This window comes from Rhinopithecus bieti, unplaced genomic scaffold (genome assembly GCF_001698545.2).
Source record: "Rhinopithecus bieti isolate Rb0 unplaced genomic scaffold, ASM169854v2 scaffold_3527, whole genome shotgun sequence".
NCBI lineage: Eukaryota > Metazoa > Chordata > Mammalia > Primates > Cercopithecidae > Rhinopithecus > Rhinopithecus bieti.
In genome coordinates this window covers 2,785,258-2,926,647 of record NW_016804488.1, presented here as the reverse complement: position 1 = coordinate 2,926,647, position 141,390 = coordinate 2,785,258, and the positions used below count along the sequence as shown (strand labels likewise).

The 141,390-nt window shown below is 43.7% G+C and overlaps 1 protein-coding gene and 1 long non-coding RNA gene across 19 annotated transcripts; one reads left to right on the top strand and one right to left on the bottom strand.

Moving 5' to 3' along the window:
* Positions 1–28,248: 28,248 nt before the first annotated feature.
* On the bottom strand, positions 28,249–129,248 carry IKZF1 (IKAROS family zinc finger 1). Of its 18 annotated transcripts, none has more exons than XM_017868571.1 (9): positions 128,992–129,123; positions 114,788–114,841; positions 106,322–106,441; positions 66,267–66,326; positions 57,339–57,599; positions 51,558–51,725; positions 46,813–46,938; positions 42,393–42,527; positions 28,249–34,208 (listed from the first exon to the last, which is right to left on the bottom strand). In XM_017868571.1, exons 2-9 carry the CDS (start codon positions 114,825–114,827, stop codon positions 33,499–33,501), a joined length of 1,620 nt encoding a protein of 539 aa, XP_017724060.1. In that variant the 5' UTR covers positions 114,828–114,841; positions 128,992–129,123; the 3' UTR covers positions 28,249–33,498. The 18 variants fall into 18 exon arrangements, with proteins under 18 accessions (XP_017724060.1, XP_017724062.1, XP_017724061.1 ...); XM_017868573.1 differs by having other exon boundaries at positions 42,423–42,527; XM_017868572.1 differs by lacking the exon at positions 128,992–129,123 and adding an exon at positions 124,997–125,154.
* LOC108527364 (uncharacterized) lies at positions 39,200–51,540 on the top strand. The gene is made up of 3 exons (XR_001884784.1): positions 39,200–40,388; positions 45,666–45,760; positions 48,319–51,540. It is a non-coding gene; the product is annotated as an uncharacterized LOC108527364 (long non-coding RNA).
* Positions 129,249–141,390: the final 12,142 nt, after the last annotated feature.

Below are 141,390 nucleotides of genomic sequence, written 5' to 3'. Positions count from 1 at the left end.
AAATAAATAAATAAATAAAAAGAAGAATCTGTGACCTTCTTAGCAAAATAATCCTCGGTTTAAAAGTGTTTCAAAAGTGTGATATATTATCCTAAGATCCATGTTTAAGCATGATATGGAAGGTGTGTAATCATAGGAAACAACAGGTGCTGGAGAGGATGTGGAGAAATAGAAAATTTTAAATAAGACGTCAGGTAAAAGAGCAAACATTTCAGGATTCACAACAAATGCAAAAACTTCCTTTATTAATAAGCAAAGCCTCCTAGATTAGGTAAAAAGGTAAAGTTTAATTACATTATCTTTATAAAACAAAATAGAAATATTGAAAATAAAGGAATAGAAATATAAACAGGAAAGTGCTAACAAAGATCAGGAACAGGGCTATTAATACCAGAAAAGGAGGAATCAAGGTAAAAGCAATAAACTGGATAAAGAAAATATTTTATACTGTTAAGAAGTTTTTGCAGCCGGGCGCGGTGGCTCAAGCCTGTAATCCCAGCACTTTGGGAGGCCAAGACGGGCGGATCACGAGGTCAGGAGATCGAGACCATCCTGGCTAACATGGTGAAACCCCGTCTCTACTAAAAAACACAAAAAACTAGCCGGGCGAGGTGGCAGGCGCCTGTAGTCCCAGCTACTCGGGAGGCTGAGGCAGGAGAATGGTGTAAACCCGGGAGGCAGAGCTTGCAGTGAACTGAGATCCAGCCACTGTACTCCAGCCTGGGTGACAGAGCGAGACTCTGTCTCAAAAAGAAATTTTTGCCTTTACATCCATCATAAACATGTACACATTGAGCTAAAAGCATCCAAACATAAATTTAAAGAAGATACCAGTCACAAACTGGAAGTATAAAAATGTAAATTTAAAATTTAAAAATTATTAAATTATTAGCATAACATTTGGAAATAGTGACATTACCCAGTGTTGGCAAATATTTGGAGAGTAGGATCCTGGCATCCACTGTTGTGGAGTGTGGATAAACCTAGCCTTTTTGGAAAGGAATCTGGTAATATCTGCCAAAAGTGATTCCACTTCTAGGAATCTATACTACATAAATAAGTTCACTGAGACACTTTAATATGTAAATACTAGATGGCTTAAATATCCATCAATGGAAGATAGCTGAATCTGTTCTAAGGTCTGTGCAGTGGGTTTTAAAAATCAAGTCAATGTATGTGCACTGGTAGGGAAAGAGCTCCAAGTTCTATAATTCAATGAAAAAAGCAAGCTGCACATAGTTCATGTACTTATATATGTAAGTAAAGGAATGCGAAAAAGATTCAGAAGGGCATACGATGACAGTTAAGAGTGTTTGCCTCTCTGGAGGTAGGTGTTGTGGGAGGGAGGAAGTTTTCCGTATTTGACTTCACTCACACACACACTATGGTGGTTTTGTTTACAATGACAATCTACTCTTTTATAATCTAAAAAACTCAATGAAATATTTTTAAAGTATTGAAAATATCTTTCTTAAATAATTAAACTATTTTTTTTTTTCAACCGGCACCATTAGGTTTGTTTGGAGAGGCAAGTGGTAAGAATTGAAAATCCCTATTACGAATTCCTCTCAGAAAACATCATATATTGCATTTAGGAAATGGGGCTGAAAAGACAATGACCAAACAGAAAATGAATCTTTAAAAAACACGTTGAAAGTCTCCATGTTTTACACACATATAAGATTGTATTTAGAAGTAAACCCCTCAGAATCAGAATCCTTAGCAAATAGTCATTCATCCAACTCCAAATTGAGCAAACCTATTGAAATTGCTTTAAAAAGTAGTTGCGAGGCAAATACAGATTTCATCTGCATGTTAAGAAACCAAACGTTTGGAAACCCATTTTACAAAGGAATCTTTGAGCAAGCAACATATATGCATAACATTACATCTGTGACCACAGAAGTGGATAAATTCTTATTTTATCGGAGTTTGGGATGCAGAGAATGTTGAGCTCTCACATCTGGAAGAAATACCATGACTATATACGTGCTTCTGACCTGGTGGAACAATGCAACTCCCAAGTGCATGATAAGCATCTGGAGGCATAATTTCACAAAATACAGAAAATTGCTGTAAAACCAGGGCATGATTGCAATTTAAGGGAAATGGTGCAGATAAATCTATTTTAATGGATAAGCTTAGTAGATGCAAAATAAATATGTCAGCACTTCATTATTTATTCCTTTCAACTGGTCTAAATTAGAGTGGAAAATGCACATAATATCCACTTTAGAATTGTACACATAGAAATGAAAAAAATATTTTCCTAAGCCATTTTAGTACTTTGGAAAACTTAATCCTAGTCGAGCCTTAATTTCAAAGCCTCTCTCTGAGTCTCTTTTCAATTCCACTGCATTATTTATTGACCACCTTTTGTGTCAGACATTGCCTAAGCAGTCAAGTTGCTCGCCACTGAATGGAGTTCACAAATTCATTTTTGCTCAAGTGAGTCTTGTTTGACATGGTAGAGTTGGTTATTTCATTCAACATAAAATAAGTTTGGGAGACTGAACAGAGAGATCCTCACCTGGGATCACGGCCGGACAACAGGGCAGTGATGTCAGTGGTGATGAGCCCAGTCTGAGTACCCTGCCAAGGCTGTGATACCTTCTAACCTGGCAAGTTTTAGTTTATTGGCAGTGGTACTGAGGCAGGTTTATCTTTCTTGCAGCCTGTGCAATAGACTTTATTACTTAGGATCTCCTAAAATTATACCCAAATTTAGGAATCAAGTCATAGATATCTAGTTTCAGAAATGAGGAATCCAATATAGTATTTCCTTTATTTAATTAAATTGCTAATTTATGTAAACATAGTAGGAACTATATAATGTTCTAGAGAAAATACGACATTTCTTTTTAAAAGCAAGGACAAATCTTCCCTGGTAACATGATAAATGGTGTTATCAGCTTAAGATTAGTTATTAACTTTAAACAGGAGAAAATAAATGAACAAAGATAACTTTGCATAAGAAACGAAAACACATTTTCTGAGGTAACCATAAAATTTTGTACAGGCCCAGGGTCAAAAAATAAAACACCCCAAACTGGCTCTAAAAAGTACTAGAACTTAATCTCTGTGTTCTTTGTCTCTTCTTCATGTTCCCTGTGTAGGAGACCCAGCCCAGGCCCACTGCCTCAAGGATCTGCATGTTAACAAGATCCCCCTGGTAATTCCAGTGCATGTTATAGTGTGAGAAGCTCTGGCTTCATGCAACAGAGGAAAGGGTGTAACTGGAAAACTCTCAGCAATATTTCAAAATAGTACAAACAGCAGCCTATGGGTACGATTCTTGAAATCATTTCAAGTCATGATATTGTTCACAAATATATCAGGCTAAATTTAAGAAATGGGATTTGGGGTTTGGAACAACTCAGAGGAAAGTTAGGTTGACATAGAAGGGCTAGCCAACTTGGAAGTAGATTTTCTATCAGTCAAACCTTCAAATCTGTGTTTTGTGATTTCTTTCTTTCCATTTAGAAAGCCTTCTCCTAGCCACGGGTGAGATATCCTGTATATCTCTTGTATTTACGTTCCCACCTTTTTGTCTAGGTGTCTTTTGTGTTTAATATCATGAGGCATTAATTGATTTTTTTCTAGTAGCTTACTGATTTTAAAGAATCGTGAATTGCATAGTTATGTTTTTTCCTGTTTGTTTTTTTTTATCTACTTGTTCTTTCAAATCAGCTCTCAAAGTGAGGTTCACAGATCTCTGTATTCCTTAAGCCCCTTTCAGGGGGTATACAAAGTTAAAACCCAGATATTACTTGCTTTCCCCTGTGTTCATATGTGCAGTGATGGTGAAAAAGCAGTGGTGGGTAACACTGCTGGTGCCTGAATCACCACCGTGACTCCACACTATGCTGGTAGCCATTGTATTTCTCATTGCAACACATTCTCAGTTTTTAAAAAATCCCCCTTTTACTTAAGAATATCCTTGATGAAGCAGTAGAAGTTATTAGTGTTTTTTTTTTTTTTTTTTTTTTTTTTTTTTTTTTTTTAATAATCTCAATCCATGAGTAAACATCTGGTATTTTGTGAGACAAAATGGGAAGTAGACATATAGCAAATCTATATAGCATATCACAGTACCCATTTTCCTGAGGAAAAGCACTTGAACAATTATTTGAATTACAAGCTAAATTAGTCACTTTTTTGATAGAACACCATTTTTACTGAAAAGAATGACAGACACAGTATGTTTATTTACACTTGAGTTTTTGGAAAGATTTTCTTGGAAGTGAATGGAGTGAGCCTGTCACTTCAAGCAGAACAACTGAATATTTCTTCACAATATAAAATTTAAGTTTCCAAAGAAGAACTGGAATTTTAGGAAGCTTTTCATTGTGAGCAGCTCCCCAATACTTCAGGACGTTTCTGATGAGATCAATGGTGAACAGATTTTGATGTGGCCTCCACAATCCCTGTTTCCTGGGGCTCACACCTTTTGACAGTGCCTCTCTTGAATGGGGTGCATACTTGTGACTTTCTTCTAGACTACAGCATGCAGCAAAGGTCATAGGCTGTCAGTTCTGTGATTGTGTTGTCTAAGACTTGATCTTGCTAGAACATTCACTCTCACTCTCCTGCTGGCCTTGAAGAAGCAAGCTGCTGTGTTGTGAATTGCTTGCTGTGAGAGCCACAAGGTGGGACAGCCTCTAGGAGCTGAGGGCCACATCTGGGCAGCAGGGAGTAAAACCTCAAAATTTTCAGTCATATAATCACAAACAAATGAATTCTGCCAGCCACCTGAGTAAGCTTGGAAATGGAGCCTTTCCCAACTGATCTTCCAGAAGATAATGCAGCCCAAATGGCACCTTGAATGCACCCTGGTAAGACTCTGAAACAGAATCCAGCGAGGCTATGTCTAGACTCCAAACCCATAGACACTGTGTGATTTTAAGCTGCTAAGTTGGTGGTAATTTGTTATGTAACACTAGATAACTAACACAGATTTTGGTATCTAGAAGTAGTTGGGGGCTGTCACAAATCCCTACAAATGGGGCAGTGGCTTTGGAAGCAGGCCATGGTGGGGGGCTGGAAGAATTTTGAGGAGTGTAATAGACAATGCCTGAAGAACCTTGGACAGACTGTTATTAGCTATGCAGACCCTGGCACTGTCATTGAGATCTCTAAAGAAAAGGAGAAGCATGTTATTAGACACTGGAAGAGGTGGAATCTTATTATATAGTGGCAAAAAGCTCAATGAAACTGTCTCCTGAAATTCTATGAAAAGCTGAACTTGTAAATGATTAACTTAGCTATATAGTGAAAGGGATTTGCAAGCAAAGTGTTGAAAGTGCTGCCTGGTTTCTTTTCGCTGCTTATAGTAAAATGCAAGGACATAGGTATATTGACGGAATAACTGTGCATAAAACAGAGCCATGACTTGAGGACTTTGAAAATTCTTTAGCCTCACCGAATGGCAAAGATGTCAACATGAAGAGATTTATTGTCAGGAAAATGCACTCTAGGAGAAAAGCAGAGGGTGTAACTGTACAACCATTTGCCAAAATCTTAGAAGGAATACAAGCTCAGAATATTCACTCACACAAAATACCTTTCCATGCTTCACAGACCCTCTCAATAAACTATCGGGCCTCTGGGAAGCGTAAGGGCACTATCTGTCTTTCATGCCCAGGGGGCCAAGGTGGAGGAGGTATTATTACAAAAAGGTCTGTGGATGTGACTTTTGTCCAATGGAGTGAACCCATTAAATTTCACAGAAAGCCCATAGAATATTCGAGAAAATTGTTTCAGCAGAAACATCGCCAGCTTAGACTAATGGGGATAGACGGAGTAAAAACAAAAGGCCACGTCAGACTCCCAAATTCTACTGGCAGGAAAAAGGCCAATAAAACTGCTCACCTGCAAATGCCTTTTATGAAAATGGAAGGATGACCCAGAGGGCAGCGTTAAAACTCAGAAGGCAAAGCCAAGAGCCACAGGTCATTTATTCTAAGGGCTTAAAGCTTAATCAAGAAACCCAACATTCTCCTGCCTGGATTTCAGAACTGTGATGGATTGGTGACTCTTTCGTACCTCCCGTGTATGAGAATGTGTATAGCTGTTATCCTCTGCCTCTCCACCTGTGTATACAGGGTGAGATGGGGGCAGATCATTCATCTCTTTTGTTTCCCAGGTCCACAGATCAAGGGAAGGTGGGCCCCAGGAACTGTATTTATCTGGACCTGCACTTGATGATAAGATTGGACTTTGTGCCAGTGCCTGAATGGGCAGGGACATTTGGGAACGCTGGGAGGCATGAATGTCTTTTGCATGTGTCACGGATGTGAATCACTGGGGGCCAGAGGGTGGACTCTGGCAGACAGACTCTAAGGTGGTCCCTGCAAACCTTGCCTTCTGTTCATGTTTCTGTGTAATCTCTTCACCTTGAGGGTGTTTGGAACTTGGGACTTTCTGCTAGTGAACAGAATTTAGAACTGATAGGGTCTTACTTCCGTGACTAATTTACCAAAAGACTGTGGCTTCTGGCTTGTTCATCCTCTCTTGCTCTTTCACTCACTCTGATTTGCACCTGCTGCCATAATGGGAACTGCCCTGTGGAGAGGCCCACGTGGCAAGGAACAGAGGGAGGCCTCGGGCCCAACAATCATAAAATGAGCTTAGAAGTGATCCCTCAGCTAGTTGAGTCTTCAGATAAGACCTCAGCCCAAGCTGAGGCCTTGTGAAGCACCTTGAGCCAGAAAACAAAGCTAAATGTACCTAGATTCCTGACCCACAGAAACAGATAATAAATATCTCATGTTTTAAACTGCTAAGTTTTTGAATAAATTTTATGTAGCAGTAAATAGTAAGGTCAGTAAAATGATATTTATAGCACACTTGAGTTTGTGGTCCAAAATTCAAACATACTGCACTATTTGTGAATTCACTGCTAACCATATGTGTTTACCTCTAAAAACCTCATAGTGAAAGAAAGACTTACAGTTTACCTCCATAGATTCCTGAGTGTCCTTCCAATAGCTATTGTTTGTGTAAAAATGTAGAGATCCTACTGCTTATTAGAAACTTGCTAGTTCATGCACTTTTTTTGGTCTGATTAAAATATCTCCTACCTTCTTCATTTTAAAATAATTTTTTATTTTGAAAATTTCAGACACAGAAGTTGCAAACATGACAGAGTTCTTTAGTACCCTTCACCCACTTGCCCCCAGTGATAACATTGTACACACGCAAAATACATTATTAATATCATCTGATTCCTTTTTTGAATAGAAAAACAATTCTATTTGGTAGATCTATTAGTAGGCTTTCACCCTACATGGAAAGTCTTTCTTATATTGGAACTTTTCAAGAAATGTGGCTGAAGATCTATCTGGTACTATCTACAGGGCAGAGCCCTCAGATCCTGACCGGCAAAATGAGCTTCATTGGGAATCTATACTTGCCAACCAACACGAACATAGCAATAAAATGATCCATTCGTCAGGGCCTTGACGAGGCCTGCGCCCCAGACGGTGCTCAGCTCCCAAGCTGCTGAGAGCTTTGGGGAGTAGCAGGTGTGGGGAGCGGACGGCTCTACCGAAATAACAGCAGCAGCAGCAACAGCGACAATGACAACAGACAAAGTAGAGTCCCAGGAAGAAGGGAGGCACTGTTATTTGAATTCACATTACTAAGGTGATAATAAATGTCACTTCAATAATGTGTCCAGTGATAATAAATGCCACTTCAATAATGTGTCCGTGGACATTCTAAGTGTCAGACTTCATGTGAACATGACTGAAGTTCTTTCAGTTAAATTATGGATTCTCTTTGCTTCACATCTCTCACTATAGGCAAGCAAGCTTAACCACAATTTCCAAATTTAAAATCCTATAGAGACGTTTCGCTTAAGATTAGGCATGTATTCAATCTCACCAGCACAAACTCTGGCAAAAACACAATGAACAGTGACTGTGGCAAAGCAAAATAATTAGATACTATTAAGGAAATAATCTACTTAGAAGAGAGGTGATAACAATTTTTTCAGATCCAGCTATGGCTGTGCTGCCAAACACAGCAGCCACTATCTGCATATGGCTATTTAACTTCAATCTATTAAAATTAAATAAAATTAAAAATCTGTCCCTCAGTTGCACTAGCCACATTCAGGAGCACATGTAGCTAGTGACTTCCACACTGGACAGTACAGACATAGAACGTTTCTTTTACCACAGAAAATTTTCCTGGACAGCAACAACTTGCAGGATGCAGGAATCTGAAAGGGGCTAAGAGAAAAGAAAAAAATAACAGGACACATGAAGTGAGATATGAACTGCAGCAGAGCTCTCTCAATATCATTAAGTGTCTGAATGATATTTAGATGTATATTATCAGATAACTCACCAATTATCTCAGCAAAAATTTTTGAATAATCTTCCTTTCCCCACTGATATTTCTAACACCTCCTTTATTAGTCTTAGGGGACTCTGGGCAATTCCACCCTTTGGCAACTGGAATCATGGCCTCTAGCTATGTGAACATTTTTCTTCTTTGAAGGAAAGATGGACTCGGAATGCCGCCACTGGGAAAACATGGCACCCTGAGCCCTGGTCACAAGAAGCACTTTTGTATAGCAAAAATAATATGATCTGATACGATACATGATATGACATGTCACAGGGAAGACTGTTTGAATGACAGGTTCAGCACAGGGACTCCATACTGCCATCATTTGCCCACAAAAAGGACAGGCTTTCCCCTTTGAGCTTCATGGGCAAGGCAAGAGGGCGGCACTGCTTCCAATTCTCCCTCAAGTGTGTGGGCTCAGGACCCTCTCATGAGATGCCAAAGCACAGTCAACACCAGGCTGTGGAGTTTAACAGACTTTGTGGAAATTTTGTGGTTCGTAGAGATAAGTTTTTATGCATTCAATGGAAACCATAAAATGATATAGGACATATTATTGTTCCTCAGGTTAACTGACCACAGACTGGAAGGGAGTCTCCCAGGGGCTGCTGGGGACATCTCAGCCAGATGACTCCCAGCCTTGGTGTTGCAGAAGGCTGCTCACCTTACAACACAGGACCTTCAGCCTCGTCCTCCTGCCCAGAGCCCAGACCCAGTTGCTTCAAGCCACCACAGAATCTTTCCTTCCACAGTAAAAGTTCTTCACTTCCTGCTCGGGGTGACTGCAGCCGGAACAGTCTCTCCTTTTAGGAGAATCTTCTACTCCAGGAGCCATGCAAAACCATGGGGAAGGCTGCATAATGACTGGCCTTGAAGCTATGCACTATTTATTTTGGGGGTGGGTTGAGGATGATGGATAGAGATACCCCAGCTGCACCTGCTGTCCCCACTGCTCCCAGAGCAAAAGAAGAAGCTGACTTGAGAAATTTCAGCATCCACACAAAATACAGAAACCGCTGGCACTCTCCCACATCATCAGTCTCCACTGGTGGAAACTCTGCTAGTCACCTGTTACATTAATCATAATAGCTAATACTTATCGGGTGCTTACTGTGTTGCAGACAGTTGTTCAGCCCTTGATATACATGATACTATTTGATCAGCACAACACTCCTATGAGGCAGAAACTATTATGGCAAAGTCTAATTTTCAGAGTTGAAACTTGACCCTGACAAACACTGGACTAGTCTCCTAGGGCTGTGGTGACAAATGACCAGCACAATAGAAATCTCTTCCCCCACAGCTCTGGAGGCCAGAAGTCCAACCTCAAGCTGTCGACAAGCCACGCTCCTGTTGGTGGTTCCCAGGACTCCTCTGCCTGCCGTGGCGCCATTCCAGCCTCAGCCTCTGTCTTCACATGGCCTTCCTCCCCTGAGACTCCGTGTCTGTCTGTGGCACCCCCTTTTCCTATAAGGACACCAGTCTTTGGATTGAGGGCCCACCCTAAATCCAGAATGATTTCCCCTTGATATCCTTAATAACCTCTGTGAATACCCTATTTCCAAATAAGGTCACCTTCTGAGGATCCTGGTGGATGTGAATTTTCGGGGACACTGTGCAACCCATGACACATAAAAATAGTGGGGACTCATCAGGAATTGTTTAACGAGTTCATGAGGGGGATAAGTGGGATGTCAAGTTGAGGAAAAGAGCACTTGAGAGGCTGAGTGTGCACATGCAGCCAGGAGGGGAATGCTGGAGCAGGTTTGCTAAGTTAGCAACAAAGCTTGTCAATGTCTTCAGGTCAATAAAGTATCGCTTTTGAGGTTATCTTCACTACTGGGCAGAAATCATTTATATCTTTACAGGACACATGTACATGCATATAAGCAACTTCACAGAATCTAGGGCCAAGACAATGGCAATGCAGGTTAAACACCAATAGATTCTCCTAGAGAATTATAGGGTCCTTGGGTGGATCTGTTAGCCTGTGTCCCAGTATGACACTAACAGGAAGCACCCAATCATTCTCTTTTCTGTTCTGGATCATTTTTCTTAGCAATTTTTACTCCCATCTTACAGATGAGAGATTTGGTTGCCTAATAATTATATCAGCGATTCAGCCAATGGATTCAAGCTCTAAACACGAGTCTGAATTTAGAGCTAAAATCTTTGCCAAATATATTTCCTCAGCTCTTTGGTTTTGAGACTTCTTGCACTAGATGTTCATTATTTATTTTTGTCTATAATGTTCACAGAGTGAAGCAGAAGCAAAGTTCTTTGTATCATGAAACAAGAACTATTATCTCGTTTTGACTTGAGAATTAGCATGAAATACACACAATATGACTCAATTTCTGGCTTTAAAGTGAATGCATACAGGAAATCTTGCATTTTTGGTTAAACATTTGAGAGTTTGGCCATTTGTGAGGACCCAAATTTCAGGACAGGTAGTGCTGTTAGCCATGCTGAGGCCTGGATCTTATGGGCATGTTGTGTGTGCTGGCCAGTCTTTCAGCCTAAAAGGAGAGCCTAGTATAAAAGATGCCATCAGCTTCTCTAATCTCTGCTCCTCATTACTCAGGATCTCAGCAGGGTACTCTACATGGTGGTATTTGTGAAGCTGGGGATCTCTAAATCTCCCTCGGCCCTAATTGCTTGTGAATGCCGAGTGCCTATTCTATTCTGCAACATGCTTGTCCATGAATTACCAAAGATCATCAGCTTGCTTTGATGTTCACATGTTTCCAAACAGAAAACTCATATTAGAATGGAAGAGAGCTGAAATCTTCAAATCCCAGGATACTTACCAATTCCAGTGATTCTGAGGAGACTTGAATATCTCCAATGACAGAGGATTCGGTACCTTCCCGGTCATCTTTTAGCCATCTCTCACCGAGGAAAGTTTTTCTCTAGTTTTCATATATTGTTGCAGTTCTTCCTTCTGGGCTCACATGAAGTCAGTCACATCTCTTGGCCACAATCATTGATTAAGTAAATATTTTTTCACAACTATCAGCTTCAGTCCTGGTACAAAGATGAGTGAGACTCGTAGCCTGTCCTGAGGGAAGTCACAGTCCAGGGAGGCCAGCAGACCGCTTGTGGAAGTGCTGCGGCTCCCAGAGCCTGCTCTCCCTTCACCGAGCACCACAGTCTCTCAGTGCCTGGTCGTGTGGGAGGATGACTGTTCCATAGGCTGGCTTCCTGGTTTATCTCTGGATCCAGGCGGACCACCTGAGAGCCAAATGTCTGGACCAGGATTGACCTCTGCGTTACTTTTTGACATCAGGTCTTCAGGATACCTTGAGTTGTTTAACAAGGAAAAGCCTCGAGATCCCCATTAGGCAATGCCTGGGGAGGGGGACGGCTGAGGACATCGACCACCTACCTATGTCAGAGGTTCCAGCCCTGGCTGCACCTGGGCAGCTTTGAAGCTATGGACCCTTAAGCTCCCCCAGACACCTGTTGTCATTGGTTTGGCCTGGGTCCTGAGCTTTTGTATTGCAAATGCTTACTACTGGATCCTATCATGCAGGCAGGGTTGGGAATTAAAGCATTACAAATATATAGGGTCTCTTATTTGAAGTCCCATGAAGGAAGATATTTCTCTCAAAGTGCAGTGTGCATTGTATTCTCCTAAAAAGAAAGCCATGGAACTAGTAACATAGCTTAGAACCCTAAATCAGGAGGTGAGTTATACACATAGATGCATGCACACACATAATGTGTGTATGTATGTGCGTTTGCCTCATTTTAACCATTTGTTCTACTTTATATTAGCTCTGGTAATGATTTTTTAAAATTATATTTCCTTGCCTGTGGGGAAAGATAGTTTTTGAGATGTTCACTTATTTTTCCCACTTTCTTTTCTTCTTTCCCTTCCCATAACAGATAGCTAAGTCTGTAGGTTCTTGCCTAGGAGGATATTTGAGACAGGCTTCCTAAATCTAATAAAGACAATAAATAGGATGTGAGAAAAAGGGGTGCCTGAAGAAAATATGGAGAGGACATGGGATTCCCTTCAGAATCCCAATGCTTTCTTGGACTGGAGGAAGGAGAGAGAAAGAAAGGGGGTGGTGGAAAGATGGAGAGGAGAGAGATGGAGGGAGAGAGGAGGAAGACAGAAAGGAAGAGAGAAGGGTAAGGGGCAGGGGAGAGGGGGACTGATCCACTGTCATAGCTTTTTGGCAGTGACCTAAGGCAATGAGTGACGGAGCTTCAGAGGTGGGACCTCTGAATTGAGAGGTGGGGCCTCTCAATACAACAGGAAGAACCGACTTTACCTCACCAAGGGTTCCTCAGCTCAGCACGGCCCCTGAGCAAAAAATCCAGTAAGGCCAGAAGGGCCAAGGAGAGGTCATCATCACTGGACAGATGTCAGCTGGTGCAGGGAACTCTTGGATCCCAGCCCTGTGTGAGGCCCTGAGAGCTTGGCAGCCTTAGTAGGGTCCCTGGGGTTGCTGAGGTTGATTTTCCGCTATCTTAATATGACAAGGCCTGGAGGTAAATTTAAAATGATTCATTAAAATAAAAAAGGAAGAAAGCAAAAATGTAACTTCTTACACACCTGCTATGTATTCAAAACCATCTCAGAGAATTTCTGAACTGAAGTGAGCCATAATTCAAACATGAACTAAATATGATTAAAAGTAAAAGGCTACCCCAGATATGGTCTGACTGGCACAACAATACCTGTGAGTCCAGATTGGCTGCCTACGCCGGCTTCACGGCTGTGTATCCCAGCTTCTGAGGGTTCTCCTGAGATGCAAAGGCCTTGTAGAGTCCACTCTGAAGGCCTCCTGGGGATCCAGCAACATTCTCCGAAAAGCTCTCAAGTCAGGTGCAGTTTCAAAGTGATTTCATCTCAGTCAGATACCTCAATGTTTAAAACAGCTTTATTGAGGTATAATTGAGATACAGTAAACTCTACCTGTTTAAATTTGGTAAATTTTAACAAATATATACACAGATAAAACCATCACCACAATGAAAATAAGATCCACATGCATAACCCCCAGAATTCCTTTGGAAATTCCCTTCTCCCACCTATGGGGAGAATTCCCTTCTCCCCAATCCCAGGCAACGACTGAACTGCTTTCTTGACCTAGACAGTAGTTTTCATCTATTAGCATTTTATATAAAGAGTGTTGTTGTTTTTTTTTTTTTTGTCTGACTTCTTTAATGGAACATAATTATTTTGAATTTCATTCATGTCATTTTATGCATCAGTATTCATACCTTTTCACCGATGAGTAGTGTCCCATTGCATCGATGTGCCATGGTTTTTATCCATCCATGTTGATCAATATTTGGGTTGTCTCTGGTTTTTGGCTATCACAAATAAAACTGGTCACAACAGTGCTGAATGATTGGCTTGAATTTAGTTGCCTATTCAAAGATACAAGTGATTCATCACAAGAGAAGTAAAGGCTTCTGGTGGAAGATGCCTTGCTTCACGGAGAGAGAACAGGAAAAGAAAAGCGTGTGGAAGAGGGGTGCGGTCTAGAGACCATGAGGAATGCCTGTCCTCCCCTCAGTTGTGGCCTTGCCACAGTGGTGCTCCTGGACCTCCCTGTCTGAAAGCTGAGCCCAACTCACTTCTAAATGAGTCAATTTTGATAAACAGATGACAAGATCTAAGTCGTGCTGAGGGTGTGGGAGTGATTGGGAGGCTGAGGGGCCCAGGGAAGGGAGCTGCCTTTTTCGAAGACTTCCATGTGCTGGGCCCTATGTCATTCCTATGCCATCTCATTGCCTATTCACAGTATCCTTTTAAGGCTGAGATTATTATCATCCAACATCACAGGCAAACATGAGGACTCGCAGACAGTAAATAACATGCCCAAGCCCACGTGACTCACAATTTGCAGGTCTGGAATTTGAGCCCAGGTCTCTTGGCTTCCAGGGGCTGTTTTCTTTCATCCACCCTCTCCAGGACAGCCTCTCAACCTGTGGCACGTGCAGGTGTCAGACAGCAGCGACAGCCACGGTTAAGGGGCCAGTAGGGGGAAAAAGTGCTTTCTGAACTGGATTCTTAGTGCATTCAGGGTCCTTACACCCCTTGTTCAGTCCTGGGCGAAGCTCTACTGAGACACGGAGGGTCCACAGGCCAGAGCAGGACAGGAGCATCCATTCAGGCCAGAAGGGTTCTGGGCCACAGAGTGACGGTCTCTGCACAGCCACTCTGGTGTGGGAGATATCTCTGCTCTGCGTGTTAGCAGGGTTTATGCAAGAATTGATGTGAGTAGGCACAATAGCTGATTTTAAGGATAATTTTGAAGTCAAGCCCTAAGCAAAGAATCAACCTGGGTGGCGGCCCCTGTGTCTACCCTTAACTTGGTAAGTGACCTGGGTAAGTTCCGTGCTGGCCCTGGGCTCAGTTTCTCCGTGTCCCTACGAGGAGCTGGGCTCTTCCTGCAGGGCCCAGTGGTGCAGCGCCTCCTTCCTGGAAATGGCATTAGTTAACTACATGCGTTCTGCCCAGCCTTGCATTCCTTCACCACTAGGTGGAGGGCGTCTCTCAGGTTTCCCCACCGCTCCCTGAAGGCCTTGGAGGCGATCTTATCCATCCCTCCATGAAAACCACTTTTTTACATTGGGAGTTATACCTGATGTAAATGACGAGTTGATGGGTGCTGACGAGTTGATGGGTGCAGCACAGCAACATGGCACAAGTATACATATGTAACAAACCTGCACGTTACGCACATGTACCCTAGAACTTAAAGTATAATAATAATAATAAAAAGAAAAAGAAAACCACTTTAAATTTTGACAGCTTTTTAAGGAATTCCAACTCAGATATTAGGAAATATTCAGTCAATTCATTTGCCCAAAAGCTCAAATTTTGAGTTTCTTCACTTTCTATTTTCCTATTTCAATATATTGTACTTAGTTTTCGTTGTTGTTGTTGTTTTAACTTTTATACTAAATTAATTGGACTTTAAAAATGTTCTGGCCTATATTTATTACTTGGGAGATTTCCAGCAGAATTGCTTTACTGATGCTTGCCTCTATGTGAAAAGTGCTTCTGATATCTTTTAAGTGAACTGTTCTCTCCTGCCTGAACCAGACACAATGAAATAGTGGAGATGTGGGAGAGAGGTAAGGACTCCTTCTTTCAGCTGACATGCTTTTGAGATTTCTATTACCCCCCAGGGTGTTCATAAGGCCTTGGCACAGAGCAAACTATTCTCACAATCATGCCTGATAATGAATTGATCACCTTGGGCATTTTCCAAGTGCTCTCTTCACATCTCTTATCTCATTGAATCCTTCCTACTCCTATTACAATGAGCATTTTTAAGTCTCTGCTTTAAAGAAGAAGCAGGCAAGGCTATTATTGGCCACATAGATTCCCCACCTGCACCCCAACATACACAAATTATCCAAGCATAGGTTGGAATTAGGAAAGGGACTTGACCTTATTTAAGTGCCCATGAGCATAGGAGTGGTCAGACTTTCTCAAATCCTGCACTTAGCAGTAGGGACCCAGAGAAGCTTGCCTCATTCAGGTGGTTGTGTTGGCTGGCATGGTCATGGGGGCCATCAAGGGACATCCCCAGGCTTCAGATGGAACCTTCCAGAGCTGTGTCTTGCCTGTCCCTAGAGTCCGGTGGAGGCCAGCACCCCTCCACTGAAAGAAGAATCTGAAGACTTCAGCCAGGCTGACTTGCCCTGGGGTTGCTTTTCAAGTGGAGGTGCAAGGACAGCGTTAGCTACAGAGAGAGGGAACCTGGAAAAGCAAATGCCTCCAGAAGCCCCGGAATCTGCAGTGTGTGAATGTGTGGAAATAGCAGCTTTCACAAGGAACATTTCTCTAACTGCAAAGGAAATTAGGCAAGCAGTTTATTTAGGAGAAGCAGAAGCAAGAGGAAAGTGATTTGCCTTTTTTTCCTCTTTTTCTCCTGAGAGGAGGATGATCCTGCAACAATCTACCAGCAGGGCGTAGCGAGTCCTTCCCTATTTGCTGGAAATCCCACCCTCCTCCTATTGCACGTCTCGGTTTCTGTTTTGCAGGTTGCTACTGGCGGAGGGGACTGGAAGTCACAGAAACCCACCAGGGCTCCGACTCATGAGAGACAGGGTGTGTGGCTAGGAGATCCCAGGCGTGTCTGGGCATTCAGGAAAGAGAGCCAGCATGTCAGCCCACACCTTGAAAGGGACCAGTGTGCCTGCTTGAGAAAAAGCACATGTCCTCAGGCAAGTGACATTTCCCTCTCAGGCAGAGTGAAGGGCCAGGTCGAAAAAGAAGAAGCGAAAGTTGCTGCATACTTCGAATACCGAAGGCGGCCTTCAGGATTTGGTACCCCAAGGCAGACTTCTTTGGGGAACAAGCTGGGAATGAATGGTTTACTTGGCGAGGGAATTGAATCTTTTCTGGGCACCCCCTCACCTTGTGCCAGGCACTGTGCTAGACCTTGGGGAGCACCAGGGAGCAAGGCAGGTGCTGGCATGTCATCAGCACTTCCCGACAGAGCCTTCTACAACAATGGAAATGTCTGCTTCCACATTTGTGCTGTCCAATATGGTGGGCATAGTCGCATCTGCTGATAGAACACCTGGAATATGGCTAGTACAACTGAGGGGCTGAAGTTTCAATTCTATTTCATTTTAATGTAAATTGAAATAGTCATGTGAGGCTAGTAGCTACCCTGTGGAAAAGCACGGTTCCACATAGACCCTCAACGTGGGGAACAAAAGAAACACACTGTGTTGCAGCTTCTGGCATCACGATGTTCCAGGTGTGAAATGGTTGCTCAGTTTCTCTGAGAAGACAATCAGGAAGTAGGATCGCTGGGTGCATCTGGGAGGTATGCCTTTCTATTGACTAACTGACTCTCTCATACACTCCCAAAGTGCTGGGATTACAGGCGTGAGCCATTGCGCCCGGCCTACTTCTCCTCCTGATTTTCCTTCTGAACTGTCAGTCCTGTTCAGCACTTTTCCTTGTAGTACAGCCTACAGGGGTTGTGTGTACCCAGTGTGTATCAGTGACCAAGCACTCCTTAGGATGAGAGTGTTTTCTTTTTTGGTTGCTCGGCATCATCCTACTTTTCATGAGTTACAGTCACATTATATATATACAACAGCCCAGGGCGCTAGGGGCTGGTGAGAGGAGTGGTACCCAGCAGCTGGGGGACCTCAGTGAGGGGCTGGCCCAGCCCCATTCTTCTCTCTAAGGTGTGGGGAAAATGACTCCTCTATTCCTTTTCTCTATGTATCTGGCCCATAGAAATCCTCATTCCGTGACTGTGCTGGTGTCCACTGGACGGAATGCTCTGTTCATCTGCGCAGTGGGAAAGCTACTTAGTTCCTGGGTCCGGAGCCCTTCAAAAGGAAGGCCTGGCAATGAGAAAGGCATTCCTTTTTGGTTGACATTGGAAATGCTGGAGATGGCTGGCCGCTTCAGTGCAGTAGCTTTCTGCCCTCTCAGATCCTAGGGCAGAAACAAAGTTGCACATTCATCATACCCTGGTCTGCAGCCGTTCTTCATATCAAGGAATATTTAGATGAACAGAAAAGCTGCCATCAGGGATGTGAAGTGAGGGATTATGACTAATTCACAAACATTTACTCCACACCTACTATGTGCTGTTGGGTTAAGCATTATGCCTTCTGAGGTCTGCTAATGCTGGAAGGCTTTGTCGTTATTTGCGACTTTATAAATGTGCTTTTAAAGCATGGAGATCGTCAAGAACAGGGAAGATTTAATTTTATCCCAAGGTTGGGCTAAGGATTTTGTGCAGTATAGAACAGGGTCTGTGGAGGAGATTCTTTTGAGATCATTGAGACTTGCTTTACCCAGGAAGGTGACATCTTGTGCTGTGTATCTGTTTGATATCTGGCTAAGACTTTGAAAATAATCACTACATATTAACAAGTAGGGTGTGACAGAATCTTTTTATGTGCTATTTTTCTACCCAAAATATACTCAAAATACTACTTCTCCTACTTCTTTTTTTTTTTAGACTGAGTCTCACTCTGTCACCCAGGCTAAAGGGCAGTGGCACGATCTTGGCTCCCTGAAACCTCCACCTCCTGGGTTCAAGCGATTCTCATGCCTCAGCCTCCTGAGTAGCTGGCATTACAGGCACCCGCCACCACACCTGGCTAATTTTTATATTTTTAGTAGAGACAGGGTTTCACCATGTTGGCCAGGCTAGTCTCTAACTCCTGACCTTGTGATCTGCCTGCCTTGGCCTCCCAAAGTGCTGGGATTACAGGCGTGAGCCATTGCGCCCGGCCTACTTCTCCTCCTGATTTTCCTTCTGAACTGTCAGTCCTGTTCAGCACTTTTCCTTGTTCCATTGTTGAAAGTCAGGCGCATGCCTTTGAAGTACATTGTCAAATCTCTATATCATGTTTCTCTTTCCCAAAACTATTCTGTCCTCCCCACTGCCACCTCCCTCATGCGGTATTGTAAGGGAGTTTACTACCCAAGAGAAATCATTTTGAGGATTCTTCTTCATGATTTCAAATGATTGACTCTACACCGGAAAGGTCTGTACACTGTCAAACATACAAATGAACATGACCTAAAGGCATCCAGTTGTAAGGAAATATTTGGAAAACAAAAATAATTTATTAACTTAACTGATACCTTTTCTTCTTCTCTATTTTAAAAACACAGATATGTTACTAAGATCTCATATTACTTCAATATTGGCGTATTGCACTGATTTTATTATCGTTAATTGTGTTATCCTGGCTTCGAGGATCTGTGAATACTGTATGGTTTGTTACTTGTCCTGTCTGAGTCTTAGGATCCCATATTCGTAAGTGGGCACAATAACACCTTGTGAGAATGACAAAAGCACTTATATGATACCATCTCAGCAAATGCTAATGTTCCTCCTTCCTTTTTATTCAAGTCTCTAAGCATTTTACAATGAATCTAATGCTACTTTTCATCCAGGCCTGAACGAGAAAGCACATAGAAATGGTAAGCTGGTACTTTTCATATGGTTCACACAGATGCTTAGGACCCAAATCTGTTCTGAATTATCCAGGCCCCATGTCAGGTCCTGAATTTCAATGCTGAGTAGAGATGCAAGCGGAGGAGGCAGATAGTCCTGCGGCTCTGCTTCCTGCTCTAGGGAGAAAGGGCCTTAGGCACCCCCTCCATCCCTTACGACCTCAGCGCTGAAATCTCCCAGCAGCAGATAGAGGCTCCCACCAAGCCAGTTCCACTCTTAGGGCAAGGCTAATTTCCAGAAGTCAGGAGACAGCTCATGTGATGACCTTGGAGCAGGCTCCGGGCCACCGTGCTTCACCCTGGGACGGTGTAACCACGACCAAGTCACAGTGTGAGCTAAGCCTGCGCCTTCATCCATGATCCAGGGCCTGGCACCGCAGGGAATGAAGGGAACAGCAGTGCTGGGGACATTAGCAACCCGAGGGCAGCAGGCCAGGAACATGGCCAGGCGAGGGAAGAGCCAGGGACAGACTGGCTGTGGTCCCACCCTGGCTCTCGGTGTTCCCTCTAGGACCCCATTTTCTAAAGCGTTTCCCTTCCTATAGTGACATGCATATTAACGGTAATGTTGAAGAGGGGAGGGAGGTGGGGCAGTTTTAGGTTAACTGTATTTGTGGAAAGCTGGATTAAATAAACCATCTTCCATTCTGCCCAGGGCATTTCAAATGCTAAGGTACCTTGTGGATCTCCAAAAGAGGGAAGAGTGTGTGGCTTTTCCCAAATCGTTTGCCCCATTCTCCTTTTTTGTATTATGCATAATGAGATTTAGGAAATGTGGCTTGAGGGTGACTCCCTATGACCTTGAAAACGGCTCTCTGCTTCCTTGGCCTTAGTTTCACTACCTGAAATTGGTGCTCACACCCCTCTCCGCCCTTCCTCAGGGGGCCTATGCATTCATGACAGCCCTGCAGCTCCAAGGTCAGGACGGGGGGCTCAGCTCCTGCTCCCTTCCCCAACCTTCAGAGGGCACTTCTTTGGTGGAGTGGTGGACCCCTTCTCTCCAGGCTTCTAGCACTCCCCAGCCCCCAGGACACTCCTCCGGCCCAGCTGCACGGCTTGGCTTTCCTTCAACACTATTCCATGTCCAGGCCTCTGTACCACATTCACGCTGCCCCCGCTGCCTGAAACTGTCTGCTGCCTTTCTTTGCCCAAGTAACTCCTGTCTTTCAGTTCAACTGCATCCTTACTGATTTTCTGCCTGCTGGATCTGTCCGTTTCTGATGGAGAATGTTGGAGTCTCCAGCTCTAGGAGTGGGTTCACTGATTTCTGTGCGGTTCTCTCTGCTTTTGCCTCATGTATGCTGGTGCTCTGTTGTTAGGAGTGTACATGTTAAGGATTGTTACATCTTGTTAGAAAATTGACCCCTGTGTCATTATGGAATGCCCCCATTTACCCTGATGCCTTTGTTTGCTGTAACTCTGCTGTGTCTGAAATCAATCAGTATAGCTACTCTTGCTTTCTTTTGATAGAGTAACTATGGTATTTTTTCCTTAATTTTTTTACTTTTAATCCATATGTGTCTTTATACTTAAAATGGATTTCCTTTTTTTCTTTTCTTTTTGAGACAGAGTCTTGCTCTGTCGTCCAGGCTGGAGTGCAGTGGTATGATCTCAGCTCACTGCAAACTCCACCTCCCGGGTTCAAGCGATTCTCCTGCCTCAGCCTCCTGAGTAGCTGGGATTACAGGCGCGTGCCACCATGTCTGGCTAATTTTTGTATTTTTAGTAGAGACGGGGTTTCACCATGCTGGTCAGGCTGGTCTTGAACTCCTGACCTCATGATCCACCTGCCTCAGCCTCCCAAAGTGCTGGCATTACAGGTATGAAATATGGATTTCTTATAGACAACATGTAGTTGGGTCACATCTTTGGATCCACTGAAACTCTATCTTTCAATTGCTGTCCTTAGACTATTGATGTTTAAAGATATCATGGGTGCATTTGGATTCATATTGATTGCATTTGTAACTGTTCTCTATTCTATTTGTGGGCCTTTTTGTTTTGTTTCGTGTTTGTCTTCCACTCTTCTTGCCTTCTTTGGCTTTGAGTATTTTGTATAATTCACTTTGTCCCCTCTCTGCCTTCTCTTTTTCAAGATTCAGCTGAAGTGCACTTGGTCCCATGGGCCCTGAGTACCTTTGGGTCCTGGGTGTCTGTGTCGGCAGCACAGAGCTTGTCTGTGGACGCTCTTGCCTGACGGTTGCCCATTTCACCCGCGGCTCCTCCAGGGCGGTGGCCTTACATTCTCATGTCTCTGACCCTGGTTCCTGGTCCTGGGGTGACAAGGGCAGGCCTGGTCAACGCTGGTGGGACAGGACAGAACTGTGTATATAGGACAGCACTTGAATGAGTGTTAACACAAACACACGTTCATAGGACTAAAAGCATGTTTACATTGGAAAATAAAAAGCCCCAGAAGCCTTCTTGAGGGAAATCCCCTCTCCCCCATGCAGACTGCTGCACGGCTGAACTCCTCTGTGCCCAGAGGGGGCTCTTCCGGCCTTCCCTGACCCACAGCCCTTCTCTAGATTCAGCCGATTCATCCCAGGGCTAGAGGCTCTGCCTGTCTCTTGGAGGAGTTCCTTGTCCAAAAGAAGCGTCTGAATGCTAAGATGAGGAGAGGACCCTCCTGGAGCACCCAGGGAGTCCAGGGGTCAGTATCCTATTGCATCTGACCCTTTCTCTTGGGGGGGGGGGCAGTTGATGTTGGCTGTGGAGCAAGTAGAAAGATGGCCAGGGCTTCAAAGGGAAAGTCATGGGCCTCAGGCCCACGTCATTGCCTGGGCAAGATAAGACCTCAGGGAGTCCAGGACTCTGGGATGGAATCTCCAGCAGAAGCTTCTCTCTGTTGTTATTAGAGGCTCGGGGTGTGTGAGACCAGCCTCTGCCCTCCACAGGCTCACAGTCCAATGGAGGAGGTGGACATCCCATACACTGCGGGGTGAGAGCCCTAAGACAGCTGACATGAGGACTTGAGGAACTGAGAGATCAGGTCTTCAGAAAACTCAAAAAATTAGGTGCAGTAAGTTCTGCCTTGTCCCAGAAGAACTCAGCAGACAGCCAAGCATGGGAAGACTTCCCAGGACCAGCAGGGCCCTGTGATGCAAGGAAACCTGGGAACTGGATGTGATTTGGAGGTTGGGAGGAGGCTGGAGGGATCATTTGGGGTCACATCTCACTGAGACCGGATGCCTTCCTGGAGATGAGATCTTACCCGGAGACCAGCTGACCAGCTTCCCGCAGCTCTCAGGGTCCCTGCCTCCATGCGTGTCGGCTTTAATTTCCCATCAGTGCATGTAAGCACACAACTGTTCTCCCATGGGGTGGTATGAGACCAACTTAAAAAAGGAATCATGGTGCTCACAGAGGTGGGAAGTGGGTGTGGGCAGAGGGGATTTACAGAGGGTTTTGCAAGGGGCAGTGCCCACTGAGGGTGGGGATCAGGGCAGTGCCCAGAGGGAGGAGGTCCCTGAAAGGGGAATCGAATTGAGGGACCCTGAAACTGCACACCCTTCTTACTGTGGGGCCCAGCCCACCCTCTACCCACAGGAAGCTGGAGGGAGGATGACAATGAGGAAGCTTGTGCAGGTGCCTGGGGAGGAACAGCACCGTGAGACGGTGGTGGAGAGGAGGCCGCAGCCACCGAGGCCTTCTGGGAACCTGGGATCACACGTGGTTGCAACCACAGAGAGAGGTCTTAGCGTGGCCTTGCTCGGGAGAGGCCCACACGCGTGTGCATGGCACCTCCTTGGGTCCGGGGGTAGCAAAGCAGAGAGAGAGGCCAGGGCTGACTCATGGGCAGAGAAACAGAAACATTGGGACAATTCACACACTCAACGTCACAACTAGTTGGTTTGACAAAACATGGGAAAGAAGAAGTGAAATTTGTTAACTGTATCGAGATCCATGCAGTTCACTTCAGGGGACAGTTTTGGTACCAAATTATCCTTATTATGCAAATTCCCTCCCCCAGCAGGTTCCAGTTGTGCCCGGGGACCCATGGCGGGTGCATCTGCTTCCCATGGTTCCGATTCACTGAGTCACCAGGGCCCATCTGCTCAGCCCAGGCCCAGGGCCTGCTGCCAGGGAGGAGGGGGCGTGGACAGGGGCCAGGCTGCTGCTCCGGGACCTGCCTGGCCACTCCTGGAGCTGGAAGGCGATGCAGCCTGCCTTGAGCAGCCCAGATCCCAGACATGGACAGGAGACAGAGTTCAAGCGACGTCCACCTTCTTTCTGTCTTGGCCATGTCAAAAAGCAGAAAAAGCAAGGGAGCATCCCCATGAGGCTCTTACCTTTCTCCTTAGAAAAGTGCGGCCAAGAACTTGGCCTTTCCAAAGCATCGGCCTCCGTGAGGCCTGGGCTGCATTGCAGGGTCCTGTCTTCTCTGCCAGCTGCTCTCCAAAGCCCATGTCTGCCCACCCTTGTAGTCCACTGCCACCCACCACTTGAAGGTCATTGCCAGCATCCTAAATACCTGGCCCAGTGGTCTCATCTCTTCCCCCTTCCTTATTGCTTTATTGAACCTATTTATGGGCCTCCTTTTTTGAATTAAAAAAACAAATCTGAGATGCTATCCCCAGCGGGCTTTCCTATCTGGAATAGCCCCTCTTATTTCCTTTGCCTAATTCCTCCTGCTTCTCCTCTCCCCGTGCTCCCCAGAGCCGTCCCCTACCCTCCACCTCTTTCCTAAGGTGACATGTACCTGTCACAGCCCCCATTACAATAGCCTATGCCTCATGACTCCCAAATGCATTGACCATCCATGGGGACCCAGCTGTCCCACTCGTGCTTACACAAAGCCAAGTTCCCCTCCTTAAATCCCCTGCCCATTTTCCCTTTTCTCAGTAATGGCTCATATAGGCTCTGAGACTGGGTTTCACCTCCTCACCTCTCTTCAAAGCACAATAGATTTAATTATCTCAAATAGATGTTATGCAACAAATATTTATTGAGCATCTAATATGTTCCAGGTACTCTTTTTGGCATGGAGGATACGGCATTAAATAAATGAAAAAAAAAAAAATCCCTGCTCCTGGAACCTGAGTCCTAGTGGCAGAGTCCAGTCCTCTCTTCTCTGCTTCTCTCCTCTCCTCTCCTGACTTCTGCTGGCTGGTGTCAGCACCCCTGCTGTGGGCAAAGCCTCTCTTCTGCCTGGATGGCATGACCCCCTTCCCTGTCTCCAGAGTTCTCATTGCATCACCCCCTCCTCCTCACCTTCTAAGGCTCCTGGATGCCTCCCTATTCACCTGTTCAAACTCCTCCTGTCCATCTTCAATCTACATTTCTCGATTTATCTCCCATTTTTTTTTCTCCTTGAGTACTCTTTCCCAGACAAACAGGGCTACTGCTATTGGACCTCTTGTTCTGACATACAACAGACTTCATTCATGTTTGTTCTGTTTTGAATGCCCTTCTTCTTATACCCCCAACCCCCTGCTTCCAATGTCAAAATCCCAATCATTCTGAAAAGCTGGGATCAGAAAAGATCTCTTCCAGGAAGCCTTCTGTAATCCTCAAGTAAGAGTGATGTTTCCTTCCACTCAGCTTGTACAGCACTTTGTCACTTTAGAGCGCTTTTCTTTGCACCTTGTTTTTTAATCACCTTTGTGCTGGGTCATTTCTCCCTGTGCTTTCTGGAGTGCAGGCACAGGAGCCAGGTGCCCAGGGGCAAGTGCTGGTCCTAGTACTTTCCAGCTGTGTGACCCCAGGCAGGTTACTCAGTTTTTCCAAGCTTCAAAGTCCTCATCTGCAGAACTGGAGGTGACAATGGTACTCGTAGAGACAGACAGGGAGTACCCATGGCACAAGCAGGTGGTTACAGTCCCCAACCCCGTGATGCTGTGAGCCTTGATCCCAGCACAGAGCCAGGAACTGAAGCTCAGGAGCGATGTGATGTTAGTGGGTCAAGTCATTATGTGATGTCAGGAGTGTCTCTTTTATCAAGGAGAAATTTATTTACTTTATTTCCAACTTCCCAGTCTCCCCTTTGCAACTCAAGTTATTCAACAAATCAATGAAGGATCTTAAGATTGAGAAGAGCTAGGGATAAGATGCAGTGCGGAGAGAGCAGAATGAAGTCAAAAGTCAAATGTGTCATTGTGTGTTGGGGGCAGGGGCACTGTGTAATTGGGGAAATGCCCCTGCTCTTGTCCTTGGTCTTGAGTTTCTTGGTTGTAATTGCACTCATCTTTGACTAGATACCTCTAGGCTCCCTGGTATTTCGCAGAGCTCTCCCAGTCCCCTGATGCTTACCTTAACTTGTGTTTCCAGTGCTCTGAAATATCCCTTCATTGCTCAGACTCTGTTTGGCCCTCATTTCTTTTCCTGCTCCTCCTGCCCTTCTGTTTCTAGTTCAGATTCATGCATACTCCATCCTTTCAGGGACCAGCTCTCCAGCAGTGTCAGCTGCCTTGCGTGCTCTGTGGGGCTGGAGGGGACCAGAGCTGTCCACAACCCCCAACCCCACCTCCTCGCTCTGTGCCTGCCCTGGCATATGCCCCTCGAGATGCCTCTGAATTCTCTGAAGTGAAAGAGCCTGCTCCCCGAGGTGGAGGCTGGGAAACTTGATGTGCAATTTGTGGGTGACTTTGGTTGAGGAGGCAGCCAAGGGAAAACCCTCTGAAAGCAGGTTTTCACCCACATCTTTCTCTTCCCCTCCCTGGAATTCAGAAGCGATGGGATTGCCACACCCTGCCATTCCTGTGTATCAAATCCCACATCCTCCCTGGAGGAAGCACTGCTGAGATGGAATGGGAGCCAGGAGAAGAGTGGGCCCGAGGGGCCTGGGACCATTCTGCCTCTGCTGCACTGGACTCTGGGTGCTCTGTGGAGCCCTGAGAAGCAGTTCTTTCACTTTACAGTGGGGCACATATCATCTTCCCCAGGCTCATGCAGAACATGCCCAGCATGGTGATGGCTGAGAAGGAGGTTTGTTGCTTCCCAGACACAATTGTCTGATCTCTAAGGGGAATGTGGTTGTGTTCCTGTCTCACTTGGCTGTCATGCAGCTGGAATGAGATAAGGGGGCTAGAAGGTGCTATACAAATGCCAGGTGAGGCAGGAAAGGCTGAGCAGCCAGTCCTGCAGCATTGAGCCCAGTGCTCCACAGACACTGAGGATTTAATCCTCACTATAACCCTCCAGGCTTTCAGTGAGGAGAAAACTGGGGCTCAGAGAGGTTAGGCCATGTGTCCAATGTCACACAGCCTTAATGTACGGAGCAGATATTCACACCCAGGCTTGGCAGCTCCAGAGTCCCGTTCCTAACCACCGTGCCTTATGTACATCTCAACATGCCCAGAGGGACACCTCTAAGGCAGGGCCACCTTGTGCTCCTGGCTGAGGAAATGGCACTTGGCTTTGGAGTTGCAGGAAACTACGGGAGATCTGTGTGCAGGGTAGGGTCAGTGATTGATCAGGTTCCTGCTTTAACACAATCACTATTGAGAAGTCAAAAGTCTGGGTAGGAGTAAGGAGACTCAGGAGGTAAGGAGGCCTTTAGGAGGCTCCCATTGAAGGATGGCCAGGGAGAAAGACTGTGTGACACTGAGGGTCACTGCGGAGACCAGTGGCAGCTGGGGCATGGCCTTCCATCTTAGTGGACCATGGAGGGCCAGGTGAACAGGCTTGGCTTCTCCATTAGGGGAAATAGGCTGAGATCCAGGGAGTGATGCGGGGATGCCTGTGGACTCAATTTTCTCACCCCTGTTTCCATGTGGATGGACTTTGGTAAAACCCTTTGCTGGACCCCAGGAGGAAAGGAGTGGCCTAGACTTGAGTCTGGATGTAGGAACCGAGTGGGCTTCCTCTTGCTCCATGGGGGTCTGCTGCCTACAGTGTGTAGTTTCTGGTACCCTCTCCCCGTCCTGCAGGGCAGGGGCTCAGCCTTTGCTGGGGCCTCCTGAGCTTAATTGCTACCTGTGGCCAGGTGAGCAAATCTGTCTAATGCAGGACGAGTGTAATGCCCGCTGGGGTCACACCGTGAAGCTGTGTCCTCTCATCTTGGTTTATGAGTAAGAAAGCTAGTTTTTTGGTTTCCCACTTGTTGATTCTTTTATCTATAATATCTGGTTTGTTTCAAACTCAGGAGGAAAAAAAAAGAGACTATTATTGGTTCCTCCCCTCCATTCCAAAAAATGGGTTTGGGCCCAGGAAGAGAGGCAAGGCTGTAGCTGTTTCAAGGAGGAATGGATTGGGAGTCTGCTTAGCACGACTTGGGGGCTGGTCCCACACTTCAAGGGTGGGCTGTGTCCAGACCTCCAGCTCCAGAATGTTCTGGAGGAGGCTTCTGAAAGCTGCATTTTTAACAGCCACTCGGGTGATTACAAGCTGCATTTGGGAAACAAAGTCCTGGGAGATCATTGGAGGCACTGGAGCCTGGGCAAGGCCGGAGTCAGTGAGGGAGTCTCACGGCAGCTCAAAACTGGGGGTTGGTTTTGTTCAAGCCTGTTTAATGGCAGGAAAAGACGGTGGGAGCCTAGGATGCTGAGGGCAGGGTTGCTGTCCTAAGAGCCACGGGGAATCCCTTTTTGCCTTCTTAGAGGAAGTTAGGGGCGGATGATTTGCAGGAAGTCAGAGAAGACAGATCTGTGCAGGCAACAGCAACATTTTGATTTCAGCTCCGCACAGCAACCCTGTGCCAGCCTGTTCTGGGTTCTGGTGCAGAGAAAAGGCCAGAAGTTTTCAGAAAGATGTCCTGGGCTTTGGAGGAATGTGGAGTTTCTGCTTTGGTTGTCTGAGAACTTCCTCCGGGTCTTTTACCAATTGCTCAATCAATCCCTTGAGTGTCTCTTTTGTGCCTGGCCCTGTGTTGGAGTCGTGAGGCCATGAAAGAAAAGACATGAGTTTTGAAAACAGCCAAAGGGATTCTGTTCCTTGAGAACCCATGTGCTTCAAATGACAATGTGAGAAGGTTTCACCAAGGAGTCATAACCTCCAAGACATTTTATTTTGACAGAAAATTTGTGACAAATCCATCAGAAACGTGATCAGGAATTTTTGGGCTCCTAGTCCCCAGTCCTGATTTTTAATTCCCAATTCCAAAGTTCTATGCTAACATCCAAACCATAGTTTGACTTTTAAATTTACCCCACTCCTCGGGAAGAGAAGTGCAGGCAGGCAGCTGTTTCCAGGAGATCAGAAGAAGGTAAATGAATACTCAAGATTTACAGCGTCAAAGGCTATGTTAAGGATAATTCTTATGACTTTGTAAAAGACAAGGTACGGAAAACTAAGAAATGAAGGCTGTCATCCTCCCCATGGCTCCTAAAAGAGTTTTGGAACCTCTCTTTTATGTCACTACATTGCTGGTCTAGCTTCCTAAGGCATTGAGCTGCTAGGCTATACCATACAGTTTTACAAAAATATATATCAACATATTTCTCACCCTCTTGTCCTACCCCTTACCCTTCTGAATTACTTTTTCCTCTTAGTTTGAGTCCAGGTTATTTTTAACTAACTGTAGGTATTCTTTATTATTATTATTATTATTTGCACCATAATCACTGGAAATATGCAGGGTGTAGCTATAAAAATGACTGGTTAAATTTGCAAACAGATGTATCATTATATGTATATGTACATATATACAACATGATCCCTCAATGAGGTAACCTAAGGAGGCTGAAAAGTTCTCCTAAAGATGCTGCCTTGGCAAAGATATTTTTAAAAGTCCTTCTTGGGTAGTGGTGCCAGGCCCGGATGTGAAACCTAATATGCTGTTTATTTCACTAGAGTTTCATCTTGTTTGGGTCTGACGTTGTGCCACATTAAAGGTTGTCACCTCACTGGATTTGCTAGATCTGAACCCAAATGATATCTGCCTATTCATCCAAAAGGGACAAGGATTTTCACCACAGAGAGTCTGCAGTAGTACAATTCCGTGGCAGAGCTCAGGCAAACCTCCCATCACTGGCTCAGTCCTGGCATAGCGTGTGGCTCTGCAAACTGCCTATGCTGAAGGTGTACTCACTGTGGTCACTCTGTCCTCTGTGCTCCCACCACCCTGGGTCTGGTCACTCACAGAATGACTGAAGCATGCTGCAGTGGAGAACTGGAAATGTATCTCTTGTTGCCCTCTCTCTCCCCCCACCCTCCAGACTGGGGCCCAGAATGCCCACGTCCAGCACTGTTGTAGACGGGAGGTCTGTCACGTTGAATTGCTGCACTGACCACATTAAGATACCACGTGTTCCCAAGTGGTATTGCAGCTGTCCCGAGGTCCATCTCTTCTCCCTCTCCTACTGGGATTTCACTGGGAGGAAGTCTCAGCAGATTCCTGCTCTGATGGGCCTTCTCTTATGCTAGTGTGGACTTCACGGGATAGGGCAGACAGAGTATTTGTTGCATTTATTTGTTCTATCACTACAGAAGAAGCATTTCAAAATGTGTACAAAAGGATACTCTATTCCTCCAGTGGTACATCCCTTGTTCACAGCTAAACAGCAATAATTTAACATCGTCATAGAGGCAGACTGGAAATATGACTGCATTTCTCATTTACAATCCTGTGCATGTACTCGCCAGAAGGGCAGCTGAAGACCTAAAGCTGTACTGGATACAACAGATTCGACCTGAACAATCACCACACACAACATTATAAAAAAGTGTATTAGAAAGTATTGGAAACAATATTGCATATTAATATGTGGTTACACATGTTCACAGTGAGTGCCATTGCACCAAAAGCATTATGTGCTTCTTTTTTCTGATGCCTGTACATCTTAAATAAGTCTAATAATTTTGGTTCATCTTAAAGTAAAAATACATTGAAATGAATGAGAGAGATCTAGATTTTAAGAGTTGACCATTCATTATTGCTGGAACTGAAGAAAGGAAGGATACACTGGTGTCATGATTTGTCTACGTTTAAGTCCAGTTCATCTCGCGTTTGTTTTGGCAAGAAGAGGATGCTACAAAACTCACGGTGCAGTCAAAACAAAACAAAACAAGAAAAAAGCACAAAAATCGGGGGGTGCGGGAACCATATAACAACAAACCTACATCTCAGGCAGCTCTTTCTCAAGGAAGATTCTAAGATTTTATTATGTGGCTAATTCTAAATTGCAAATGGAACATGCTGGTATGTGAAGCAACTGGTGCTGGGACTTTACCCTTTGCTGATATGCAATGATAATGTGATGATTTTTAGTGACTCTTGAATTAGGATAATCACACTCGTTAGGTACAAATTACAGAAGGAATATGGGGCAAGGAGCTGAGATCCAGGCTTTCCACATCTTGGGAAGCTGGGGTGTCAGAGAGGGGGAGGAACAAGAAACAGCGATTACTAGCTGTAATCAACAGGCCAATCTGTTACGGGTTACCCTCCCATCTCCAATATTTACTTCAAACACAATGAGAGTGCATGGAATCTAGGCACACAGTAGTACACAGCAGTACCCAAGACACACACTCACGCCATCATACAACAGAACAAACTACGCAACAAAAAGTGTGAAGTCATGCAAACTCCTACTTTACCAGCTAGAAGAGAAACTTCAGCAACTTTTGGTACATGATATGGCCACCTTTTAAACATAAGTTAATTACTTGCTGACATAATATGAAACCTTACTTTAAATACAATAGTTTCAAAGAAAAATGGTGTTACAATATAAAACCACAACAAAAGGTGTGCAAAGAGACATTTATATTGGCTATAAAAGGCAGTGAGAGGAAAGGGCAAAGCAGTTTAGAAAAGAATTCCTGCAACCACTATTTACAGTTCTGGTTTGAGCTTTGTTTGAATTCCACTTGAAAAAATAACTCCCTTCAACCAACTGACTCAGGGGGATAGATGGAAAAGAAAAGAGTAGGTGAAATTTGCAACAAACTGACTCTAAGAAGGCGCTCACCTTACAGATATTAACTTGGATAAGACGCATCTTTCTCTGTAATCGCATATTGAAGGAGGACTGTCTAAAGCCCTTGGCTCCTCTCTCTGTCTTCCTTCACTCAGTGCATTGTTGCGGCCATTTTGTTTATTCTAGTTTCCAAATGCCACACCCTTCTGTGAGCAGAGAAATCCATGACTCAAGAATGGTATCTTTGTAAACTCCATCCTTTCAGCAAAACTCAAATGTTTATGAGGAAATACATTTTTGAAGACTGAAGGGGAATAATTCATTTATAGAATTTATAATGATTCCACAGGAACACAAGTCAGGCTTGATACTGCTGACTGGGAATATTGGGAATATTCCTCAAGTGCTTTTCTATTTTTTTTTTTTTTTTTTTTTGGGAGAGGGGGAGGGCTTCCCAGACCTTTGATTGGTTTAGAATTCAGCTGGGCCAGTGGTTCTCCACCAAGAGCGATTTCTCCTCACAGGGGACAGTTGGTGATGTCTGGAGAGTTTGGGTTGTCAATTTGGGGTGCTACTGGCGTCTATTGGGTAGTGACCAGGGATGCTGCTAATTATCCTACAATGCACAGGAGAGCTCCTGCCTAACAAATAAGTATTCAGCCCAAAATGTCATGGTGCTGAGACTAAGAACCCCTGTTTGGATTAAATGCTGAGGTGTTTATGTACAATTTCCTCTCTGTTGCTTCATTTCTTCTTGGGACAGTGTTGGTGAAGACAAATACTGTAAATATTTGAAATGGTATATTCTTCATTGCCCAGGTGGTTGAGAGTAATGACCTTAATGATAGCATTAATCTTGAAGGAGACCCTTGCTGGTTGGGATTAGAATCTCCACACACCTTCCTTGGGCTTCAGTGCCTCCATGTCATAATATGGACAGGTAGGGTTCTCACCTGCAGTGCCACCTGCCTCCTCCTTCCTAGGGGATCTGGTGGCACTACTCTCCGAAGGTCTGGCTCAGTCCCTCGATTGCCCTGTGCCAATATCCTACAGGCGCAGGGCCAGCCATCCTATGTATGTGTGGACACACATGGTGGCTTGCCTTTACATTAAAGAGCTTCAACACGTTTGACAGCTTAGGTTCAAACAGATGAGTTCAGTGTGTTGGCAACAGAGATGCTGGGCTTCACGTATTTCATTGAGCTGAAAATTAATGATCATTCTAAATCACTCCTTTATGGGTTTTAAAACGAGAATAATATACAGTGATGGTAGGTAAAGAAACTTACCAACACTGAGAAATTCAGGCTTGTGGCTACAAACAGATGTACATAATTAAAATGAGGGCCAGGATTGGATCTCCTCAGGAAAAGAGGTTTCTGGTATTAGATGGAACCAGCCAGGGAAGGAAGAGATTTGAAATAAAGCTTTGGTTTCTGAGGAATGTTGCCATTTGAGAGGTTCAAAAAGAATTAAGATCCAAATTTCGGGACTGGTGTTTAAATTGTAGTGACAGACTTTGGGGGCCATTAAACGCATGGGAGTGAAAAAGCGGGGAACAGGGCTCCCCAGATATGCCCACGGGAAGACAGGCTCCTCCTACGGGGCAGCAAGCCTCCGGAGGCTCAGGCCATCTGAGCAGCCTCCGCAAAGTCAGTGAATCCAGGAGGATCCCAAAGGCTCTAGCCCAGGGTCTCCCTCCACCCAGGGCAGTCTCACAGACACAACTTTCCCCAAACAATTCATTTTCCTACGCAGAATATGACTTAAAATAGTATTTTCTCTCAAAAGTGTAGCCTCTCCGCCTTAGATGCATGTGGCCCGAAACTGGCCTGGGCACAGGTTGTTGGCCCTGCTGTGTCTTGGCACTTGGGTGGCGGCACACCTGTCCTGTCTGCTCACCTGCAGAGCCACACGGCAGGGGCTGTGCTTTCTGCTTCTGGGGACTGGAAAAAGACACCTGGTGCGCAAAGCCCGTGCTTAGCACGGGGACGAGCACGTTCCTTCCCAGGCTGTGCGGTGTTTTATCTATTTCTCTTTGAAAATTTAGACTAATCGCTTGGAGAAGGGGATTCTAGGAAGCAACAGGTGAGGGAATCTCAGCCAGCAGTCTGGGGAAACATCTAGGAAGGTAGCAGTTATGGATGCTCCCAATGCAGCCCTGCCTCTAAAAATAAAAATCTTTTCAAAAGCAAATCAAACCCCAATCAACCAACTCAAACAAAAAACAAAAACAGCTACAAATCCAAACACAACATTATCTGGTCCAGTCCAGTCTATGCTGCTGGCGGGAGCGAGAAGGCGACAGTCCTTGTGCTTTTCCTGGGATGGCTGGGTGGGGCGGGGGTAGGGAGGGCTTTAGCTCATGTGGAAGCGATGCTCCCCTCGCGTTATGTGCGACGAGAACTCGTACCGGTCCTGGCTGTGATAGCCGCACATGTTGCACTCAAAAGGATCACGGAAGCCGTGGCAGCCCATGTGGATGGTGTACATGACGTGATCCAGGAAGAGCACCCGGCAGTGTTCGCATTTGTACACCTTCATCTGCTCCCCGCTGGTGCTGACCACGCGGAGCGCGTCCTGCGAGTTCTCGGAGGCGGCGCGCAGCAGGTCGTAGGCGCGGTGCTCCTCTTTGAGCGACAGCCCGTTGCGCGCGTGCGGGGCGATGTGGTTGGTCAGGTAGATGAGGCCGCTGCGCTGCTCCTCGTTGTTGCTCTCGGTGTCCGTGGAGTCTTGGCAGCTGTTGCTCGGGGACGCCTCGCGCTCCGAGGGCACCAACTTGGCCTTGGAGAGCAGCAGCAGGTTCTCCACGGCGCTGTCCTGGGCCGAGTGGTTGGAGCGCGGGGTGCCCTCCGCGAGCGGCTTGTGCAGCTGGTACATGGGGCTGATGACCGGGACCACCTCGGAGCCGCCCGGGGGCGTCTGCACCAGCGGGCGCAGGGACTCGGCCCCCAGGTAGTTGATGGCGTTGTTGATGGCTTGGTCCATCACGTGGGACTTCATCATTTCGTTCTCCTTCTCGTAGCTGGCGCTGCTGTCGTAGGGCGTGTCGGACAGACCCTTGTCCCCTGTGGAAAGCAGGCGACAGTGAGTGGGGCGCGGCCACCTCCGGAACCGGTCAGGTCCCACAGCAACAGCTGAAATCTACACGCGGGGAGGAAAAGGGGAACACCTCCTGGGGGCCCAGCACGCCTGCAGCCCCCACACCTACACACATACACACACACCTGCGGACACATCACACCTGCACCACACTGACGGGCTGGGGGAAGGCCCATGCATCTGTCTAGGGGGCACCAAGCCAGGACCCACCCATCGTAGGCACTTAAAGAGATTTTGTTGGATAAATGAATAAATAAATAGGGGAACAAAAGATTAATTTAATTATGTTATTGTATTTCATTTAATATTTTAAATAATGTATTTTAAATGATGCTTTTTCAGTAGAGTGTTCTCAGTAATTTACAACTGGCTAGCTTATACATTTATTGAATTAAAATACATAATAATTTATTCATTATATACAATATATTTAAAATATGTGATATGTTAAATTAATAATTTTAGTAATTGTATTTAATACTTTTAATAATCTAGTGTAAAATTTAATCAAAATACATGATGATTGTTTATTTTGTAATAAAATGACACATTTTGACAAATAACCCAAAGGTAGATGAGCTCTGTCTTGTGATGAGAGTGGAAAGGATACTCAAAAGTAATTATCTGTAGTTGGCAGGCCTGAAGCAGGGCTCCCCAGAAACATGTGGTGGAGAGTAGGAGGCATAGCAAGGGAGCCACAGGGAAAATAGTTGTTATTCATCTGTTATTTTTAGAAAGTACTGAGAATTATTGATGTACAAGGAACTACTGCTGAGGCCTCAGCAGTGACTGGGCCCTGGCCTCGAGAAACTTCTGATCTAACATCATCAGTTCATAGGAGTCCGTGAGCTCATTTCCCTGGCAATGGTGAAATCAGAACCTAGATTTGGCTTCTTCAATTAGCTTTGTAGTAAATATCGTAATACAAAAAATAAATTTCCTTGAAGGCACACCTTCTCAATATGTTGGTCATAAGTTCGGTATGAAATCATGGCTTAATTAGCAAATTCATTAATTATAGTAACTGTCTGCACTCTTACTGGCAACACTGCAGCTGTGTTCTACTTTCAGTGGCGGTACATAAATGAGTCAAAGCACATAAGCCCATCCTTGGAATGTCTGAATGGTTTATATTTTACCACTACTCTGTATATTTCCATCCTTCAACACATCTGGACTGGGCAGAGGGACAGAATGGTGAGCAAGTGAGAATGGTCCCCATCCTTAGCAGCAGACAGCTACTAAGGGAGGGTAGGTAGAAGTTCATGCATGATTGCACAGATAATTCCTTCCCATCTGAGAGATCCACGAAGACAAGGGGAGCTTGCTATGAGAGCATTACACAGGTTTCTGATCTTGTAAGAGTCAGCCAGACAAGGAGGGTTTTGTGTCCCAGTGTAGGGGACAACAAGAAGGAAATTTCTGAAGGGAGAACGGGCTGGGAGGTGTGGCAGGACTGAGTGAAGGTTGGGGAACCAGAGCCCTAGGTGGGGGCAGTGCTGGAGAGGTAGGCAGGAGGGGCAGGCAGAGGCCAGCTAGGCAGAGACTTTATCTAAAGGAAAATGGAAACCAGTGAAAGGTTTGAAGGAAGAAGTGGCCTTCTCATTCATTGTGGAAAGAACAGCTTGAAGAGGGGCAAAAGTGAGGGATAATTCAAAACTTCCCCAATGTGCAGGTTATGGCTGATGATGGCTGGTGAGGGTGGTGGCAAGGGAAGGTCCCAACACCTCCCAACACCTCCCACGCTGCACTGACACTGAGGTCATCAGCTGGTTCTTACTAACAGAAGGATAAACTACTCTGTAATTCATACATTTACTAATAGTCCTTTTATAAAATCTGTGACCATTAAGAATTGTCCAGGAATATATGTCCAATTATACCATAAAGTACCTTTGAGTTTCATGTCTTATTTTGTAATGTATATGTATTATATAATAGCCTAGTTTCTGTTTATTTTCATCTACTGGTGGTCAGCAGTGACATATACTCTGACTACAGAAAGAAAACTTGTGCATGGCTAGTTACGCCCTTCCAGAAACAGAACAGGATGAAACCCCTATGAAGCTGATGGTAGGGACCAAAGAAGTGGTGTTTCTCTCCTTAAAGGTCAGAAAAAGTAATTGTATAACATTACTGAAACCACACAAATTTTTTGTTTCTCTTTTTGTGTTGAGCAGCTAAATGTCTTGTTACACTAACTCCAGAACAGAATGAATCCATTCTAGTTTGTATCCAAGTCTATCCCTCTACCGAATCACAGCAAGAAACGCAAGAAAGGGAGGGGAATGGACTTTGTAGCCAATTTTGCTAAATATAGAAGTCTTTACAGCCCCACCAAAAGGGTGCTTTCCCACCTAATCATCCTGTCTCTCCCCAAGTCATGGTTGTGTGGTTTCCCAAGCAACCCTGCAATCTGTTGTTTTCAAACTTGGTATCACAACAAATGGGTGTAGGAAAAAAATCAACATATATGTCAGATTACTGTGGCACATGAAAATTACCATAGAATTTCTCTTCCTTAATACCCAATGAAACAAGAAAAATAAAAACGTCTAAATTTCACCAGCAGCAATCAGCTAAAGGAACAGGTCATGTATAGTCATAGAATATTATATATAAACAAAATTATATATAATATGTATTTCGTTATGGTGTGTGTGAGTACACACAGACACACACTCAAAGACTAGAAATTCTGGAATGAGATGTAGGGCAAAGCTTCGCTGCTAATCTCATTTCCAAATCTTTAGGTGTGAGTCAAGAATAACCTCAGCATTTTCCCTCATATCTTCATATCTATAAAGACATGATTCAAATAGGTATATTTTCCCTGTTCTGATCAGAAAAGCAGTTGAAACCTTGGCTGACAAGAATCAGATGACCATGGAGAAGTGAGCCCCTGCGGGCTCACTGGGACAGAAGCAAAGTCCTCTGTGGTCTACACTGAAGAGGAAGATGGCTCGAAGCCCCAGAGAATCTCCTGTGGGGATGAAAGCATTCCCCAAGTAGGTACAGTGCTGATGGCTTAGGGTATGTAACTAAATTTCAGATGAGGGAGAGAGAGCAAAGGAAAAGTATTTTAACAAAGGCTGCACTTTGCCTCACCAGACTCCTCCAACCCCATCTTTGTCATTCTTTTAGGATTTAGAAAACTCAATAGCTCTCACAGGAAAAAAAGTGTAGTGGGAAGAAGGCTGAAATGTCAATCAAGCTATATCAGACCAAGTAGAATAAGCAAGATGAAAAGAAATGTCAGGGTTACTAAGAAAATATTTTCTAGAAATACAGGGGAAGAAAGGAAGCAAAACACAGACCATCGAGCCCCTCCTAGGGGAAAAAATCCTTAATTCCAAGAAGAGAGGAAATGCCTCATAATTGCTTCATAACATGGAATCAATTTTAAAAATATTCAAAATAAAATACAAAAGCAACAGAATAAGACGAAGAAAGAGATTTCGGATCTCAGGAGACAAGGAGCAAAATAATATTATTACAGAATTAATAAATGGATTAAAAATACATCCTCAAACACAATACAATGATAGAAGTAGAACATCTATAGAAACTTTTTTTAAAAAGTTACTTGAATGTAACATCCAATCAATTAAGAGATTAATCAACATAGACAGAAATAAGAATAAAAGGGCAGGGTCTGATCCTTGAATCTATTTAAATAGAGTTAGTAATAGAACCGGAACTACTAAAAATTAAATTACTGACAGAGGAAAACCACAAGAGAACAGTGAGTAAATGTAAAAATAGACAGAGAAATAAACAAAAAACTTAAAGAACTGTTAACAGATATGGAAGACAAATTATCTAACATATGGACAACTAGTATCCCTCAACGGAGATCACAATAGATGGAACAAAACATATTTATATAAAAGAGAATTTCCCAGAAATAAAGAGAGAAAAAAAAGGGGACTTTCTAGATAAAATGGCAGGTATTTTTATTCAGAATGAATAGACCAAGATACATCCTAATCAGGGTATTTAACTTCAAGGTTAAAGAAAGAACCCTCAGGCATTCAGGAATAAAATGCAAATCACCTTAAGAAGAAACAGTTACACTAGACTTGATGTTTCCACAGCAACATTCAACAAGCAGGGCCATCAGCAAAATCTAAAAGTTCTCAAGCGAGAAAAGAAAGAGTGGCCCAAGATCATAGACTCTGTCAAAATGCTCGTCAAATATGAAGGCAACAGGCCAACATCCTCAAACACAATACAGTGATAGAAATAGAACATCTATAGAAACCTTTTTTAAAAAAGTTGCTTGAATGTAAAGTCCAATCAATTAAGAGATTAATCAAAATAAACAGAAATTAGAACAAAAGAGCAGGGTCTGATCTTTGAATCTATTTAAATAGCATTAGTAATAAATAAACTACTATGAATTATGATTACAGAATAGAGTGTGAATATTACAAAGCTGGACAATGTAAAAATAATAAGATAATGTGAACACTGGAACACTGAATGTGAACTGGAATACTGTCCTTATTTTTCAAAGCAGTGAGCCAGTAAATACTGCTTAACTTGAAACAACTGGATTAAAGAAAATTCAAATTTCTTAATGTTTTCATAATACATCTTTTAATCTTAGAGGATCCTTTAAAATAATATTCCTTTATGTGAGAGGATATTTAAGATAAGCCAATTCTCCAGTTTTGTTCGGGTCTCTTTTCGCCTCTTGAATTTAAGGCATGTATGATATGTTGGAATCTTTATGAAAGTATTTATTTCATACTTACCTATCCATCAATCCACCTAGTTCATCAGCCTATCCACTCACATACATATGCATCAGAAGATATTTAGAATGCTACTTATCTACTTTTAATATTGGTAATTTCTGGATGTTGGGCTTTGTGGTGATTTGAAAACATTAATCTTTGCATTAAAATTCTTTATATTAACTTTGTGTTATTTTAACAATATAACAGGGTTTCTTTTTCTTACAAAAGAAGAAAATATACCTAGATAATTATAATGGGTAGCACAAATATTGGTAATTGTTGTTTTCCTCTTTGTGCTTTTCTCTATTTCAAAAATGTTCCCAAGTCAAGCACCAGACAGACTAAAAACAATAATTATCATTGCTATTTAATATAAGCACTTTTCTAATTAGATTAATCAGTCCTGTTGACCTGTATTTGATGATCTCAGAGGGGGAGATCTTTAATGGCCCCAGTGGTGAGGAATGTTGCTGGCAAAACAAATACTCATTCACACTCATGTCAAAGTTTAAGGAAAAAATTTTAATCATAGGTTATAGATCAATAAAGCAAAACTATATGCCACTCTGAGCAATAGTCATCATGAAAATCATATCATCTTACATTCTTAAGATGCTTTCTAGTGTTGGGAGCACCATCACATCCATCACCCCTTCTGAGTCTCAGGATAGCTCTGGGAAGAGGCAGGGCAACAGATCCACACCCATCCCACAGATGGCAACACTAAGCCCAGCACCATACTCAAGGCCACCAATCACTCCTAGCTGGAGCTGACTTTGAAGCATGGGGCTCTTTCAACTGAACCACTATTGGGCCAGCTTGTGTGAGAACAGCTGTATTCCTACTCTCTTTCCACGTTCACATGAAGGCTAAACTCAGCCTCCAAGAAGCGGAGAGGGGCCTTAGAGACTCACTCACCTTTTAATTTTAGGGCTGCAGAAGCCGTGACACATTGGGAGTGACTGATGGAAATCTGATCAAGTTGAAGTGGGGGTAAGGTAGGCATTTTAGGGCAGGAAGAGGCATCATTTTTACAAATGAACTGCCAATCACCAACAGATTATGCAGCTGCTTGTGAGTCTTTTGCTCCAAACTCCTCTTCAGCTACCCTCGTCCACTGTTCCTACTATGTCCCCTGGGTACTCCTTTTTCATCTTCGCCTTGCCTCATCAGAGCACTGTGTTGTTTATTTCTTCTACTAACACAGAAGCATCTCAAGCCAACGCCCACATTGTGGTCTCACAAGGGTGGGGGTTGGGGAGTGGCTCCAGTAGAGTTTCACAGATGAATTTCTCGTTTGGTTTCAAGTCTCCAAAAGCTAAAAGGGGCTGCAAATGTTCATTCACCAAAGCATTCTCCAGGCTCCTCACCTGACAGAGGATGCTGTCCCTGCTTCTTAAGGTCAGTAACCCTTTACTCCCCTTGCACACACTCGCTGCCTTATCTCTGCCCAAATCCCAGTCACCACCCATCTCTCTGTCACTGTGTCCACCCCGGGGGCCTCCAAGCAGATGCTGGGCCCTGTGCCCAGTGCTGCTAGAATCCCACAGCTTATGCTCAGCACAGGACCCCACTCCTACTCCGTTCAGGATGGCAAGGCCTCCCTCGTTCTCATGGTCTAAAGGCTCAAGTGTATGTGGACAACTCCCCACTGGCTAAGCCAGTGACTTTCGTACTTTATGTACACTGAATCCTTCTCTCCCTTGCTCCTCTCAACGCCCACCCTATGACAAACCTCTGATTAATGAAAAGGTCAAAATGGAGCCCTGTTTGAAGCTGCAAGAGGGAGGCTGGTGCCCAGGACTTGGTCTTGCCTCTGTCCTTCCCCCTTCCTGTCATCCTGCAGGTCAACAGGTGCCCTCTGGGACCCTTGGCCTCACTAGCCCCGTTCTGGCCCCACCTCTCTCCCACCACAATTTCCCCATGTGTCACAAACACCAGAAGTCCTTGAAAATCAACACGTCAAAAACAGAACCCCGTCTTTTCCCAGAACCTGGTGTTATCCTTTTCATCAAGGGCACACTACTCTACTGGAGTCAGTGTGACTCATGGTTTTCCTCACCCAATCCCTGCCTTCAGCCCTATGTTCCTCTGACAGCAACGCTTCTCCTTCACAAACCCCTCTTTCCATGCCTGCTGCCACTGCCTCTGCACTCTCCCTTTTCCAGTCATTTTTTGGTACTTGATGTCTTTACTATCCTAGCCATTGCTCTCACAAAAAATAAGGCAATGCTTCTTTCCTGCTGACTGAATGAAGGGTTCTTCTCTCACCTGGTATCTGAAGCCATTCATCCTGTGGCAGAGCTGCCTAGGACACCTTTGCTTTTCCTGCTTCCCCAAAGGCACCTGAGTTATGCTGGGAAGATGCCCTGCTCCTCTGTCACGTCCTTAGGCCCCCACTCCAGCCCTCGTGGTCAGCATGGTTTCTCATTGATCTTAAACATCTGCCTAGATTCCCCCATTCCTCCAACACCTAGAATGTGCTGAAACCCTATTCCTCTTCCAAGGTGCCTCTCAGCCTCATGAAGCTTTTACTGGTCCTCTTTCCTGGACAGAGTTAACCTTCACCCCGAGGGTTTCTAAATGTTTTCACAATCTCGGAGTCATGGGATGTTCACAATCACCCTGTGAGGATACTAAAGCATGGAACCAAGGCTCTAGGGGCAGAGCCATTTTACTAAGGTGACAGAGTTGGCGAGTGGCAGTGGCTGTGTATTGATTCTGAGCTGGTTCCTAAGCCTACTGCCTTTCCACTTGGACCCTGGCTTGCCGTCCCTGCAGCGTCTGGCTGGATGGTGGTGTTGATGCGTCTATCACCTACTCTGGGCATTACTCCTAGAGAGAAGGATGGTCTTCTTCTTCTTCTTCTTTTTTTTTTTTTTATCCCGCAAAGCATTAGGCAAAACAGCAATCCTAGCTAAGCCCTGTCTTCACTGGACACTTCTCAGGGGCCAGTCACTGTATGATTCTTCCCATTAACCCTTCAGAGTCCCCCATAAGGGGATAGTTAAGAGCTTCATGTGAAAAATGAGGATCTGAAGCTCTGAGAAGCCGGCCAGACCTGGAGTGTCCTGCGGTGTGGTGTCCCTCAGCCAAGCCAGGCCCAAACTCTCCACCCTGTGCACGCTGGTGCAGCCGCCCCTAGGAACGATGTCCACAGGCAGATCACAGTGCATCCCCAGATGCTGCAAAATCATATCTAGGAAAAACTGATGGGAGGTTTGTCATTTCTAAGACACTTATTGGAAAAAATTCTAAGATATTTAAGGAATGTTAAGCTTACCAATTTTGCTTTTGAAAATTAAGATTTTTTTTCCCTTTCTTCTACCGTCAACTAATTTCTACTTGCAACTAAAACACCCACATATTTTTTTTTTTAAGAGACAGCAAACATTTAACTCTTACCAAGAAATTTCTGAGGCATAGAACTCTTACGTTTGGCGACGTTACTTGCTAGTCTGTCCAGCACGAGAGATCTCTCTGATCCTATCTTGCACAGGTCTTCTGCCATTTCACTGTGATTAGTTTCTTCTTTAATGACTAAAGTCAAAGACAGTTAGAGAGGCCAGTTTAGAAAGGCTTACGTTTAAAGGGTTCAGTCGCGTCCAGTGTTAAATCTGACATTTGTTAAGTGCCTACAAGAGCTAGGCCCTTCCTAGAGATTAATTCTAATCTTCCCAGCAACACTGCCAGACAGGCAGAGGGAGCCACAGCAATGCCAACGACCAGCTACGTGCAAATGCTTCTTCCTCCAACAGCTGCTCACCACACATCATCCTCTTTAAGTCCAAATGCACAGGCACTACCACCATCGCCAGAGGCTGGACTGGGATTAAGTACTGATGTCCCTTTGACAAGTCCTTTGAACTTTTCATAATACTCCTAAATCTACTACGTCCGTCAGTCCCTAACAGCAGCCCTCTGAGATGCAAAGAACTGTCTGACCTAATGTCTGACTTCATGGACCAGCACAGTGAACTGAGATACAAAAATGTGGCCCCTAAGAACCTACAGCAGATCTGGGCAATGTGGAGAAAAACCCAGAGCCCCTTATCCCTGAGCACACAGCAAACTCCTGAAAATCAAAGCACCCCAACTACTGTAGAACATTTAGAAGTTATGGAGGCAAATGTTGATGTGTGGGCCATTTCTAGTCACTCTTGATTGTTCTATGTTATCTCTTTCCAAAGTTGAAAATACAACTTTGTATCCTGCATAGCTGGATCTATATTTACATCTAGTTATTGTGGTTGGAGGTATAAAAATATAACTCTTTCATTTCCCGGCAATTTGTCCTAGTCTATAAGGAGTTGATAATGTAAACTGATTATCTTAAATGCCTGATTGATTCTTCCGATACCATTCCTGTCTTGTGCTTCCTCCTGCCTCGTCTATTTCATGCTGATTTATCACGGGGTCTTTGGTAGGTTATCCATCTCTATTATTGATTTATCTGTCTATTCTTCAAAGAGTTCCATCCATTTCAGCTACATTTCATACATCACTTGACATTACTCTTCTTTTAAAAAGTTGCCAATTATCTCATGTATATATGCAGATACTTTATGATACATGGTTACCAGATTCCAGTAAAATTTACAAGCCAGTTTTATGTTGAAATGATACAGTAATTTGGGCAGAGGCACATGGACAGCATCCAGACCTCTCTACCTCTCCAATCTCCCATGTTTTCTTTCCTACCTCAGTATGGTTTGCTGGTTTTCTTCATTAGTAAGTATTTTATGTTTTCATTGATATTATGAATGTTATTTTGAAAACATGTATTTCAAACTGGCTATTGTTGCTGGTATATTTTATATTTTAACATTTGAAATATGTGTTTTTTTAATTAAATGGGCAAACCTATATAGCTCACACCCTGATTTATATGCAAGATAAAGATAAATCCATAAAACCCAATTCCACTGGCCACACACTTCATCTATTAAGCTAATATGCTTCCTGACATGTCCATCTTTCTCTGCAAAGCCGTGCCCACGGCCTGCCCAGGGCTCCCAGAAGTCAGGGGTCTTCCTCTGCACCATGGTGCAGGGCCTCCCAAAAGCCTCCACCCCCAGAGGCAATCACAGCAAGGAACAAGTGAGCCTGATGCTCGCGAGTCACAGGCTGCTCTGTCATTAGATACATGCACCTCCAAGGGCTGGTGATTCTGTTTGTGCACCAAAGGCTCAAGAGAAACTTATTTTTTCCATGAAGACATTAAGAAATTATAACAGGTGGCCAAAAGCCTTTTACTAAAGAAAATTATATTCAGAAAATTCATCTTTTCCTATATTGCCTAATTGAGGCTTTGATTTTACTGAATTCACCCAATCTTAGGGGGTTTTGGGGGTTGGAGAAGAGACTATTTGCCCATCCATCTGAGCACAGACAAGGGGTTCTCAGAGGGGGACAGAGGAGGAGAGATGCATCAGAAGGCACAAGTTCCACCCACCCAGGCACAGCACAGCTGAAAAGACCAAGCTTGCCCTGCCTGTCTTCCTGGTCCCAAGCACAGTTCAGGAAGACTTCTGTCAAAGCCCTCAATACTCCAAGTTCCTTAAACCAGCAGCACCTACAAGTGCTAGGTGTTGGCAAGGGCAAAAACCAAAGGTGACTGTCGAAAGGTATTTATGATCATTTTGCACCTTTTGAGGCCATACCAGACAGAAAGAATTCAACAGAATTAAGTGCAAGCCTGGCTTTGTCTGCTGCCACACTGAGACCAGACCACTGCTCCTTCCTAGAGAAGCTTTCATACCTCCTGAGTGAGGGGACACAGAGGCATCACGATGGTAGTCCAAGTAGCTTAACCAACAAAGGGAATACATTAACATTTTAGGGTGAAATTGATACTCACCACAGGGTAATATTTAATACACATTACTGGCATGTAGCCTTACTGACATAGAGACCAACAGAGAAGAATTAGCTTGATGGTATCAGTATGTCAGTGACCTAAACCTCCATGTTTAGGTAAGTACCTGACACATGTCTAGGCTCCTGCTCACACCTGGATCCACCCCCTAATGTTTCTCTCAGAGCGCTGCTATGAGGGTGGCCAGGCACGAATCATCACTCACATTTAAGCGATGAGCTCTGGGTCACACTCAAACACAGAGAACTCAAACCCAGGTCTCAGTGAAATGAATGCTGCTTCTCCCGCTCCCCTGGAAGCAGCTCTCATGTACTGCAGCTTGTTTCTTTGGTAATGAAAACAGTGGAGGAAACAGAAATGATATACTGTCTGTTTCTTTTGTTCATTTTGTCTTTTCAATTCTATGTGCATATCAGATTCCTATATTCAACAGGGCTTGGCATTATTGATTATAAGTCCTCAGTAAATATTTGTTGAGTAAATAAAATGGCTTATTAAGCATTACTATGTAAACTACATCATTAGGAGCACTTCCTTCCAAGACCCGTTCATTTATTTTTTACAGAAAAATACAATATTTGATGTTGACATTTTATTTCAAAGGAACATAATCATCCTCTCATCCATTAGTCTTCTGCCTTGTGGTCTGGTCATGTGAATTAATAACTGTTACATTATTATTATTTTAACATCCAGTTTCTTCTCTTCCACTCACACTCACCTTCAATGCCTTTCCATTCTAGACCTGAGATTTTGAAAGAAGCCAAATGATAATTTAATGATATCTTCCCATTTCACAGGGAGAAGATTGAGACCTGGAGGAATCACCTGTGAGCCCCAGATCCCTGGCTGACTGGCAAAGGAGACAACAGTCTGGCTGCAGAGCTCTGGCCAGGTGAGATGTTGCCTCTCCATGCCAAGACTAATCGGAATCAATTTTTAGCCATTCCCAACATTCTTTTTTCCTCCTCTCATCTGCCACTAATAATCTGAGGGTACTCTGGTGAATTTTCCCTTTTGAACCATTTATTAAAGTCCGAAAGGTGAATGAACGAGGTTTAATACATTTTCCACCACTCGTTAAATTGCAACCTCACAGTCTAGTGATGGCTTTTCCAGGAACAGTGATAAATGAATACTGTTTTGAAAGAGATTAGCTTTATATGATCTCTTTATAAATTGTTTATCTCTTAAAAAATTAGGGAAGAACCTTTTATAACACTGCCATTCCTCCAGGTGAATCCAGCCTTCCTCGGTAATCTTTCCACATCATTTATTCTATAGGCTCTGGGGTTGGAATCAAGTGCTATCTTGTTATGCAACACAGCAGAGCATCACAGCTCCTGAGAAAGAAGCGGCCTTTCCTCTCACCCTTAGACAACCTCAATACTATCAACTACCAGGGGCTTCCAACAAACTTCAACCTCGCACTTCAGGCAGGAGTGGATACCCTGCCCTCAGTCTGAACTGATGCTTAAAATCACAGCCTGAAAGTTCTTATTTGATAAACTTCGTTAAAAAATTGTTTTAAAACAAGATTTTACATTTTATTTTGTTTACAAAGAAATAATCACTACCTGAGGTGTGTGTTTTTTTTTTTTTTTTTTTTTTTTTTTTTTTTTTTTTTTTTTTGTTGTTGTTTTAAAACCACCAACATCCAAAAAACAACCCCAAAACTTTTAAGGTCACTGCTATCCTAGGAGTTTCTCCCGATCGGAAGTGGGAAGGGTTTTAAAATCAAGCTCTCTCTGGTCAGATGAGGACCTAGAAAGCACAATGTGCTTCTGGTGAAACTGTGATGTTATTGGCCAAAAACTTTCCTCCCTCCTAGCCCCAGCAGGAAGCAGGTCCAAGGCTCTGCTCCTAAGGCTGCATGCAGAGCGCCCTCCTTCCCCACCATGCTGGGGGGAGAGCCCACCAGGCTGGCCTCCGAGCAGCAGCGCTTACCTGGGTACAGTGTGCCCGGAAGGCCCATGCTTTCCAAGTAGTTGTGGCAGCGCTCTTTATGTTCCTCTAAAGAGCTTCGCTGTTTATAGCTTCGGCCACAATATCCACATTTGTGAGGTTTACCAACTGCAGAAAACACAATTGAGTTCAAGACCGCAATTAAATGCCAGCCTTATGTGTAAGGGAAATGCATGCAATACAATTATTACCAAAAAAGTTTTTAAAAAAATTCTACCCTTGAGAGCTAAAAGTGTGATGGACTTGGTGAAAATTCCTGAATTCAAAAATGTTGGTGGCCAAGGGTTTCTTTCATTGTACCAAGAACTCATGCGATTCTTGTTTTGCCTTAGTTTGTCTACTGACTACCAAATTCTCTCCTGCTTCAATCACGGAAGCCTAACCTTTAACTGGAGAAAATGAGCCGCTGCCATGTTATAATGTGGATGCCAGCAACTGGACAGAGATGTGAGGAAGGCCCGTGTGTTGGCCACATTGTCTGCAGATTTGCTTCCAGAGTAGGCCTTGGTCTATGCTGTGGGCTGGATCTGCCTTGACGCTGGTGCTACATCTAACATAGCCAGAGTGAATTCAGTTCCAGGTGCTAAAATGGGTAACTTGAGGTCTCTAAGAAACCATGCTGGACAAATATGCTTGAATGAAATAAGTGTGTTATTTCACAAATGTATTTTCTTACATAATATAAATATATCTTATGTTTGTATTATGTAAGACAAAGTATTTTGTATTTTCCATGCATATGTATATGTAATACAAAATATTTTGTATTTTCTATGTATATATATTTCTATTCTATGTATATGTATATTTATATGTGTATGTATTTTCATATATTTCTATGTATATGTATTTTTACATATATATACATAGAAAATACAAAATACATTGTTCATAAACAGAGCTTATGGAAAAGCTCTGCTTTCTTGCCAAAGAGCTTTAGGATGGTGTGGCTTCTAGATCAGCCTTGTCCAACAGAACTTACTATCATGATAGAAATGCTCTCTATTGGTGCTGTCCAATATGGTAGCCACCAGCAACATGTAGCTGTTGGACATAAAAAGTGTGGCTAGTGCCACTGAGGACTGAAGTTTTAATTTTGTTTAATTTTAACTTATTATAATTAAAAATACTGCATGTGGCTAGTGGCTACTGTATTGGGCAGTACAGTTCTATATAATGAGTTTTAGTCCTTTCTGGATTTTACTGAGTGATATTTTAGGAAACAGAAAGACTAGTCAAGAATTCATATCATGCCTAAGTTTAAGGACTTCAGTAGATACCATTTTAAGAGACAAACTGAATAAAGTATCTTTAATCACTTATATAAGGAATATAAATTTCCAACCTAATAGCAGAATCTTCTACTTCTTTCTCATGTTGTTTTATTGAACATATTTCAAAGTATTGTATAAAAATTAAGAGCATCCAAATAGAATGTCTGGTACAATGGTTTAGCCAAAGCTTATGTTGGTTAAATCTCTTTCCTAGGTGAACAGAAGCTACAGGAAGAAGACCAACATGAAAGCCAAAATTTGACTTCTGGACCATTTAATAGAGAATGAAAAGGATCTTTATTTATCTACACAAAGTGATGTACCCCCAATATCAGGAGATAATGTTGAAACACAGAATTTTGCCTAAAATTGCACATTTTATTGAGTATCGCTTTTAGAAATTAATAGGATATAGATAACCACTCGATGTCCTTTCCTGAAAAAGCTATAACTTCAGTAAATTCCATGATCAAATTGCTTCCTGTATATATGACATGGTGTCTGAATATCCATTTTTCTGAAAATATGATTGATTTTAACTTTGGAACATAAGAAGTATGTTCACTGTAAGCAACTGAACTCAAGTGTCTCTTGAAGCATAGCCCAATATTCTGTGGGAAATTCTAAGCTTGCAACTTCCAAAGGAAGCCATGAGGCAGGAAGGGAGATCACTTCTCCACCCCTCCAGCTCCCCCAGTCCCCTCTTGCTATCAGCATGGGACAAATTCCCTAACTCTCTCCCTGCTAACATGCTAGTTCATAAGACCTCAGGCCACCACCAGTTGCTAGAGAAAGCTGTGATGTTGATCCTGGTTTTTAATGGGACAGGGAAGTCACCATTCCACAATGGAGTAGAGTGTGGCCACATTTGAATTTGCCAGACAAAGTCCAAAGTCCTTATTTCACTTCAGTGAAATCATGTTGAAGAAATTATAGCTGTTTTTCTCCCCAAGAGCAGTGTGTGTCTCTACAGCATTTTTGGACAGACAGATCCCTAGCAGCCCTGCATCCATGATGGGTTTTCTCCACTGGCTCATCCATGGATCCAGAATAGAAATACACGGTCCAAAGTCTACCACCATTCTGTAATTACTCAAGTAATTAGTGGTACTTAGAGTAGGATACCATCATGCCTCAAATGAAATACATAGGCCTGGAGCCAGAATAACATAAAGTCCTCTACTAGATGTTCCTAACTCCACAACAAGAAAGGAAAGACAGCAGCTCTGCTTTTAAGGACTGATGTGCATGAGAGATTCCATTGCAATGAGAGTAATCTAGGAGTGATGATGACCTATGGTTGGTGTCAACCTAAGAATGAATGCTTGTGTTTTCCACTGACATGGGAAGCGGTGCTTCCCACTAACCCAAGGCAATATTGCTGCCAACTGTGTCCATGTCTACATGGCTCCTTAGAAACAACAGATGTGAAGCTTCTTCCTAGATCACTTGTTAGCATGGCACACAGACTGCACAGTCCTCTCAGTTGAGGCCTCCACAGGCCTTGCCTGTTGGGCCCAGGTACCACCTTTGTCTCCAGGTGGGACCACCGTACATGCTTATCACCCATGTGAACATTTAAAGATGCTCACGTCATGCTACTGTCTTCCCATCTCAGGCGAACCACCCGTTCTCCCTGTCCCTCTGTAACAAGGCAAGTGTCCCACTCCATGGCTTGCCTGCTGACCTGCCCGCTCTCTGGGGCAAGCAACTCCTCAGCTTGGTATAGCTCCTTTCTTGTAAGTTTTTAGGAAGTCAAATCACCCAAATCATGACAATTTTCTGATGGAGAGCATGTGGGGATCCTTCTCCACATGCACCGCCAAGAAGGAGGTCAGGATGGAGAGGAGGTGATGCACTGGCCTCTGTGACTCCTCTCTTTTTTTGTCTCCAGCCAACTAGGTGAGCTACTACAAGGACCACCTGCCAGGAGAGAGACCGAGTTCCTGGCAACATGGGTGCCACACCCCTTTCTGGGATTACTGCCGACTCACACACTCGTTTAGAACTTCTCTAAAGCAAACCTCAGATACTCGCCTTCCAGCACATACTTCAGAAGCCCCTCCCTTCTATGGGAAGTCTCTCCTGACTTTCCACCCCAGGACCCACTGTCCCCTTCCTTATGCTCCCACTGCCCCCTCAGATGCTCTGTCATGCCTCCTGTAACATACTGGTGCTTTCCTTGTGTGCACCTGAGGTCTTCTGTGCAGAATGGGCACCCAGGGGCACTCAGTAAATGTGTGATAAAGAGATGGATGCAATGAGCGGCCTCTAAAACCCTCAACCATTGAATATACGCATCACATTTGGGAAGAGATGGCCTGGGCCGCTGCAGACCTTCCACAAACAACACACATCCGCCTCCCTGAGGGAGGCTCCTCCTTATCCTGCTACCCCAGGTAGGTGAGGAGCAGCTGGTCTGAGGCATTGCCATCCCCCAGTGCACCTGCTTAGAGAGCCTGCTGCTTGGAGAAGGGCCTTGGCTGGTGGCTGGCTGGGGCAAGAGGCTCCTTGAGGGAAAGGACAAAAGCCATCAACCTTTCACATCCAAAGCCTCATGCAGTATGCTACAGCAAATATCCCCAACTGGACGGTATGAAGGAGACCTGTGCCGTGTCATGTTGTATAGACCACACTGTAGGCAAACATGATCCATGACACGCCGGCCAAGAGCCCTCTCTTCCTCTGCCCTGTAGAATTACGGGACTGCTGGATAATGAAACAACCAGGACTATTTCTCAGGAGGCAGAGGATCTAACCAAACTTTAGTGGATTTGGACTTTACAGGCTGGGAGTGTTTTGAGAATAATGGAGCATTTATGCCTATGATGATCTTGCCAAGACTCCAGACTATGTGGGTTGTACTTTATCTGTCTAATTGAAAGAGAAAGGCTGCTGTCTAAAATCTGGTAACAGCCCCAGACTGGCCTCTGCAACTGTGGTGTTGGCTGGTTTTTGGTGTGACAGCCACTGGGCTCAGTCTGGGTGGGTGTGCCCTAAATCACCCTTCTCTACCAGCTCTGCAAAAACACTATCCTATTACACCTGTGTAAAACACTCCAAAGTGGGACTTAACAACATAAAGAATTGTACTTGAAAACGTTTTGGGTCTTAGCAGTACACTTGGTGAAAACACTTCCCGCAAAATCCTTTATGGAAACCACACCAGCCTGACAAACGGGATGAGGAGGCCTGTTCTGGAACATGCTACCTAAGGTGAGACTTCTGTGTGTGAGTGCGTGTGTGTGCATGGGGGTCCCTGCGCCCAATCTCCCTGGTGCAGTGGGAAAAGTAGACTATGGGGAGGGCGGATGGAGCAATGTCAAAGAAGCGACGGCCCACACCCGATGCAGGACTGCGAGCTGGGGGGTACTCAGGGTTAGCCAGCAAGGATATAATCCGGGATCCATGCAGGACACCCGGACAGCCCCGGACTGCGCCCAGGGGACCTACCGGAGTGCGTCCTCAGGTGGCCAGTGAGGGCGTCCCTCCGGCGGCAGGCGTAGTTGCAGAGGTGGCATTTGAAAGGCTTCTCCCCGGAATGCAGCTTGATGTGCCGGAGCAGGTTGCCCTTCTGGGTGAAGGAGGCCCCACACTGATTGCACTGGAAGGGCCGTTCTCCTGGGACCGAGAGAGGAGAGCTGGTGAGAACTGAACTCAGCGTGGGGACACGAGAATGATGCTACAAGAAAGTTGTTTCCCACGGGGGCTTGGTGACTTCCACCGGCTGCAGGTTTGATAGAACACGAGGCTTTCAGACTAAACCTGCCAGCTCCTTAACGCTTCACTGGCTGGGTCAATTTGATCTGAAAATCTAATTTTTTTTCCCTAAATCAGAATGGCACATCACAATGCAAATTCAAACTCATTTAAATAAAGTGACTGCAACATTTTGTGATGAAGAGCCACTCTTCCTGATCAGCAGTTTTGGAATAAACCAATATCCAATTTTGCGTGTTGTGGCATTTGGTGGGGTTTTTAATGTGGCTTTTTTCAAAGGGTCTTTAAAATATGCCACTGAAGCAGCAAAATAAAAAGGAAACTCATTAAAAATGCATTTCAGGATCACAAGTTCATTTCAGCGTTACATTCTTATATTTAAATGAAAGGCACTTCATTATAACAGTTATAATAACTTCTTTTCATTTACATTTTCCCTGTATTTTCCCTTTCAATTTCTTCTCCATTACCTGTCTGTCCCTAAGCAGGCAAATCAGGAGAGAGACAGACAGAGCGTGAGGATGAGAGAAAGAGAGAGAGAGATGGAGAAAGATTGAATAAAATGAGAAGTTAAGAAACTGTGCAGGAAGTCCCCCATCTTCCAAAGAAAAGTCCCAAACCTCCCTGTGGCAGGGCATACAAGTCAGAGTTGCATTGAGATTTCTAGCTTTTTCTTTCTTTACAAATCCTAAAACATTTAAGCTATTATTTGTCTATATCCATAGAAGACAAATTATATTTTAAGTACAGGTATCCTAAGAGGTGCAATTTAGTTGTTATGAAGGAATTCTTTCCAGGGTGGGACTGTTGCAATTGTGACTAAGAAAACACCTGACCCTCTGCTCTGTGTGGCAGCATCTGTGTCTCCATTCCAGAGCTGACAAAGGGATAAACAGGTATCTGAGTAAAAGAAATATGCTATTGTCCTACTGAGTAGTCACAGGTCTTGGAATCTAAATCAGGGAACATTTCATTTAACGCTCACTTCAAAGAGTGATAATTTGTCATGTTTAAGTAAACATGAAACTCTTTTGTAAAACAAATGTTTTATTTAGAAGAAGAATCTTATGTGACCACAATTCCTGGTGTTGAGAGACCATAACAACATATTTCCTGGAGTCACTTTTTTCTCAGGAAAAAACAATGTATTAAAATGTCTATTTAACCATTTCCCGATTGATTAATATGATTATGGTAAAGAAGACAGCACTTCTCTAAAATGATTACACAGAAGCATATCTGGCACTATTAACATCCACACCAGATTAGATTTAAAAGTCTATATTGACACTTGAATTTCATGATTATCATCACTTTTTTTTTTTTTTAAGCTGGCAGGTTAGAGGCACTACTATAAAAGCTGAAACTAATTTACAGTGATGTTCAATTATAGGCCAATGGAGAGGTCCTGATACTAACCAGGAGGTATTTGGTATTTCTCCAAATCCCTATAGAAATTTGTATTAGCTAGGCAGAGACAAGGAGTTTAAATGTAAGCAGGTTGGAAGGTGATGGTGAAACAAGCTAACTGACTAATTATCTGTTAGGAACACTTCTGAGCCTTCCGTGCACTTGTGCATAACTGTGTGTATTTAACTCCAAAAGGATAAAATGGAAAAGTAGAGTGAGCTGGTGCAGGGAGACCCAGACAGCGTGAGATGGACATGCCTCCAACCACAGCTCTCATTTGGACAGGGTGGCCTCTCAGGAGAAAGCTCATGTTATAAAAATGCTCACAGTAAGGATGTGAGGACATCCTGGTGACACAACAGTGTTTGTGGTATGACCCTAAGTTAGTGAACCCAGCCCTACACTTACACCTGGGAAAGACCCCCTTCTATGCTGGGCAGGTGCTGGAGTCCCATGTCTCTCCCCAGGTCTGGAGGGCTACAGGGAAAACGAGGCAGAGCCAGGGACTCTGTCCATCACAGACAGAAAGGGCAGACTGCTGCAGACACATTGCCCTTCTGCAGAGCAGAGCAGGGCAGGCAGGCAGGCAGGCAGGCAGGCAGGCAGGCAGGCAGGCAGGCAGGGGTTTGCTTGGATCCTGTCGTGCTTGGTGTCCTAATACCTGCCTACAAACAAATTTCACTGGAAACCTTTTTTGCTTCTGAGTGCCTTTGCTGGTATGAACATGTAGCACAAGGCATGGGGGTCTTAAGAGAGCATTCCCAGGAGTGACAATACAGAGCACTCCACTCAAACAGTTTCCTTTGGTGGGGTCCGCAGCTAAGAAGACACGTTCATGGAGCTGAGGCACAAGAACGCAGCCCATGCCATGTGTGTTCTTGCGTGGCCGGGGTCCATCATTTGCCTTGTGCAGGTCAACAGCTATTGCAGCTGAGTAGGCCAAGTTTCTCCAAGGTTGTATTTATTTTTATTTAACTGGGATGAGGACGTTGATGTCATGAATTGGAAATTTAATTTTTAATCCCAATGACTTCACAGATCTCCCATTTTAGGAACCCTCTGTAAGAAGGTTTGAGCCCCCTCTAATAACTTCACTGGGTAAAAACGGAAGTCTTCATGGATGCCTACGTCCTAGAATTTGAGGGCATATCAGAAGAAAGTGAAAAAAAAATATGTTTGAACTGCAAGAACTGACATAGGTCTACTGCAACCATACCTGGGAGGAGCAGTGCCATTAGGGTGCTGTGTTTAGGAAGCTCGGGGACTGAACCTTTTTATCTTACAGGCGGGAACTAGGTAGGCACAGACAATCTTCTTGGTCTTTGTTATTAAAAATCCCATCATTTAGAATAATAATGCGGTGTATTTGCACCCTGCATTTCCTACTTCCTTACTACCTCTCTCCCCTCTGGTTCTCACACTAACCCTGAGACATTGGTGGGGAAGATGTTACTATTACACCCCAGTCAAAAATATAAAACTGAGCTGCGCAACAGGGAAAGTGACATGCTGGTGCCGATGAGCTGATTAGAAAATGGCACCAGTGGTACTTAACCAACATGGGGATATGGGCAGAGGTGAGATCGCCCCTGAATTCCCTCAGTGTATCCCGGAAGGGACTGGGAAGCTGACTCAGCCATGGGCAGGAGGAGGAACAATGGCCACAGTGAAAGTACCAGCCTGCCCCAGATGGAGAGCCCTCCGAACGGTCCTGTTCTGTCACTGCTCAGCTGCACTGCCCTGCCGCCTGAGGCGGCTCTGTGCTCCACATGCTGGGAGCTTGTTAGGAATGTCTGCTCTCCTGGCTCCCTACAGGTCTGAAGCAGAGTTGCATGTTCACAGGATCTCAGGTGATTTACATGCTCTTTCAAGTTTGAGAAGCACTGCGCTAGAAATGTTTTAAGCGTAGAGAATTCAGAAAGCATGGCTTTTGTAACATATTCCACTCAGATCCCAGGAAAATGAAAACCTTTTCTAGCATGTCTAGTTATTCAAACCAAGTCTGGCCAAACCAGGTATTTTGTATCTACCTGGGACTGTCTATATTTAGGCAGTGGAAATGCATGATGAAGACAATTCACAAGTTCATTGCTTCAAGTGTGTGTATTTTTTTTTTTTTTAACAAAGGGCAAGACAGAAAGTATAAAATTGACTTCTGAAAGTTATTTGTTCCGTAAGTGAAAAACTCAGCTTATTGGTGTGCAGGTGGCACCTAGCTGCTATTTGTTGGGAGAAGTGAGAAACAAACAGCAGATGCCACCTGGCATATCTGTACTTGGCAGGTTTATTCATTAAATGTAATTATTCTTTTTATCAAGGCAGGCAGTCATTATATTTTGGCAATTTAGTATGCCAGAATTTGACTCACTTATCAAATATTTATTTAAGAGAATTTTCACTGTACAGTCAGGCTTTACATGAACTAACAGGCAAGTAATTCATTAGTGAGGTCTATTCGTCATCGGGGATGTATTACTACGGGTCCTGGAGTATCCTGTTAAGTGTCTATCACAGTGTAGCCTACCTTCATGTTAATTTCCACCTCATTACAAAGGTGAGGCTGGGACTACTCTCGTGGACGCTTGCTTCACTTAGGGCTGAGTGTGGTCGGTCTATTTCACTGGGTAATTTGAGGATAAAGGGGCTATTAGAAAAAGCAAAGTTTGCTTAATTTTAGAATTTGAATTTTTATTGAAGATGGGTATCTATTGACATCAACTTATTTTACAGTTTTCAGATACACTACAAATGGAATGGATCCATTTGGAAACTGCCCTGATTCAAATATAAAAATTACAACCCCACAAATATCTGCATTTCTTGATAATATAGCTTTTTTGGCTCACGAAATTTTCTTAATTTCTGCTTAATTTCTGATAAACATATTTTTGTTTGCCCCCACGGAAGCAGCATACGAGGGTCTGATGTCAAGTCATCGTCATCACTTTCCTGAGGTATCTTATAGAATCCGCTAGGCCTTTGAAATAGGATTTTCAACTAATTCTTCCCCTTGGGTTTTGCAGTGGGAGACGCTAGCTTTATGCTGACCTAACGATGCCAGCTCAGAGGCAGTTCCAGCTTTCAGTGGCTGCTAGAGGTGGTGGATCTATTGTGTTTTACCCAACTTTAGAACAGCTTCCCACGCAAAGAAAAGTTTCTCTTCAATTCATAAGAAACCTTCTGCCGACAGTTAAATAAGTGTGTGCCATTCATATTTTACTTCTAAGACCCTTCAGCACCATGAGTGGTGGTGACTGGACAGTTCTGTTGGACAACTCTGTGACACTTCCATCAACGTGACCGACTATTAGAAACACTGGCAGAGCGAGGCCAGCTGGGGCTCACTGTGTTCCCACGTCCCTGGTAAGGGGGCATCCTGTGAGCCTGAGCACAACTTGCTGACACTAGGGTGCCCGTGCTCCTTCCTTTCTGGACACAGAATATGACATTCTCTTATATTTCCAGTAAACCTTTCAGTAAGACAGAGGATTTGGGATGAAGTTCTTTAGGAATTTGAGCTGATAACCAGTGGTAACAGAAGCATCTGATTCAGTCTCCCCTGGTAGAGGGCAAGTCATTTGAAAGCTCATCTGAGGTCTTTCTGAAAACTCAATTTTGCTGCTATTCCACCATTCGCTATTGTTTCTAAATATCAAACCCTGTTAGTTTGAATACCATTAAAACACACATTTTACTCATGGTTTCTCAGTGGAAAGTTTGAGGAGTAAGTTTTGGTGTATCAGGATTTTCTGTTTTGTGGAGGGTGATGACTTAGCACACGTACCCTGAGGGCTCAGCTGAGACCACTTAGTCTGTGTTACTATAACAGCAGGCCCTCGCCAGGCCTCTCATGTGATGCTGTTCACTTTTCCCTTGTTTTATGTATAGGGTGGAATCGGTACATGTTGATAAGTCCTTTTCAAGGCTGTACCAGAATAAGGACTCTAGGACTCGGTACCACTTGGAACCAATCGCTTGCAACAACTGAGCTACCAGTCAATTTGAAACATGCTCAGAACACTCAAGGAAGACAGGATGCTTTCCTCCTTCAAACCCCATGCACCTTCTCCAGGCCACTAAAGGAAAAACTGAGCCAGGCCTTACCAGTGTGGCTTCTTTTGTGAACCATGAGCACATTGGGCCCGATGCAAATGATCCCACAGATATCACACTTTAGTTTTCCGTTAGGAAGTCGAATGCCTCCAACTCCTGACAAAGCCGAGCTGCCTTGGTCCCTGTGGGAGCCATTCATTTTCTCTCCTGAGGCATCAAGCATTCGTAAATCCTCCGCACATTCTTCCCCATTCATTTCACAGGCACGCCCATTCTCTTCATCACTCTGAGTCTCTACTTTAACATTACTGGCTGAAAGAAACAATATAGGAGGCCACTCAGTGTCATTGCAAAAAAAAGATGCAACAAAACAACACAACAGCAAAAAGACAATCAAATAGGCGTGGAGAGCTACTAAACAGAAGTTCTTAGCAAATACCAAGGGGACAGCAGCCTGAGCTCGCCATGCATTCAGCCTTGAGAGGGCTTTGGTGGCAGGCCTTCGGATGCACCTGGGGTCACAGGGAGATCTGCCAGCCCTCTCCATAGGCCCCATTGGCGAGTGTCTGAAAATGCACTAGAAAGGTATTTACATAGTTCCCACTTTAGAGTTGGGCCCCCATTTAAAGCAGGTTCATGTCAGGAGTGGTCTGAAGCCGACTCCTACACCCTACCCATCAGATGGGCATCTTGCCCTAGAGGGTGGGTACTGGGTCACACAATCCAGCTCTCTAGGATGTGAGAACTTGTTTGGCAAAATACCTAATAAGTGGTTAACAAGCCTGAAAACGTCTCTTACTTGTCATGCTACCTTTCCTTGTGGCATGTAAACATTAATAAACTTTGGGACAAAACTCAGTAAACATAAAAATGCTCAGAGTTCTGACCACAGTTCCCTTTCAGATTTCTGGAAGATCTTTCTGTTTCTTTGGTACATGACCATTTGAATTCCTGTTTATCTTAAATAACATAAACAAACCCTGTGTTCTAAAGAAGAGGTAATAATTTCTTACACTTCTTCCACTGACTGAAGGGTTAATTGGGATAGTTTATGAATGTAGATATCTGGAAAAGCTTTTTTTTTTCCAAAGAGAAAGCAGCTTGTGTGTGTGTCGGGGGGAGGGTGGGAGGTGAACTTTTAGTGTCTTGAATACAATGACCACTATTGACTCTGCATTACTGTTGCCTTTAAGTCACACATCATAGGGTAATTATGTCATTTGAATATTTTTCTTCCTAAAGAAAGTAGGAAACATTTCATTTACACACATCAGAAACACTGACTGATGATACACTGGTGAATCCAACACGGTAATGACTAAGAGAATTTGTAGTTACACTGAAAGCCATCATTTTAATAACCATTTTTACAGACTAATTAAGAGTAGGTAGGTAAATTTTGCCAAGTAAAATGTTCAATGAGATAGATGACAATCAAGACTAAATATGTCTTTTTTGAGACAGGGTCTTGCTCTGTCACCCAGGCTGGAGTGCAGTGGGATGGCTCACTGCAGCCTCTGTCTCCCAGGCTCAAGTGATCCTCCCACCTCAGCCTCCCTAGTAGTTGTGACTAAAAGGTTTGCACCACCGCATCCGGCTATTTTTTTTTTTTTTTTTTGGTATTTTTTGTAGAGATGGGTCTTCCCACGTTGACCAGGCTGGTCTCGAACTCCTGAGCTCAGTGATCCACCTGCTTTGGCCTCCCGAAGTGTTGAGATTACAGGTGTGGCCACTGTGCTCAGCATAGACTACATAATTTTTGATCAACATTTTCAATCAATGGTTCTCAAAGTTTGGTTCCTGGAGAAGCAGCAGCAGCATCACCTGAGAACTTACTAGAAGCACAGACTCTCAGGCTCACCCCAGAACTGCTGGCTCAGGAACTCTGGGGTGGGCCCGCAGTCTGTTTTAATGAACCCTCTAGAAGATTCTAACGTATCCTGAGGACTGAGAACAACTGTTTTAAATAACCAACTTAGTTAATAACACTCCAAGCTTATTTTATTTCAGCGAGTTCCTCTCGATTTAGAGAACTACAATTCAGACACTGAAATAAAAACACCTGGTCGGGAATCTTAGCTGCACTATTTAAAGGCTCTGAGATCTTAGGCAAGTCATGTAACTTCTCTGTGCCTTGATTTCCTCATCCATGAAAATGGAAATTATTACAGCACCAGCCTAACAGGGCTGACAGATGAGATGTTAGCTGAGGACAGTGGCTGGGGCATGGCACGTGGAGGCTCACTCCCAGTGATCCCAGCACAGTCTTCCACCTAACCCCAATACCACATGCTGGGCAGACAGCACATTAATTGCACTCTGCTATTTAACCTTCACAACAACTCCATAAGGGAAGTGCTATCATTATCCTATTTTACAGTTGAAGAAGCCGAGGCACAGAGAGGTTGAACAATCTGCTAAGGTCACATAGCTGGCAAGTGGAAGAGCTGGAAGGTAACTGCAGACAGCCTGGCCCCAGCATCCACTTACACAGTCATCTCTTGGTAACTGCAGTGCATCAGTTCTGGGACTCCTGAAGGTCTGTGGATGTGCAAGTCCCTAAATTGGCCCTACAGAACCTGTAGATACAAAAAATCTGCCTTCCATATCCACAGGTTCCGTGTCTCTTGAACACTGTGTTTTCAAGCTACAGTGGGTTGAATTTCCAGAGGCTGAACCCATGGATATGGAGGGCTGACTGTACTGCCAGTGTTTTCCCTTTAGCTCCTTAGGGAAATGACTTACAGATGAATAATGAAATGAATTAACTGAGACATGGTGGCCCTGGAGACCACAAAAGTGAGGATGCACCAGAGGATGAACAGAGCTGCCTGTCTCCTCCATCAGATCCTGGCATTATGCAGGATTGTCCTGAGAAATCCAGCAGTGGGGATTCTCCAAATGCTCTTCCCTTCAGATCCTGAAGATCAGAGACTCAGAGCATCTGAGCAGCCTCCTGCTAACCTCTCCCCACTGCCAGGGATAAGATGCTTGGAAAATAATGAGATAGGCAGGCAAGTGAGTCTAGTTGGCTGTTGAGGCAATGGTGCTTAATGACCACTGAGTTCTCTGGAATCTGTACTCTCAGGTAGAGGATGTGCATCTTTTTGGGAGGAAGCTAATTCTCTAGGCCCTCCTTGCTCACCAGTGTCTACACCAACCTGCTCTGGAAACACAATGAGGCTGCAAAGATCTGTGTACTCCTTAATCTAAGATTATTTTAAATCATTTATCTTGTGGCTTTTAATATAAGATTAGAACACAATGGACCAAATTAAGATTGGTGTAGCAAGTTTTTCAAATACAGGCGCTAAGACGAGGGCTATAGAGAAGGTGTAGGCGGAGTGCTTCTGAGGCTAGAAAAAGGACCCCATGCAGAAGAACAGGTATGGGGATAATCCCCTTGGCATATTCCCCTACTTGGCTTGTCTTCATAAATTCAGAGGCAACCAGCTACAGAGAATTGACTCTTGCTTTCCCACAGGTACATATGGCCTATTAGAACTTGCCAGAAGTTATCACTTGTTTTTCTGGATCATTAAGAATGAGTATTTCTGGGATTCTTTGGCGTGCTCTATGGTGTGTGTTGTTGCTAAGTGTGTGGGCGCTTGCAGGCGGGGAACAGAACAGCAGGGAAGCACTGGACATGACCTTCGGGTTTCTGGCTTCAGGATCACCAGTTCTGCTACAGCAGGCTGCTTGCAGGAGGAGGAGGCAAAGCTATGTGACAGGAAGGAAGCAGAAGCATAGGGGAAAGCCCACAATGGATGCTGCCATAGATATCACAGATGTCCTCAAAGCCAGAGGCCTGGAGATCAGCCACTCATTGGACAAATGGTGGCTGAAAGCAGTACTCTATCATTGTTAGCCTTCATGACACTGTCACTGAGAGCTGTAACAGAACCAAAAGAGAACCAGGGACACAAACACTCTGGCTCAGGCCCACCCTGGGCTCTTTCATTGACTGAGAGATAATGGATGAGAGTCCAATTTTATTATTCAACAAATGTGACAATAAATATGATGAAGAGTGGATGTGTTCAAACTCCTAGTCAAAAAGGCACAAGAACCTATCACATACTGTCCTGAGATCAATGTGGACACCAAGGTACGATTTTAGGGAGATAGGTACCTAGATCTCCACCTTGATGGCCAGATGTAGGGACATATATAGAAGATTGGTCACATAAGTCTGTAGGAACAGCAGTAGGGATGATCAGCTCAGGAAGAGATAGAGCTCCAAGAGGAAAACTAAGGACACTGCGACGCTCTAGGTTTCTAAAAAAGAGTATGTAGACAATATCCACAGATCACTGTGGGCAAGGCCAGGGAACTGAAAATAACAGAAAATGAACAGAGGAACTTGTATCAGCAAATGCTCAAAACGTTTTAAATGGAATTTAGATGGCAGATGCTGAGCATTCCAGGGCTGGAAGCTTCTAGCACTATTCGGACAACTTCTAAGCCATGTTATGACAGGAAAGGTTGGTGAAGTCTAAGACAGGGACTGGATGACTGCCAGGCGCTGGCAGGATTTGGTGGGAACAGAGTGGGCAACACCGTCACCATGGGGTGCGTTAGATTTAAGCAGTCTGTGGATTTCCCATAAATGGTGTTAAGCTCCTCGTTTCTTTGTGGAAAAATTCAAAGTGGCTGCTGGTTACATAGATGAGATCAGGAGACTTCTGTCCACCCAAGGAGGCTGTCCATGAAAATGGGGGTCTCTTATCCAGCTAGGAGGAGAATATAAGCAACTTGCTTACTGTTTTCATAGATGACAGAAATCAGGGCTTGAAACTATCTTCATAAGTTGCAGCTACAGACTGTATCTCAAAATCTGAAACCTATTAGTCATAAATGTAAGGACCTGTGAAATTAAAATACACATTTTAAAAACACAAGCCCGGGATGAGAGTGTCTTGGCTTCCCATGTAAGTGTGAAAAAGGTTTCTGGGGTTTTCTCTGAAGGTAAAGCTCAATCACAGATGTGGACAGAAGAAAGAAAAACAGAAGAAGGGGTGACAGAGTCCTGTAGTCACTGAAATCTGGAATCTTCTGTACCAGCCAGGCCGTACACACGCCTCCTTTATAAAGAGCAGCACAGGCTGGTGCAGGTTTGGAAGGAAGTCGGTCAGTGGGGACTGAAACTAATTCCTGTGAGCAAGGTTGATGGCACAGGATTCACACTTCCTCAGTTTGGCCCCTGAGGGTGGAGAAGGTGCTGAGGAGAGGCAAGTGGGAGGTGAGTGCAAGAAGAGCTTCTTCTGAGGGAGGGGTTTGCAGTGGCGGAGGGTGTCCACACAGAGAGCAGAGAAGCAAGCCCTGGAGGCTGGTGGGAACCCTGACGGCAGGTTCCTGCCACCTGTAGTTGTGTGACAGCTTTCACCAATATGCCTCCCATTCAAGGAGTGAAGAGTTCAGGGCCTTTGACCCGCAGACCTTTTCCTTTACCTAGAAGAAAAGAACAAGTGGGGGTTGGCCTGTTGATGGTAGTGAACACATGCAGTTGTGAGGGAGGCTCTGCGAGAGTGTGAGTTTTGGCAGCCCTTTGTTTTGAAATCCATCCTCCTGCAGAAGGCAATGACACCAGCTGACGCTTCCGCTAACGAAGGAGGAGGTTGGGAAGGAATGATTGGCACTTACTGAAGCTGCGTACCTCCTGGCAGCTTCATAATACCCCGGAGCCCACCCAAAGGGATATGCAAGGCTCCCGCTGAATTCTGTTGAAAATGCCCTATGAGAAGTCCCTTCGGTTTCTTAACAACTGCCACTCCTTAAACGGTGCTGCTCATACCTGCCCCAGAATCAATTCCATGAACCTGCCTGCCCCTGATTTGCAGGCATTGTGCTTGGTTCAACCCCATGGATATTGTCTCTATGGAACATTTGCCAGGGCCCGAGTTTCCTGGCCATGACCATCTGTGAGTTCCTAAATCACTCACTCCCGTCTCTGTTACTCTTAGCTGGAACTGCTTAGCTATGGTATTGCTTCAGTGAAATGGTACATCTCCCAGAAGATAGGAAAGATACTTATGAATATTTTGTAACCCCCCACCCCATTACTTAGAAAAATGTCAAACTCAGTAAGGTGCTGAGTTGAACTGATTAAATATAGAACATGAAATGGAGACTGGTCCTCTCTTTCCCCAGAACACTCTGGCTCAGGCCCATCCTGGGCTCTTTCGTTGACTGAGAGATAATGGGCAAGAGCCCAATTTTATTATTCAATAAATGCGACAATAAATAAGAAGAGTGGATGTTTTCAAACTCCTAGTCAAAAGCTGCTTTCCTTCCCAGACGCTATTTAAAGTTGGGAAAAATTAAAATCTCATTGACCCATCTTGGAGGACTTCTATGCTACTGGCACCCAACAGTACTAAGAGAGACCCCACACCCCTGTATGGAAGGTGTACTTTGGTAGATAGACAAGTTTGGATTGAAGAATCTGGAGAATACAAGGAGCTCAGATGCCAAGAGGAGCCAAGAGGCCTGAATCTGTGCCAGACACTGTATGTGCTCATGGATAATTAAACATTTTTTAATGCATAGGTATAATGTACACTGTCAGTCCCCACCTGACCAATGAGTTATGCTTCCTCTTCATTTCCCTTTCCTTTTTAGAATGTGTATTCATATTTACTGAAAAAGTAAATGTTTGGTACTCAGAATGCATTTTTCCATTGAAAAGATAGTCCGAAGCAATCACTCCAGTGTGAGTTTAGACTACGTAAGCTTGAAATGCTCAATATTTTACTTGAAAAATGGTAGACAGAAATATTCTTGCAACATTGGTGACTAGCAAGTAAAAATCAAATGAAATGAAAATATTTAAAATATATCTTGAAACACAGTAATTAAATGAAAATTTGAGATGAAGAGGGTATGTATATATATATATATTCGTGTGTGTGTGTGTGTGTTGCCTCTAAAAGAGATTTATAAAACTTTTAAGCATTTTAAGGTTCATGGCATCATTTATTATAACTTAATATCATCTAAAATGTAGAAAGTTGTTTTCGTCTCACCAGGGTACCTTATTAGAAAATACTTTTCTCCTTATTAGCAATTTAAGGCCTTTAAATGGAATGAAGTCAGGGAGAGAAAAGAAAGGCAGAAGAGTAAAAAGATAAAGAGAATAAAAAAGAGCAATAGACATTCTCTTTCCTCCAGTAACTAGGGACACAAACTGGAATAAGGACAGTAGAAGGGGTCAAAGGGGTTGTTTTTAATTTTTAAGAAGAAAAGAGCTGTTGAGGGCAAAGAGGGCAATTCTTCATCATGACCACAAGGTGGTGATATTGGCCCAGAACAGTTTGGTTGCTGTTTTGTGGGGGAAGGCATCAAGACCAACTAGCCACTTGTGTGAGGAGGATAGTCACAATTCCAACACTGGGGAGAGGGGGAGAGAAAGAGAGACACCAATACCTTATGGACACATTTGCACAAATACAGACAGAAAGTGTATCCAAGTGTATATCATCTCTTTTATAAAAACTGTAAGTATCATAACATTAATACATCTTCACATGCAGCAATTCTTACAGACTGAAGGCTTCACTGAAGGGTCTGCTTCAACACTGCAATATGCTCTGGCTGACACCTTCCTCAGACTTCACAGAAACATGTTTCACGAGGCATTAGCTTACTCTTAAGTGCATCTGACTTGTCAAAATACTTCAATAATATGATTCTTCAGTATCATTTCTCTGTTCAATACCATGTTTTATATGTTCATATAAGCTCATGTGTAAACAGATACACATATATAAGCATTTACATGTACATACATATACATCTCACAAAAGTAGGTATCAAGCTATTGCTTTAAAGTGGAACCAAAGGAACCTCAGTAGAAGAAAGATTTCTGTAACTTTTTTTTTTTTTTTTTTTTTTTATACTTTAAGTTCTAGGGTACATGTGCATAACGTGCAGGTTTGTTACATATGTATACTCGTGCCATGTTGGTGTGCTGCACCCATCAACGCTATAGGCTGGAAAAGTAGCCAATCTAGTTTATGAGCAAAAGCTTGTACTTTGATACTGTTAAATTCCTTAGACACCAGATAGTTTTTGATAAGTAGAATGTCAGAAACTATCTTTAACTGTCATTGGCACTGTTTAAATTAGAGCCTATAATTATAATTGTCACAGTGTTAACAAATGCAACCTGTCTTCTGATGTTGCTTTATAGCATTAGAGAATTTACTAATACAGGTCCTAAGGGGATTATCAACTTGTATGACTTTAAATATTCAGCTCTCTATACATTTTTAAAAGCACTCTCTGTTCTTTAAAGTATTTCTTTGAGGATGTTACCTAAATATATTTATCATTTATCAGCTCTCAATATCTAAAAAAGAAAAATGAAATTCACATCTGTTTTTGGTTTAACAGCTCAGATCAGAGAAGGTCCTGCGGGCACCAAGCATGAACAGTACGTTGGCTCCAGCAGCGACGCACCACAGAATAACGGCCTGGAGGCCTGCAATTTTCTCTTCTCAGTTCTGAAATTAATACTCCAGAACCACAGATGAAGAGCATGTCTCTTTCTCCTGTCCCACAAAATTGTAAAAATTATCTTGAAACCATGTTCAGTTCTTTGTTGGTGTCAGAAAGTATGGCCATTTTATCCTTACACTCAACAAAAAGGAGATAATCACAAGAGTAATCTCAAAGCTGTCCAGCAGCATCAGTGAAGTAACAATCCCATCAGTGCTATTGCGACTCCAACCCTTACTGTTACTCCACTACCATGCTCCCAGGACACTCCACAACTGCCTAGACCTTCCTTTTGCACTTTATGGTATAAATACCAAAAATGATACGGTAGGTGTCTAATGAATAGAACAGTGAATATTTAATGTATCTCCTTTTTCAAGCATGAATGAAGGCATTGATGAAGGAACATGCACGTACGATATTTACATGATAGGAGATGAAGGCATGCTTTTGTTTTCCAGAAGCAAGGCATATACTTACGAGAGAAAGATTTGGGAATTATTGCATGGAAATCCCTAAAGTCATCAGCCCCATATGTAACTGCAATAAAGAAGGCAAAAAGAAAGCTGGGTTGTGATACCAGGAGAGAGATATAGTCAGAGTTTAACAGAAAGCATTACTTTTTTAAAAAGAACGTTTTATTACTCAAAACCACTGTTCAGCTACTCATCTGCTATTGCTGGCCCTCCTATAGGCAACAGAAAAGTAATTACTCATGAACAGGACCACAATTCCCTCAGGTCTCAACTCACAGCATTATATCCCATAAAGTGGTTTGGAGCAATTACTGATGGGTTCAACATCTTAGAGGGTGCAGCCCCAAACATTCTAGAACTGTGAGAAACCATTCAGCGGCTCCAATCCAAAACCTCAGGCTCCGCGCACAGCGTCTCCTGGGACAGTACGTATCTCCACAAAAGTGCGTGTTTCTTAATGAGCCGATTGCATCGCAAAATGTTCTTCATTCAGCTTTTTCTTAGAAAGTGTTCGTAGAAAATTATAAAATGCAGCACATTGGGTGGGGAAAAATTATTGTTTTCCCCAACCGGCAAAAGAGCTACCCATTTCAGTGATTAGTACTTATCAGCTGCTTTCATAAATGCTATCACTGCCTCAAATCTTCAGGTTTCTATTCTCTTTTACAGGACAGTTTCCCAGCATGTTCCTTTTTCTTAAGATTTGGCAGATTCTGCACATGTGCACACATGTGTACACACACACAGATACACACACATACAATTTTTCCCCCAAGAGTCAAGTCTCAGTGACTGTTAAAGTTACGTATACAGTGAGCAGTTAAATTAAACTTGTTGGATGAGTTCCTAGGTTAGCAGAGTAAAGACTCTGAGGTGACCTGCAGGGAAACAGACCTATTGAACTTTGCTTAAACCAGTGTTTTCCAGACTTATCTGACCACAGAACTTCCTTCTTTTCCCATGAAATAATTGGGAAATAAATTATTGGGATAATGGGCAAACATAGTTTGAGAGATACTTTGAAAGTTGTTTCTTGAAGCGATTGGCTAAATTATTTCCTAGCAAATTCTTATCCTTCATCTGCTTATTTTATTCCCTGGTAGTCCAAATCTAATGGATAAAGTCAATATTATGAATCCTATCAAATAGAGGTAGCACAAACTGATTGCCTCCATATGGATGTGCTTGCTGGCCTGCAAACAGCCAATTTTACAATAACCTTTGCTGTTCTTGCATCTTCATTGAGCTCCAACCCTTTATATAATCTGTTTTCCCTTAGTTATTCTGCTTCATGAAGCTGCTAGCATCTCAGATAATGGGAGAAAAAGCAAAGATGTTTTAAAGGGTATGTATTACCTTTTGCAAATGAGAACATTACAATGAGTGATAGAGTACAAAACTCTGACTAAACAACAAAGCACTGAGATACTGCTTATACTGCTGATCATGCTGATATGACTTGCCTTGAGAGTTAACTTCCTAATATATCCCTGCAGCTCTACAGCCAGAGCTCAGCCACCTTTGTACATATGATGATGACTACAGCGCTGGGGAGGTCTTCATGTTTACTGGTACACTGAAGATTAAGGAGCTAAGAGATTAGATCTGAATGCAATGTGTCTCAAATTTGTCTCACCAGTAGAAAATGTAGCCTTGTGCAGTCTTGGGTAGTCAAAGTGTAAGCCCTGAAATACCGAATTCAGTCAAGACACTTCCCACTTCACACATTGCCAGTGAATATGAAGAATACTGCAATATACTATTAGACATTAAATATATATATTTTTAAATTTAACTTTTAAGTTCAGGAGTACATGTGCAGGTGTGTTATATTGGTAAACTCATGTCATGGGGGTTTGTTATACAGATTGTTTTGTCGTCTAGATATTAAATCTACTACCTATTATTTTTCCTGATCCTCTTTCTTCTCCCACCCTCCACCCTCTGATAGGCCCCTCTATGTGCCCATGTATTCTCCTAATTTAGCTCACACTTAAAAGTGAGAACATCTGTACTTGGTTTTCTGTTCCTCGGTTAGTTTGCTAAGGGTAATGGTCTCCAGCTCCATCCACGTTCCTGCAAAGGGCATGATCTCATTCATTTTTTTATGGCTGCATAGTATTCCATGGTGTATATGTACCACATTTTCTTTATCCAGTCTATTGTCGATGGACATGTAGGTTGATTCCATGTTTTTGCTATTGTGAATAGTGCGGCAACAAACATATGGGTGCATGAGTCTTACAGTAGAACGATTCAGATTCCTTTGGGTATATATGCAGTAATGGGATGCTGAGTCAAATGGTATATAGGTCTTTGAGGAATTGCCACAATGTCTTCCACACAGTTGAACTAATTTACAATCCCATCAACAGTGTATAAGCATTCCTTTTTCTCTACAACCTCACCAGCAACTGTTATTCTTTGACTTTTTATTAATAACTATTCTGACTGGTGTGAGATGGTATCTCATTGTGGTTTTGATTTGCATTTCTCTAATGATCAGTGATGTTGAGCTTTATTTCATATGGTTGTGGGCCACATGTATGTCTTCTTTCGGAAAGTTAGACATTGAATGTCAATCACGTTTCAAAAGAATCAGTCCTTTGGCTAGTGCAATTCAAATTTACTTGTTGATTTTTGTTCCAAATATGTGGTTCCCTAAAAATCACAAAATTGTTTAAAAATATATATATAGCTGTACCTATTAGTTCGTTTCATGTCTCCAGAGTAATGCTGAATTGATAAGCGCTCACCCTTGTTCCTGTACCATCCCCGTTCATGCACACAAGCTTAGGGCTCAGTAAAAGAAGTGTGTACTATTCTAACTGGACAGGTAATTACATACAACAGCAAATGTGGAAACTCACTCTGTTCCATGCTAATGTTCAGTATCTTGTGGGAACCATTCACTGGGAGCTCTGTGGATGCCAGGTGGGCAGCAGAGGTTTTGTGGAAGCTGTTTTCATGATGCTTGAGAGGCACTGGAAGGTGTGTAAGGTACTGCAGCTGCACACACAGGGACACACATAAGTGTGTTTGTGTGTTAATGCAAATATACACACACTCACCTGCACGTGAGGCATGGGGAGTAATGGTGTCCCCCCAGTGAACTAATTCCCATCCAGTGAATCAACGATTGGTCAAGTGCGGCTGCTACGCCTCCTAGTCCCACCTCCTTAGGGACCTCACTGGTCCAGCAGCTAAGCCTGGCACCCTTCACCGCACATCCAGGGTAGGGACTGAACAAAGTCACAGAGCAGGTGAGTATGCACAGTAGTCACTGAGAGCTCCTCGCGCTCCAGGAGCCAGCCGGCCCCAGGGGCTGTGCAGTCTGACGATATTCCCACATTGCTTCTGGCAAGCTGCAAAATGAGCCATACGACCTGCTTTTACTCACTCACTTTGAGAGGTTTGCAGGTGCTGACTTGCCTTTGCCCCTGAAGACAGTCCTGCCTCTAAGGTGACCCTCTTGCTTGTCATAAGCAGCAGTCACTGTGGGATTAGCGAAGCTATTATTCAGTGATTACCTCTCAACCTTGTTCTCTTTCCTTTAGTAAATTCAGGCCATTGTTTAATAAAAGGGTGCAGATAAAACAGGTATTAAACTTTTTTCTCAGTTTTCTACATTTTACAGAATATATTCTTATCAAGAGTAAATTTAACTTATTTGGTAGGAATTTCTATTCCCCAAACTCTCATGCACATTTTCATATAAAATGCTGTGAACACCTAGGATTCTGAATCCTATTTGAATTGCCAAATTGATGAACATTATGGGAAAAATGAAATACCCACAAACTACGCTTTTCAGTTTGCATTTAGCTGTGCATAAAATTATAAACTTCTCGTGTCGTTGTCACTCTGGGGAGAGGCTAAATCTACATGAGATTTTCAAAACTAGAGGGAGGAGATCTGATCTACTTTCAAATGTGAGAACACTGACAATTTTCTAGGAAAATCTATCTAAAGGTAAACACATTCAGATTTGTGTTTAGGAGAATTTAGAAATTTAGAAAAAATGCTGTCTTTCTTTAAATCACATGAACCTGTTAGTCACAGTTAGATCATTAGTCTATTATGACCTTGTCTGAGTATGGTTTGAGTATGAAGGGTGCCAGGCTTAGCTACTGGACCAGTGAGCTCCCTAAGGAGGCGGGGCTAGGAGGCGTAGCAGCCGCACTTGACCAATCGTTGATTCACTGGTTGGGAATTGGTTCACAAACCATACTCAAGGCAAGTGGAGGTATGCCCAGGGACCCTGTCTGTAGGCTCTACCAGGGCTTGATACTCATCAATCTTCCCATTCTTCTCTCCATGTCTGGAACATGCAAACCTTGGCAATGCCTCTAAATCTAGCATTTCATGACAGGGCTTCCTGACCCCGGGACTGAGCTAGTGAGAGTCACAGGACAGAACAGCAAGGTGGAGGTGGATGGGAGGACCAAGTACCCCAGACAGAACACCACAGGCCATGCTTCTGGAAAGTATGAGTTAGATCCTGAAGAGCTACCAAGTCAAGATTCTATGAAAACCTTTCCGACCTTCTGTGGATGGATACATTTGTTTTTAGACCACACTCTAGTGAGGAGGCTCAGAGTCTTCTCATGGGAAGAGAACACTGGCTACCATCTATGGACTGCACATGCACATTCAAGGAAGGTATTGTTGCTCCAGTCTTAGAAAAGAGGCAACTAAAATGCAATCAAGTTCAGTGGGACCCAGGGACACAGAGCTGGGGAGTGCTGGCTGGTGTGAGTCTCACATCTAAGCTCCCCAGGGGACTGGGTTAACTCCTCAGTGGCTCCTTTCACCGCTTGTACTGCAGTCAGTCCTGATGATGTCAGCTCTACTGCCCCTTGTCACCTTCCCACTCTACCAGCTCCTTCTTTTTCAGAAGTCAAGGGTCACACCATGCAGGCCATGATGTCTTACACTGCTCTGGATTCTGGATGGCTCCAGCATAGTACCTTCCACCCAACAGGCACACAAAAATTTGGAGAAGGCAAGTGGAAGTATGCCCAGGGCCCCTGTCTGTAGGCTCTACCAGGGCTTGATCCTCATCAATCTTCCCATTCTTCTCTCCATGCCTGGAACACGCACACCCAAACCCAAATCCCCATCTTTTCCCCCAGACCCAGCTCTCCTATGTAGCCCATGCATGTTGATGGTGCTTCATTTGGATTCCATACATTCCAACCCACAGGGGGCTCATCTCTACCCTTGCCTCTCATGGCCAAATTATGTCTGAAGTCTTTGGAGAGGTCCCCATTCTTATTGTTTTCCATCCACGTCACATCCCAGCATGGCCATGAAGCCCCTGCCTTCACCAAGCAAAGGCAGCCCAGCCTGCACCACATCCTGCCTGTGTTTCCTGTCCACCGTCTGGCATGTGAGTTGGTTTGTTGGCATCATGGGGACCTTGCTTTCAGGCACCCCTCTCAGTCATCCTGCTCATTGCCCTAAGATTATCATACTCAATCTGCTCTTATCCAGTCACATCTTCTTCCAAGTTTTCCATGGGTCTGCAGTGTTACGATGAGAAAAAAAGCCTCCAGTCCTGTGTCAAAATCCCCCTACAACTGGTGAGCAATGAATAAACTTCTTAGCCGGTAATATTATTCAGATAAGCAATAGTAAGGGTGAACCTTATGGAAAAATGCTTTAAAACAAAAAAGCCCTGTAGCTCATGTTTCAGTCGAAAGCCACACGCAGACAAATATAACATCTATCTTCTTGTCAACAAAGACTTCAAGACCCATAGGATTAGCTACAACCGACCAACACTCACCATGTTTCCCAGATGGGAAAAACAATAGGGCTAGAGCTTTGCAAGTCCATTGAAGGCGAAAAACAAGGCAGGAAAACACCTTCGGCGCCTGCAAACCCTGAGTCTGTGCAATCTCCCCTTCAGCTCCAAATGCCCCTGGCAGACACTTACTGTATCTGGCAATGGGGTTGAGTGGACCTTCTGAAGCGCCTCACTTACCCTCATGGTGTTTTAGGGATGAGTGTCAGGTCGAGGGACAGTTTTGGTTGCTTTAAATGGGACATGTCAATGATGGCCAAAGTCACTATGCTTTACTTCAAATCCCAGCTGTTGGAGTTACCTTCCAGAGCAGATGATTTGGAGAACTTAACAGAAGATTAGGAAAAACCAATGTCTGGCCCCTTCTCTCTTCATGTAGCACAACTAGGCACCAGTCCTATTTTTGTTTATGTTTTATTAACACAATTTTAATTGTTCACTAATTAAGATAGAAAAAGCTCCAATTAATACACCTATGGCTTATAAAGGGAGAAAGGGGTACTTCTAAAGAGTACAAGAAAGAAAACAGTAGGTTCAAAATGATGGTTCTTTTATGGGATTAGCTTTTTTTTTTTTTTTTTTTTTTTGAGATGGAGTCTTGCTCTGTTGTCAGGCTGGAGCGCAGTGGCGTGATCTTGGCTCACTGCAACCTCCTTCTCCTGGGTTCAAGTGATTCTCCTGCCTCAGCCTCCGGGGTAGCTGGAACTATAGGCGTGTGCCACCATGCTCAGCTAATTTTTGTATTTTTAGTAGAGATGGGGTTTCACCGTGTTGGTCAGGATGGTCTTGATCTCTTGACCTCGTGATCTGCCCACCTCGGCCTCCCAAAGTGCTGGGATTACAGGTGTGAGCCACTGTGCCTGACCGGGATTAGCTTTTAAGTGATTGTTTTGGTACCATGTGCAATCTTCCTGGACCCTGAGGTTGGAGCATTTCCTCAGCCCGCCTGCTAGGCCTGTTTCATGTCAGCCGACTTCTGGGTCCAGGATCTCCATATAACAATTTAGGGGAAAACATTCAACGGATTGAAGAACAGGCTTAGGGGTATTTTTCCAATGTTGTATCCTTCTTGCTTACTCTGTTTTGGAAGAAATACTACTTTTTTGTAAAAATGATATTTGCTTATTCTAAAGATACCAAGTAGACAGAAGCACTATGACGGCACCTCTAGAAATTACCTCCAAGTTTTATAATTTAAGGAGAATCATGTGCAAAGAAGAAAATGGAAAAATGATAATGAGAACGGAGTAAGAAAGCTTGGTTCATGCTTTAAAAGGAGAAGGGAAAGGGATATTCAGGCAATCAAGAAAGGCTGAAAAAACTAAGAGGGCTGGAAGAACAATGATTAGATAGGAAAGCTCTTGTCAGGGATCGTGGCAGGGGTGAACAGTATGAGGTCCTCAATAGAAGTGAAAAATGAAATTTTATTTTGTGATTCCAAATTTTATTCTAATAAGGGAGATTTGTGCTGGATCACATGGGCCAAAATGATAAGGAAGGGAAATTCTACAAAATAACTGGGCTGCCCACAAGAGTGTGGGCCATGCAGTGGGCAGGAGGGGCTCAGGGTGTGTGCGTGGAGAGCCACCTCTGCATATCAAGGCCTTGTCAGGACATGTGGGGGCAGCGCTGGGCAGAGCCACATGGTGACGGATGGCTGTGTTCCCTGCAACAGGGAGAAGAGAGGCACAGCAGGCAATGCGGAAGGGACCTGGGGCTGCGGAGCTCGGCAGTCGTCAGAGTGTCTGCAGTGTGGGCCACAAGGCGAGAGCCTTTGATCAACTGTTTAGCATGTGCTCTAGCTGATGTAACTGCACACGTGTTTCAGATGTGGTTTTCCCGGTAGCACACTCTTACAGAAGCAACAGGTTAAACTGTTGCTGCTGGTGTAAAAGGGAGTTCGGCACAGTGAAGGACTAAAGACTGAAGGAAGTGTTTTGACTGTTAAGCTGGACTTGGCTTCCTGAAATGGGGTTATTGTATGTGCATTTCACACGTTCTTGAGGTGTAGGACATATCACTTCTGACTTCAAATGAGAATAAACATGCAAAGAAAGGGCTGAGGAGTTTAAATCCACTTCTGTGGCCTTTGTCCTCCGATGTGATCAACTGAAGAGAACTCTGGAGGCAGCGCTCGGCTCCTCCCCAGGCTCTGCAGACAGACATGGCCATTCCCTCTCATCCCCAGGGCTGACAGGGTGTCAGCCCCAAAGATTCCAGAAGCCCAGGCCCTGCTTCAGGGAGGCCAGAGATAAGTAATCTCCCCCAGGACACACAGAGGGTGGATCCTCTGCTGTCCCTCCCTTCCAGAAGCCCAACGGGTCCCTGTCAGAATTCCAAGCAGAAGGTGACTCAGCACAGAGGAGGAGGGACGGGAAGAACAACTCAGCCGCCCTCTTGATCCCGCGGCTCTCGGCCATGGGTACAGTCCTGCACACTTTGTGTCTTTAAGTGGTCGCTAATCTTTAAGGAAGGGGTATTTGTGTAGTAATCTTGCTGAGAAATCCTGGGGAGTCAGCCAGCCTCTGGTGACCTGACCCCACTACAGGCGGAGGTCAAGTCTTCAGTCCTGCCTTGGCAGTTTCTTCCGCCTTCCTCCCAGAAAATGGATTTGTCAGGCACAAGTTCAAGCCATGAGCCTGGTGATGGTAAAGATCAGAGTGCAGGCAATCTGGCCATAACTGTAGCTGAACTGGCTGTCTGCAGAGGAAAGCAAGGGGCTGAGAAGCGTGGATTGGGGTGGGTGCATCTGGTCTGGTGCACTAGTGCACACACATGTGTACATGAGTGATCACATGTGCATGTGTGTGTGCGTGTGTGCACATGTGTATGCACATGTGCAAATGACACACAGAGATCGCCCTTTCGACACATATATTTAAAAAGGCAGCTCAGTAAAACTGACTCAGAAGTAGAGTCCATTATTTACAGTGACTTTTCCAAGCAGAAGGACAGCGGCGCAGCCAAATAGGCAGCAGTCTCCACTGTTCTTAATGCCAGGTCAACTCCTCCTCACTCTGCACACATTCCCCTGCCTACCAGCTCTACGGGCAGAAGGCCGCAGGAGTCAGATCTGGTCTCTACAAGACTCAGAAGTCAGGATGAAATTCGTGTTTCCTCCATTTCTTAACTAAGAAGCACCCTTGTAGGGATTTCTGAGCAAGGAATTGTGACTTGTGGCAGAATTTATTTTATTTTATTTTTATTTTATTTTATTTTTTGAGACAGGATCTTGTTCTGTGGCCCAGGGTGGAGTGCAGTGGCTCGATCACAGTTCACTGCAATCTTGACCTCTTGGGTTCAAGCAACCCTCTTGCCTCAGCCTCCTGAGTACCTGGGATTATAGGAATATGCCACCATGCCCAGCTAATTTTTGTATTTTTTTGCAGAGATAGGGTTTCACCATATTGCCTAGATTGGTCTCAAATTCCTGAGCACATGTGATCCTCCCACCTCAGTCTCCCAAAGTGCTGGGATTACAGGCGTGAGCCACCGCACCTGGCCAGAATTCTACATCTTGATAAGAAACTCACACAGTGGCTGTGAGAAGACATAAGGAAAGAGATGTGGATACTTTAAGCTGTTTAATGTTTCATGTAAACTTACGTCTAACCAGGGAAAAGTAAACTCCAAGGACTTCAGAATTTACAGTTCTCTTAAGGAACTCTTTAAGCTTTTTTTTTTTTTTTTTCGTTTTCTTCTTTCCCTTTTCTCTTCCTCCACCTCTCCACGATCCTCTCACTGTTTCCTAAAAGCCCTGTGCTGTATAAATGCTAGGCATATGTTATTTTATTTAGCCCTCACAATAAAGCCTTGGCTTGTGGGCGATCAGCACTGGCTGCAGCACCCTGCCTCCAACCACCCAAAGGTGTTTACAGACAGCCTCTGCCTCTGAGTAGCTCTGGGGTCCGAGTCACACGCAGGACATCACCAAGCCTCAGCTTCCTCATATACGAAACCAAAGAAAACGCCAGCCTCATGTCACCATACAGCTGGAGAGTCACAGAGCAAAGGTGTCAGGTCCCTGCCATTAGCTGGTGCTCTGGAAATGCTGGCTGCTCCTCTCCTGCCCCATCCCACAGCCTTCACACGCGACTGGCCTGCTGCTCACACACCTCTGGCTTCCTGGCACTTCTGTCAAAACCTCACATCTCTTAGGAAGAACCTTCAAATGTCATGTTTTTTCCTAGTAGATATCAGCTGTTTCTTAGGATGAGAGTGTCTCAAAAAGTCCTGTCCTTCACATCAACAACACTTCTTCGAAGTAAGGGGGGTTCCTCCCTTTCTTTCCCATCTTTCTAGTTTTATGATTCAACAACAATTTACCAGGAAATATCTGGAAACGACTAATTTGGGTCACACATTCTTCTCATTTACAAATCGAACAACTAAGAGTGTGTAACATCTAAGTCAAGTCATTTACCTGGTTCCACAGCTGTTGCCATGTGACTTCAGGGGCTTGCAACCAAGCAAAGGTGCTATGCTATGTCCTTCCTAGACATTAACTTTGTTAACCCTTGAAGCAGCCCTGTGAGAAAAATATCACCCCCACTTTACAAATGAGAGAAACTCTGACTCAGAATGGTCACCCGACCTGCCCAAGGCCAGGTAAGACAGTAGCAAAGCAGAGTGGAGCCCAAATTCGTGGCACTCCAAAGCCTGTTTCTTTACTCGCTGCCTCTCTCCCACTCCGCAGGTCCTGAGCTGACTTCTCCAAGTCTTTGCGTCCTAGCTGTTAATGAGTTTATGAAATGAGGCCCTCTGAATAGCCCACGCTACACATCAGGGAGGACTATTTCCAACTTGGGCATTCCACAGATGTGTGTGCAAACCCCGAGGGAGTCTCCAGAGAAATTACAGAGGGAAAATCCAGGATCTGTCCAGGGATGTTGCAATCTATAAACAGCGGGAGGAAAATGCACTGAAACTCACGTGCCACCATGCACAGCAGCCCTGGGTAGTGGGAAGCAGCACATGTTCTTAGGAAGACAAGGCGTGCCAACTGGAGGGAGCGGTGGCAGGGGTGTTGTGAGAAATCACAGAAGGGTGATATTCAAAATGAGAACCAGGAAGAGAGAATCTCAAGTGGAGGTACGGGGCCACAGCAGGGTCAGCAGTGGAGTTGGGGGGTGGGGCGGGGTGGTGGCTGGCTCAGAGAGTCATGGGGACAGTCATCCCCAGGATGCAGGGCCTAGTTCCAGAGGCCTTGGAAGCTGAGATGAAGTCCCCAGGCAACAGGAACTGTGAGAGGTCCCGGCTTGTGGGGGTCCTGTGGTGGGAGGTGGTTTAAGGGAACTGGTCTGGGGTTGGGATGGAGATGGCTGGAAGAAGGAGTCGGTCATAACACTCCACAGGCACAGAGAGAGAGAGAGAAGTTGGGGGCCAGCAGGGTGGGCTGGGGAAATAGGAGGATCACAAGTGGAATCACACACCCATAGCCCTCTGAAGTCTGGCAAGTCGGCAGTCAGGGATGCAGTCATCCTGTTCTCGGTTACTCTAGGCTTTAGAGCACCACCAGCCCAGTGACCACGAGACCCCAGCTTCCAGAAGACCCGACAGTCGGGCCTTCTGCCACCCCATGATCTTGCGCCATTCCCTCCACATCCAGAGGCACTGTCCCGCCCTGGTCTCCAGGAGGTAGGGCCCAAGCACAGTGATTGTGACACTGTGCTTGTGTGTCATCTTGTAACTGGGTTTCCACATCCTCCTGGCTGTATTGTAAAAGCCCTAGAAGAGGAACAAGAGCAAATAATGAAATATAGGAATGCAGGAAAAGAGGAAGCCGCCGCGAGATACCAGCCCAACCGAAATACAAAGAATTATGGAGAAGTGACAGAAAGGGAAGTAAGAGTAAGGAATTGCATTGAGTAGCTTAGCAGAGTGCGTGCGCGCACACATAGACAAAGCCATGCACACGCACAGACACACACACAGCCGCGCACACACACAGACACACCCCACAGACACACATGTACACACAGACACAGAAACACAGGCACAGAGACACACTCACACACTCTCACAAATTCATACACACACAGCCTTTCTTGGGTCTAAATCAAACTGCTAGCAGAGTATGAGCTCTTAGTTGTCAGCCTTGGAGGACAGTAACAAGTTCACTCTGGGGTCTAGCTGGCTGGGAGAGATCATCCAAGTGTGCCCGCTCCGGACCATCTGTCCCCACAGGGTACTAGATCCAGAACTTCCTGATAGTTCTAGAAGCCCATTCTGTTTTTTTTTTTTTTTTTTTTTTTTTTTTTTTTTGTATTTAAAAAGCCAGAGTTAAAATATGGTAAAACTTCCTTACATTATGATCAAAAACTTAATTTTAGGGCTGAGACGCAAAGTGGACTAATGGAAAAGAAAACATAAATCGATTGGGGTAGATGTGTTTAGGGACCCCCAAATCATTTTTTTAAGCAAGGAAAACAGGCAAGGAGAGAAAAGCCTGAAACTGAGGGAAAATGAGAACAACACAGTGAATTAACCCATCTGTGGCATTTTCTGTTAGTGGAGATAACCAGTGGCAGAGCTCTGAGTCAAAGACATCCCCACCGGAGGAGTGTGGAGGTTGCTGAGAAAAAGTCCTTATCTAGCATTTTCACAGGCATGCGGCAGGAGGGGCAGGACAGCCGGGAGGCCTCCAGCCTGTCTTGCTCACTGTGGCCTCGGAGTTCACAGGGAACGCTGCCTACCTAGGGCAGGTTTTTAAATGAATGCACTGCTTTCCCTCCTCCTTATTTTCCAAGAGAAACACTGGCTAGCCCCAGAACTCTCATTGTTCCTAGAGGAAACTGCTGATCATCTGTTGGAATTTAAATTTGACTGGGACTTTCTGAGGACTGTTTCTTTCCCTTTATTTATTTGCTTGTTTGTTTGCAAGCTAACACATTAAATTTTGGAGTGAATTAAAACAAGAGAGACTGCAGATTCAGTACAATTTGGACAAGAGCATTGGCCACAGCCCCTTAGCATGCAGCCCAGTGGGCACAGGGTTTCCAGTGGACGGTGTGGCCCTGCAGACGGGGGGGGGGGGCAGACCCAGCCAGGACTCTCTCGTGCTCTCGCCTCCCATCCAGCAGTCAGGCCTCAAGGCAGGGGTTGGCCAGTACCCCAACCCATTCTTTTTTTTTTTTTTGACACTGTTTGACTGCTCTCAACCCCTCAACAGCTCACTGATGGTGATGACCACTCTGCAATCCAGCTGGCTGGGCAAGATCATCCGAGTGCACCCGGGACCATCTGTTCTCACAGGGTACTAAATTCAGAACTTCCTGATAGTTCTAGAAGGCCATTCACAGGTGCCTCCCCCATGTGAATTTAGGCCCGTTGGGAAGGAGAGCTCAGACATCTCAGTCATTTGCCTGCAGAATGGAGGAGGCTACTCAAGATTTGCCTCATGGAGGCTGAGGCCACTGGGGAGAGAGGCACGAGACTGGTCATCTCCACCTTCCCCCAAGGCCCAGGCCTGTCCCCCTCCTCACCCGAGGACTCTGCCTCAGAAGCTTCCTACAGGAATCTCCCGAACAGGTGTCACAAAAGGCACTGCCACACATTACATATTGTTCCTACCCAAAGTGACCTTTTTGACACTGAAGCATAGTATTGACGCTGTCCAAATGCATCACTGAAATCTTACGCTTGAGCGTCTTCCATCCTAGATAAACTTCAGATAAACTGCATTCAACAAGCTGGAGGGGAGGTCTAACTTTCTGCACTAACCACTCTCCATCCCCATCATGGGGAGACAGTCCAGTGACCACAGGGCCTGCAACCAAGAGTATGGATTAGTTACATTAAAAATTCCTCACCAATACTAGAGAAAAGACAAGCAGAAATGCTAGAGAGGGTAATGGAAGACCGGTGACTCCAGGATTTTGGTGTTCTCTTTCTGGCAAGAAGATTTCTCATCTCTCAAATTTGACTTTTTGTTCTGTCTTAAAAAACAAAAGCATACAGTACAAACACTGCTGCCCTGTCTTTCTGCCTTGTAGTATCTCCCGTCGGCCACCTCTCAGGCTCCCTTCAGGCCTGTGTTCAATCAGGGGGACAACCGGGGCCCTCGCCCCAGCTCTGTCCCTTGCTCTATGTCTGCCTTGTGCCTAGGAGGCTTTGGAACGGGCACTGTACACACAGGTGCAGCCAGAAAGCAGAATGATGCTCACCTCTGCCAGGCTGCCCTGGCTAGTGGGGACTCTGGTAGGGTGGAAGCCCAGGCACCCACAGCAGTGACCAATTGGATGACACACCTTTGCACTGGTTTTCCCTTTTCAGCCTCCCCTTCTCCCCAGGATCACCATTCAGGAACCAGCGGCTCACAGCACCAGTGTTGGGCTTGTTGTGAAGGGTGCCCAGGCTGCAAGAACCACTGATCCTTCCACACCAGGGAGAACTGCTTAAGACGCACTTTGCAGGCACAGAAGACACACCACACCTGGGGCTTTTAAATCCCGAGTTACAGATGAACCTGGCAGAACACACAAATCAGCGCCCTCCAGGATGATGCTACGGGGGGAATTCTGCCTCCTCTATGTCCTGACGTCATTCTGAACTTTACTAAAATCCCAGCATCCAGGATTGGGGCCTGGTTGGGTCCCAGTGTGGCATGAAGGGTCTGCTTCTTGTAACATAGGTGCTGGGGGCAGGGGAAACGGGGACAACAGCAACTTCCTGCAGAAAACAGGTGCAGGGCCTCGGAAATGTGATGCTCCCGGAGAGAAATATATAAGAGGAATGTGGGATCATGGATACATTTAAATAAATACAAGTGTTTATGACTAGTAAATCTAGAGATTCACTGAAAAGAGAGCCCCTTAAATAAAAAGGACACAGTTGAAGATTCTTCCTGGAGCAAAAGTGGCATCTACTGGCCCCTCGGCTCTTCACAGTCCTGGGGGGCTGACCCACCTGACCTCACCTGGAAGCTCCGACTCTTCCGGCCAGGATGTCCTCTCCTGCGTCACTGGAGGATTGGCCTGGATGGTCAGCCCTTCTCCCTTATAAGGATGAAAGCACGGCAGGAGGTGAGGATAGAGGGAGGAGGGCAACTTCTTTTCTCTTCCCCTTGCAGGGCCATGACAACCACTGCAGAAACAAGAAAGGAGAGGCCAGCAGGCGCAGGTGGCTTCCAGACTTCAGGCCTTGTGGGAGGTGTGAGGGCAGAGGAAGGAGCTTTTGGCTGAAACTGCTCATCATGGCAAAAGTGTGGCTGGCAGAACTGAGGAAGAGGAAAGGCAGCTTGCTTGCTCTCTCTCTTTAAATGCAAGTGCCCTGGAAGCCTTGGAAATATAGAACGGCAAATTGTGCTGAATGTTGGCGAAAGGGAAGGGTCCCATTGCTCTTCCTGCCTCCTGTGCCTAGGCTGTGGCACAGCGTCCCAGCAGACCACCCGAGCAGCCCCTCACGCTTCTCCAGCTCTTTCTTTCATGTCTTTCTGTTTCTTCTATAAAAAGATTCTACCATAAGATCTAAGCAAGGGTAAGCAGGGGGAAAGAGGCGTGGGCAGCCATCGCCTTGCTTATGAGCAATATTTCATTTGCAGAAAACAAAAAATTTAAAAAATTCTTAAAATATGTAAGAGAGGAAAATACATATTATGTGTAATTCATAGAAAGTCTTATCTTATGCAAGGATAAGATATTCAAATTTAGGATAGTGATTATGCCATGATATGTCATGGTTGAGGGCTAATTAAAATAGGTTTCCTAATAAATAATAAAAACACATTTATACATTAGATAAAAACATCATTAGTATTTGATTTCAACTTGGAGGCCTCCTTTAAGTGATAGAAGCACAACAAAAACTTAAAATGAAAAAACAGAAGACAGACCAAAGCGGTTGAAAATGTCACTGCTTTGGTCTCATTCTGAAACACTAAACTTAAAATATATAAACGTTAAGATCAGCAGAATCACCAGCCAATCCCATCCCATCCCATTGACATTATTCTGACTCAGAAGTTGTACACATCATCCATATCATCTAGTGACAATAGGTCAAGAATGAGAAAGAAAGTAAAACTGATCTCTGAGGTAATCAACCAGAAGAGAAGCAAAAAACCCTTGACCTAAAATTCATGCATTTACTCATGGGCAAGTCCCTCATACGCTCTTGGCACTTACACACACTCGCTTTATGCACAGTTGTAAAAATGATTAAATAGTTCTTTCTTATTGTAATTCCCAGCAGACTAAACGTAGCAAATTAGAATGCAGAGGAAGAGACAGATAATACTATCTAACCAGATAAGAGAATTCAAAGCCAGGATCATTCAGGGTGCAGCTATTAGCTCTGTATGCACAATGACTTCTCAGAAGTGAGGTTCAGGACCTATGGGCAGGGAAACACAAGTGTACTTTCTGGCCGAAACAGGACTACACAGTTGAAATCTGGACTGTTGTGGAAATTCTAGAAGTCAATTTCTCTGCTGCATTGGAGGCAACAAAAATGTTTGCTGAAAGAATGAATAAGAAAACTAATAAACTGATACTATAATATTCTCTGCTTAAGGGGTTTATAATTTACTCTGTGTGCCCACAAATTATCTTCCTGTAATGCCAGAATTAGTATTTAGGATAGTACTTTTGAGCTAAGAAGAAAAGACTCAAGTGTTTTCAAGAAAGTCTTTGAAGAATCTTGGCATGGGGGCAGGAGGTATTGTTAGTAGGTTCTAGGAATAGTGCTTATCCAAAAGTGTTAAAACACACAAGAAATAAAATGGGGTAGGCTTGAGTAGTTTAGAAAATTTAGTCTTGAAATCCTCCCTCCCCTAAATGCTGGATTAAGGTAATACTGGCCGAGACAGCCTCCAAACGTGTCAGCAGGAGTGTGAGGCCTGGCATAGCCTCAGATAATGCAGCGGCTCTAGAAAAATCTTTGTTCCAATGAAGGGCTCCCTGGCCAGCTAGCTGAATGATTTCATACATGATTGGGGCAGCACATTTTACCTCACATATCCATTTCTGAGCAAAGATATTGTTGATTTGATTGCAACTAGGTTCAAAGTGCATAAATCTCAGGTGGGGTAAATGAGGTTGGTGTGACTGCTTCCAGGGTCCTGCTGCCGGGAAAGTAGATATGGAGGAAACACAGAACATTCTGAGATGAAAAACAGGAAATGGGTGAATTCAGTGCCCCTTCTGGGAAATGATGAAGTGAAATATGTTTTAACTTTAAGGTGTAATCATGCAAAACTTAGTTTATCAAGGTTACTAAGACATATGATTTTACATTAAGATAAGCGACTTTCTAAAATTAAAAAACCCAATTTACATAATGGTTAAATCTACTCCCAATATCATAAAAATATAATGGTTACATCCACACCCCCACTCCCCATATTATGAAAACTACATTAAAAAAGAGAGAGTATGTAATGAACAATTGAGATGTGGTAAATGTTTCGGTGATCTTAGATCAAAACTTATGAAGTCTATAGTTAATTGGCTTCTACTATTTTATTCCGAGAGGTAACACATGAACTGAATTAAACAATTAAGAGTTACTGTGTTAAAATACAAACCTCTTTTGCTAGAATGCATAGCTAGTATTTAAACGCAGTTCTTAAATTGGTAAATACAGAAAATAGAAGCACGCTTGGCTCCCTGGGTCCTTGGCCCCAGTGCAGCTGAATGTGAGACTGCCTTTGAGTCAACCCGGGCAAGCCAGCATGCAGGGATAAAGCGCTACCAGAGCCCAGCTGGCTCCGCGATTTCTTTCACAGATTGACACCCGGCAGTTGTACAAATTGTACCAAAGATCTACATTTATGAGTAACCAATGCAAATGAGAGGGAATGAAAGAACAGAAATGATGGGAAATCTAACAGCATAAATATGTTCACACTTCAGTGACACATTTCTAACAGTTAAGCACAAGGTAGAATTATCTGTGCACGAGGTGAGGTTGTTGTTAGAGTCCACTGGTGTAACGTGCCATCAGAACCCAACTTATCCTCGCTCATCTGCCTGCCTCGGAATCCTGCCCCAGGATTCTCTACCCAGCTGCAAAGTCACCTGCAGCAAACTCTCTTTCAAAATTAGTGGGGAGGGCATGGGTTACGGGTGGGTTCAGAAATGCTACCCGTTCAGTTCACCAAATTCCCAGATGGGCCCTGAAAACCAAACTTAGCACCTGCACCGTGAAAGCCAAACGTGACTGGAAACAGTGCTGAGGGGAACATCTGTACAGGCTTCTTGAGAAACAGAGTCAGGGACCAGCCTCTGGAGCTGGGCTCCACCTCAAAGAGGGAATGTGCAGACCCTGTGGGTGATGGGTTCAGGCCTGCATCCCAGGATGTCAAACTATCATACCTCCGAGGATACAGCATCAACATGCGCTGGTCAGAGAGGGGGCAGCCAGCTCCAGGCCTCCCAGCAGACGGTGGTGGCCATGGGATTCAAGCCCAGCCTGCAAGGCCCACCCCGGGGCTGCCCCACCTCCCTATGTCCTGCTGCCTTCTTCCCATGTCTGATGAGACACCTCTGCTGATGTGGGGATAATTTCATATGTTTCTCAGAGCTTCTTACATCTAACTTTGGAATTTTCAAACCTACAGCTTTCTGAATGAGTTTATAAAGTGAGTAAGACACTCTGTCTTGTTTCCAAAGCTCTGACTGAAACTTTGCATGGAGGGGGTTCATAGGTTCCAGACTTATTTTTCATAGACCCAAGAACATGTTTTAAAACATAAGCACTAATGCCCTCAATGTGACAGGGTTTTCACCAGGATGATACTTGCTGAAAGAGTTATTGATAAAAGGCAATAGAATAAATGGTTCCAACTAGCTATCATTTTGGGGTAAGCTACCCCAGTGACTCCTCACCTATTCCCCATCACCCCCATGCCCACTCAGCTTATAGACTGGGTGGCTGTTACTGCCTGCAGGACAGACTTCTGGAAGGCCTCCCTGCTGCCAGCCCTCTCCACAGGGTCTGTCCCCTTGGCCCACAATACACCAAAGCCGGCGGTCGGGCTTCCATGCTACACCTGCTCTTCCTTGGTCCATGTTTTGTTCCCACTCCCTGTTCCTTGTTCCCATCCATCTCTTCTAAAATCCTACCCATTCTTGTAGGTACACAATACATGTCCTGTCTTCTAAAAATTCCATGCGTTTCTCATCAAAGCCGATTTCTCTTCTTGCTAATTTTGTAAATGCTACCCCCTTAGAAAGACTCAGGCCATTTCTTATTCATCCTCCTTACTCCTCATTACACACTCAACAAATACTTCGCAAGAGAAACTAGTCTGCATAGTAGCTATCACAGTCAGATTTCCCTACCAGTTTACCAGTGCTATTCAGAACACAACACCAACATGTCTCAGTATGTTATTCAGCTAATAGTTGATCTTTTGGTGGCAACAAAGGCCATGAACACACAGGCCAACACTTGACAGTGGTAATGACTAAGAGTTAAAGAGCAAAAGATTTAGAATCAGAAGATGTGGGTTCATACCAGTTGTGTGACGGGAAGATCAGTTCATTAACCTCCGTTCATGTCATAAACTGGCTGTCCCCATGACCAAGCAGGAGGCTGGCGATGCTAAGTAGTGCCTGCCACCTCGAGGCCATGCTGGAGACTGGGCATGTGCCAGGGACCTTCCTCATCTGTGAAGCAGAGAGAGGGCCATGCCTGTCCATGACAAGGACCAAATAACATAAACTGCCCCATGGCCACTGCAGCCTGTCTCCTTTGTTGAAGGACAACTCTCCTTAGCATCTGTAGTACATGGTTCTGGTGCATTTTATTCAATGAGTGGGTGTATTGCTGTGCAAAATAACAAACCACTTATTGAGATTGCTCTGCCATGACCATCTCAAGTGCTGCCTTGTTTGTTTATTTTTCAACACGTCCATTTTCAGAAGAGTTGCTGACTTAACCACATCTGGCATGGTGGTTCACTTTGTTCATTCTCAAAACAAAATGGCGGCCCGTCTCATTGTTCAAGTGGGCAGGGCCTCTGCAGTGGCTGTGGATGACGTCCAGGGTCTCAAAACTATTATGTTCTTGCTCTCCTCTTGGTCTCAAAGCAATGAGGAAGCAGCATCTTAAGGAGGTGTTTTACCTCAAAGAATGTCCCCAAAATAACTGTTTCTCCTTGAACATAGCTCACACTCATTTTCCTTTTGGAGGTGAGAATTCTGCTAACAGCCAACATGTGGGGCATCTTACAAAATCAATAATCAACAAACGCCCCTCTCCTTCTCCTTCTTCCTCAGCTAGGACTAACATGGATTCTGGAAGAGCCAGATATGTCATGTCCAGAGGCAGCAATTTAAGACTTCAAAGAATTTGTTTTTCTGACAAACTTAAAAAATGAATTTCTTTCACTACCTAACAATTATGCAGTATGGCTGACTGATGGGCTATCAAAGGAGATTTCTCTCAAAAAAAGGAATTCTCTTGGAAACGTCCCTGGTATATCAGAGGGAAAACCTGGGATTTTCTTTAGTCTTTCTAAATAAACAAAAGTGCATACTTCACACTTTGGTTACACTAAAATCTCCCTTTGTCCCCTGCATGGCCCCCTGCTCTGTGGTCCCCTTTGTGTACCTTGCAATGTGGGCCTCCTTGGTGTGAGTCGGGGAAATGGGATGGGTGTCCATCTGCAGCACAGCTTGGTTCAGTGCAAACACGAGGGTTGCAGAGAGCGTCACAAAAAGCCATCTGCATATCTATTCTCATGAAGCACACTTTCTCCCTGGTTTCCCTTTCACTTAAGCTTTCTAAGAAATCTTTCCGTATCGATGGTAATCCTCTTGCCCTTGAGTGACTTGTGGAATCATGTGACACAGGTCAAACATGTAAACTGAACTCCGGGAATTCTGGATTTCTGGAGAGGACTGATTTGTTTAAAGGTGATATTTCTACTCACGAAAATAAAAACGAAATTCAATTAAAAATTGGATGGACAAAGCTACATATAAGACTAGAGTCAATGGATAAAGTAAAGCAGAAGTCAAGGAGAGCTTCTGGGGAGACAGTGGCATGTTTTCCTGCTTGTGCTCAGATGCATCGTGGGATTTCTGCTCACTTTAGGCAACTCGCAAAAACTTGGTTTCCAATCATTTAAAGAGTATGACTTTGACTTCAAGCTTGGTTCACTGACGAACCATCACAAACTGTTTCTCCTTCTGTGACTGCTTGTGCAGACAGGGAGCCCAGGGATCTCAGAGGCTCTAGGATTTGAATCTTATCAGGGATCAGACCAGGAAGCATCCCTAGAAGCTCAGGTACGCTAACTTTATCTTTTTCCATTATCATTTTAACAGATTATTAGGCTGTTTTCAAAAAAGACTCTGTTTTTAAGTAGGCATCTTATGGAGCTGTGGAAATAGCATCTTAAGGGCAGGAATGCTGTCTTATTTATCACTGTCCCTGTAACTAGCACATACAGTATTTCCAAAAGATCTTAACAGGCTGAAATGAAACACACTGAACCAAATGAGATAACGATAATTGCCAGATCCTACCCTTCCCTCCAAATATCAAAGGCACAAATACAAGATGTGGGAAATAATGTCTTCAGGGCTGTTCCTGAGAAACTGACTCATGAGTTCTCAGTTGACAGTTAACATGGGTCGTGGCTGCAAAGATCTGAACACAATTTCATATGTGCACATGTGCCCTATTAGGAGGAGCAAGGAAGGTGTTACTCCTGCTCAGCTCTCTGCCCCTCAGAACTGGAATAGTAAATAAAGTTGGGAAGCATGGAAAATGAGTTTAATATGCCATGCTTTCTCACACTGGTGGCAGTTAAGTCGTGTGAAATTACAGTTAGCTTTGGCAAACTGTTTCCCATTACACCCCGAGGCGGAAGGCAGACTTACATGCAGGAGAACTCCTTTTGAGGCAGGGGCTGGGATTTCTTTTTCATTCTGCATTCCCTGGCAAGGCCAGGAAGGCCCTTTGGGTGCAATGTTCTAGGAAGGACTAGGGCACATAGAAGGATGCCAGGGAAGAGTGAGACCAGCAAGAAGAAGCAAGGCAAAGGCATCACGGTGTTTATTTCATTATATTCTGAGGAAACAAACACACTTTAGACAGGAGAACGGGCTATTTAGAGGGCCTTGTAGAGCTGTTGTCAATGATTTGAAAGGCTGAACTGCTTGAGAGAAGCGAAAGTAGTTACACTGCAGACATCTGCAGGGCTGGCTTTAGAGAGAAGCAGATTTAGTTCAGGGCTTTTGTAACAATCAGTGCTTCCCTAAACCTACAGTGGGCTGCCTCCTGAGGGGTCTCAATAGGCGAGGTGATCACCTGTTAAGGATGCCCAGGAAGAACTTATGCACTGGGGCCTGATTATCTCTTGACAGCCTTCCATCTAGTGTGTTTTATGGGACTGGGGATCTCTGTGCACAGCAGTAACATAATATTGTTGAAACACACTGCGCACATGGCTAGCTCTGTGGGCAGTGGGGGTGGGATGGAGGTGTCTGCACTAGCATCTCTTCTAAATTTCCATCTGTTTCATGCACATGCAGACAGAAGCTACTGCTCCTCTTTCCACTAGGAGAACAGTCAGACTGTAATCAGTGCAACCCACAAAAGCAGCGATGGACTTCAATGCATCAAGCTAAATATTTTCACGAAGTATTTTAACTGAACCAGATGTTCAAACCAGGCAGAACTGCTTGTGGGACGAGAAGATAGATTCTTCTGTATTTCACTTCTATCTTTTACCTTTTTTTTTTCTTTCTGCCAAGCTGCATCCATCTTTTCTTGCACCAGAAGGTAAATTCTTTGGCCCCATGAATCTCATCTTTCCGGTTCACCCCTCTGCCTAGCAGAGTGCCTGGGCCACAGGAGACATTTAACATGCATCTGTCTCATTAGTTGATTCTCCAAAGACGGCTCAATTTTCACCTCCCAGGGCATCCCATGTGTTCTGGAGTGCTGTTACCACTCAAAACCTGAGCTCCAAACCTAGAGTGTGGTGCGAGGCTTCCCTTTAGGTCTCTGCAGTTTGTTTAGCTCCACAAGGGAACTAGGTCTTATGTACCTCTGATTTGCCATGACCTCTAGTCTAACATCTTGTTAACTGATTCAGTTTGTGCTTTGGAGACAATATGATTCTGAGTAATAGGTTAATAAGCCTGCAGATTTCTCTATGGTTTTTAAGACTAACTAGGATAAAACAAATTCATAGTATATACCCATGAATATTTTAGTAAGGTGGAAATTCAGTGTGGGATGTACTAATAATTTCTGAGATCCCTGGATGCCATCAATTTGTATTATTTATACCCTAAGGGCTGGGAGGAGACCAGAGGGTGTGACCTTCACAGGCTCCAGACTTCTAAGAATATTTTAATTATATAGCAAAGCTTAAAATATTCATTCCTCTTATTTTTCCCATCTATTAGGTTGATGCAAAAGTAACTGTGGTTTTTGCTATTACTTTTAATTAGGTTGGTGCAAAAGCAATTGTGGTTTTGCTATTACTTTTAATGGCAAAACCACAATTACTTTTGCACCAACCTAATACATTTGATTTAAATTTTTAGATGACACATTTTATTTTTTTCCCCTCATCTGTGTAAGCACTGCTCCTTTCCCTTTTAAGTATTTTCATCTCTTACTTAAAATGCTGTTTCCTGACTTTCAATTCCAACTAAGACGATTTTCTATTTCTAAAGCCTATCTCATAAAAAGGTATCATCACAATACACTGAATTTAGTGTTTCTGTAAGTCAAGATGTCAACTACGTTCCTACTTTTAACACTGCATTGTGTTACGTGATCATGAAGCAATTCAAGTAGATGTAGTACCTGCCTGCAAGGATCTTGCAACCTACCTGCACACGAGGTACAAAATAACTGGAGTATAACAGTGTATACACGTTTGTACTTTTAGCACTGATTCAGAGGAGTGGAATAATTCTAGATGTGCTCAGATGAACTTAGGCAAATAGTTTGGAAGTTGTAAAATGTGTTTCCCAAAGCACAAAAGATAAGAGGTGAAATGTGGATGACTTGCCCTGCGGGCTGGTGATATGTGAAGAGAAGGAACCTGGCTTAGAAACACTGCTGAATGACTTCATAAAGGAGTCTTTGGAAGGGACAAAGAAGTGAAGGCAGAGAACATCAACGGATGTGGCCTGGGCATCTACACATGAGGACAGTCACACACTAGACACAAGGCAAAAGGTACGTCCCTTCTGACCCAGTCATGCAGATTAATGAGTTTTTGAAATACACTTTACATATCATATATTTAGGAAAAAACATGATTTCATCCTATGTATTTTGCAGATGAAGAAAGAGGAGGTAGGCCTGCCCCACACATCCCGACTCTGGCAAGGCAGAGAACTGAAGCTTAAACCCAGGACTTCTGCTTCAAAATCTTTTACAATAAGCTGGGCTCACCTTCTGGAAGTTTTTTGGGGGTTGGGGTAAAAAAAAGGTGGGTAAATTTATAAGTCAGCTCAGAAAGCAATTCTCACAACTTCACAATTAAGCCTTATTTGTGAACAAAAAAACAGCATTCGGCAGGTTAGGTCAGCACTTTATTCAAAGGTCTAGGTTCTAAAAGGATTTTGGACTATTTCTAAAAGGAAAATAAAACCCAGACTCAAATACAGAAAAGCAAGTGCTTGGGTCTCTGAAGGTAATCACAACAGGGAGCTGCAAAACAAACGTGAGTGATGAAAGAAAAGCGGATCCTCAACGTCAGGTCTTCCAGGCACGTGTGCTGGTGCATCAGGCCTTCAGCCCATCGCTGCTGCACTGTATTACACTCTAGGTACACTCAAAGACATGAGATGACCATAGCTAGTTACAGCAACATTGTAACCACAGCGTGTCTTCTCCTGGCACAAGCCTCTTGTACAAAGAAGTAGTTCTCCTTGTCCATAGATCTCAAACCAGGAAATCCCTAATTCATTTAATGATAAGGAAAATGCAAGAGATTTGTGTAGTTTTGTCTTTTCCAGTTACTCCCAGCTATACCATTATTTTAGGTTACCTATCACACAGGATGGTGTGCCTGATGGTGCACACTGGCAGCCTTTTATCTATGTCTCATAGAAAAGTTTACTCCTGGGAAAAACAATTTGGTCACTAGTCTTTGGACCTAAGGAACAGAATCTTGAAATCATACTCATGATCAAATGTTGAAAGGAAGAAAGGGAGGGAGAAAAGAAGAGAGGAAGGAAGGAGGGATGGAGGAAAGGGAAAGAAAGAAAAGGAGGAAGGAAGGGAGGGAGGGAGGGGGAGGGAGGAGGCCAGGGAGGGAGGGGGGAAGGGAGGGAGTAAGGGTGGAGAGGGAGGGAAGTGAAGGAAGGAAGGGAAGAAAAGAAAGGGAGGGAGGGAGGGAAAGAAAGGAAAGAAGGAAGGAAAGGAGAAAGAAAAGGAGGAAAATGAAAAGAAAAGGAAGAAAGGAAGGAAGAAGAAAGACAGGAAGGAAGGAAAAAGGAGGAAAGAAACAAAAGGGTAAGCAAACAAGAAAGGTCAAAAGACAGTAACGGCCCAATCGAAGCTTCCACGGCGAATCTGTGCCTTTTTGGATCATAGTGTACTCAGGAAATGCAGCCGCCACAGGAGCACACGCTGTCTCTTGAACTGCAGGAAGAGCAGCGGTTAGCAGCAGGAGGTGTCCCTTACACAGGAAGGCTGGGGTCTGGGCTGCACACTGCGGGGCAGATTCACATGCCAGGGTGGCCCCGCTTGGGCTGTGAGGACATGGGTGCCAAGGTGGAACTGCTTTCTCAGGCTGCAGGCAGGCAGCTTGCTGCCTCTCTTTCTCTCTTTGAAAAAAAAAAAAAAAAGCCTTTCCTTCACCACCTCTCCTTGGTTGCTTCATCAGGTTGCAAAAGCATCTCTTAGGAGGTATCAAGAGGCATTACTCTCCACAATTTTTGCAAAACAATTCCATAGGTGTGATGGTGTCTGCCTTTGCAGCTTAGTTTACTTACAGCCTGTCAAGGGCGCTCTCGGGGAACCTGCCTCATGTCTATAAAGCTGCTACCTCATTTCAAAAATTTAAAGAGGACTTCCCAACTTAAAAAAGTTACCATAGAGTATATGGGAATACAATGAAGGCATGAAGACAAAAAACATTTAATTCAGCTACTTAGCTTTGAAAAACTGATTTGTTTGACATGTTTACATGTTGCTGTATTCTCGTTACTTTGTACTTAACCAAAATGTCTACAAGTACAAGACCTATACTTAAAACACAGCTACATAAAATAAACTCCATTGATGTTAAAATTGAACTGAACCTAGATTTTAAGTAAAATGTGGGCAAAAAATGAAAGACTTAAAAAGCAGATATTCACATACATTTGTGATTGAACACTGAGAAAATGTTTTGAAAAGCAAATTGATTTAAAAATTCCTTTTAGAGAGTTGATAAATGACTAGTCTTTGGCTAACATTCAACAAGGGTTAATCTAAAAGGTTTTATTTGTATTTTATTTTTTCCACAGTATAATGACACACAGTTCTCTGGAGCTTTCAAGTTCTGCCTGCCTGTCCAATAGGTAACCCCTAGCCCCATGTGACTCCTGAGCACTTGAAATGTGACCAACCCAAATTGAAATGTGTGGTGAGGATAAAAAAAAAAAAAAAACACACGCGGGGTTTCAAAGACATAGTTCAAAAAGAGTAAAATATTTCATTAACAATTGCTTATATTGAGTACATACTTAAATAGTATTTAAGTATACTGAATTAAGAAAATATTCAAATTAATTTCACCTGTGTCATTTTTCTTTTTTAATGTGGCTACTAAAAATGGATAAGTAAATATGCAGGTCAAATTATGTTCCCCTTGGACAGTGCTATGCTGGAATTTCTGATTCCTATATTTCACAAATAATGTTCCACACATGCTAGTTATCATCCATCTGTAAAACCTCTGCCCTTCAAACAATGACTGTTTAAGGTTGTTGCATCTCATAAGGCATAAAGCTGGGCTGGGACTGTCGTCTATGTCCTGATTAGAAAGACTCCATACTGGCCGGGCACGGTGGCTCACGCCTGTAATTCCAGCACTTTGGGAGGCTGAGGCAGGTGGATCACCTGAAGTCAGGAGTTCGAGACCAGCCTGGTCAACATGGTGAAACCCCATCTCTATTAAAAATGCAAAAAATCAGCTGGGCATGTTGGCAGGCGCCTGTAATCCCAGCTGCTTGGGAGGCTGGGACAGGAGAATCACTTAAACCCAGGAGGTGGAGGCTGCAGTGAGCCAAGATCGCACCACTGCACTCCAGCCTGGGCTGCAGAGTGAAACTCCACCTCAAAAACAAACAAACAAACAAACAAACAAACAAAAAGACTCCATGCCCAACATTTAAAATACATGTGCAGGCACAGGGCAAGCAGACTTTAAGATTATATTTTTAGGAGCCTCCATCAATAATAAAGCATGGTTATTGAAATGGGAAAAATTAACTAACACATATAAACCTTTAACAGAAATTTTTACACTTACAGCTACAAAGTCAAATATAAAAATCAGTGTTGAGACCATATATGAGTAGCAATAATGCTTTAAAACTGTAAGTAAATACAGCCTTTACAATGACAAAAACAACTCCATTATCATCTCAGGATGAAAGTCACTTCACTCAGATCACAGCATTCTCTACAGAACAATAATTTCACTAAGGATTACTTACACTGCAACACTAAGATTAAGTAAGGATAGCTACACCTGGTAATAGTTAATTGTCATTAAACATTATGGACAGAGTAGAAATGCTTGGGGGGCACTGGCAGATTCTTAATTTTATTGTCACCAAGTTCAACTGGAGAGCACAGAGATATTGCAAAAGCAGTCAAAATTCTGCCAGGTTCCAAGAATCATAATAAAAATGATCATATAGCTGCCTGTAGAAATATAATAATAGCCCTTTTCTCATTTCAGCAGGATTTCACTTCTAGGGTAACAGTCCTTCACTCTGAAAAAGAGAACAGCCACATCTGCCACTGGGCTCTGCCATGCAGCAAGGGGCCATGCTGGAGGCCTTCCATCGATCACACCCAACCTAGTGAGGAGTGACACCGGATGCTCAGGGCTTCACCGGAATCATCGCCTGGTGATTTCAGTGGAAATCGACAGCCTGCAGCCACATCCCCTGTGGGGGAAGTACTCTCCTGGCAGCAGGCCTTGCGAAGACACACCCTAGACCTGTCTCTCTGAGATCCCCGCAGCTGAACTCACTCCTGAAACTAGGGCACCAAACGGCTCTTCAGTTAATGGAGTTACAGCAAGTGTCAGGTGCTTCAAAGCACAAAAATACAATCTCCAGTCCTTCCACAGTAGAGGTAGTTTTCTGATAGACTCCTTAGACATGCGCATATTGCTAAGCCCTTACTGAGAAAGTATCCTCAAGAAGCCACCCCTGCAGGCATAGGGAGAACTGCACAGGCCACTTCCTGGACCTGCAAACCCATCTCGGGGCTGCACTTAATCTAAGGAAGTCAACAGAAATTTCTCTGCAGAAGACCAAGTTAATCACAGGAATTAAAGAATATTGCATGGGGTAATATCTTTCTGGAAAAATCATGGTAATTTAGTAACATATTACTGTAATTTAGACATCTTGCTTTACATTTAAAATCATTCAGCCCCAAATAAAATCATTCAGCCCCAAATAACAGCAATAGCAAGAATAGTATCCCATAAATAAGACACAGAAACCTTTTCTTTCTTTCTTTTTTTTTTTTTTTTTTGAGACACAGTCTCGCTCTGTCACCCAGGCTGGAGTGCAGTGGCACAATCTTGGCTCACTGCAACCCCTGCCTCCCAAATTCAAGCAATTGTTTTGCCTCAGCCTCCCGAGTAGCTGGGACTACAAGCACACACCACCACACCCAGCTGTTTTTTTTCTTGTTTTTTTTTTTTTTTTTTGTATTTTAGTAGAGATGGGGTTTCACCACATTGGCCAGGCTGGTCTGAAACTCCTGACCTCATGATCTGTCTGCCTCAGCCTCCCAAAGTGCTGGGATTACGGTGTAAACCACCACGCCCGGCCGAATCCTTTTCTAATCATACTCCCCCAGCAACCAAAGTAAATGCTAAAGATGTGTTTTGTTTAGAATATGGAGAGTCTAGTTGCTCCAACATTTCCAGTTTGTGACGTCAACAGCAAAGAGTCATTTGGAACCAACTCTTTTGTTGGATAAATTATATGTACCCCATAGTCCTCCCCAATAGATTCACCCTTTCCTAGCTCCTCCTCCACAACACACACACACACACACACACACACACACACACCCCTACCCCAAAGAATTCCTCCTTTCAAATTTCACTGTCAAATTTCAGCTGTCAGGACAATAAAGGTGTATTTAAGCCAGTTGTGCACAGATAAACCGGCTCTCAAAAAGAAAAAGCCTTGAGTTGCAGCATTCACCGATTTCTGTGGTGTAAATACTCCCAACCATGGTAGACTTCAAGCTACCAAAAGTTTACCAACAGCATGACAGATTTTCTGCATATGAGCAGTTGGCTGATTCTCGACAGCTCACTGCTCACCGGAGCACGCTTTCTGAGTTCCCTATAAGTTTCTGTTATCTCACTGATCCTAACAGGCAAAGAGTTTAAAATTGTGAGCATGTCTGCGGTAATTTGTGAAATGTAGGTTCCTGTTAGGACCTTGAAGAAAGCTGGGCTTATCTGGTGGGAGACAGTAGCCCAGGCCCAGCCCTGCCTTGCCAGCAAGAGAGGGCTTGGTAGGGCAGCTTCCTGGCGTGGCACACTCCCCCGGAGCAAGGGCTTTCATTTAGTTTAACGGGTTCTGTGGAAACTTTTCGGGGCAATGTCAAGGCGGTACTCTGTTTAAGCCTTTCTACTTTTGCATAAAAGGAGGGGAAGCTGTTTTTTCTGGGTTATATTTACACTTCCCAAATCAGAAAATGCTCTAACCAGATAGGGGGACAGGTGGCAACTGGCAACCACAGCTCAACCCCCCGCCCCCTTTTTTTTCCCATTTCTTTCTGAAACCCCATGTAGAAGGAAAGTTAACGAAATGTCAGTTGGTTGTTTTATACACAGAGCTAACTATTCTTTCAACACAGATGGAACAAAGCAGAAAATAAAACTGGGACCGAAAACCCGGCAACAGAAAATGTTATCTATCTCCTCTGACAGCAGTTTTAATCTAAGAATCTCTTTATTTTCTAGAAGTTGGTTCTATTTATTGAAACAATTAGGTTCAATGTGATCTTGAATTTAAGGGATCAAAATAAAATGAAGATTAACCTTGGTTTTGTTCATAAAATAAGCAACTTTCCATAGTTACTCTGCACCTTTGAAGACACATAGTCACCACTGCAAGCAGGGTTGAAAATACAAGGTTTGGCATTTTTCAACTTTTCTGGTCCAATTTCTCTATAGATTTTTTTTTTTAATTCACATGTCAGATTCTGGAACATTACTGTCTATATTAAAAAACCTTAACAAATCTGCCAGATTGTCCCTCTGAATTTTCAAAGCTCTTATCAGTGGGAAGTACTGAAGGAAGTGAGAATGAATGTGTCCGGGCTAACCGGTGGCTTTTCCAGCAGGGTCCTCACCTGAGAAATGTGGAGACATTTTGGGTGTCACAATCACCATGGTACCACTTGTGATGTGGGTGGTTAAATATCTTGCAATGGGAGGGACAGTCTCACCCAAAGAAGTGCCCCCTACCCCAAATATCATTGTGCCACTGAGAAACAGTGACCTAAAATAAGATGATGAACATCAGATGCAGCCTCAAACTCCCTCCTCTCACTTTGAAAGTTCTCTCTACTGTCCTACATGCTCCATTTGCCCTCATCTTTGAGAAAGCAGTGACACATTCCATTCATTCATTCAATACCCATGTATCGGACACCAACCTACTATAGGCTGAGGGATGCCCAGGTACTAGGGATCGCGTAGAGAGCAAATCAGAGCTGAGTCCTTCATCTATGAGTGGTGACGCTGCTGTTATAAGGCAGGGCAAGGAGCAACAGTGCTGAGAACGCTATCTTAGGGCATGTGTCCAGGAAGACCTCTCTGTGTGGGGACCTCTGCACAGAGCCCTGAGGGAAGGGAGGAGAGCGCCAAGAGAAAACCTAGGGGATAGTCCAGGCCCAGGCCCAGCTGGTGACCCATGCCAGCCTACCCTGGGGCTGCTGGTTAGATTTTAATCCTTTCTTCTCTGCTAGCTCCCACTTACTGGCCTTCAATCACATTGAAACATTCTCCTAAAAAGACTATCCTGTAAATACCATCCCCTAGTCCTGCGACCCCCAACCCCAACCATCTCCTTGTCTTCTTCCCTTGGTTCCTAACGCCTGCCAGCCCACAGCTGCCGCCTCCTCTCCTGTGCCGCTCCGGGTCCCTCTTACATGGTTGGTTTCTGCCCCAACCCTACTCAGCTGTTTGTGGGAAACCCACCGCCAACCCCCAGACACCTCTTTCTCGGGCACTATCCTGCGCCCAGCAACTCCTCTCGCCTTTGCTAAAATCGCTGTCCTGGGCTTCCCTGCCATGTTTCTTTCTACAAATTTTACTCGGATCACACAACTCACTCTCTGTCTCCTTCTCTGCTCCTCTCTTAGACAATTAAAGGTATTTACTCCCCAGGGCCCCTGTGGTCCTGCCGTTTCATTGGCTGTCCCTCCTGAGCTGATCGTGTCCCACAGATGGAACTTGCCCTATGGCTTACATCCCTATCTTCCGGACAGTTTCGTGGCTAGACACCATCCCTAGGTCTCACGCTAACCCCTACTCTGGGTACAGTTCCCATTGCGTTCAGCAGAATCACCGTGGCCCCAGTCACCGAGGTGGACACAGCACCAACGGATGGAGCCGCCTCAAAGAGGCGAACACCATGGGGCTGCTGAGACACCCCTCCCTGCCCTTCTTCCCCTCCTGCACCAAAGGCCTCCTGGCTTCTGGCTGCTGCCTGTCCCAAGGGTGAGCTATCTGACAGGTCACCTGAAGGGCTATTCCCAGGCCAGCGCGTTTGACGGTTCCCTTCCCAGCACTGCACCATTTATTCCTCAGCCTCAGAGTGAATGTGGGCCTCCTGTGCCTCTGAGCCTGCACCCGCCCCACTCCTGCCACCTCCACCCCTTCCTAAAGAAGGGGACAGCCAAGGCATGACCCGTGGTCCCCACGCACACCCCTTCACCAGCACATGCGTGCCTGTGGCAAAATGACTCGTCCCCTCCCGCTGCACCCCCTATCGCCCACGCAGGCGCCAGACAGGGCTCCTCCTCCCCCAGTGCTTCCAGCTGTGGGAAACACATGGCATTTGCCAACTGAGTCTTCTCCAGGATCCAGTTTCACCAGACTGGCCACAGGCTGCACCCTGTGTTTTATCACTGAGGAATTATAAGCTTTTGGTCGGGGTCAGTGTGTCAGTGCTTCTCCCTAAAGCCACCTGCCTAACAGGAATGTCTGACACAGAGCATGCCAAAATGCAGACGATGATGATGTCAGTGCAGCTGCCCTGGACAGCCGTCTATGCTGTGTCCCCCTGGGTCAGGCTTTGCAGACATGACAGCCAGGATCGGGTCGGGGGGCGCCCTCACCTCACAATGCAGTAACAGCAGAGCCACCTGCCAGGGCCTAACAGCTAGGAATCAACAGAGTCAGGCCTACTTATCCACATGGCCTGCTCCCAGGCACAGCAAACACCCCAGTGGCTCAGCTGCCACATGCATGTGCACGCATACACCACAGACACACCACACATCCCATACACACATACACACCACACATTCCATAAACATATACACACCACACACCACACATCCCATACACATATACGCACCACACACCACACATCCCACACACACAGAAGCACCACACATCACACATCCCATACACACATACACACCACACACCACACATCCCATACACACATACACCACACATCCCATACACATACAACACACATACATACCACACACCACATATCCCATACACACATACACACCACGCATCTCACACACATACACACCACACATCCCATACACACTGTATATCCTATACACGTACACACCACACATACGTGCCACACATCCCATAAACATATACACACCACCTACCATATATCCCATACACACCACACATCCCATGCACACATGCACACCACACACCCCACACATACACACCACACATCCAGTACACACATATACACCACAGCCCACACATCTTGCGCACATACACACATTACACGCACAAACACCACACATACACACCATATATCCCATACACATATATGCACGATACACTGCACATCCGATACACACACACACCACACATTATACATCCCATACACATACACCCCCATATACACAACACATGTCTCATACACACATACATACCACACACTATGCATCCCACACACATATACACATCACATGGACACACGATACATACATACCACATACCCCATACACATATACACACTACACATCACACATCCCATACACATATACACACTACACACCACACATCCCATACACATATACAGACCACACACACATACTACACATCTCACACACATAGACACACTACACATCCCATACACATATACAGACCACACACACACTACACATCTCACACACATATACACACTACACATCCCATACACATATACAGACCACACACACATACTACGCATCTCACACACATATACACACTACACATCCCATACACATATACACAGCACACACATACACTACACATCCCATTCATATACACACCACACACATACACACCCCATATACATATACACAGCATATACATATACACTCCACATACATGTACACACACCACACACATACATGCACACACAAACATGTGTCACACATACCACACACGACTACATACCTAAACACACTACATGTACACAGAGCAAACATACACATGCCACACACAAACATACATATATATACATCACACACCACATATACCCCCCACATATATACAGACACCTGCATACACACACAACACATATACCACATGCACTTATACACAAACACACACACATCAATTTCAGTTTTCCAAGGAAAGTTATTAAACTTCTGCTGCCTGATCTCACCGGTCTATTCCAAAACCTAGTACAAGCTGGTATCTGATATAGCACAAAAGTCACTTACTTTTATCTAAAATCAAAACTGTCATGAAGTTCTGTCATGATCCCTAAACATTTTGAACTACTTGACAAATTAGCAGACATAAAAATCCTACCCAAAAGGCAATCTGGAAGACTGTACATTAAAACTGACTTTGAAATGCGAAGCAATGAGCCTGTTACATCATGGCCTCTCTTATCAAACATGGAAAAGCTTAGAGGTGGGTAGGTCATTTTGTAATGCTACATCTCATGTTTGGGAAATTTGGAAAAGGGGAGGCTTTCCAACTGGGATCATCTGGGTTTGGACCTGTTTGTGCTGACAACACCTGCTATCTTCATGAGGCATTCCAAGATAGTGGTAGGAAATTGCAAGACGAATAACACAGAATTTTCAAAATTTGCTCCATGGACCACTGAACAATAATTCAATTATGAAGGGGGCAAGGAACTAAAAAAGCAAGGTGAATAAGAATCCAAATAATATGCTTTCAGTTATTCCTCAAAGAAGGAAAAAAAAAGAAAACTTGAAACCAATACTCCAGTCACTTGAAGTTCGGCAAACAGTTCTCGGCTTGAGACTTCTCTCACATTTGAACATGCTTGAGCTCAGCTGCAGCTAATGCTCAGATGCTGCTAGATAATATTTCTCCCCAGCTAAAATGGGGTTTATCGGTTCAGAAGAGATGCATTTCGCAGATAAAAACAACTTCCTCTAGCTGCTGATTAGATAAGCAGGCTCCGCATCCGTGCTCAAAAGCCTGCTGCCCAATCTCCAATTAGACCAGAGCGGCTGCTTTCTTTCCATGGTGAAAGCTGTCCCCAGCACCACTCCTTCCCTCCCAGGCTGTACAGGACTGTTACCACCATTTGTCTACCTCCCCAGTACCGTGTTGGTCTTCTGCCTGAAACTCTAAAATGAAGGGGAGATTTGGCACCAGAATAGCTGATTAAAAACATGGTAATCCTCTTACAATTCCCACTGCAGTCCTAGAACTTATGGCTGAGTAAAGAAATTTTTACTTCAACTGAATGAATAAAAAAGAATATTTATGCTTTTACACACTTAATCATTTGTTCTGAAGTCCAGAGGGAAAATACCTAGATTTTTTTTTCAATTTTTTTTTTTCAATTATGCTAGGGTAAATCAAATCCTGTTCAAACTATTCAACGTGAAGGACCTAAGTTGTGCTGATTCAGTTTCTATCTCTCCGTGCTGCCAGGGAGCCTAGATCCTATGCCTCTGAACACCACACTGTGAGATGCAAGCGGAAATAAACCACTCATGAAACCATGGCAATCTCCTCACAACTCCTGGAGTTGGCTGCTCCAGTGCACAGAGCCAAAGAAGCACATTCTGGAATGTACCAGGGCATATAGAAATATACCTTATCTCCCTATATTCAAACTCATGGGTCCTCCCGCCTGAATAACTACTGCCTGAGGTTGTCCCAATTATCAAGCCAGGTAGCAAGTCATTTAGTAAGCCTTGTTCCAGGCCCATATGGGCCTCAATCCTTCAGCCTTCCACGGATTCAACTAACCCATCTCCAGTCGCTTACATCAATCATGGTCCCAATTCAGTCCTACAGCATTCCTGTGCCTCTGCCCTGGGTTTTTTCTTCAATTCTACTCTAAGCCCTAAATTTGCCTGTCTGCTTTCTCAGGGGTGGCCATCCCGTTTTCTAGCCTGGAATCTTTCTTCTCTGTCCTCTGGTCTTTTGCTCCTCTGTTCCGCCCACCCAAACGCCTCCCCTGCTTCCTGAATTCATGGGGGAGGAATGCCCTTACTCACACCTCCAGACCTGTGTGCTTGTCAATAGAATCCTAGCAGCTGAGGACCCTTGGTTAATTTAGGACACGGAAATGTGTACAAGAGAGAAGTCAGTAACTGGCAAATATGTATGTATAAAGAAGGAGGAAAAAATGCAAGTATTACTGAATAAGGGAAGAAAATAACTAAACTTTTACTTTTCTCACACAAAACACTTATCTGCTCTCCAGACCCCAACCCTGACATAATTCCTAAATGAAAAACTTTTAAGAGTCCCGCTCAAGAGTTTTCAGAAGAAGTCTTAATTCATTTTTTTTACGTCTCTAGCATTTGTGCCATGGCTGACTGAGTAAATCTGGGGTTGCCTGAAGAGGTCACTGAGTGCATCCTCAGCTTTAAACAGTTTCATACACAACCACTTCAGAGAGGTGAGAGTTCTCTAGTTTTTAAAAAGACCACTTCAGAAGCTAGAGTCTCATTACATAGACCATTCTGATGACTAAACCTCTCCTTACCAAAAGGAGAGTAAAGACCACATCTCTCCTTTAAGTCTAACTTAAATTCTTCAAGCAGCACTTCAAATCCTTTGTTCCATTTTCTTCAGACCTGGAAGAAAATGGAGGCCAACTGAGGGCTGCAGGGCTGCTCTGCCCTCTGGCTCTGCCTCCTTCTCCCCAAACTTACACACAAACCTAGAATGTTCCTTCCACACTGAATGAAGCAATGAGGTGTGAAACCATTACTTATTTATACTGGGAGTGACTCACCAATCAGTATAACCTCGCACCCTCATCATAGGGGACTGATTTCTACCATTCCCAGCAATTTGTTTATTAATATGGTTTGTTATCGTTGTTGAGAATAGATTTGCCTAACACTGAAGGATGCCAGTGGTCATAGCAGCTCATAGCTTTCCAAAAGTGTTCCTTGTCACTTTCTAAAGCAGACACCTGTGTAATCTATTATTAGCAAATAATTTCCCACTTTTTTTTTTTTTTTTTTTTTTTTTTTTGCATCTTTTAGCCTCTCACCTTTTCTTCTTGAAATTTCAACAGTGACAGCTCGACTTGGACTTCAGTCAGGTGGCGGCCAGCACCCTTACTCTGTCCTTTAGTCTTGCCCTATTCTAACAAATTCCTCTTTTCTCTTCTGGCTGTTTTCAGTTTGCTTATTCTTTGGACCACTTTTCTTTTTTAAGTAAGAAATACCTCTTCTATCCTTGGTGCTGGTCATCTGTTCTCTCCCTTTTCGCAACTGAAGCTACGATAACTTCTTTTACCCTTCTTGTAAATCTTTGAAATTTCTATTTTGCACAAGTTGAATTTCCTTTATCGGTCCTTTTTGCTTTGTGTCTTTGCTACTCTGTCTTCAAAAAAGTATGTCTATATATGTTCCATCTAACCCTCAAGGCCATTCTGTGATGCAGGTTCAGTTGCTACTGCCACCTTCAAAAGAGGAAACTGAGGCTCAGAGAGAAAAAGCCTTGCCAGAAGCTCCAGGCCAGGGAGGAGGGGGCTTGGACCTGTCCCTTCTGAGGTGTGCCTTACCCACAGGGCACTCTCCGCCCCTGCTGCTCACCCTGCATTTCAGCAACTCCATTTCCTCCTGCAGGCCCCACTACTTCTGTCCCGGGGAGGGCTGTCTTCTCATTTCCTGCTGTGCGCTCTTTACAGTCCTTTGCACTGATGACTTATTCCCATGGAATAATGTGATGAAATATGGCACCCAGTTTATTTCCTTTATCCACGAATTCCCCCACCTTTTTATATTGTTTCCTAATGTTCTCTACATACTTCATTTATTTAATGCTATACACTACAAATTAATGAACAGCCTGTCACCACATATGAAAGCCGGCTGGTTTCCTTCCAGAACCATCGAGAGTGGTCTCTAAACTCAGCTCTGTGAAGAGCCCTGTCTTCCCTCCATGTCTTCTTGGGCACTTCAGTCTTATGGGATCCTCTCCTTCCCTCACTTCTTCTTCTCAAGCCTCTCCTTTGTGTGGTGCCCGGTTTGTCATGTGGGCTTTTGCATCTTTTTTGCTTTCTTTACGGTAAACCATCACTCCTGTGGCCTCTAGCCCCACTGAGAAGCATTCATCTCCCAAATCATCTCAGTGCCCACGTCACACGCTGTCCCTGCCTGTCCACAGGGCTGCATCAACTGCTATTTACAAGCTGAGCAAAGACGTTTTCTAGGGTTTTTAAATTTCACAATTCTGAAATCATATTTTCTAAACTTCATCCTGAAGGAAAAGTAGACTGAAAATCATGTCAAACATGACAAAGGGCAGGGCCAGAACCCATGGGCAAGGACAAACCCACCCCTGACTCCAAGGTGACGCCTGTGCTGGGGGCAGCTGGGACCGAGGGCAGAACTTTGAACCAAGAGACACAGCTCTGGGAACCCATCAGTAATGCCAACCACATGCTGGGTGGTCTCCCACCCAGGAAAACCCACCAACAATATGACATCCATAAGAGACAGGATACTGACACTGTTTTGAAGGCATGTGTGCTATTCTTCACTCTCCAGGAATCGGCCTGACTTTCAGTTCTCTAAAGGTGCCCCAGCCACGATGGCTCACAGCCTTTAAGGGCAGCTGCAGGGATTCCAGGGAGAGCCCATCTCTCTCTCCACAGTGACCCGAGCCAGCCTCCTCACTCTGACATCCAGGCTCTCCATTCATTTACATGGTTAATAGATCATTTCTTCTGGTTTAGTCCCTGAGCCTCTCTGTGTTCTTGGGCAGGGTGTGAGCATCTGTTTGCTCCTGTGTTAATCAGGAAGAATAGTACCCTTGGCACTGGGTGCTTCAGGGACTAAAAAAAATCAGGGAACATCACCACCCAGTGACTATTGCTGCGCCACTTTTGCAAACTTTTATCATATCTATGTGTTACTACTGATTTAATGTTTTTATTTAAACTGGTTTTTTAATTTACATAAATGTGTTTTGAAAGGAACCCTTGTAGTGGCACAGTGTATGGTAAAACCAGTATCACTTGCAATACATAGAAGACAATCTCAGAAATAAATACATAAATTAAAATGAAACATGATCATTTGCGTCCCAACTTTGGAAAAGCCTGAAATGATATATGTATCTTTCTTTGGTAGAACAGAGCAGATAATCCATAAGTTCATTTCTCTTCCCCTCTACTTTCAAACATATAGTAGCCGTTTTCCAATAGCGTAAAATAATTCATAAATATACTTGTTTTCTGGATTCATCTACACCAAATGGCTTTAGCCACCATCTTTATCTGTTTATGCCATTAACTGTGCTGCCGAGTTAAAAAAAAAAAAAGAACCATTATACCTAGTCCACTTGGTTTCTAAGACACATAAAAAGCATACAAAATATGTTTTCTATACATGTAGATAAAATTCAATTCTCAGTTATCACATTTTCCATTATTGCATTAGGATGTCTTATAGACAGACAGTTGAGGCGATTCTCATAAGCCTGAGAATTTTACATACATGTTCCCTCCTTGGCTATGGGGGCTTATGCAGCTGACCCACATTGATCCAGTCTACCTCATTTTACCTGTATGTCCTTCATGATATTCTTTTATGCCAATAGGTGGCTTTCAGTATCACAGCTCTTTCTCTTTTTAAAGAAGAAAACAGGTACTCCAGGGAACCGTTGACTCAATAGCTCATGAGAACATGGTATAATGGAGCGAGAACTAGTCTTTGAGTCAGAAATTCAGTTCAATTCTGACTGTGTCATTTGACCTTGGTTAATTCACTGAACTTCTCTCAGTCATTGGTTTCTTGAAATAAAGAGTGTGGGTGAAGTTTTCCAAACACAAACTGTCACATGTGTAAGTTGACCAGTGGATTGCAGATGGTTCCATATGCACTTTTTTATGGAAAAGGTATGTAAATATGTGCTTAGATTTTTTTTTTATAACATTTAAAATTACCATTTATGAAACTTTCTATTTTAGTTAAATCTGAATTTTAAGAACTAGAGATTAGAGGGATAACATAAAATGGCCAGATGTGGCTTCTTCTAACCCCAAACACTGAAGAGCACTGTTGCCAAAACACGTAAGTGCGTCATTTTCACGATCTACAATCCATAACATTTGATATTCCTGCAAGTGCAGTGAGGACAGAGGACAGTGACAGAGACGCCTCCCTGGGCAGGATTGCTCCTCAACTTGGACATTTTGCGGGGTGTGTGGCTCTCATGGCTATGCTGACCTGTGAGTGTCCATCCTCCCACACACCAGAGGACCCCCATCCAGCCAATCTCTGTGCCATGCTTCTTATATGCCAGTTGAGGGAACACAATGGATAAAATGACTCGTATCCCTTCATCACTGTCTTGGAAAAATACAAAGAGACAAAGGTTTCACAGGCACAGAGGCCGCTGGTGACCCACTTACCCACAACTCTGTCACTCTTGGAGCTTTGCTGTCCTCCCGAGGTGGTGGAGAGGTCCTCGGGGATCGGCATGGGCTCATCGCCCTCATCTGGAGTATCGCTTACTGGGGGGCTTTCCTTCCCTGAAGAGAAAGAAGAAGTGTGAGTCTTGGGCAGTCATGGTCAAGGTGCCTGGGCTTCCCCCTGGCTTGGCTTGAGAGAGTGGCATGAGGAGGCAGGTATTGGGTAGAGCCCGTGCTTCTCTGCTGGGATGCATATACCTTTTTCTTTTTATATGAGAAGTCACTTCTCCCCACACAAGACAAATGGGAGAACACAGATGTGCAAAAGGGAAGAAATACAATCACCTATAATCCCAGACACTGCCACTCTTAAAATCATCTTATATACTATAAATAATATGAGGTGACATCCTTTTGTTTTTCAAAAAGAACTAGCTTTTAGACATTCTCATGTACGTATTTCCATACTCAGGGACATATTTCATAATTTCATTTATAATGGGCACACTAGGATTTATTTAAGTTCTTTTCCTATTTTCGAGTTCATATTGTTTTCTGTCTTTTTTATTATTAAACAACACTGTAACGAACATCCTAATAGCCAATCTTTGCACATATTCCTGATAATCACCACAGTATAAATATCTAGATGTTTTATCACTGAGTAAAAGGCATCTATATTTTTAAGGTTCTTCCTATCTTTTGTCAACTTATCCCCCTGGAAGCTTGTTCCAATTTACCCCCACAATAAGCTTGCCACACCACACCCTCCTGTCAATTTGTGTTTGAGGATACCACACCAGGTATCCTGCCATCTGCTCACTTTCTTTGCAAGAGCCAGGGAATATCTTACCAGCTGCTTAGTTTGACTTAACTTGGTGGGGAGAAGAAGAATGGACAAGGAATGGAAGGGAACCCCATGCCTACTGGGAAAATGATCCCCTTTCTGCAAGCAAAGGGAGTCTGCTAACACAAATTCTTTTCTTTGAAATAGGAAAATAAAACATAATCCATACAAATACAAAAATTGCTTATACTATACAAAGTAGGATTTACAAAATGAAATCGGGTTTTACAGAATATCTGTATTTATTTTGACTCGATTAGAATTTAATTTGACCAGAGGCTCTAGCAATGGGGAATCACTCCTACTCTGAGGAATCCAACCTTCCTTGGGAAGCCACAACTAGAAGGAAAGGCTCTTTTCTCCACTGAAGCTGCAACTCCTATAGTGTCCGCCCTTCCAGATCTAACTTAGACTTGAGTAGAGACACAACCCACATGCAAGAAACAGATGATGTGAACTAATGCAGTATAGCTACGTGTGGAAGACTATTTTAGATGAAGGTCCTGAAGAAGTCTAACGAAACAGCAACAGCCTGGGAGTGTGTGCCTGCTGACTGAGCTGGCAACAGGCAAGGTGATGTGAACACACAGACAAACCTAGATTTTTGAGAGTGTGTGCAAATGATGAACCAAATATTAAAAGGTCTGAAAAACATGACTAGGTATTGTGTGAAATGTCCTTGTTTGTTGAATAAACCTTACACAAGAGTAACACCAGCATTTCAGATGACTGGCAAGACCTGTAAAATCACCCCCGGTATATGAAACAACCCCTCCTGGAATATTTACAATCGAACCTGCACAGGCACCAAGCCTATGCTCTGGGGAACACTATTTCATTCTCTGGAAAACAGACATTACAATGTAATATTCCAGCTTAGCTGTAATTACCACAATTGGCACATTTTCAGAAAGAGAATTATTGGGTATATTTGGATAGCCAATACAAAATTAATAGTTAAAGATGGAGCAAGATTATAAGAATTTCCCAAGGAAAAACAAAAGGCCAGAGAGACATTGATTGAAAGTGCTCATATTATGCTAAAGTCTTGGAAATATGCATTAAGTCAGTACTATTTTCATTGCTACAAATAGATTTTTTTTTTTTTTAGATGGATTCTCACTCTGTCACCCAGGGTGGAGTGCAGTGGCGTGATCTCGGCTCACTGCAAGCTGCGCCTCCCGGGTTCAAGCCATTCTCCTGCCTCAGACTCCCAAGTAGCTGGGACCACAGATACCCACCACCATGCCTGGCTAATTTTTTGTTTTTGTTTTTTTTTTAGTAGAGACGGGGTTTCACCGTGTTAGGATGGTCTCGATCTCTTGACCTCATGATCCGCCTGCCTTTGCCTCCCAAAGTGCTGGGATTACAGGCATGAGCCACTGCACCCGGCCTATAAATAGAAAAATTTTAAAGTAACAATTGCTAAATATCTTACTGTTTTCAGTTCTTTCATAAATGGGGAAAAACTCCAAATAGAAGAATGCAGGAGGTATATGAACCACCTGACAACTCTTATTTTTGTATAAGATGACTTCCTAGAGCAATGATGCTCAAACTTCCAGGACTTTAGGAAGGTTGTCAGAGGAATCATTTTTTTTGTTTTTGGCAGCGGAGGGGTCGGGGTAAGAATAACAAAATAATCTTACACAGAACTGTAATATACACAACAGGTCTCCTACATAAAGTGGGGACCTTGCAATTTGGGGAGGCAGGGACTCAGGCCACTTGCCTTCTTGAAGACCTGCTGAAGTACCTTCATATAAATGACCATGGAGCCTCCTGGCCTGACATGCTATCCCAAAGAGTAAACATGTACAGAGCGTGTGGGGTGTGCATGTGTCTCATGATTAACCAGCTGTCATTATTATGGGGTGGGGGAGGGATGTTGAGAAACTAAACTTTATTGACTCTTTTCCGCCTATAGCTTTTCCCTGTGATCACGCTGGAGCACTGCAGGATGCTCTGAGATGCCTTTAGATGTACAGCACCCTGGAACCCAGGAAGGATCATAAAGAATCAGGACTTACCCAATGAAAAAACATCATACTTTCTGCTCAGTGCGTGCTAAAATACATCCAAATAACTCTTAGTTACTTTTACTAAAAAATTTAACTGCTGTATCTATGAGAGAACAAGATCCACTACAATTTGTTGAGGATGGTTCATAATAACAGGTGTGCTTCTTAAGAATTACATCTGCCTTTACTTCCTGCACTGAACTAAATGTCAGTGCTCCAGTGTCCCTGATCTTGCATCTCAGGACATTTATTTTTTTCAACATGGGGGAGAAAAAGGAATAATGAAACAGTAGGGATCGCAATTCTAAAATACCATGGGTCAGACTGATCAATAGGAACTCTCTATGCAGAAGAAACCACATGGGGAGAAGGGAGAATAAAAAATCAGTCTTGGCATGTACAGGGGCATCGAGTAAAGAGTCAGAACTGGATGGTAGTGAAGTGAGATATATTCACATGCCCACCAAGGGCTCCATGTTAATTCAAGATTGCCTTGCCTGAACTCAGTGATAGTTCTTAAGAGGTTGTCTGATTTGCCTAAAAGCCCCAAAGTGTGAGTCCAGACTGCTGAGAATTTCATCCCTCATGTCAGCCTCTGTGCCCAGGGCCCCTCATTGTCTGTGACAGCTGAGGATCTCCACGATGAAAAGTTATCACTTCATGAACCCCATCAAGATATTTTTATGCATTGATTTTAAACAAATTTGTCCAGTTAACCATTTAAAATGTAAAAGTATGCAAATATTATAAAACACTAAAATGATTAAAACAAGTCAACACATCTCAAATACTAACACACAGTGACTAGGAGTTAGTTGACCCAGGACATAGTTCTGTCTTTGTGGCTTCACCAATTAGTTGTAAGACCTATGGGAACACAAGACTGGTCCCCTTACTAAGACTCCTTCCTCAAGTGGAAAAAGGAGGCTGAAAAACATGATTTTAGTCTATCTCACAGGGTTGCGGTGAAGATAAAATAAAAATAATGTGCGTGGATTCTAATATGCTAAGTAAACTTATGGTATTATTTGGTAAACTATATGTACATAGAAACTTAAGGTATATATTGCATCAAGCTCCCACACTTTTCCTAAGAACATGTACAATGGCATGCAAACACACAGAGATGGAGACAGCAAGACATCAAGTGTTTAAATAGAATAATTTAGAAGATGCAATACAATTTCACTTACTTAGAAAAATGAAATAAACTTCTGGTTAAATTACACATTTACACTTAACTTACCTATGGCCTATGTTTCAAATAAAGCATTACCTATGAGAAGTGTTCTGGGAAAACTGGATGAGATATGGTATAATTAGCTTATAAACTGTAAGCAAATAATTTCTCAAGTAGAGTATAATTCACTCGACAAAGTTCTGTGATCCCCTTTCCCAAACACATGGGGTTTTATTATATACAATTGCCCAAGAGGACATAATTCTCTGGGTAAATACAAGCTCAAAATATAGAATCCCAACTCTATCAAGTAGTGGAGAAGTTTGCACTCTAGGGTCCAAGTGGGGATCCCACCCCAGAGCCATCTCCGACTCCCTACTGGACTTCTGGTCAGTTACTTAAATTCCATGAGTCTCAGCTTCCTGCAGGTTGGAAATGATAACTGTACTTTCTTCTGTGGGTCCTTGTGAGGTTGAAATGAGAAAACACTTCAGGTAATGTTTGGTAAATCCAAAGCATTTAATCAATGTGATTTACTATGCTTAACTTGATAAAATATTCCCATTTACACTGCAATATATACAAACCTTCTTTACGTAAGCAGATTATATACATCTAAGCGTGTACTTCTGGTTCCCATATCCCCAAAAAACCACACTACAAATAGCATTAAGCCAATATCCAATATATATTTAGGGTCACAGGTGCCAGAGGAATCTTAGAGATCAACTGGCTCAAGTCCCTCCTGTTACAGATGATGCTATTGTGGTCCAGGAGGCAAAAATAACTGTCTCAGGTTATATCATCGTGGGAGGCAGAGATGGGATGCTGATGCACGTCTCTCAACTCCCATATCCTTTACTTTCCTACCGGCTGACTCTTTAGAAACCAAACCAAAAAATAATGCATAGGTATAACACGTATTTTGGAAAGACTGCCAACAACACAAAAGAAAGAAAAAATATGCTTTACCCAAAGAATTAGTGAGATGTGCCTTAAAGGAAAGGGTAGCTTGCTTTAGATATGCTCTCCTCCAAGTCCATCAATAGCACTTTCTCAATACTCTGTGACTTCAAGTCAGTAAATGCTTATGGAGTGTCTACTACTACACATCTGTGAGACACTGTAAACCAGGGCATAGCCCACATTTACACATCTCAAGGAACAAAGAACCCAGTGCTTTGAAAAAAGACAGATATTAAGTATTTATCTGTTTATCAAGCATTTCACATACATTAGGTTGAATCCGATGAAATTGCTGATACATGAATATTTTATGGGAAAGAGGATGATTTAGGAACATGTTCTTGATAAGGTTTCTTATAATCTATAACATAATCTTGATAAGATTTCTTGTCAAGAATGTCAACTCCTATTTGGTTAAATGTACATCCTTATGCCATAACTAAGTGTTATTTCTTCCAACTTTAGAAACGAAAAAACAAATACTGGTTTTAACTGGAGAAGCAGAGATCAAACTCCAAGAAGTAGAAAAAATATTCGTTGATTCTTTACTAAAAGTGACATGACTCTTTAAGGTCTCTCATCACTACGTAGAGTGCTCAAAGGTTAACAGAAATCAAAAGTACTATGAGTGTTTTAGAAATAGGAATCCCTTTGGTAAGTGTACACAAACTAAATTTCAGACCAAATCATTTCAAACAAAACAGAGTTTCCTTTTCAGGAAGTCTTATGTAATAAGGTCTCTATTCTTGTCCCCGCCCCCAGCTACCCTATCCTTTGAACAATTAGATTGCAGAACAAATTACTTATTTTGTATAATGGTAAAGACAAGAAAACTACCAGAGGAGAATCAGGCTTTTGTTAGTTTTGTTACTAAGTTATGAGATCAGAATACTGAGTATTCCTTATAGAAATATTCTAGAGATGAATCCCTAGGTGTCAGCATTCAGCTTTGACTCTAGAATATCAGAGTGTAGACCCCTGCATTGGCCAAAGGGGTCTCATTTTCTTTAAATGCACCATGCAAAATACCAATTTAGAAGCTACCCAAAGTGAAAGCGACAAGGAAAAGAAGAAGAGCAGAACAATGAAAGCATCTTTTGGCCTCTGGAAATTTTAACATGTTTGGGTTTCTTGACACTCTAATCACTTCTAGTCACAGTCAGCAAACCCAGTGAATGAGATCCTCTTCCGTGAGTGAGGATCACAGTCCTCATCTACCAGCGTTTCCCAGACCAGCTCTCCTAGGCTGCAGTGAGAGGCTGGCGAAGCCAAATGAGAGGCTATAAAGAGCTAAACTGCTTTTTTCCCATTTAACTAGTTTTTTGCTGTTGTGCTTTTTTGTTTAAGAAACAAAGTATATGCTTAAGGAAAATAAATTCAAATAATGCTAAAAGGCAGAAGATGAAAAGCAAAGTTTTCCTTCTTCTCCTCCTCTTCCCTAACTCATCCCCTTCCTTCTACCATCAATCTTCCAAGAGGAAGTCCAGGTTAATAAATATCACTCTAGAATTTTCCTAAACGTTATGGGCAAGCATATAGAAAATGTGTATGTGTATATAATTTATTTTCTTTTTAAAGAACGGGATCATATTTTGCATACCATCCAGAACCATGCTTTTCTCACTTTCACATGTATTTGAACTTCTTTTCATACTAGTTCATTCATATCCTCCTTATTTTTAAGAGCTGTATGTGGAAGTACATGGATGTACCATAGTTTTAAAATACTGATAACAATGCTGCAGTGAACAAATACTTAAATGCTCTGTGCACTTGTGAGAATGTACCTCTAAGGTAAGTTCTTCAACGTAAAATTGATATTTGGATTTATACCATTTTTGTTTACATAGATAATCACAAACTTTTGGACACATTTTCACTTTTACCAACTGTACCATGAAGTGCCTGTATACCACATTGTAAAAGTTAAAATGCCACATGTTCTCACTCACATGTGGAAACTAACAAATGCTGCTACCATCAAAGTAAAAAGCAGGACAGAGGCTAATAGAGACTGGAAAGATTGGGGGAGGGGAAGATAGGGAGAGATTTGTTAAAGGAAACAAAATTACAGCTAGGTAGGAGGAATAAGTTCTAGTGTTCTACACCATTGCAGGATGACTGTAGTCAATAATAATATATAGTTTCAAATACTTAGAAGGAAGATGTTGAATGTTCCCAACACAAAGAAACGATAAATGTTTGAGACGATGAATACGCTGATTTACCTGATCCAATTACTATACATTGCATTGTATCACAACATCACTATGCACCCAATGATTTTGTGTCTATGTACACAACTATTTTGTGTCGACTAAAAAAGAATTATATTTAAGATACAAATGTACACAAAGAATGTGGAAATTATATTGCAATAAATACAAAGCCTAACTCTAAAGGAAAAATAAGCTAGCCTTTTGTTTGTTCTTTGCATCTGGGAGAGTTTAAGTCCAAAACCTGAAACATGAATAGAACGGCTATGGAGTGGTGAAGGAAGCCTGTGATTGGCAGATCTATCTCCAGTTCCATGGAACTCAGAAGATCCTCTCTTGCATCTTCTCCAGGGAAGCCGCCAAGCAGGGGAGCAGCCACACACAGGTCCTGGTCTTCATCAGGAGCACTGACTTGTGCAATCCCATAGAAACTTCAAAACACAAGGGTGCTCAGCCAAGGTAAGGTGCCACTGAGAGACCTTTCTCAAACAGAGATCAGCCTCTGGGGCTGGTTGTGAGTCTGTGAGGCTCAAAAATGTGAAATATCAAAAACCCCAAAGTCCGTGAAAGCCACTACTGGGCCTGACGCCTCTGGATACAGGGCCAGACAGAAAGCTGTCTTCCTACGTCCATGCATTGGGGAACTGTGTGGTTTTGTTGCACTGGCTGGCTGTCCATCCTCACTACTGCCAAATGGTCAGTCTGTGACCTACCCTTAGGCTTTTCCTACTACAGACTTCTCCACTTCCTGGGTCTCCTGGATGAGAAGAGCTATGTCCAATATGGCTTGAAAAGATATATGGCAAAGGGGAGCCAAGTTGTGTCCATGCTTGATGAACAAATAGTCACGACTGTGCCCAACAATTATATTTTTCAAGCTTTCTCTCTCTCTGTCTCTCTCTAAGTACCATCATTGGCATGTGTTTGGGTTTTAGGGCAGACCAATCAGCCATTTTTCCTTCCAACAGTACAAATATGTATTTAACTCTTCCCAGTTTTTTCTTTCCTGAGGTTTAATAGTAAAACTAATTTCATCTTGGAGACTTTCTGTTCAGCTTCTCAAAGTGAGATAATTTGTAATGGGTGAAGGAAACACTCAGGCAATTTCCATCACGGTCTTTTCTTTTGCAGAATAGCTGCTAGTCCTCCCCCATGGCCATACCAAGCACTCTGACTTCTGGCCCCAAGGAAACTGTTCTCATGAACTTCCCACATGGGTATCTCATAAGGTCTCACCTGAAACTTGGGACATGTCTTGACCCTCATCAGCATCCATTGTCCTCAGGTTATCTGAGAAAGAGAGGAAGGGATTTTAGTTTAAAGCAAAAATACCAATAAGATATGAGAAAGAGAGAGAGAGATAAAGAACCCCTATGCTATTTAACAACAAGGTTATCTAGCAAGAATAATGCATTTTCCTCCTCACATACTTGCCGGAGTATCAGACTGGCACAGACCTTGATCCTTTTAAAAACAGCATTACAAAGATTTATAAAAATATCATTACAAGCACAGGAGGACCAAATTTGTTATTTATTGTTAATTTCCTACTGCATAATAACCCAAAATGCAAACTGACTGCAACAAAATTAAGCAGAAAATTAAATGGCCCTGGGTCATTGTAGGCACAGAATTCATTCTCTTGGCTGATCCATAGTTATGTTCTTTCTAATTTACTGAGCATGCATCGATGAACCTTGAGTCAGCTTGGTGACACGCGTACAATCAGCAATCAAAAAACGAAGCAATTTGCTGAAGAATGTCTCATTTACCCAGGCAGGGCTGCATATCTGAGCAGCAACTGCACTACCTCCATCAATAATGAATACACCTCCAGCCTGGCAGATGGGCAATGCGGGCGCTCCTGTCTTTGTCCCTCAATCTTTCTGGGCCCTTGCCTCAGCCTTCACCAGCACTCTTACACGGAGAGAAGTGAAGCTCACGACAGCAGCAAAACGAGCCCAGGAGAGAGCCCAAGCCTTCCTGTTTTGCTGACAGATGGCTGGCTTCTCAGATTGGTTTAAATTAAATAAATAAATAAAAAAGAAACAACTGGGAAGATGCTGTCCTTCGATGGCCACAATGAATGTTCCACAGAGTGCACTACAAGCCACAAACACCAGGGAGAGAACCCCAGGGTCAGTGGAGTAGAAAGAAAAAGGTGTGCTGTGTTTCGCCCTTGGGGTCCTGGCCTGCCACTCAGCAGTCTCAGGTGCCTCGAAGTGGATGACAGCTGGCAGCTCCACAGATAAGAAAGCTATGGTCAGCAGAAGGTGACCTCAAGGAAATCTGCTTATTTATGCTGTGGTAAATGAATTTCAGGATAGCTCCTTCACTAACCAGAAAATACAGTCTATTTGTTGACTCTAAACCAAGTTGTCCCCCTGTACCCCTTCTTATTTTTGGCCACCTCTGTCTCTGGTTCAGGTGTGTGGATCTGAGCTGTGGCTTGCTTCAGCAGAGATCTGAAAACTGATGGATGATTCAGGGACCTTACCCTCTCAATTAGGCTGAAAACTGTGAGGGTAGAAGTGTTACATATATCTATCACTCCATATACCTTTAATACCTTTTATGGTACATATGGAATATCTATGTTCAATTTCAGGAATATCAGTATTAGTCATGATGAGGATATACATGATAGTCACTTTTCTGGATGGGAGAGATTTTTATCTATTTCTAAAAGTGGCATGAATTTTCAAGGTGGGTGTGTGGCTTAGGAGTACAGCCAGTGGCCACTGTACAGAAAAAGTATTTCAGAAACCACAGTAAGCATCCATCAGCACACGGAAGCCAGACACACTAGCCCAGATGCAAGCATGTGACTAGCACAAGCATTTCCAAAAAGCAATACGTCAAGAGTCTCAGACACCTTTACTGTAAAAAAGGGGAAAAGCCATGATTCTTCTGAAACTGTCAAAACAACGATAAAGAAACAAGACAGACTCAAATGAGAAAAATCTTTGTAATAGCTGTGCCACACTAATACAGCATGTTAGAAGTTAGTTCTTTAGCTTTCTGAAGATGTGTATAGTATTTTAGTGTGGCCTATCACACACCAGGTCTTAAATACCTCTGTATTGGTTGGTGAAGCATACAGAAGTTAAATCTTGTCACAGCAACTATACCAACACGAAAGTTTTAGAATGATGACTTTAAACTTTTTGCTACATAAATGATACAATCTTTTACAACTTTTTTTAAAGGCAAGAAAATGCTCATAATTTCTACCACTTAGGACTACTATTTTTTTCTGTATATTTATTTCTGTGCTTTTACAAAAGAGAACACTAAACAGATTACAAATATACTGTTTTAAAATATTCTTTAATTTAATACTACACATATCTTTTTATTTAACAAATATACACCACCATCATTATTTTACTGGCTACACACTACTCAACTGATTTATATAACCAATGCCCTATAGTTGCATACTCAAGTTATTTTCAATTTTTTTAAAAAAGATGTTTCTTAAGGCACAGTCAAGGCTCTTCCACCCAAGCACCACTGGCAAACGCCCTTCCAGTAGAATGTGGGCTAAGCCTCTGAGTTTGCTGCATGGAGACAGAGGTGATCGATGCTAAGTCCTCCAGACACACTCGTCCTTTCAGGGGGTGAGATGTGAGAACAGTTTCAAGCCAGAATCCTGACAAACTGTCCTCGGCTGGTCCCCAAATCAAGCTCTGCTCTGTGGGAACCTTCTTACTTTTGCAGTCATTTGCAAACAGTCCCCGCACCAGTCTCCTGGAGGGAGCTGGGGGTGGGCAGCAGATCACACCACAGTGAGCACCTTCCTGGAGTGAGTCTATGGTTAGCAGCCAAGTCTGCAAGAGGCAGAGAGCTCTGCATTTTCGTACGTGGGCCTGCTGGACATTTCCACTCAATGCCCTATCACCACTTCCTGCCCCAGCATGGAGACCTGTGTTTTGCAATCCACCTCACTTCCAAGTTCATACACAATTTCAACCACACTGTTTCTGACGGCAGGGGGCTTCATGGGCTTATGAGTGCAGTTGCTTGGGGGCTGGTGCTTAGGGGATCTCTTTGCTTGGTGTGATGTTCACCAAAATTTTTAATAATTTTTGAACAAGAGGCCTCGCGTTTTCAGTCTGCACTGAGCCCTGTGAATTCCGTGGCCTGACTCATCTGACATCATAAAGGATGACTTGACGGGCTCCTGAAAGCTTCCCCAAACTCCAAACTTGCATCTCTTGAGATGAAAAGCAGTGACTTTCTCGTAAAAGTGGCTTTGCTTCCAGAGAAAGGCTAAAAGAATAATCAAACAATGAGAAACTGTTTGAGGGAAAGGAAACGTGGCCTCTTCCAAGACAGCTTACAAAGGGGAGCCTGAAGTGTCTAGAAGGGCACTTACGTCCTGTCACACTCTTTTGTTAGCACGTGCATCACTTTGGCTGTGTATTTTACAAAGCACTTACTGAGTCCCTCTTCTCCCACATGGAAGAAACACAGAGTGCCAAGTAAAACGGAATTTAAGCTTGATACAGCTTCAGCTTAAAAGGAGCTTACGTTCAGTAAAAGGAGTTAATCACAAAAGCAAACTAATGGCATGTTTTCACAAACTTTCACCTAAATGAAAAATCAAGATCAGTAGGTCTGTAAAGGGAGATGCCAGAAGGAATAATTATTTCACAGAAACGTACTGCAGTTTTCTACTTTGCCTGGGAAACCCAAACAATTTCAGGCAAGAGCTAAAAGAATCGATAGAAAATACAACAATATCAGCAAACTACCTTTCACCTGTGCAATTCTTATCAACATGAATGCTTTTACTGTTTTTTTGGAGCACGCAGTTCTGAATCATGCATAAGGGGAAATAGATGCAGAGATTAAGTGCAGGGCCAACGTGACAGAAGCTGTCCATGGCTGTGCCTCTAGGAGCAGGGAGTGGAGTCTGCAGTCACAAGCCATCAGGCACCCTCCGCTCCCACTCTGGACTGCTCACTGACTTGGAAGGTCTAAATCTCTGTCTGTCTTTCCTCTGCCTTCTGCATCTCTCCCTCCTCCCACACCTACCTCCCATCTCTTTTTCTGTCTCTCCCTCCCTCCCTCTGCCTCCCTTTGTCTGAGAGAGACTGTTTCTCTCTCAGTCTCTCTCCGCCCTTCTCCTTTCTCTCCCTCTTTCTGACCAGTGTCAAATAGGACTTACTTTCCTAGTTTCAGTTATAAACTATTAGCATATCCATAACTTTACAAAGGAGGAGCAGAAGCCAGACTAGGAACCGGGCAAGTCCACAGCACAGGGGCCTCTTCCAGGCTGTGTGGGCAGTGCTGACTTACAGCCTTCGCAGACCCTGCAAGGCGTCCCTGGGGGACCTTGGGCCTGTCCTGAAACAGCTTCCTGGACCCTGCCTTTCCTCCTTCCACACTGAGGCAGGACTGGGACCTGGCTGTTCCCTGGGGAGAAACATCCAACAGCCCTGGGCAGTTGCTGCTTCCAGGTGAGGAGCCTTGGCAAGCCTGGCTGGGAAGTGAACTCATTCTGACTGCAGCACTCCAGAGGAGAGTCTGACCAGAGCCCCTCCAAGCCTGCTGGGGCCCCTGTGGAGGCGGGTCTCAGGCCTCTGAGCTGCCTCCAACTCCCCTCTCTTTTCTGACAGTGAATACCTCTCTTCACAGTGCTTGCCCTGACACAAGGAGTCTCTCCCATAATTCTGACAAGCTGAGTCTAGACAAATGAAGTAAAAATTAAAATGCAGATAGATGCCTGTCAAGAATCACAACTTTACCACTTTTCTAGCAGCCCAAATTTATAGCTATTAAAAAGCCACTAAGTACACAGCATGCCAAATTAACTGTACAAAGTACTGAGGGTCACTCAAAATTAGCCTATCTGTTGGTAGCACACAGTACTTCTACAAGCTTTAAAAAAATTGCAGTTGGCCGGGTGTGGTGGCTCACGCCAGTAATCCCAGCACTTTGGGAGGCCGAGGCAGGTGGATCACGAGGTCAAGAGATCAAGACCATCCTGGGCTAACACCGTGAAACTCCGTCTCTACTAAAAACACAAAAAATTAGCTGGGCGTGGTGGTGGGCACCTGTAGTCCCTGCTACTCAGGAGGCTGAGACAGAAGAACGTTGTGAACCCGGGAGACAGAGCTTGCAGTGAGCTGAGACTGCACCACTGCACTCCAGTCTGGGTGACAGAGGGAGACAAAAAAAAAAAAAAAAAGAAAAGAAAAGAAAGAAAAAGAAAAAAATTATAGTTCCCTAAGACTTAAACAGCTGCCTTACAGTGTCTTTCTGTTGGTTCATTTTTAAGCAAATGCCTTCCCTCTCCACTGGTACTCTACGGGGGACTCTTTGTCCTGAGATATTTCATAACATGTATTGAATACTTTGAGTGTGCCAGGAAAAGGTTGCAAACAAAAGGATACTGGTACTCCCTGGCTTTATCTAAGCAACCTACTAAGTTTCTGGCATTGAAGAGGCAAATGGTTAAGCCTCACAAAGACCGTGGGTGATGTCTGTCTTGTCCACTTGTTTATTTGAGCACCCGGCATAGTGTCCAATGTAGAGCTAGAATTCAACACCTACTTGATAAATATGTACACGTGTCTTTAACTCTCCCAATTAAACCCAAGGCATCTGCATTATTATCTCCATTTTATAGAAGAGAGAACCAAGGCTAAGAGCAATAGCTTTCCCCAGGTCACATAGTTAATCCACAACAGAGCTGAGACTTGAACCCGTGCAGTCTGATGGTGATGCCTCTTTCTTTCTAGCACTCTTGCCCATCAGAATGTTGCAGCCTGGTGCAGGGGTCGCGCACTCCAAATGCATGACAGATAAGGATGGATGCTACTTATATACTGCCAGAAACTAAATATGATCTTTGTAATACTCTGCAATGAAGGCAAATTTCATCATAAAACTTCTACAGTAAACTTCTGGTTATTTGGCCAAATGTATGCTATTTACTTTTTCCTCCCTGACAAGTGAAGCCACACTAGAGTTACATTTGGGGTTATTTCCTTAAATACTCAATGATGCTTATATTGAAGGAAGTAGATACATGGTGGGGGTGGGGGGCCATGGACCAAGTCTGTAATTTATTTAAAATGCCTTGGGTCACAGACCTCTTTAATAAAACCCATTATTCCTGCTAAGAGACAAGTCCTTTCATCTTCAGACTGGTAGATTTTACTTTTGCAAATCTATCATTTCACTGTGAATTACACTGTATTTTAAAAAAGGAAATGCTTCAAGAGAAAGCTAAGGCAATATGCAAAGTCTTTGTATCTAGTCAAAGAGACCTTATAGGTTTTCGTAACAATTTGACAAAACAGGTTGAGAGAACATAAAAACTTCTCAGCACTCTTATTTCATTTCTGATTCTTTTCATTTTTCAAAAATTAGCTGCCAATCTACACATTTTCGTGATTATTCCACAGAGTATTGCTGGTGCAAATAACAATGAAAAACAAGATTTAAACAGGAAAGCAGGAATCCAATTTGGCTTTCACACCACCCTCCCCCGACATTTAACTGAGCCACAGAAAACTCCTGTGGTTTGTTCCACTGTGAAACTTTTTGAGGGCAAATCAGCTCAGATGTGCAATTCTGTCCTAGCATTTTTTATTTTATGGCCAGGAACTGATATGCAGAGAAGGAAGGGTCAAAAGGAACTAAGGAAACCTTTCAAAACACAGTTAAAAACTATGCTATTTGAATGTTTTCTTAGTAAAGAGGTATTTGATACAGAGGGAAAAGAAACAGAACATTTTAAATGCCACAGTGGAGCCACCTGTTTCTAAGTGAGGTATAAGAAATGATGGCAGATACTGTATCCCAAAAGTTGTTTTAAAAATAGAGAAAGTGGAGTTGGACACAGTCCTTTGTGTTCACGTTTGTTGCTGCAAGAAGCCCAGAGCTGGAGTTCAAGCTGGCCATGACTGTCTGTCCTGACGTTACAGGCATATTGTATCATCTCTACCCTCTCATAGGGGTGCACGGTTCACACGGAGAGGAGAGGCTTCCTGTCTCTACTACTGTACCATCCACTCTCAAACTACTACTGCTGTTTATTGAGCAACCATGGGATAAGCATACATAGTCAAAATTGACAGAGGCTTTTACAGGCCCTCTTCTGATTTGGGCCATCGACATCAGCCACTTCCTAGGTAGCTTCCTCAAATATAAATGGCATTTCACACTTCATCATTTAAGTTAAAAAAATGTAAATTTAGAACCATTTTCTTCTGCCCTCCTACCGATTTCAGAAGACCTTCATGCATGGCCAGGAGCTGTGCAACAATATGAAGTGCAATGAAAATAGAACCTACAGCTTTAAAAAACACAGAAACTGCCTCCAAAAGAAGGGTCTGCACAGATATGCCCCAGGTCACTTTTTTTTTTTTTTGGTAATTTATTATAATAAGATAAAGAGACACAGGAGCCCAGGAAGAATTGTGTTCCCACTATTTTCAAAGTTTTTTTCCTTCATTTTTTTTTTTAAAGATAGATAAACACAAAGTTATAACAGTAAGTTTTTCCCTCAGCAAGGCCAAATGGTGTCACAAAGAATGCTTTATCTTGCCTTCTTAGCAGTGAAATTATCTTAACATACAAGTAAATCATTTCAGGTGGACATTTTGAGACTCATACTTAACACTGTACATAATAGAGAAATCCACTTGCATACCCATAACATTTCAAACAACGCACCTGTAAAATTGAAGTTTCTGCAAAGCCATTTGACTTCTATTAAAATAAGTACTTGTGTGAGTTTATTTGGGAAGAGCTACATTTTATTTAGTCCCAAAGAAGTAAAATGATTTAGATCCTCACAGGAACATCCCATTGTTTATGAACCCATATGTGTATATTTATTAAAAATAACTTGAAATCATGATTGATTGATTTGCCTACTGAGGACACATTCCTAGGTACTATAAATTTTCTTCATCTTATTTAGATATAGTATCTACCATCAGCAGGTGGTAAGACAAGATCTACAAAATCTACCTATACATACAGAGAGAACATGCACTCTAGAGTAAACGCATTAGGGGATTCATTGCTGCACATATATCTATTTACCTCTTATTCCTTGCAATATAAAAGGCTGCGTTGGCCTGACCTATATACAATAATGGGTATTTAGTCTTTGCTCCAGAGAGGATGAAAAGGTGCAGACATCCTGATTGCTGTCTTCAAACTTGGGTAGGCCAAAGCCACTTGGTTTCCAGACTAACTGGAAATTTTCCCTAAGGGACTGAATTCCGACCTCCATTTTGTTTACAATACCCACAAAATTATCAGCTATCAATTGAGATGAAATTTTTTTCATAACAACTATAAGAAATTAATCTAGGTTGAACTATGCCCACAGTACATAGAATTTGATTAAAAAATCAGGTTCCTTAAATTGTAGTTTGGTCTCTTAGTAGCTTTACTTTGGAAATTCACCTTGCTCATCATCCCACCTTTGAGGGGGTCCACTGAAGTCAAAATGAGTTGTGTCTCAGAAGGGCAAAGGGAAGAATAAATACATCAATAACTTGGTAACAATAACTGCTACTGGCAACAATCAAATAATGACAGAAAAGAACATCATTTGAGAATCTAACTTGGTGTTTTAGCTGGATCCTGTTAGCAAGAAAGTTCTAGATTCCTATTTTGTTCTGCAATAGGGAGCTCAGCGCTGGCTGTCCTGTAACCCAAATCTGGAAGCATTCTTAACACCCTCATACCAAAACCATTCATCACATTGTAAGGTCCATGTGAAACGTGGGAATCAGGCCCCACCAGGATAGTTTAGATCCCATTTTGTAGTCCTTTACTTGTGGCCTATGATCTCTTCATGCAAACCCAGGGGGAGGGGGCTCATCAGTAAAACCTCAGACACCTTACAACTTCCTCATTTGTGGGGCTACAAAAATGGGCATATCTTTATTTATAACCTGACAGAAAATGCTCCTGTCCATAAGAGAGCAAAATGTGGGAAAATTTATTTTAAACACTGCAGTTAGATTTTTCTGCAGCTCTTAAGTAAGCTGAAATTATTTATTCTTAATGTTTCACTTTACATGTTCCTTTTTAGCAAATTTCATTTCTTTAACAAAACATTGTCTAATCTTAAAGCGAAAATTCTTTAAGTTCAAGCAAATATATACAACCTCATACTAAAGCGGGAAAACATACTGCAAAAGTACTCACAACTTCCTACCAATTTTTAAAATAATTAATTGCCTTATGTTTAACAACCTGAGATAATTAGCAGTATGCTTTTAATTTAGTGAAATAGAAAATACAATTTATCAATATGTTTTTGCAGTGAATCTCTTTGAATATCCGCTTAATTTTGTGCCCTACGCAAAACTCAGCACAGAGGAGGAGGAAAAGGTCACTTTCTCAGGTTAAAAGTGGGGCTCGCACTAGGGGTTTGCTGGCTCTCTCTAGTTTCCATTAAAAGCACTGGAACACACTTCAGAGTGCCTCAGAAGTAAGCTTACAAAAGGTCAATTCCTCATTCTCATTTCTTCTAGACTCTAAATTAAACATTTTTCCCGTTAGGTCTAGGGAAGTATCTTATGTGGAATTTTATTTGTTCTAGGTTTGCCAGTGAAAATCTGGTATAACAACAAAAATTTATCAAAAACTGATAAATCAATATTCATAGTGGAACTCCTAGCTTCAGAACAGGACTCTAATCTAAACCACATTGTTCATTTTCAAATAGTTTCAAACTAACAGAAAAGGCTTTAAAGGTATAGATTTTAGTGTGTGATCTCAAAGGTGGAGCATAACAATCTACTTCAATACGTGTAAGCCCATTCAAAAACACTTTATGCAGTTCTTAGTGTTTCGACAGTCTGTGCAAAACCCCCACCAATTATAGAAAGAAAGAGGGGAGGGGAGGGAAGGGAAGGACAGGAAAGGAAAGGCAAGTGGAAGGAAGGGAAAGACAGAGAAGAGAAGGGAAGAAAAAAGGAAGAGAGGAAGACCAGACAGACAAGCCCACGTTGGGTCCCCTCTTCTTACTGCATTGGTCTCTCAATGAACCTAACCTCCTACCCATTAGAGTTAACTTTTGGTGTGAAATGGCGGGAAGACAGTCAGATTTACTTTAGCAGCGAGATGATTGCATAAGAAAAATGAATCACTGCACACTTGAGTGAGAAAATATGAAGAAAGCACTTTTCCACTAATTAGGACCCATTTTCAGCCATTCGTTAAGCCGTGGCCCCGTGCCACGAGCTATCAGGAGGTGGAGCATGGGGCCATCCGAAAGCAGAGCGTGCAGACGGAGCATAATGATGCTCTCCATCACCCGAGACAGGTGGCCTGTACAGCGATATGGGCAGCTGCTCTGGGTTCAGGCCACCCACTGTGGAAACACCAGCAGGGAAGAGGGAAGAACACACTGGCTATTCCAATCCATGCAAGTACACAAAGAAACCATGTGGCACTCACCAACCAACTGAGGCCTCGCCAAGGCCAAGTGAGAGCTGCCTTTTCCACACAAATCCAGACTTTGAGGACCCAGGGGTGCTCGGTTTCCCTCAGACTCAGACACCAGGGAGGGATCTTGGTGCCTGGCTACAGGGCCTCTGTGTCCTCTTCCTCCTCCAAAAGGTTCCACTGCTGCCTTCACACTCCACCAGGGTGCAGAGAAAGGTGGAACCACTTGCCAAATATGCAAAAAAGGAGGGAAGACCGTTTTCTCTTAGGAAAACACAGACAGGAAGGGAGCCTGTGCTTCCTGTCGTAACCAAAATGAGTTCAGAAATTATGTGGACGTCTGATTTGTCAGGCTTGTGGTGGAAAAGGGTGCTCTTTTAGTCAACAGGAATTGTGAGTTCCCCTAAGGCAGAAATGGCCATGGGAGAAAAGAATTAGGGCCAGGCCTGTTAACAGGCAGGACAAATGGCCCCCACACCTGTGACCTAGGGTTTGCACCATTTTTAACAGTTTATTAACAGGTGGTTGGCTGAAGACTCCTCTGGCATCTACCTATTTATCATAGTCAAACATGAGAGGGAAAAAACGTCAACTGAAACAATTTGGCAGTTGCCTGTAGATTAGGCCTCAGTTACTCTTCCTCCAGGCCCTTCTCAGGAGTAACCACCAAGGAGACACCAAAATGGGCAGGCCCGAACTTCGCCATTTAAAAACCTTCTGCAAACCTTCTTCTGTTTGCTGTTGTATCTCACTTGTAATATGCAGCACTTTGTAAGGTTTCATAATGTCTTAAAAATATTTGTTGGAATATCACCAAACATTTAAAAACTCAAACTAAAGCTACTAAAGTGATGACACTGAAACTTTAAGGACATAAACATATATTCCAGGAGATGTGGAAAGGTAACCTGAGGTATGAAGTCATTTATTAAACTGCAAAGAAATACAAGAAAGCCATGGTCCACGTGAGGATACCAGCATGAGTGTTCAGTCAGCACCACAGTAAAAATAGTTTTGTTACTGTCGATATCCTTTGGTTTTAGGTGCTCTACGTCCCTAACAAAACCTCATTCCTATCTTGTTCCTCATCTGAACTTTAAGTGTTTGTGTGTGTGTGTGTGTGTGAGAGAGAGAGAGAGAGGGAGAGACAGTGTGTATAATGTTGATCCTCTGAAACTCTATGTTTTAAGACCTAGATCAAAATGTACATGTGCCCTTTTGAGCAAAATAAAACTCATCTATTTTTAAGATGTGAAATAGATTTATGTTTCTCTTCTTGTAAGCTTCAAAGGATGGGTCACTTGTTGCTTTTACATCTTGTATTTTCTCCCATAAAATGGAATGATTATTCAGCACAAATATGAAATGGAATAGAGCAGAAGTCTCTGTAATTATGAACGCAAAGACACCAGACAGAGAACAATGTTCACAGCCAGGACAGGAGCTGCAGCAACTCTGCTGCTAGAAGCAGGCGTCACAGTACCCCAGAGTGCTTGTCAGTCTTAGAAACAGAGGCATCGGAAGACAAGCGTTTTCAGAGAACACAAAAAGGTCATGGTTTACCTTCTGTAAGCTGGAGTGGAGCCACTTACATCAATCTCCCTTAGAATATGACAAGAACCAACACTTATTTCATAGTGAAATTATTTCACAATTCCAATAGAGGAGGAAAAAAATGCCACAAAAGAGTGCTATCCTTGATGAATTCTTAGTTAACTGCAGTTACATTACATTAATACATACAATTATGCAACACTCAAAAAACGTTATTTATGCCTAAAATTCACCATTATATAACATAGGGAAATCCATCTTGTTTTAGTAAAAGTTCAAAAATAAAGGGGGCCTTTAATACTCATTTCAGGTCTGCTTGATGTTAAAACTCTTCCACACTGCCCCATGCTTCTTACTCCACTCTGCGTGCATGCTCTGTGTGTGTGCATATGTACATGGTATTTCTTTATTTCATGTATCTGTTAATATAGGCATAATCTTGAAGTGCATGTATACATATATTAATAGAGAGTTCTTTCCTATTTCAAAATTTTTGACATTTATATTGAAAATATGCTACATTAACCACGCATGAAACACATACATCCAAATCAAGAACAAAAAATGTATCCAAACCAAAGAACCACTGTTCTCAAACTCCAAGTCTCTAGTCAAACAAGGAAGACAGTGGTCTGCAGTACAACAGGGCTTTAGACCTCTTAGCCAATCAATATATTCACTACAATATTAGTTTTTTGACAAAGGATATGGCTACAAACGGCCACAGCTGATCTTCTCTTTAGGAGCCCGTGTAAAACTTTTCAAAAGGGTCAAACCTAACACATCCACACTTTTATCCGCAGCCCTTGTGGTCTCCTGGAGACCCTGAGGGTGGGTGATTTTTGCTATGATGTTTCTGCAATAGGGGAGTGTGTAGTTTTCCAAGAGGTAGCACTCTAATTAGAACACCGATGAATTAAACAAGTACTGGAGAGTTTCTAAACTCCTTCCTTCAACTCTCACCATGAAACAAAAGGGGAAGAAAACATGACCATTGAGTTCAATAAAATGTTCTGGTCATCAGCTCTGATTGACTGTAAGACTCAGAAGCACATTTTTTTTTTTCATGTAAAAAAGGTATGAGATATGTTCATGGCGAAATTTGAAATCAGATACATTCTATCAAGCAAGAATAATGTAGTATTTTTAATGTGACATCATTATTTGTATGTGTACAAATTATTTCTTTAACGTGTTTTGCGTTTTACAAGATGCCAGCGTAAGAAGGTGAATCTTCTTGTCATGAATATTTGCCTCGTGTACATTTTAAGCCGCAGCCCAATTTGATCTGATTTGTCACAGAAATAATTGACACATTCTAACATAAATAATACAAAATTGTTACTTTTTAGAATTCCATATAAAAGATGAGTACAATAAACCTCATTGAACAAACATCTTCAAACAAATAAATAAACTCAAGAGGACCCAGGACATTTTTATGTGGGTTTCTCTCCCCACTCAGCTCATAACCAAACTGAACCTGGCCTTACAATCATTTGAATTTCTATGAAAGTTTAAACATCATACGCAGTATTTTCAACTTCCATAAATTTTCCTCTTTTAACAGAAGTTGATGGGACTAGTAAGGAGACATTTCCTCAACACCATTTTGTCTCGAAGTTCAAAATAAGGTATCTCAAAGCTGAAATATACTGCCTGCGGTGCAGTGGGAAATTGTGAGTGGGTAACCTAAGCAGAGCGCGCCGCATTGAAATTCAGTCTGGGTGGGCTGCAGTCCCCAGAGAGAGGGAAGCTGCGTTTGAAAGCTGTGCCTTGTCAGACCCTATGGAATCGCTACGGGTTTCGGTCATTAGATGCCATACTCTGTGCCTCCAAATTAGAAGGAAAAACAAGCCTTCATGAGGTTCCTTAGGCATCAGCAGCGATGCTTGACAAATATTTAAAATACATTTCAAACATAACCGCAAGTAACCTGATGCCTTAATATTACTAAGGGTTTTCCTGAGAAGGTTTGGTGACTTGAGCGCCAAACCTGCGGTCAGCAAAAGGACTAACTTTTCGAAGCCGGGATAATTCCTCTCTTGCAGAAATCAAGTTCTGACTCGATCTCATCATATTTATAGTATAAAAAGAAAGCTCTCGGCTCAAATACAAGGAAAACTCTTTACACACGACTTTATAAAGGCTGACTTCTGTGGGTATATGTAGGTCTGTATAAATTTAAATATGGCTGGGAGCTAGAACTCCTCTCCTGGTGACAGTGGGGCTGCTCAGAAGTGTCCCATGCCGGCCTGGTCCTGCACCTGCTGGCACAGTGCAGAACGGCAGACGCTTGACAGAAGTCAACGCTCTCACTGTCCTTAGAAAGGAGAGGCGGACCGGAGCGACACCAGGGATTACCAATCTTACCGCCTTTCTTGACTTTTTTTTTTTTTAATTCACCAGTTACCCCAAGTTTTCCTATTGAAATTCAATTTGAAAACACTCACGTGGATTTGTGCGTCGCGCTTTGGGGCCAAGACTGATCTTCGGGTGCGAAGAGCAACCTCGGAGCCGGGGCTCCCTCTGCCCTACCGGGCTTGCCCGCCTCGCCGCGGCCGAGCGTCCCGCCCAGGCTGGGCTGCGCTTCCCTGCATTGGGGGGCGCGTGTCGCCGCGCCCCCGTCGCCCCTCCGAGCGGGCCACACGACAGCTCTTCGTTGAGATGTTTCCTGCTCAACTTCTGCTTCTCTCCTCTTCCTATCTTTCTTCCAATGACTTCTGCACTGCCCTCTCTTCCTCGCCGGTCCCCATTCTCGGCGCAGCAGCGCGCGCGCGCGCGCGCAGCAGGCTCACCTCGCGGCTCCTTCCCGCGCTCTCTCTGTTCGACCTCCTCCGGCGCCTCGGCCGGCCGCGCCTATGGCCGTCTGTGACCCAGCCCCTCACCTCCCTCCACAGTTCGCGCCCGGTCTCGGCCGCGCCGTCTTCGCCGGCTGCCACCTGCTGCCGCCAAGAGCGGCGGTGGCCCGGAGCCGCGCGCCCTGGTGGCCCCGTAACTTTGGGGTGACCGCACGCGGCTGGCGTCCCTCTCCACTTGCCCCGGCAGCCCGGCTCGGCTCTGCGCGCAAGTCTCGGCCGCCTCCCCGCTCACTGCTCGGGTACACGGAGCGGGCACAGCGAGGGGCGCAGAGCGGGACCGGAGAGGGCGCGTCGTCCGTCCCTCGGCGTTGCCGAGTACCCCGGCTCGCGCGCGCGCCCCGTCTCAGCCGCACTCCGGGCCAGGCGAAGCCGCGCAACGAAACTTTGCAACAGCGCCGGCTCCGGTCGCCCAAAAGAAAAGGCGCCGGGCGCGGGCCGTACCCTGCTGGCGCGCCGCCGGCTGCAGCCGCTCGCCGCGCCGGGCCCGCTCGGCGCGCCGCCGCCGCCGCACGCGCCGGGCCCTCCTTGCGCCGCGCTTCCGTCTTCCGCGCGCATCGCGCCGCGGCCCCGCCACGGGATGCGGCCGCCGGCGCTGTGCCCCGCGGGCCGGGCAGCCCAGCTCGGCCACCGGGCTGCGGGACCCGCGCGTAACCCGTGGGGGGGGAGGGCGGCGCGGACGACACGTGCGGGTCCCCAGGAAAGGGAGGGGGACGCGCGCCGCTGGGCCCGCCACCCTGCACCCGGGGCCGCTAGTCGGTCGGGGCACCAGCACGCTCGCCCCGCTGGCGAGACTCGAGGGACTCGGGACACCGTAAAGCACTTTCCCCAGTGTCTGGGAGCGCCGGCTGTGCGCTCAGCTTCACGTCCCTGGAACTGGGGCCCCTTGGCTCCCGGGTTCGGGCTCCGGCCCCAGGATGCAAGTGCCCACCCGAGGGGGTGGGAAAAGTTGATCCTCCGCAAGGGAGGGGAAGGTGCAATTCATTTTCCCAGACAACCAATGGAATACCTCTCGTCTCTCTTCCCTCCCACCTGCTCACGGCAGAAGTTAGGATGGCGCCTTCCATGTTGGCCTGGGTGCACACGCAAGTGCGTGCGGAAGGGTGGCTGCAGGCGGAGGTGACAGCGAAGCAATCCCGCAGCCCGCTCGACGGCTCTTTGCGTCTCAGACCTCTCCCTGGCGTGTAAGACACCGTGTGTCTCCGTAAAACGGGAATGCCACCTCTGACAGCGCACCCCTTCGCCCTGCGGGGAGCCCCTCACTCTGATTAGCCGGGCTCCACCCGAGCAGGAGCCAGCAGTGTGTTCAGCTTGAGCAGGAGAGAAAAAGTCATGAATTCCACACGTGCAGCCTGGGCTCCCGCCAGGCGCTAGGGGAGGGGACCCAGAGGAGTGAGATGCGCCTCCTGCCCTTCCAGACTTGTAGGAGCCACCAGGAAGGCACAGAATAAAAATCTCGGGCACCCCTGTGAGGAGGAGCGCCCTGTGAAGAGGGCCGAGGGTGTGCCCCTGCTTGGGCGCGGTGGTTCGGGAAGGCGTGAAGACCAGCAGGGAGAGCGATGAAAGACCAAGGGAGCCTCCTCAGGGTAGGACATGCAGGCGAAGAGGGCACAGGCCTTCCAGGTGGAGGGCACAGCCGGGCAAGGGAATAAGCAGAAAATGTCCCTTCAGGGCAGTCCAGCGTGGCTGGTGACCATCGCCACCGGGAAAGGTCGTGGCCTGGCCCAGGAGGCCTCTAGGTCGGGGACCGGGGCACACCAGAGACAGGATCTGCCTCTGGTGCCCCGGGAGGAGGCCCTTCTACCTGTGAATCACAGTGTCTGTCCACATTCTTCCTGGGCGCATATGCAGCTCTTACTACAGTACTCAGTGTGTCCTGAAGGGCATTCCGCTGGGCAAGCCTGAGCCAGTTAACTCACTGCTACAGCCCAGAGAAGGGGAAGGTAGTGAAAGGTGCATTGATTTACCTTCTAGTCCTCTCCTCCACTACGTGACCTTGGGCAGGTTATCCAAACTCCTGAGCGTCATCTTCCTTGTCTGTAAAAAGAATACATGCCACCAATCCTAAAGAGTCCTTACCTGGATTAAATGAGGCAATAAACATAAGGTACAAGGCCCAGAGGGAGGCCAGCAATGTAAAGGGGACACTGACACCTCTTTTCTTGGATGCAGAAGTACTTTTAGCCCCTGGTATGTCTCTCTAAACCTGTGCCTTGGTCCTCAGGAGTGGACCAGTGGACCAAAACATAGGCATCTCACCAAGATGTAGCCCACTGAGGCTGGAGCATGTGGGGTTAAGAGCCCAGATAGTTTGGGCTTATGAATCTGACTGAGGTCCTTAATCTCTGGAAGCCTGAGTTTCCCCGTCTGTAAATTGGTGATAATATGACCTTCCTGATGTGGTTGTTTGTGGGTTAAGTAGATCACATATGGAAGACCTTGCCACATGCCTAAAAGAGAGGAGTACTCTCCAAGTAGGAACTGTTATTCCCTGCTAACCCAACCAATGTCCCAATGAGATGAGGAGTGCTCTGTGAAGAGTCAGGCTCCTTGGCTGGGTGCAGTGACTCACACCTGCGTTTGGAGCCCAAGGTGGGAAGATGACTTCAAGCCAAGAATTCCAGACCAGCCTGGGCAACAAAGCAAGACCCTGTTTGTATAAAAAAATTTTAAACTTTAAAAATCAAACCCCATTTGTATTAAAAATTTAAAAATAAGGTGTCATGGTATGCACCTGCAGTCCCAACAACCTACTTAGGAGGCTGAGGCAGGAGGATCCCTTGAGCCCAGAAGTTTGAGGCTGAAGTGAGCCATGATTGGCACCAGTGCAAACAATCCAGCTTGGGCGACAGAGCAAGACCCTATCACAAAACAAAAACAAAACAAAGCAGCAGTCAGGCTGAAGTTACCATGCCTTACCCTTGCCCCCAAGTGGGTGGAGTTAAAGGAAGTCAAGTTTACATTATTGTAACCTGGGGTCTGTGGATAGACTCAAAGGGACCAGAGAGGTTAATATTAATCAAATGTTCAAACCCTTAGGGACAACAGTAAAGTGCACAATGGATGGGAAAACATATAGGGAGAAATGGAAACATGTAAAACTGTTTTTTTTTTTTTCATTTTATGTCTAAAGCCATTTTATTTTATTTATATATTAATTCATATATTGCCCTCTTCACAATGTTAAAGTGTTAAATAAAACACTGTTTAATTTATTCAGACAATAATTGCTAAATCACCAATTTTTCTTCTTTTGAGGCTGTATTATTGAAAGAATAGAGACCACCTATAGGATTAATCAGAGGCTACTTATTCAGAGCTCACTATAGAAAGACAGGCAACTAGACACTTTTATCCAGGTAGAGCCTGGATGGGATTTTCAAAAGAGAGTGAGTTTTTTTACTTTCAAAGGAAGGTAAAAGGATGATTGAGGTGATGTGATATGGTTAATACTTTTGTTTCTTACTACCTGTGTTTGGCAAGTTGTTTAAAGTCTGAGCTTCAGTTTCTCATCTGCAGAGCGTATCTACTTCACAATGGTCTTGATAGAATTATGTAAAATTAAATGAAATAATGTATGGAAGTTGTTATCATAATTGTATTTTTCTTCAATAAAAAAATCTGTTAACAGCAATGAAAAGTGCATGTTTCCCCTGATGGTTGGAAAACAGCAAGAATATTTTAAATAACAGCAAAAGTTTTTTTTTTTTTGCTAAAATAAAATTTTATTTTATTTATATATTATTTGTATCTTTGTATAATGTTAACCTAAGAGAACTCACTTAATTTCATCTGAAAATGAACAGGAGCAGGAGAAGAAAGACCCAGGACTTGGATGAAACTTGCAACAAAGACACTGCTTCTTTGGTTTCTTTTTCCCAATTTTCATGACTTCCAGCTTCTGCCTCTGCTGTTTTTGAAAACTAATGATCGAGAGGTCCTCGATCCTTTTTCTTGGGCTCCCTCGTTGGTTTGGCTGTTTCTAAGCATAGTCCACTGGCTCCTGCCTGCTACTGGAGGTGAAGGAGCAGGATACAGAGGAGAGGCAGGGGGCTGGTGCAGAACTAGGACTGTCCTGCTGGCAGTGCCTGGGTAGGAAGCACCTGGTGAACCGGGCAAGACACTCCTCTGGGTGCTCGGTTTCCTGAAACATCTGTAAAGCCCTGTCTTGGCACCTCAGTGGCTTCTGGTTCTGCAGGAACCACAGAAATCCTTTAGCACTACTGACCATTCACATCTCTGCCTATAGGTTTCGAATCAAGGATGGGCTGGAGCTGACACATGAATTCTCCCCACTTCTTGCTAATACTTTCACTTTATTCCCTTTGAAATTTGTAAGAGAAATACACCTAGGTTCTCAAAAGCAACAAATTTCTATCGATATCATTTGGTTAGAAAAGACTAAAAAACACACTGTGTCAGATATAGTGATTTGGAGGAGATAGATAGGTTTATACAAAAAAAACTTTTGGATGAAAAGTTTCTGAAGATGTTTTTGATTAGTAATAAAAAATAATACATTAATCTGACCTGAACAGATCAGAACAAAGAAAAACAGAGCTGTGTGTCACTCCCAGTTGATTCTTTGAATAGGAACAGGATTGGAGCAGGATTTCTGGAAGCATAAACACTCTGGTGGCATGTATTCATTTATTCATTCAGAAAGCCTATATTTATTGAGAGTGTACCATTATTACAGGTGGCTCTTGAGATGCAGGTAGTCACAAGAAAGCAGAAGGGAAGATTTGTCCCTTAAGGAGCTCACAATCTAGCAAAGTCGGTGGACAATTAATAGTTTCATTCTGATGCAAAATGTGTCATGATAAATTCTGACATGAGCCTTATGGAACACAAAGGATAGCACTAAACAGTGGCTGGAGCTGGGGAAGGCTTCATGGACACAAGGAGGGAGGTGGTGAGGAGAGATCATAAAGGAGGTCTGAGCAAATGCTTTTCTGCTCCACACTTGGCTGGCAAGGGAGCTTAGAAAAATCCCTCTCAAAAGAGAGAATTAATTCAAGATTAATAGTAATATTGTAATCATCACCCCACCCTGAGTCCAGCTCTGTGACAGTCATTCAGGCATTATCTCCCATCTAACCATGCAACAAAACCAGCACTGTGGTCCCCATTTCACATGAGTACACTGAAGCTCAGGGCAGGTGACTCGCTGGGGGTTGATGGAAAGCCCAGAACCTGGCTATGAAATGACAGACTCTGGAGCCAAACTACTGCAGTTAGCTCTGCAAGTTACTAGGCTTCTCCATGCCTCAGTTTCCTCTTCTGTAAAATGGAAACATTGCCATAGCACAAACATCCTCAGAAATGTTTGAGGTCTAAATGAGTTAGTGCACATTAAGGACACTTCGATGGCTCCCTGTCAGATATCAAGCACTGGGTAAGTGTTTGGCTCTTTGAAGCATTCAGTTTTTATGTGGCCAGGCTGGGATACAAATCTTGGCCAGTTATAATATTTCAGCCATGTCTCTGCCCTCTCTTTTCAAATTACCTTGCGAATCATACTGGCTCCTCCTCTGGCTCCACCGTTATCTTCTTTCTTCCTGCTTATGCCACATTTCCCAGCACAGAAATGAGATCTCTCCAAGGACTGATTCCTGTAAGACAGGGATTCCCAACCTCAGGGTCACTGACGACTACAGGACCGCACAGCAGGAGGTGAGCGATGGGTGAGCAAGCAAAGCGTCATCTGTATTTACAGCCACTCCCCATCACTCACATTACCTCCTGAGCTCCACTTCCCATCAGATCAATGGTAGCATTAGATTCTCTCAGGATTGCAAATCCTATTGTGAACTGTACATGTGAGGGATCTAGGTTGCATGATCCTTATGAGAATCTAATGCCTGATGATCTGTCACTATCTCCCATCACCACCAGATGAGACCATCTAGTTGCAGGAAAACAAGCTCAGGGCTCCCACTGATTCTACATTATGGTGAGTTGTTATTTCATTATATGTTACAATGTAATAGTAATAATAGAACTCAATTGCACCATAAATGTAATGCTCTTGAATCATCCCCAAACCATCCCCTCCTGACCTCTGTGGGATAATTGTCTTCAATGAAACCAGTTCCTCGTGTAGAAAGGTTGGGGACTGCTGCTTTAAGACGCCTTTCTCCAATTGGTGGGAAGTGTTTTCCTCCAGTTCTCTTCAAATTTTTTATTTCCCCTAAGGCCGAATTGTCGGTTTTAGAAGCACAGTCTTGGTAGAGAGGTCAGATGGAATGGACCTGTCCTGGAAAGATTAAGATATGTGAACAGCCTTTCCAGCCTATCAAGTAGGACTGAACTTTAGTCTAGCTATTTTTGAATTATTACAGCAACTATCTTTTCTTTTCTTTATTTTTCTTTATTAATCTTTTTTTGAGACAGCGTCTCACTCCATCACCCAGGCTGGAGTGCAGTGGCATGATCTTGGCTCATTGCAACCTCCACCTCCTGGGCTCAAGGGATCCTTCCACCTCAGCCTCCCAAGTGGCTGAGACCGCAGGTGCATGGCGAGGGCACTGCGTGAACTCAGCTGAGTTATATCACCTCTCTCAGGATCACATTCTCATTTCTGCAACAGGGAAAATGAATCCTGTTTTGTGAAGTTGTGGTTTGTATTAAACAAAAGCATGAACATAAATCTTCAATTGTAATATCTAGTGATCAATGTGAGTTAGCTCTTCTCCCCTTCCTCTGCTTATGGGTGGCTATAAATATTCTTAGAAAGTGTTATTTAACAAGTCAAAAGTAGGCAGAGTTTCTGATTCCCAGAAATGTGTCTCCAGATTCTCAGTTGAGACTAACCTTGACTAAGTTGAAAGTGGATTTTTTTTTTTTTTTTAATCTAAGAAGAGCTGGAAAGAATGATCTCAATGGATGGAGCAAAGTCCACCTGGTCCCAAAGGTAGTAAGTCAGCATTTATCTAGCACTTTAAAATTTACAAAAAAATGCACAAACATTTTATTGAACCCCAATATCAGTGAGGTAGATCTTCAGGACACCCTACTCACCACATTTTTCTCTTGTGCCATTCATTGGCTATTTTCTCCCCTGTCTCTTTCCTAAAATGCTGCAGCTCTCCAGACATGCCTCCCTCCACAGTCAGTTCCTTGAAGGCCTCCCCAGAATCAGTTCGCAATGTCATCTCTGTACCCTTACTCCAAAAATTTATATCTGCTCTTCAGACCTCCTTTTGAACTCTCCCACCTCCTTAACACCTTTACGTGGAGGTTTAATAGGCAACTCATATTTACTGTCTCCTAGCTCAATCCCTGATCTTCGTCTCTTACTTGCTTCACTGAGACCCCTTCATCTCATTGAATACCAACTGGCAATTGCTGAGGCCAAAACCTTGGAATCATTCTTGATGCCTCTCTCTTTCACTTACCATCCAGTCCATCGGGGGATCCCGCTAGCACTGCATGTATCAGGTATCCATGGTCCAACCTCCTCTCCCTCCATTGCAGACAGGCTGGTCACCTCTCATCTGCAAATAGCAGCGGCCTCCTCAGGGGTCTCTCTGCCTCCATCCCTGCCCCTCACAGAAACCAGAGAGAGCTTGATGAAGAGCAGAGTCAGATCAGGGTGCTTCTGTGCTGAATGCAGGCCAGACCACTCCCCCAGTCCAAGCCCAGGTCCTAGGAAGATGTATGATTTCCCATCCTTCTCACCCCTCTCTCCTGACGACATGGGCCTGGCTACTCTCCCACTTACTTGCCTGTCTCTGGCCACTTGGCCCTACCTTGTAGTCCTCAAGTGCTCCAGACCAGCTTACTGCCTTGCACTTACTGCTCTCTCCTAGAAGGTTCTCCCCTGGATTTCTGCCTGCCCACCCCTCTTACTGGCTTCAGGTGTTTGGTCCATTATCATTGTGGTTGAGTTATCGTTGTCTGTTCTCCATGAAAGGGAACAAACTTGATCCACCCGAGCGTTAGCTTTTCTCCTGCCTTCTCTCTGGTTTTCGTTGGTAACATTTATTGTTTGTTCTCATTGAAAGTAGAGATTTGGTTTTTTCTATTTTGTTTCCTCACAGTTCCTGGAACAGTGAGCAGATATTCAACAGATAGTTCCATTTCATGGTGCCACTTTTGAAGGGTTTATCTTACTTATAGGAAAAATACTTTTGTTTAAATAACATGGCAAGGAGTTGGCATATTTGTTTTCCAATATGCAGAGGGACTGTGTTTTCCTCTCTTGACAGCTGAAAGCCCCTCCTTCCCTTCCTATGCTTCTGTCCTGTCTGGGGCTCTGTGATCATGCACTAGAAGTGTTGCTTCTTCACCTTTTTAATGCTCTTTTAGCAGTAAAGACTTCAGCACAGAATATTCCAAATTTCCTTCCTTCAACTAAGAGTTGACAATTTAGTTAACACTTTCCTTGTATATACATTATTCTGCTCATTTTCAAGCCATTTTCAAAAGGAAGCGAAGAATAATTTCAAAATATAACAGTGCAATGTCATAATGAATTTTCCCTAATACTTTTCTGGCTGTATCAGGCAATTATCCTAAGTGAGCTGATACCTCTTTACTTCTATAGGATAAGAATACAGATTATAATTTAGTAATGCCAGGAGCAGGACTTTCTCTAAATTGGTGATTTAGAAATAATTTAAAGATATAATATATTCTGTAGCTACACACAGCCCAGTGCAATGTATTCTTTTAATATTTACTCATAATATCTTATTACTTGCAGATATGTTTTTCTAATGAAGAAAAAGAACTCATTTTCTGTGATATGCAGTCTGAAACTGCCAACTTTATTTCCACTTCAGAGCTCAAATTCACAATTTTCTATAGCTTAAAAAGTGTTCTGCAATTAAACTGAAAGATTGACTTCTCATTATAATATCCCTTTATTTTCTATGATTATAGCTCATAAACATTTTCAGCCAAGCAGGATGTTTCCAACAAGTTGTATTGAATGACCCTGCATGTTGGGAGAAGGAATAATGTTGTCTTGATTTATAAATGATAACAAAGGCTAATTTTGAAAAGAGAATATGCAGGATGAAGATACAATTCTTTGTACAAATAGAAATATGGGACATATATACGTGTTTAAGACTGTAGACTATAGTTGGGTACACATTCCATGGCCAATCAAAAGATGATTAAGCTGAGGGACTAAACTGAGGGTAGAACCATAGGGTTTGGCTCCGGTGGCTAAAGTGCAGAGCAGGAGATGCATTTGTTTATTGATCCTTTGAAGGTCAGAACCAGTACGCTACTTTAATTATCTTATTCTTAGGTTGTTTATTATTTGTGAATCAAAAATAAGTATTCCTTCAGCCTTTGAAGAGCCCTTTGCTCACTTCAGAGGGTAGCTTTTGGCCCTTTGGATTCAAAGGCCATTAAGCCCGTAAGACACAGAGTGTTGCACCAAATAAATGATTGATGTCCTTTGAGCCGGACTATCTGATGTAGCAGAGTTCTCAGAGCAAATCCAAATGCAGCGGTCGATAATCATACACTTAGCTGTTGCCCCTCCACTACAACATTGTGCTTCAATAAGCATCACCAAAATGCTCTGGGCCCATCTCTCCCAGTACATATTTCTTTTGCATTCCTGGAGCTCCTGTTGATTTCAGTGAAAGCTCCCAGCACCTCAGGTAGCAGTGTGGCAATATGTGCAGTACTCAATGATTTATATTTGCATAGCTTTTGAGCTCATCAGCAAAAAGCACTTATCAATCTTCTCCTCCCCAGGAAGTTGGACGACATTATTATTATTATTTTATGGATGAGGAAACTGAGGTAAAGGAGTCCCCCAGAGTGAGGAGGGTTATTTTTACATTTTTTGAAAAAGAAATACAGCTGCTTCTTGATGATCCAAAAAACTAATGTTTGACATGTGAGCTTCTAACAGGTGGCATTGAGCATTTTGACTACTCAGTAGAAAGGACATTTGATAGAGACATCATTGCTGGTAGAAAAACGCTACCACTCCACTGTGACAATTCTGTTTTATGAAGTAAACCCTTTTTTTTTTTTTTTTTTTAAGCTAAGGCTTGGAAAACTGGTTGATGTAGCAAGGCAAATAGGACCAATTTCTTGCTCTGCTCCACCTTGATCAGGTTAGATAAAGTGCCCCACAGTCATGGCCCATGGAGTCGCCTTGACTCGGCCTCTGTAACTTGGGATGGGAACCAATAATACCTGTAGAAGGATGTTCTGCATGCCTCACTTTTTGGCTTCTTTCAGGATGGGTTTGCGCTAGAATCATTTCCCAGGTATAATAAATTTAGGAGCCTCCCACAGTGGAACTGACAGCAAAGGCAAAAACTGTCAACCCCCCTCCCCCAGTGATGGAAAACTTCTCAAGGTTTTCCCAGCAGTGCATTAGGCAGCTCCGTAAGAACCCACTGTTGTGCGCGTTTTGAGACTTCACGTCTTCCATTAACCAATTCTAAGACAGAAGACCAGTGTCTTCATTTCCCATGTTGTTGAAGTACTTTACATAGACTTTAACCCAGTTGCTAAATTGCTTGAATTTGTTAAATGTACAAAAGGGCCTACTCCCCGTTGATGGAGTGAAAGTAGATGTTTGATTAAGTAGATAGCTAGATGTGCTTTTTTCCCCCCTTCTGGATGTGTTAAGGGGGTATGTTTGAAACTTAGCACTCAGTTCATGCCTTTCAGAAGGGGAGGGAAGAGGGTATTTAACAAGGTTAATAATGACAGAAAGAGGAATTGACACCACAAAAGAAAAAGAATCATTCTAGCATTTCGTGACAGTTCAAAGACAGATGTCGTTGGCTAAGTGAGAATCTCGTAGACATGGGGGTAATATACACCTTATATGCATATGGATTAGTGAAAGCAGACTGTCAAGTCGGTGAGTGTAAGATTGTCAAATATGAGACATAGCTGCAGAAAACCTAGAGAACTACTTACTATTTATTTCTTCACTTAAAGACCCAATCCTGTTGTCTTTTTACAGACAAAAGACCAACTACTTTAAGGTCTGAAGCCGGTCAAGGGTAAGATGGGACTGAAACTTTGTCCTGGGGCTTCCTGTGAGCACCAGAGCTCATCATCTGTTCTCCTTTGAAGTCTATTTTTCTTCTTAGTTCCATGCTCACTATTCTCTTTTGTTTAGTAGACTTTAGTTTATCCAACAGGGCCATACTAAATTAAATTTCCCTGATGTCCATCATGAGGGATTCTAGAATTGCAATGAATGAGATCCCAGATTGAGAAAGTTATGTTCCATGTCCCTTAGAGTCAATTTGATTATAGCTGTTAGTCCCACTGAGGTTGTTTGAGGCTTTGGTGTAACATGTGATGTTTTGGAGAGTCAACAGTGGCCTTGTGTGCTTGAGTAGAAAGCACAGTAGCTAGAGAGTGTCACCAGAGATGGTTTAATTTGGTTTGGTAGATGGAAGATTCAGGAGACCTGGTTTAGGTCATGATTCTCTCTCCAACCCTGGGCAAGTCATTCAGTTCACCTTCCTAAGTTTTGGTTTCTTTATTCATTAGATGATAGAGGTTGACAAGATGATCTCTATGAAGACCCCTAACTGATACTCCATGACTTCAGTTTGGCCTTGGTAACATATTTCTGGGAGGTTGGTATGGAACTGAGAACAGCTTTAGGGAAAAGCTTTGAAAGTTCTTGCCCCATCATCTCTAAGTGGACCTGACGTCCCTGTCTTTTATGCCATACCATTCCAGAAGGACTCAAGCACTAAGAGCTAACTGTGCTAAAATCAACCGGAGTTTATCACATCCTCAGATACGCACAAACACAATCACCACCTCCATCACCTGCTAACTATAGTGTCTAACCTATAGTGCTAACCTATAGTGTCTAACCCTCTCTGGTCAAACTTGGATGGTTTGACTTCAGAACTGTGTAGGTAGGAGTGAAGAAGTCACAACTTCTCCTAACCTGAAGAAAAAAATAAAACAGAAGCATCCTAGGGATAAAGATCCCACACAGACAAGTTTTATGTGTTTCTTGTTTTTTTTTTTTTT

Excerpts from the sequence above, each read along its gene's own strand:
- IKZF1 (XM_017868571.1), bottom strand. The coding sequence starts at position 114,827 with ATGGATGCTGATGAGGGTCAAGACATGTCCCAAGTTTCAG. Across the intron at positions 46,939-51,557 it reads CCACCTGAGGACGCACTCCG|TTGGTAAACCTCACAAATGT; the intron begins GTAGGTCCCCTG and ends TGTTTTCTGCAG. Across the intron at positions 34,209-42,392 it reads TATGCCTCAGAAATTTCTTG|GGGACAAGGGTCTGTCCGAC; the intron begins GTAAGAGTTAAA and ends TGCTTTCCACAG.